At 54.1% G+C, this 144,179-nt stretch overlaps 1 protein-coding gene across 6 annotated transcripts; it reads left to right on the forward strand.

Annotated features, from left to right (window-relative positions):
* The first annotated feature begins 19,336 nt into the window (after positions 1-19,336).
* LOC120916172 (ephrin type-B receptor 2) lies at positions 19,337-118,497 on the forward strand. 6 transcript variants are annotated; one of them, XM_040326992.1, is made up of 15 exons: positions 19,337-19,431; positions 24,524-25,208; positions 65,665-65,820; positions 75,082-75,417; positions 104,456-104,580; positions 105,128-105,290; positions 106,371-106,479; positions 106,733-106,848; positions 107,420-107,542; positions 107,637-107,884; positions 108,699-108,914; positions 111,802-111,951; positions 112,427-112,620; positions 113,684-113,839; positions 115,747-118,497. In XM_040326992.1, the coding sequence occupies exons 1-15, from the start codon at positions 19,375-19,377 to the stop codon at positions 115,853-115,855; spliced, it is 2,943 nt and encodes a 980-aa protein (XP_040182926.1). In that variant the 5' UTR covers positions 19,337-19,374; the 3' UTR covers positions 115,856-118,497. The 6 variants fall into 6 exon arrangements, with proteins under 6 accessions (XP_040182926.1, XP_040182928.1, XP_040182927.1 ...); XM_040326994.1 differs by having other exon boundaries at positions 106,733-106,800; XM_040326993.1 differs by having other exon boundaries at positions 106,736-106,848.
* The last annotated feature ends 25,682 nt before the right edge of the window (positions 118,498-144,179 follow it).

Below are 144,179 nucleotides of genomic sequence, written 5' to 3' on the forward strand. Positions count from 1 at the left end.
GTGGTGGGTGCAGAGTCGGTGGTGGGTGCAGAGTCGGTGGTGGGTGCAGAGTCGGTGGTGGGTGCAGAGTCGGTGGTGGGTGCAGAGTCGGTGGTGGGTGCAGAGTCGGTGGTGGGTGCAGAGTCGGTGGTGGGTGCAGAGTCGGTGGTGGGTGCAGAGTCGGTGGTGGGTGCAGAGTCGGTGGTGGGTGCAGAGTCGGTGGTGGGTGCAGAGTCGGTGGTGGGTGCAGAGTCGGCGGTGGGTGCAGAATTGGCGGTGGGTCCAGAGTCGGTGGTAGATGTAGAATTGGCGGGGGGTCCAGAGTCGGTGGTAGATGTAGAATTGGCTGTGGGTGCAGAGTCGGCGGTGGGTGCAGAGTCGGCGGTGGGTGCAGAGTCGGCGGTGGGTGCAGAGTCGGCGGTGGGTGCAGAGTCGGCGGTGGGTGCAGAGTCGGCGGTGGGTGCAGAGTCGGCGGTGGGTGCAGAGTCGGCGGTGGGTGCAGAGTCGGCGGTGGGTGCAGAGTCGGCGGTGGGTGCAGAGTCGGCGGGGGGTCCAGAGTCGGTAGAATGGTGGACCCCAGGCATGCTGGGGAGTCTGTTTTTTCCCTTTGGCTGTGCGGTTTTAGAACGTGGCGCCGGGTCGGGGTTTCTGGCTTCTCCACCGATGATTATAAGGACAGTCGGGTCTTGTGATTGGCGGAGGGATATGCCCGTGTGTGGTGAACGTCCGGAGATACAGCGGTGCTCCTCCACCCATATGTGTAGAATAGTCTGCGGGGATGAAGTGATCCTCCGATCTGCAGACTATTCCGTCCAGTGATGAGTGCGACCTCTGGGCGGGGGAGGGGATATAATTGGCAGGAAGGTGGGTTCCTGGCACGCCATGCTGCCGATATAATTGGGTGTGAAGTGTAGCTGTAAATTCATTCCAAATTAGCACCCGCGTCGGCAGACGGAGGGGCACGGAGTGGCGCTGCCAGGCCGAGGAGAACATTAAATACATAAGCTCAGTGCATAAAAATATACATACGGGAAATGAAGGCAGCAGCTGCGGATTAGCCGGGCGCTCTGTGATTGGCTGTTCCGGGCCTGACAATTATTATCACGTAGAGAGGCCATTGACTCCTTTATGGGCCACTTGTGAGGGGAGAACATTCCGGTTTTGTACTAAATCTCTGCCGTGCCCCCCCCCCCCCCCCCCCAACCACTGAACGTTCTGTGTCCACGTCTCAGAACAGAGTGACTCCTCCTGGGAGAAGGGCCACATTTCCTCCTACCCAAAATCCTCTGGCCCCCCCGGGGACACCGATGAGCCCACAGACGTGGACACTTCTGATCCAGCCCCCCATAAGTCTTACCCCGGATGATATTCTGTAGGACGTGGCGGCACCACAGGGGGTTGGAACACAATGGGAAGTGTCCTCTACTCCACCATGATGGTGAAGGCCTCGTCACCCATGAGTGGCCCCAATATATGGCAGATGGACCCCCATGGCACTGTTGGCTTAGGTGGTTTTCTCCGTATTATGTCAGGTTTGATCATCATTGTATTTTGGCCAGCAGATGGGGGGAGGGGGGGCGTATGGTGGGTGTCATTACCGACCTCCCCTGAAAAGCTCCATCCTGGCATCGAGTCCCCAGAGCAATAATGGGGCCCCCAATCTGTAGAATCGTTCCAGGTCCTTCACTGGCCATATAGAAGCCAGAGGATCGGCATGGAGAGTTCAGTAATGGCGGCCTTCATATTCCAATCACTGGGGGGGGGTGTAAGGTGCTTTTATGGGGGTCACATCATTCCTCCTAAATCCCAGAGCAGCCACTCAGAGCTGTCCATTCTGGGTCTGATGTGTGGAAATTGAGCTCTGATTGGTTGAGGTTTGGAGGACACGTGGCCCATCTCACTACAGCAGTCTGTGACCAATGTGATTGGCTGCTGTGACAACGACTTCCTCCTCCATATAAAGGGGGGGGGTGCAGTCCGGTCCTCGGTCTGTGATGGGACTCGATACAGAGCTCTATACCCGCCAGAACTTGGTAGACCGGACATGTCTGTGTTCCCTACAGCCGCCAATCAGATCTAAGACTGGGGCTCTGTTCTGCAGATAAGACCTGAAATCTCATTGGCTATCATAGCTGGGAAGACATGGCGGCTGTTGCTGGTCTCCAGGCAACGGGCGTTATGCCGCGAGGAGAGCAGCAGATGTTCCCGGAGAGAATTCACAGATAAATATTTATTCTGCACAAGTGGTGATAAATTCTTCCGTATAAACATTTATCAGCCGCGCCGCCTGTGACAATCTAATTGCAGAATTCGGTAATCTGCCGGCGCGTCTGCCGATATTAACCCCCCGCGTACCGCCTGATGGTGCCGTATCTCGTTTTCCATACGTGACCCTCCCATTCTACAATCGTCCATACGTGACCTCCAATCCTCCGTACATGATCCTCCATGATATCACATCCTACAATCGTCTATACGTGACCCTCCCATCCTCCAATCATCTATACGTCTCCATACGTGATGGCGGCAGTAGGCAGGTTGGGGTCGGTATAGCGGTGACCTCGGTGTACTGTCAGTCATTAGAGGTCGTGTCTCGGCGTGTTGTCATTAGGAGGTCGTGTGGGGGCAGTCTGAGGGTCAGTGTTGGAGGTCGGTATAGCGGTGGTCTCGGCATGTTGTCATTGAGGTCGTGTGGGGGCAGTCTGAGGGTCAGTGTTGGAGGTCGGTATAGCGGTGGTCTCGGCGTGTTATCAGGAGGTCGTGTGGGGGCAGTCTGAGGGTCAGTGTTGGAGGTCGGTATAGCGGTGGTCTCGGCGTGTTGTCCTTAGGAGGTCGTGTGGTGGCAGTCTGAGGGTCAGTGTTGGAGGTCGGTATAGCGGTGGTCTCGGCGTGTTGTCATTAGGATGTCGTGTGGTGGCAGTCTGAGGGTCAGTGTTGGAGGTCGGTATAGCGGTGGTCTCGGCGTGTTGTCATTAGGAGGTCGTGTGGTGGCAGTCTGAGGGTCAGTGTTGGAGGTCGGTATAGCGGTGGTCTCGGCGTGTTGTCATTAGGAGGTCGTGTGGTGGCAGTCTGAGGGTCAGTGTTGGAGGTCGGTATAGCGGTGGTCTCGGCGTGTTGTCATTAGGAGGTCGTGTGGGGGCAGTCTGAGGGTCAGTGTTGGAGGTCGGTATATCGGTGGTCTCGGCGTGTTGTCATTAGGAGGTCATGTGGGGGCAGTCTGAGGGTCAGTGTTGGAGGTCGGTATAGCGGTGGTCTCGGCGTGTTATTAGGAGGTCGTGTGGGGGCAGTCTGAGGGTCAGTGTTGGAGGTCGGTATATCGGTGGTCTCGGCGTGTTGTCATTAGGTCGTGTGGTGACAGTCTGAGGGTCAGTGTTGGAGGTCGGTATAGCGGTGGTCTCGGCGTGTTGTTATTAGGAGGTCGTGTGGTGACAGTCTGAGGGTCAGTTTTGGAGGTCGGTATAGCGGTGGTCTCGGCGTGTTGTTATTAGGAGGTCGTGTGGGGGCAGTCTGAGGGTCAGTTTTGGAGGTCGGTATATCGGTGGTCTCGGCGTGTTGTTATTAGGAGGTCGTGTGGTGGCAGTCTGAGGGTCAGTTTTGGAGGTCGGTATAGCGGTGGTCTCGGCGTGTTGTTATTAGGAGGTCGTGTGGGGGCAGTCTGAGGGTCAGTTTTGGAGGTCGGTATAGCGGTGGTCTCGGCGTGTTGTCATTAGGAGGTCGTGTGGTGGCAGTCTGAGGGTCAGTGTTGGAGGTCGGTATAGCGGTGGTCTCGGCGTGTTGTTATTAGGAGGTCGTGTGGGGACAGTCTGAGGGTCAGTGTTGGAGGTCGGTATAGCGGTGGTCTCGGCGTGTTGTTATTAGGTCGTGTGGTGACAGTCTGAGGGTCAGTTTTGGAGGTCGGTATAGCGGTGGTCTCGGCGTGTTGTTGTTAGGAGGTCGTGTGGGGGCAGTCTGGGGACAATGGCTCTTTGTGTGTCTCAATAGTTCATTGTCCATGGCCTGGGGCGGCCATTTTTCCTGCGAGTGTTATGGTGAAAGGGAAGTTTGGGCCTGGTGGGCGCTGTGATTGGCTGCTGAGGGGGAATGTTGACCCCGGACAGTGTGGGTGTGTAGTTGGTATAACAGTGGTGGGTGGCCAGTAATGACCCCCAGATACAGCTGACGTGCGCTCCTCAATGTGACTGGCTCAGTGTTTGTACAGCACTCTGGTGTATGTTGCAGCTTTATCGATATGGATCAGATCTGGAGAGCCATTGCCTCGTATTTCGCCCCGCCCTCAGATTAATGTACAGAGCCGCGTTTGGTGATTCAATCGCACGCCTCGGTGAGTCAGTGGAGGAGAACTCTGCAATGCCGGGCTTCATCCTTCCAGCTGCTGATAGAAGATGGCGGCTGTGCGTCCGTCACCACCTCTAGTGAAGTGTCACCTTATTGGTTATGGGGTGTGAAGTTTTTTGCCTTTGTTGCACTGTGAGGTGAGTTCAGGTCATGTGGACAGAGTGGTGCCGGGTTAGGTTCCATAGATTAAAAACTGTATACATTGGAATCCCCGGTGGGATTTGTCTGGCATGAGGCACGGAGGGGGGGTCTGTACGGCATGCGGCACGGAGGGGCAGTCTCGGGATCTGTCTGGCATGCGGCGCGGAGGGGCAGTCTCGGGGTCTGTCTGGCATGCGGCGCGGAGGGGCAGTCTCGGGATCTGTCTGGCATGCGGCGCGGAGGGGGAGTCTCGGGGTCTGTCTGGCATGCGGCGCGGAGGGGGAGTCTTGGGATCTGTCTGGCATGCAGTGCGGAGGGGCAGTCTCGGGGTCTGTCTGGCATGCGGCGCGGAGGGGGAGTCTCAGGGTCTGTCTGGCATGCGGCGCGGAGGGGGAGTCTTGGCATCTGTCTGGCATGCGGCGTGGAGGGGGGAGTCTCGGGGTCTGTACGGCATGCGGCGCGGAGGGGCAGTCTTGGGGTCTGTCTGGCATGCGGCGCGGAGGGGGGGTCTGTCTGGCATGCGGCGAGGAGGGGGAGTCTCGGGATCTGTCTGGCATGCGGCGCGGAGGGGGAGTCTCAGGGTCTGTCTGGCATGTGGCGCGGAGGGGGGAGTCTCGGGATCTGTCTGGCATGCGGCGTGGAGGGGCAGTCTCGGGGTCTGTCTGGCATGCGGCGCGGAGGGGCAGTCTCGGGGTCTGTCTGGCATGCGGCGCGGAGGGGGAGTCTCAGGGTCTGTCTGGCATGCGGCGCGGTGGGGGAGTCTCGGGATCTGTCTGGCATGCGGAGGGGGAGTCTCGGGGTCTGTACGGCATGCGGCGAGGAGGGGCAGTCTCGGGGTCTGTCTGGCATGCGGCGCGGAGGGGGAGTCTCGGGGTCTGTCTGGCATGCGGCGAGGAGGGGGGGTCTGTCTAGCATGCGGCGCGGAGGGGGAGTCTCGGGGTCTGTCTGACATGTGGCGCGGAGGGGCAGTCTCGGGGTCTGTCTAGCATGCGGCGCGGAGGGGGAGTCTTGGGATCTGTCTGGCATGTGGCGCGGAGGGGGAGTCTTGGGATCTGTCTGGCATGTGGCGCGGAGGGGGAGTCTCGGGATCTGTCTGGCATGCGGCGCGGAGGGGGGAGTCTCGGGATCTGTCTGGCATGCGGCGCGGAGGGGGAGTCTCGGGATCTGTCTGGCATGCGGCGCGGAGGGGGAGTCTTGGGATCTGTCTGGCATGCAGTGCTGGAGGTGTCGGAGGAGGTAATGTTGTCTTGTAGCTCCCCCTCCCCCTCACTCATTTAGTTGATCAATGTATTGATTGATTTTCTGTAGATGATTATGGCACACACTCCCCTCCCCCGTGCAGTCTGAATCATTACAAAGTTGTGATTGGGGGAGAGCGGTCGTCACCTGCGGTGATAATATTTGCAGTGCCCCCCCCACCGCCATATTGATGTCCCACAGCTGGCTCATTGTGCAGCAGCAATCCCCCCTCCCCCATATAATAGCTTTGTGGGACAAAGAGCTGACAATTCTTCTTCAATTTCCGCTCTCTGTGCCAATCCGAGACGTCAAACACGCCGTGTGATGCAATTGCCTATGTGCTTCAGTCTAATGCTCTCCCTGCTAATTTAATGCTGTGGGTTACAGGTAACAGGTGTTCATGTGTGACTCCTCTCTCTCTGTAAAGACTGTTCATATGTTAAATAAGGCTAGCTTTTGAAAGGCCTTTAATTGTGTGATAACCCTGTCTACAACCTAGTGATGCTCAGAGGTGTGAATAGGTGTCAAACTGGATGCAGACGAAACGTCTGCCTAAGAAACTCAGTGTGTGAAGGTGGTTTGTTGTTATGCTGTTTAAGAAATGTGCAGTGATTAGACATGATAATTATCAGTCGGTGCCGACCTGTCTAGAATGTTTTAGTAATTAGCCTTAGTGTGTGATTAGGGGGGGGTGGAGATTTCATTGTTGCTTGAATGTCTTGGACTGTATAAAAAGCTGAGAAGAAAACCATTAAAGTGTGTCTTGTTCCAGCAGTAGGCTTGTCTCATGTGTGGCTTTCTGGGCGACTCCAGGAATATTCCTCCTCGTGCAATATTGGGGTGATTTTCGTTATGGGAAGAAGGGAACGTTGACGGGGATATCATACCGATACCGTCACAAATGGTTGGTAGCAGCGGGATTTTCCCTTCTATTCCCCTTTACACCCGGATTCCAAGCAGACACTGGAAGAACTACTGGAAGTTCGTGGAAGGATTGCTAGCAACAAAACCAAGCGGGTCATCATAGCAGAATCAATGGAGATAGACCAGGAGGACGGGATTGCAGCATCGCCAGCAGTACAAGAGATGGAGACACCAGTGATTCAGGAGGAGGAATCGCCAGCCAACAAGCTAATGAGAGAGAAGCTAGCGTGGTTCGGCCCGAACCCAACGCCGGATGTGGTGCTGAAAGTGATGGACCTGTTAGTAAACGCAGAGCTACAGAAGGATAAACAAATAAGAGACGCAGAGCTACAGAAGGATAAACAAATAAGAGACGCAGAGCTACAGGAGGATAAACAAATAAGAGACGCAGAGCTACAGTTAAAACTGGCAGCAGTCCGACAAGCAGCCGCACATTCTCCAAACAGTGAGTACAGCACAGCAGACACAAGGAAGATTCCGTTTAGCGCTTTTAAAGAAAAGGACTGTGAGATTGATAACTACCTGGCAGATTTTGAGAGACAATGTAACCTGCACCGAATAGCTAGAAGAGAGTGGGTCGCAATATTGTCAGGCAAACTGTCAGGCAAAGCTTCTGATGCTTTCCGGACCGTGCCAGATCAGGATATCCATAGCTACGCCCGGGTTAAAGAAGTGCTCCTGGCTCGTTATGCAGTAACCCCAGAGTCCCACCGACAGAAGTTCAGGGACTCACGCAAAACCACGGAAGACTCTTACGCGGAATGGGCATGCCAGTTATCCCTGTCGGCCTCTAACTGGGTTAACAGCAGCCAGGCCACCACCGCAGAGGACATTTTGCAACTAATGCTCCTGGAGCAATTTTACAATCACATCCAGACGGATGTCAAAGATTGGGTGAGAGATCGCAAGCCCATGACTCTACCAGAGGCCGCTAAGTTGGCAGATGAATATGCGGAAACTCGCAAGACGAACCAGGTCACACCACAGGTACAACCTCCACGACCAACGGCGCCCTCACACCCACCAGCCGCTAGATACCAACCACCTAACAGACCGGTGACATCTAGCCCTCGCTATCCCCGCCAGGAGGACAACGAACAACGCTGCTTCCGGTGCAAACAGCTGGGTCACTTCAAGCAGAATTGCCCCATGAATGACAACACCAGGTCAAATTGGTCTCAACCTGGGTACCGCCCACCAGCAGCAGCCCATTGTGTAGACTCGGCTTGGGATCTCCAGGAGCTGGGTCAGGAAGAACCATTGGACACCCTTTACGAAATCCTCACGGTACAATCTGTTATTACGGACAACAGGGAACACCATTGTCAGCTGGTCATGGGCTCCAGCCCTGAGCCGGAGGGGCCCTGGAGGGAGCTGGGCAGAAAGAGGCACCGCCGGCCACCCTTCAAGAAGAAGAGGTCCTGGAAGCCGTATAACAAGCTGACCTGGGAGGAGAAGAAGCGACTGGAGGAGAGGGAGTCGCAGCGGGCGTCCCAGATGTGGGCCGAGATTTTCGCCAGGGGCCCACCGGTGGCCCCTTACACCACCACCCAGTTCATGATGAGGAAGGACCACGTGGAGAGCCTGCAGGACATGAGCAAGCAGGAGCTGATCCGTGAGTACATAGAGCTGGAGGAGTGCATAAGCCGCATGGAGGAGGAGAACAACCACCTGAGGTCACAGCGGGCTGACCCCCCCAGGCTCCATGAACTGGAGATGGAGCTGGAGAAGCTCAAAGAGGAGAACCGGCGGCTGCGGAGGGAGCAGAGGGTGGCTGACCCTATGGGGCACTGATCCCCCCCCCCGAACTCTGAGCACCAGAGCTACAGCATTTCAACAAATATAACTTTTTCTTTTTATGAATCTCCTGTGATTGTCACTTCAGAGCCATAACCTGCCCCCTCCCATAGCGGGACACCTAGATGGCGGCGCACAGACCCACTCGCCGTCTTCACACTGACTTCTGGTGACTCTGCAGATCGCACAAAGACTTGGGGACTGACCGGCGTGTGATCTGACGACCCGGTGGCATACCTGAGTCTGAAGCAGTTGCCAAGGGAGGTCAGTCACGCCAAATGGAGTTAACCTCGGACTAAAAGCTCTGAACCCGTCAACCCTACTGGACCAGGGAAGGTCCAACCGGGTTTGCCGGAGCAGGGAGAAAAAGGGGGGCCATTGTGATGCAATTGCCTATATGCTTCAGTCTAATTCTCTCCCTGCTAATTTAATGCTGTGGGTTAGAGGTAACAGGTGTTTTCATGTGTGACTCATCTCTCTCTGTAAAGACTGTTCATATGTTAAATAAGGCTAGCTTTTGAAAGGCCTTTAATTGTGTGATAACACTGTCTACAACCTAGTGATGCTCAGAGGTGTGAATAGGTGTCAAACCTGGATACAGACGAAACGTCTGCTTAGGAAACTTAGTGTGTGAAGGTGGTTTGTTGTTATGCTGTTTAAGGAATGTGCAGTGATTAGACATGATAATTGTCGGTCGGTGCCGACCTGTCTAGAATGTTTTAGTAATTAGCCTTAGTGTGTGATTAGGGGGGGTGGAGATTTCATTGTTGCTTCAATGTCTTGGACTGTATAAAAAGCTGAGAAGAAAACCATTAAAGTCTGTGTTGTTCTAGCAGTAAGCTTGTCTCATGTGTGGCTTTCTGGGCGATTCCAGGAATATTCCTCCTCGTGGAATATTGGGGTGATTTTCGTTATGGGAAGAAGGGAACGTTGGCGGGGATATCATCGTAATACCGTCACACGCCGCACACCAGACACAGGTCTGTCCCGTGCCGGTGTCTGTGCCGGTAAGATGTCTGCTGGGAAGCAAGTTCATGGTGGTCGGCTGTGTGAAGGGTTAGATCTGGTTGGGTGGGGGCCATGGCGGTTGGCTGTGTGAAGGGATAGATCTGGTTGGGTGGGGGCCATGGCGGTTGGTTGAGTGGGGGGCCATGGCGGTCGGCTGTGAGCTGGGTCTGATCTGGGGGGTGGAGGTCATGGTGGCTGGATCTAGTTGACGGGGGCCATGTTGGTCGGTTGCTTGATGGGTCCGATCTGTGGGTATGGGGGTCATGGTGGTCAGATCTGGTTGGTGGGGGCCATTGGGGGGTTAGTTGTGTGAAGGGTTGGATGTAGGGTGTGGGGTTCATGGTGGTCAGATCTGGTTTGCGTGGGCCATGGCAATCAAATCTACTGGGTGTGGGTCATGGTGGTCAGCTGTGTGATGGGTCAGATCTGGTTGGTGGAGCAATGAGGGGGGTTGGCTGTATGGCGGTCAGGATTGGGTTGCCAGGCCCACACACTCCAGGCGGTCAGGATTGGGTTGCCAGGCCCACACACACTCCAGGCGGTCAGGATTGGGTTGCCAGGCCCACACACTCCAGGCGGTCAGGATCGGGTTGCCAGGCCCACACACTCCAGGCGGTCAGGATCGGGTTGCCAGGCCCACACACTCCAGGTGGTCAGGATTGGGTTGCCAGGCCCACACACTCCAGGCGGTCAGGATCGGGTTGCCAGGCCCACACACTCCAGGCGGTCAGGATCGGGTTGCCAGGCACACACACTCCAGGCGGTCAGGATCGCGTTGCCAGGCCCACACACTCCAGGCGGTCAGGATCGGGTTGCCAGGCCCACACACTCCAGGCGGTCAGGATCGGGTTGCCAGGCCCACACACTCCAGGTGGTCAGGATCGGGTTGCCAGGCCCACACACACTCCAGGCGGTCAGGATTTCCTGTCCTCACGGGTTGCTGTCTTCGTAATGGGCGCAGATCACATCCGGCAGTCAGAACGCGGCCGAGCTCTATAGATACGGATTGGTTTTCTTCATCTCGGAACCATTACTATAAGGAAGAAGGGCCCCTGACCCCCCTAGATGCCCCCCGGGGTGGCTGTACTGCTGGAATGACCGCCAGTGAGCTCCCCTCCCCCAGACTCATGAATATTAATGAGGAGGAGCCGTTGCTGATGTAGTAGCATCTTCCAATGAATAATTCATCTCTGTCCCCGGATTGTTCTCTGCGCCGTGACAACCACCAAGAAAACCTCCCATTTTCCTGATCTTTATAGATTGTCAGCTCCTTGGATAAGCCGCCCCTCCCCCTCTGGGAATTCCATGTGATGTCATGGCGCTGCAAGGGGATTATATCGCCATTCATTATTGATCTGTATTGATTTAATGTAAATCCTCCTTGGAAGGTTTCTGAGATAACGAGGTCCGAAATCCGAGAGAAACGGGAAAACCTCTTCATGTTCCACAGCCCCGCCCACAGACCCAATTCTAGGTGTTGTACTTCCCCAGCCCCGCCCACAGACCCAATTCTAGGTGTTGTGTCGTACTTCCCCAGCCCCGCCCACAGCCCCAATTCTAGGTGTTGGGTCGTACTTCCACAGCCCCAATTCTAGGTGTTGGGTCGTACTTCCCCAGCCCCGCCCACAGCCCCAATTCTAGGGGTTGGGTCGTACTTCCCCAGCCCCGCCCACAGACCCAATTCTAGGTGTTGGGTCGTACTTCCCCAGCCCCGCCCAAAGACACAATTCTAGGTGTTGTGTCGTACTTCCCCAGCCCCGCCCACAGCCCCAATTCTAGGTGTTGTGTCGTACTTCCCCAGCCCCGCCCACAGACCCAATTCTAGGTGTTGTCGTACTTCCCCAGCCCCGCCCACAGCCCCAATTCTAGGTGTTGTACTTCCCCAGCCCCGCCCACAGCCCCAATTCTAGGTGTTGGGTCGTACTTCCCCAGCCCCGCCCACAGACCCAATTCTAGGTGTTGTCGTACTTCCCCAGCCCCGCCCACAGCCCCAATTCTAGGTGTTGGGTCGTACTTCCCCAGCCCCGCCCACAGACCCAATTCTAGGTGTTGTGTCGTACTTCCCCAGCCCCGCCCACAGCCCCAATTCTAGGGGTTGGGTCGTACTTCCCCAGCCCCGCCCACAGACCCAATTCTAGGTGTTGGGTCGTACTTCCCCAGCCCCGCCCAAAGACACAATTCTAGGTGTTGTGTCGTACTTCCCCAGCCCCGCCCACAGCCCCAATTCTAGGTGTTGTGTCGTACTTCCCCAGCCCCGCCCACAGACCCAATTCTAGGTGTTGTCGTACTTCCCCAGCCCCGCCCACAGCCCCAATTCTAGGTGTTGTACTTCCCCAGCCCCGCCCACAGCCCCAATTCTAGGTGTTGGGTCGTACTTCCCGAGCCCCGCCCACAGACCCAATTCTAGGTGTTGTGTCGTACTTCCCCAGCCCCGCCCACAGCCCCAATTCTAGGTGTTGTGTCGTACTTCCCCCGCCCACAGCCCCAATTCTAGGGGTTGGGTCGTACTTCCCCAGCCCCGCCCACAGACCCAATTCTAGGTGTTGGGTCGTACTTCCCCAGCCCCGCCCAAAGACACAATTCTAGGTGTTGTGTCGTACTTCCCCAGCCCCGCCCACAGCCCCAATTCTAGGTGTTGTGTCGTACTTCCCCAGCCCCGCCCACAGACCCAATTCTAGGTGTTGTCGTACTTCCCCAGCCCCGCCCACAGCCCCAATTCTAGGTGTTGTACTTCCCCAGCCCCGCCCACAGCCCCAATTCTAGGTGTTGGGTCGTACTTCCCGAGCCCCGCCCACAGACCCAATTCTAGGTGTTGTCGTACTTCCCCAGCCCCGCCCACAGCCCCAATTCTAGGTGTTGGGTCGTACTTCCCCAGCCCCGCCCACAGACCCAATTCTAGGTGTTGTGTCGTACTTCCCCAGCCCCGCCCACAGCCCCAATTCTAGGTGTTGGGTCGTACTTGCCCAGCCCCGCCCACAGCCCCAATTCTAGGTGTTGGGTCGTACTGCCCCAGCCCCGCCCACAGACCCAATTCTAGGTGTTGTGTCGTACTTCCCCAGCCCCGCCCACAGCCCCAATTCTAGGTGTTGGGTCGTACTTGCCCAGCCCCGCCCACAGCCCCAATTCTAGGTGTTGTACTTCCCCAGCCCCGCCCACAGCCCCAATTCTAGGTGTTGTACTTCCCCAGCCCCGCCCACAGACCCAATTCTAGGTGTTGTACTTCCCCAGCCCCGCCCACAGACCCAATTCTAGGTGTTGGGTCGTACTGCCCCAGCCCCGCCCACAGACCCAATTTTAGGTGTTGTGTCGTACTTCCCAGCCCCGCCCACAGCCCCAATTCTAGGTGTTGTACTTCCCCAGCCCCGCCCACAGCCCCAATTCTAGGTGTTGTACTTCCCCAGCCCCGCCCACAGCCCCAATTCTAGGTGTTGTACTTCCCCAGCCCCAATTCTAGGTGTTGTGTCGTACTTCCCCAGCCCCACAACACTGCTGATCATTGTTTGGCGTGGAACTAAACCCACCATCTCTGTAAACTGCCACCCTCGGCTGTCATGAGGCATGCTGGAACTGATAACTGTCACATGTCCCTGTACTCTCCACAGAACTGTCAGCCCTCCAATGGCTGGTGTCATAGCTAATCACATGGCAACTGCAGATTACACAAAGACCAAGGCGGCTGGAGAGGGGGGTTTAGTTCCTGTATATGGTGATGCTCCATGCATAGAATGGGAGGCTTGGGGTTCACATACTTACCTCAGATGTGCCTCAGGAACCCCTTTCTAGCAGTCACATGAGGGAAATTAGATGGGACTGGGTGGGGTGTGGATGGCGACACGCCTATTTGGTAAGGAGCTGGTTGTATGCGATGATTGGTCCCTCACCATACATGGAATTCAGGAGGGACCCGCTGAACTTTGATTCATGTATGGGCACGCTGGTTGTACAGCCTGTCATTATTTTCCCGATCGATCGATCAGCTATAGCCGGCAACAATGATCAGTGTATTGCCATGGTGGGGAGTCTCCCGTTGGTCAGAACACAACAGCTCAGCGGTAGGATTCCCCATTGAATGTGTGGAAGGGGGATGGGGTCTTTTTAATGTACAATGTGGGGTGGTGCTGATTGTATGGCGCGGGGGAGCTGGCATTGATTGCCGGTGCTCATATCACTGATTGGCGTAGTCGGTGTGCCGGGGGGTTCAATCTGTGAAGACCTTGTTGGCTTTATGTAAGATAAATCAGGAATTAAGCGACACAAATCCCTGGCCTGTGCTGGGGGCTCTTCTATCTGTCTTGCCCCATGTGGGGTACGAAGGATCAGACGTGACTTGTGTAGGTCAGGCCGCTCTCCGCTGAGCTCTAATGATGTAATTATGGCATTAAAGGCGCCGTTTGTGGTACCATCTCTGCTAGTAGCACCATCGTTCTTTCATCTTCCCGAGACAACCAGCCTCCCTGTGTGTTGGTGCAGCCTCTAATACCCTCATTACCCCCCCCCCCCCAGTAGCTGTGGGTTTGCTGCATTGCTCTTGTTGGTACATTCTGCACATTCCGCATTCTCTGTATGGAAGTCCTTAGACACCCCGATCTTGAAACCTCACTCCTCACATCTGCAGCCATACTGTGTGCTAATCACCTTTCATGTGCTGTCGGTGGGTCAGCAGTTGGGTAGGACATTCTCCAGTGTGGTGTGTTGGGATAGCGGTTGGGTAGGACAGCCTCCGGTGTGTTGGTGGGTGAGCAGTTGGGTAGGACAGACTCCGGTGTGGTATGTTGGGGGGTCAGTGGTTGGGTAGGACAGACTCTGGTGTGTTGGTGGGTCAGCAGTTGGGTAGGACAGACTCTGGTGTGGTGGTGGGTCAGTGGTTGGGTAGGACAGACTCTGGTGTGTTGGTGGGTCAGCAGTTGGGTAGGACAGACTCTGGTGTGGTGGTGGGTCAGTGGTTGGGTAGGACAGACTCTGGTGTGGTGTGTTGGTGGGTCAGCGGTTGGGTAGGACAGACTCTGGTGTGGTGGTGGGTCAGTGGTTGGGTAGGACAGACTCCGGTGTGGTGTGTTGGTGGGTCAGCGTTTGGGTAGGACAGACTCTGGTGTGGTGTGTTGGTGGGTCAGCGGTTGGGTAGGAAAGCCTCCGGTGTGTTGGTGGGTCAGCAGTTGGGTAGGACAGACTCTGGTGTGGTGGTGGGTCAGTGGTTGGGTAGGACAGACTCTGGTGTGTTGGTGGGTCAGCAGTTGTTTAGGACAGACTCTGGTGTGGTGGTGGGTCAGTGGTTGGGTAGGACAGACTCTGGTGTGGTGTGTTGGTGGGTCAGCGGTTGGGTAGGACAGACTCCGGTGTGGTGTGTCGGTGGATCAGCGGTTGGGTAGGACATTCTCCAGTGTGGTGTGTTGGAATAGCGGTTGGGTAGGACAGACTCTGGTGTGTTGGGGGGGGTCAGCGGTTGGGTAGGACAGACTCTGGTGTGGTGTGTTGGTGGGTCAGCGGTTGGGTAGGACAGACTCTGGTGTGGTGTGTTGGGGGGGTCAGCGGTTGGGTAGGACAGACTCCGGTGTGGTGTGTTGGGGGGTCAGCGGTTGGGTAGGACAGACTCTGGTGTGGTGGTGGGTCAGCGGTTGGGTAGGACAGACTCTGGTGTGGTATGTTGGTGGGTCAGTGGTTGGGTAGGAGAGACTCCGGTGCAGTGTGTTGGGGGGTCAGCGGTTGGGTAGGACAGACTCCGGTGTGGTGTTGTTGGGGGGCGGGGTCAGCGGTTGGGTAGGACAGACTCTGGTGCGGTGTGGTGGGGGGGGGTCAGCGGTTGGGTAGGACAGACTCCGGTGTGGTGTGTTGGTGGGTCAGTGGTTGGGTAGGAGAGACTCCAGTGCAGTGTGGTGGGGGGTCAGCGGTTGGGTAGGACAGACTCCGGTGTGGTGGGGGGTCAGCGGTTGGGTAGGACAGACTCCAGTGCAGTGTGTTGGGGGGTCAGCGGTTGGGTAGGACAGACTCCGGTGTGGTGTGGTGGGGGGTCAGCGGTTGGGTAGGACAGACTCCGGTGTGGTGGGGGGGGTCAGCGGTTCGGTAGGACAGACTCTGGTGTGGTGTGTTTGGGGGTCAGTGGTTGGGTAGGACAGACTCCGGTGTAGTGGGGGGTCAGCGGTTGGGTAGGACAGACTCCGGTGTGGTGGGGGGTCAGCGGTTGGGTAGGACAGACTCCGGTGTGGTGGGGGGTCAGCGGTTGGGTAGGACAGACTCTGGTGTGGTGTGTTGGTGGGGGGTCAGCGGTTGGATAGGACAAACTCTGGTGTGGTGGGGGGTCAGCGGTTGGGTAGGACATTCTCCAGTGTGGTGTGTTGGAATAGCGGTTGGGTAGGACAGACTCTGGTGTGGTGGTGGGTCAGCGGTTGGGTAGGACAGACTCTGGTGTGGTGTGTTGGGGGGGTCAGCGGTTGGGTAGGACAGACTCCGGTGCGGTGTGTTGGGGGGTCAGCGGTTGGGTAGGACAGACTCTGGTGTGGTGTGTTGGGGGGGTCAGCGGTTGGGTAGGACAGACTCCGGTGCGGTGTGTTGGGGGGTCAGCGGTTGGGTAGGACAGACTCTGGTGTGGTGTGTTGGAATAGCGGTTGGGTAGGACAGACTCTGGTGTGGTGTGTTGGAATAGCGGTTGGGTAGGACAGACTCTGGTGTGTTGGGGGGTCAGCGGTTGGGTAGGACAGACTCTGGTGTGGTGTGTTGGAATAGCGGTTGGGTAGGACAGACTCCGGTGTGGTGGGGGGTCAGCGGTTGGTTAGGACAGACTCTGGTGTGTTGGGGGGGGTCAGCGGTTGGGTAGGACAGACTCCGGTGTGGTGGGGGGTCAGCGGTTGGGTAGGACAGACTCTGGTGTGTTGGGGGGTCAGCGGTTGGGTAGGACAGACTCTGGTGTGGTGTGTTGGGGGGGTCAGCTGTTGGGTAGGACAGACTCCGGTGTGGTGTGTTGGGGGGGTCAGCGGTTGGGTAGGACAGACTCCGGTGTGGTGTGTTGGGGGGGTCAGCGGTTGGGTAGGACAGACTCTGGTGTGGTGTGTTGGGGGGGGTCAGCTGTTGGGTAGGACAGACTCCGGTGTGGTGTGTTGGGGGGGTCAGCGGTTGGGTAGGACAGACTCCGGTGTGGTGTGTTGGGGGGGTCAGCGGTTGGGTAGGACAGACTCCGGTGCGGTGTGTTGGGGGGTCAGCGGTTGGGTAGGGCAGACTCCGGTGTGGTGGGGGGTCAGCGGTTGGGTAGGACAGACTCCGGTGTGGTGGGGGGGTCAGCGGTTGGGTAGGACAGACTCCGGTGTGGTGTGGTGGGGGGTCAGCGGTTGGGTAGGACAGACTCCGGTGTGGTGGGGGGGTCAGCGGTTGGATAGGACAAACTTTGGTGTGCTGTGGTGGGGGGTCAGCGGTTGGGTAGGACAGACTCCGGTGTGGTGTGGTGGGATAGCGGTTGGGTAGGGCAGACTCCGGTGTGGTGGGGGGTCAGCGGTTGGGTAGGACAGACTCCGGTGTGGTGGGGGGGTCAGCGGTTGGGTAGGACAGACTCCGGTGCGGTGTGGTGGGGGGGGTCAGCGGTTGGGTAGGACAGACTCTGGTGTGGTGGGGGGTCAGCGGTTGGGTAGGACAGACTCCGGTGTGGTGTGGTGGGGGGTCAGCGGTTGGGTAGGACAGACTCCGGTGTGGTGTGTTGGGGGGGGGTCAGCGGTTGGGTAGGACAGACTCTGGTGTGGTGTGGGGTCAGCGGTTGGGTAGGACAGACTCTGGTGTGGTGTGGTGGGGGGTCAGCGGTTGGGTAGGACAGACTCCGGTGTGGTGGGGGGGTCAGCGGTTGGGTAGGACAGACTCTGGTGTGGTGTGTTGGGGGGGGGCAGCTGTTGGGTAGGACAGACTCCGGTGTGGTGTGTTGGGGGGGGTCAGCGGTTGGGTAGGACAGACTCCGGTGTGGTGTGTTGGGGGGGTCAGCGGTTGGGTAGGACAGACTCCGGTGCGGTGTGTTGGGGGGTCAGCGGTTGGGTAGGGCAGACTCCGGTGTGGTGGGGGGTCAGCGGTTGGGTAGGACAGACTCCGGTGTGGTGGGGGGGGCAGCGGTTGGGTAGGACAGACTCCGGTGTGGTGTGGTGGGGGGTCAGCGGTTGGGTAGGACAGACTCCGGTGTGGTGGGGGGGTCAGCGGTTGGATAGGACAAACTTTGGTGTGCTGTGGTGGGGGGGTCAGCGGTTGGGTAGGACAGACTCCGGTGTGGTGTGGTGGGATAGCGGTTGGGTAGGGCAGACTCCGGTGTGGTGGGGGGTCAGCGGTTGGGTAGGACAGACTCCGGTGTGGTGGGGGGGGCAGCGGTTGGGTAGGACAGACTCCGGTGCGGTGTGGTGGGGGGGTCAGCGGTTGGGTAGGACAGACTCTGGTGTGGTGGGGGGTCAGCGGTTGGGTAGGACAGACTCCGGTGTGGTGTGGTGGGGGGGTCAGCGGTTGGGTAGGACAGACTCCGGTGTGGTGTGTTGGGGGGGGGTCAGCGGTTGGGTAGGACAGACTCTGGTGTGGTGTGGGGTCAGCGGTTGGGTAGGACAGACTCTGGTGTGGTGTGGTGGGGGGTCAGCGGTTGGGTAGGACAGACTCCGGTGTGGTGGGGGGGTCAGCGGTTGGGTAGGACAGACTCCGGTGTGGTGGGGGGTCAGCGGTTGGGTAGGACAGACTCCAGTGTGGTGGGGGGGTCAGCGGTTGGGTAGGACAGACTCCGGTGTGGTGGGGGGTCAGCGGTTGGGTAGGACAGACTCCGGTGTGGTGGGGGGTCAGCGGTTGGGTAGGACAGACTCCGGTGTAGTGGGGGGTCAGCGGTTGGGTAGGACAGACTCCGGTGTGGTGGGGGGTCAGCGGTTGGGTAGGACAGACTCCGGTGTGGTGGGGGGTCAGCGGTTGGGTAGGACAGACTCTGGTGTGGTGGGGGGGTCAGCGGTTGGGTAGGACAGACTCCGGTGTGGTGGGGGGTCAGCGGTTGGGTAGGACAGACTCTGGTGTGGTGGGGGGTCAGCGGTTGGGTAGGACAGACTCTGGTGTGGTGGGGGGTCAGCGGTTGGGTAGGACAGACTCCGGTGTGGTGGGGGGTCAGCGGTTGGGTAGGACAGACTCTGGTGTGGTGGGGGGTCAGCGGTTGGGTAGGACAGACTCTGGTGTGGTGGGGGGTCAGCGGTTGGGTAGGACAGACTCCGGTGTGGTGGGGGGTCAGCGGTTGGGTAGGACAGACTCCGGTGTGGTGGGGGGTCAGCGGTTGGGTAGGACAGACTCCGGTGTGGTGGGGGGGTCAGCGGTTGGGTAGGACAGACTCCGGTGTGGTGTGTTGGGGGGGTCAGCGGTTGGGTAGGACAGACTCCGGTGTGGTGGGGGGTCAGCGGTTGGGTAGGACAGACTCTGGTGTGGTGGGGGGTCAGCGGTTGGGTAGGACAGACTCCGGTGTGGTGGGGGGTCAGCGGTTGGGTAGGACAGACTCTGGTGTGGTGGGGGGTCAGCGGTTGGGTAGGACAGACTCTGGTGTGGTGGGGGGGTCAGCGGTTGGGTAGGACAGACTCCGGTGTGGTGGGGGGGTCAGCGGTTGGGTAGGACAGACTCTGGTGTGGTGGGGGGTCAGCGGTTGGGTAGGACAGACTCTGGTGTGGTGGGGGGTCAGCGGTTGGGTAGGACAGACTCTGGTGTGGTGGGGGGTCAGCGGTTGGGTAGGACAGACTCCGGTGTGGTGGGGGGTCAGCGGTTGGGTAGGACAGACTCTGGTGTGGTGGGGGGTCAGCGGTTGGGTAGGACAGACTTTATTGCTTCTTTCAAAGTCTTTGTGGGCCTCCATTGTATAGGATTCTGATGTAGAGAGGAGGTAGTGTGTGGTGGTCAGACTGGGATTGGTAGTTCACCAGAGGGGGGCGTCTGTGATTTGATGACATCACTGATGATTCTTGTTTGTTTTTTTCAGAAACCTTAATGGATTCAACGACGGCAACAGCAGAGTTGGGCTGGACTGTCCATCCGTCCTCCGGGGTGAGTGCGTAGTACTGGTGGGTGGGGCAGGATTGGCCATGATGCTGGGGTAATGATCCGCGAGTGAAGGGGCTCACAGACCACTGATCACCATCTCCCAGAGTTTGGTGAACCATTGGATGTCTGTGAGGAAATTGTGGTGGTGTCGGTCCCCATGGGTGGGGGGGGGGGGTCAGGTGTAGGTCCCCTGTGGTGGTTCAGGTGTCGGCCCCATATGGGGTGGGTGGGTAAGGTGTCGGCCCCATATGGGGGGGTGGGTCAGGTGTCGGGCCCCATATTGGGGGGGTGGGTCAGCCCCATATGGGGGGGGTGGGTCAGGTGTCGGTCCCATGGGGGGGTGTCGGCCCCATGGGGATTGGGCCACGCTGGGGGTGGGGTGGTGGTCAGGTGTCGGTCCCCTGTGGTGGTTGAGGTGTTGGCCCCATATGGGGGGTGGGTCAGGTGTCGGGGGGTGGGTCAGCCCCATATTGGGGGGTTGGTTCAGGTGTCGGCCCCATTGGGGGGGTGGTTCAGGTGTCGGCCCCATTGGGGGGGTGGGTCAGGTGTCGGGGGGTGGGTCAGCCCCATATTGGGGGGTTGGTTCAGGTGTCGGCCCCATTGGGGGGGTGGTTCAGGTGTCGGCCCCATTGGGGGGGTGGTTCAGGTGTCGGCCCCATTGGGGGGGTGGTTCAGGTGTCGGTCCCATGGGGATTGGGCCACGCTGGGGGGTGGTCAGGTGAACATGCCTAGCCAGTTCTTCCTCATATTGTCGATCGATTGGTGGCCCCCTCCCCCGGCACAGATTGAAGGGGAGGGGGGGGGTCGATTTTCTCAGTGAAAAGAATCCAGAAAAATGAAGACGTTTCTTTGTATTTCACGCGGCGAGGCTGACGAGCACGTTTCCCCCTCCCCCCTGCGGTGCGGCTGGACGCCGGCCAAGGCCTCTTTTTTGGACACAATCGCTGAAACTTAGTTGGCATAAGAAAAGATTCCGTCAAGAAAAGAGAGATTAAAATCTGTCAGACAAAACACCCCTCCCCCCCCCCCATCTCCCTGTACATGGGGCGGCCGGCTCTCTCTCCTTTGATCAATGGAGGGCGGTTGTAAGGAGTGATTGGTGGTGAATGGCGGAGGTTATGGGGGGCAATCCTCCTCCCCCCCTGGTGTCAGCCATGTTGTTCTGTCCCCCGTCTACTAATGAGGCCGATGCGAGGACGTGGCATGATAATGAGGGGGAAGGAGAAAGGCAGAGTCCTAATTAAGCTGCGGAGGGGGGATGGGGGGGTGAGCGACACATTTCGGGGATTAGCGGCTGCAATGCGTTGTGGTGTCACCGACTGACAATGAGGGAACGGGCCGTCGTCATCGCAGGAGGATGGTTTCCATGGAGACGGGGATGGCAGTGTGAAGCCCCCCGATTACTGCCATTGTTGGTGGGGGGAGGGGAGCGTCTTCCTCTAAGAGATAGCGATGCACAATACGGCCATGGACCGCGCGTTACGCCTGTCACCAGGCCCTGTGATTGGCCAGTCAGGGTGAAGACGTATCGATCGGTATATGGGGGGCGGTTCCATATTGTGAGGATGGGTGAGGGATCACCACTCAGTACAGATCTCACCCCTCCCCCTTGTGATGTCCTCTCCTGCAGGCCGGGGATCCGGGATGTCCTCTCCTGCAGGCCGGGGATCCGGGATGTCCTCTCCTGCAGGCCGGGGATCCGGGATGTCCTCTCCTGCAGGCCGGGGATCCGGGATGTCCTCTCCTGCAGGCCGGGGATCCGGGATGTCCTCTCCTGCAGGCCGGGGATCCGGGATGTCCTCTCCTGCAGGCCGGGGATCCGGGATGTCCTCTCCTGCAGGCCGGGGATCCGGGATGTCCTCTCCTGCAGGCCGGGGATCCGGGATGTCCTCTCCTGCAGGCCGGTGGATCCGGGATGTCCTCTCCTGCAGGCCGGGGATCCGGGATGTCCTCTCCTGCAGGCCGGGGATCCGGGATGTCCTCTCCTGCAGGCCGGGGATCCGGGGTGTCCTCTCCTGCAGGCCGGGGATCCGGGATGTCCTCTCCTGCAGGCCGGTGGATCCGGGATGTCCTCTCCTGCAGGCCGGGGATCCGGGATGTCCTCTCCTGCAGGCCGGGGATCCGGGGTGTCCTCTCCTGCAGGCCGGGGATCCGGGATGTCCTCTCCTGCAGGCCGGTGGATCCGGGATGTCCTCTCCTGCAGGCCGGGGATCCGGGATGTCCTCTCCTGCAGGCCGGGGATCCGGGATGTCCTCTCCTGCAGGCCGGGGATCCGGGGTGTCCTCTCCTGCAGGCCGGGGATCCGGGATGTCCTCTCCTGCAGGCCGGGGATCCGGGATGTCCTCTCCTGCAGGCCGGGGATCCGGGATGTCCTCTCCTGCAGGCCGGGGATCCGGGATGTCCTCTCCTGCAGGCCGGGGATCCGGGATGTCCCGATATGTGCCGGTTTCTGTATGTTGTGGCGTATAGTGGAGGCCCCTCTCCCAGGAGGACATACAGGAACTCTGATCTGCAGAATGAATACAATTTCTGGGCTTCCAACCAGCATCCCCCTCATCTGCGCTCCCGCTCCCATCTTTGCTCTGCGTCCGTCTGCGCTCACGCTCCCGGTTCTGTCTGTGCGCCGGTCTGCACTCCTTCTCCTATCAATGCTGTGCGCCCATCTGCACTCTAGGTCTGTCTGCACTTCCGCTCCTGTCTGAGCGCCAATCTACGCTCTCCTCGTCTGCGCTCACGCTCTCCTCGTCTGCGCTCACGCTCTCCCTGTCTGCGCTCACGCTCTCCCTGTCTGCGCTCACGCTCTCCCCGTCTGCGCTCACGCTCTCCCCGTCTGCGCTCACGCTCTCCCCGTCTGCGCTCACGCTCTCCCCGTCTGCGCTCACGCTCTCCCCGTCTGCGCTCACGCTCTCCCCGTCTGCGCTCACGCTCTCCCCGTCTGCGCTCACGCTCTCCCCGTCTGCGCTCACGCTCTCCCCGTCTGCGCTCACGCTCTCCCCGTCTGCGCTCACGCTCTGAAATCTGACATTTCCCGTTTTCAGGAGAGCGAATCATAGTGATCTGATAGGGAATAGTGGGGGGAGGGGCTGATGTGGAAGAGTGGAGCGTTTGGCCAGGGTGGGGTGATGATTGGGGGTGTCCCTGTACTCACGCTGTTCTTTCCGCTTGGCGCAGTGGGGTGAGGGACTGATGGGTGGGGGAGGGGGACTGTTGTGGGAGAGCGGGGTGGTTGGCCCGGGGTGGGGGTGGTATGATAATTCGGGGTGTCCCCCGTACTCACGCTGTCTTCTCTCCTCTTGGCGCAGTAGGGTGGTAGAGCGGGGTGGGGGCTGTGGTAGAGGGGGTGGGGGTGGGGACTGTGGTAGTGCGGGGTGGGGAGGGGGACTGTGGTAGAGCGGGGTGGGGGTGGGGATGGGGGACTGTGGTAGAGCGGGGTGGGGACTGTGGTAGAGCGGGGTGGGGGGATAATTCGGGGTGTCCCCGGTACTCACGCTGTCTTCTCTCCTCTTGGCGCAGTGGGAAGAGGTCAGCGGGTAGGGATGAGGGACTGGTGGGGGAGGGGGACTGTTGTAGAGCGGGGTGGGGGTGGGGACTGTGGTAGAGCGGGGTGGGGGGATAATTCGGGGTGTCCCCGGTACTCACGCTGTCTTTCTTCTCTTGGCGCAGTGGGAAGAGGTCAGCGGTTAGGGATGAGGGACCGGTAGGGGGAGGGGGACTGTTGTGGTAGAGTGGGGTGGGGACTGTGGTAGAGCCGGGTGCGGGATAATTCGGGGTGTCCCCGTACTCACGCTGTCTTCTCTTCTCTTGGCGCAGTGGGAAGAGGTCAGCGGTTAGGGATGAGGGACCGGTAGGGGGAGGGGGACTGTTGTGGTAGAGTGGGGTGGGGACTGTGGTAGGGTGGGGGATGATTGGGGGTCCCCCCCCCCCCCCCGGTACTCACGCTGTCTTCTCTCCTCTTGGCAGTGGGAAGAGGTCAGCGGGTAGGGATGAGGGACTGGTGGGGGTGGGGACTGTGGTAGAGGGGGTAGAGCGGGTGGGGGTGTTCCCGGTACTCACGCTGTCTTTCTCCTCTTGACGCAGTGGGAAGAGGTCAGCGGGTAGGGATGAGGGACCGGTGGGGGAGGGGGACTGTGGTAGATCGGGGTGGGGGATGATTGGGGGTGTCCCCGTACTCACGCTGTCTTCTCTCCTCTTGGCGCAGTGGGAAGAGGTCAGCGGGTAGGGATGAGGGACCGGTGGGGAGGGGGACTGTTGTGGTAGAGCGGGGTGGGGGTGGGGACTGTGGTAGAGCGGGGTGGGGGTGGGGACTGTGGTAGGGTGGGGGTGGGGGATAATTCGGGGTGTCCCCGGTACTCACCCACTCTTCGCTCCTCTTGGCAGTGGGAAGAGGTCAGCGGGTAGGGATGAGGGACCGGTGGGGGAGGGGGACTGTTGTGGTAGAGCGGGGTGGGGGTGGGGACTGTGGTAGAGGGGGTGGGGGATGATTGGGGGTGTCCCCCCGGTACTCACCCTCTCTTCTCTCCTCTTGGCAGTGGGAAGAGGTCAGCGGGTAGGGATGAGGGACCGGTGGGGGTGGGGACTGTGGTAGAGCGGGGTGGGGACTGTGGTAGGGTGGGGGATGATTGGGGGTGTCCCCGGTACTCACCCTCTCTTCTCTTCTCTTGGCAGTGGGAAGAGGTCAGCGGGTAGGGATGAGGGACCGGTGGGGGTGGGGACTGTGGTAGAGCGGGGTGGGGACTGTGGTAGGGTGGGGGATGATTGGGGGTGTCCCCGGTACTCACCCTCTCTTCTCTCCTCTTGGCAGTGGGAAGAGGTCAGCGGGTAGGGATGAGGGACCGGTGGGGGTGGGGACTGTTGTGGTAGAGCGGGGTGGGGGTGGGGACTGTGGTAGAGGGGGTGGGGGATGATTGGGGGTGTCCCCGGTACTCACCCTCTCTTCTCTCCTCTTGGCAGTGGGAAGAGGTCAGCGGGTAGGGATGAGGGACCGGTGGGGGTGGGGACTGTTGTGGTAGAGCGGGGTGGGGGTGGGGACTGTGGTAGGGTGGGGGATGATTGGGGGTGTCCCCGGTACTCACCCTCTCTTCTCTCCTCTTGGCAGTGGGAAGAGGTCAGCGGGTACGATGAGAACATGAACACCATCCGGACGTACCAGGTCTGCAACGTCTTTGAGTCGAGTCAGAACAACTGGCTGAGGACCAAGTACATCCGGCGGCGGGGAGCGCACCGCATCCATGTGGAGATGAAGTTCTCGGTGAGGGACTGTAGCAGCATTCCCAACGTTCCCGGCTCCTGTAAGGAAACCTTCAATCTCTATTATTACGAGTCGGACTTTGACTCGGCCACCAAGACGTTTCCCAGCTGGATGGAGAATCCCTGGTCCAAGGTGGACACCATCGCCGCCGACGAGAGCTTCTCCCAGGTGGATCTGGGCGGCCGCGTCATGAAGATCAACACCGAGGTGCGCAGCTTTGGACCGGTCTCTAAAAATGGCTTCTACCTGGCGTTTCAGGATTATGGTGGCTGCATGTCGCTCATCGCCGTCAGGGTCTTTTACAGGAAGTGCCCGCGGGTGATCCAGAACGGGGCAGTATTCCAGGAGACCTTGTCTGGGGCGGAGAGCACCTCTTTGGTGGCGGCTCGAGGGATTTGTATACCGAATGCCGAGGAGGTGGATGTGCCGATAAAACTGTACTGCAACGGAGACGGGGAGTGGCTGGTGCCCATCGGGCGGTGTATGTGTAAAGCGGGCTACGAGTCGGTGGAGAACGGGACGGTGTGCCGAGGTAAGAGCTTCTCCCAAAATGTCCTTCAGTGTTTATCTGCTTTGTATTTTGCCCCCAGACACCAATGCTGGGGGTTATTATTGCCACTGGCACCAATGCTGGGGGTTATTATTGCCACGGGCACCAATGCTGGGGGTTATTATTGCCACGGGCACCAATGCTGGGGGTCATTATTGCCACGGGCACCAATGCTGGGGGTCATTATTGCCACGGGCACCAATGCTGGGGGTCATTATTGCCACGGGCACCAATGCTGGGGGTCATTATTGCCACTGGCACAAATGCTGGGGGTTATTATTGCCACTGACACCAATGCTGGGGGTTATTATTGCCACTGACACCAATGCTGGGGGTCATTATTGCCACTGGCACAAATGCTGGGGGTTATTATTGCCACTGACACCAATGCTGGGGGTTATTATTGCCACTGACACCAATGCTGGGGGTTATTATTGCCACTGACACCAATGCTGGGGGTCATTATTGCCACTGACACCAATGCTGGGGGTTATTATTGCCACTGGCACCAATGCTGGGGGTCATTATTGCCACTGGCACAAATGCTGGGGGTTATTATTGCCACTGACACCAATGCTGGGGGTTATTATTGCCACTGACACCAATGCTGGGGGTCATTATTGCCACTGGCACAAATGCTGGGGGTTATTATTGCCACTGACACCAATGCTGGGGGTTATTATTGCCACTGACACCAATGCTGGGGGTTATTATTGCCACTGACACCAATGCTGGGGGTCATTATTGCCACTGACACCAATGCTGGGGGTCATTATTTTGCCACTGGCACAAATGCTGGGGGTTATTATTGCCACTGACACCAATGCTGGGGGTTATTATTGCCACTGACACCAATGCTGGGGGTTATTATTGCCACTGACACCAATGCTGGGGGTCATTATTGCCACTGACACCAATGCTGGGGGTTATTATTGCCACTGACACCAATGCTGGGGGTTATTATTGCCACTGGCACCAATGCTGGGGGTCATTATTGCCACTGGCACAAATGCTGGGGGTTATTATTGCCACTGACACCAATGCTGGGGGTCATTATTGCCACTGACACCAATGCTGGGGGTCATTATTGCCACTGACACCAATGCTGGGGGTTATTATTGCCACTGACACCAATGCTGGGGGTCATTATTGCCACTGGCACAAATGCTGGGGGTTATTATTGCCACTGACACCAATGCTGGGGGTTATTATTGCCACTGACACCAATGCTGGGGGTCATTATTGCCACGGACACCAATGCTGGGGGTCATTATTGCCACTGACACCAATGCTGGGGGTCATTATTGCCACTGACACCAATGCTGGGGGTCATTATTGCCACTGGCACCAATGCTGGGGGTTATTATTGCCACTGACACCAATGCTGGGGGTCATTATTGCCACGGGCACCAATGCTGGGGGTCATTATTGCCACGGACACCAATGCTGGGGGTCATTATTGCCACTGACACCAATGCTGGGGGTCATTATTGCCACTGACACCAATGCTGGGGGTCATTATTGCCACTGACACCAATGCTGGGGGTGATTATTGCCACTGACACCAATGCTGGGGGTCATTATTGCCACTGGCACCAATGCTGGGGGTTATTATTGCCACTGACACCAATGCTGGGGGTCATTATTGCCACGGGCACCAATGCTGGGGGTCATTATTGCCACTGGCACCAATGCTGGGGGTTATTATTGCCACTGACACCAATGCTGGGGGTCATTATTGCCACGGGCACCAATGCTGGGGGTCATTATTGCCACTGACACCAATGCTGGGGGTCATTATTGCCACTGGCACCAATGCTGGGGGTCGTTATTGCCACTGACACCAATGCTGGGGGTCATTATTGCCACTGGCACCAATGCTGGGGGTCGTTATTGCCACTGGCACCAATGCTGGGGGTCGTTATTGCCACTGACACCAATGCTGGGGGTCATTATTGCCACTGACACCAATGCTGGGGGTCATTATTGCCACTGGCACCAATGCTGGGGGTCGTTATTGCCACTGACACCAATGCTGGGGGTCGTTATTGCCACTGGCACCAATGCTGGGGGTCGTTATTGCCACTGGCACCAATGCTGGGGGTCGTTATTGCCACCAGGGCTGTGGAGTCGGTAGATAAATGTTCCGACTCCGACTCCTCTGTATTAATATGCAAATGTATTTTATAGATTCCTTGAGGGAAAGAAACGCAACCTACCACAGGACTACTGGCTGGGAAGCCGACAGTCTACTGTATTGCACAGTTTAAGCAAAAGACAAACACAATGAAAACAATCAAGTGACTGGATAGTAGCAGCAGGCATAAACATCAGGAACAGGATCTTTACCAGTTCAAAAATACAAAGCACATTATTTGGTTGTTTTAGAACAAAAACAAAGCTTATCTGTAGGGTTATCTGTAAAACCTATATATGAATCTTGAAATGTAGTTCTAGGCTTAGCAAATGCAAATCCATTCAATGTAGAGTTCTAAGGAAGAGAATTGCCTCTGCCAGATCCTCTTTCATAAAAGCGGATGTGCCACGGGGAAAAAATATTAAAAGCCGGCAGATACAAATCCTGCAGCTGCTGACTTAATATTAGGACACTTACCTGTCCTGGAGTCCAGCGCCGATCGCAGCAGAGGAGGAGCGATCGCTCGTGTCTCTGCTGCTCCCCCCTCCATCCACGCTCAGGGAACCAGGAAGTGAAGCGCTGTGTGCTGGGAGCCGAGTGTTCCCAGCACACAGCGGGCGACAGACGGGAAGTCAGAAAAACCCGTCTTTTGCCCGTAGCGTGTGGCCGGAAGTGGGTGCAAATACCTGTCTTTAGACACCCCCCTCCCCCCTGAAAGGTGTCAAATGTGACACCGGAGGGGGGGAGGGTTCCGATCAGCGGGACTCCACTTTAGGGTGGAGAACCGCTTTAAGTCAGACTTTATTATTTTTAGGGCTGAAAATAATCTTTCCACACTGACTTGGGTGGGTGGCATTGCAGTAACTATTCTGGCCACATCACTAACGATCTCTGGATAAAGTGAAAATAAACAAAATATATCCAGTTTAAGAAATAAACACTAAACTGTGACTGTAATAATGAACACCCGTGATTGACTTAAACGTGAAGTGAACGCACTGAAAGTGCAAGAGACGGTCTTTAAAAATAATTTAGAACGTGGCCAAACAAAGCAAAGTTCATGTGTATAAGGATCCTGCGATCTTCAAATATTTCCAAAAACTTCCACCACACCCGACAGTGCTCAGTGACTCCTCCCCCATGAAATGGACACTCACCGGATAGGTATGCCTCACACTCTCGTGTTTTGGCACAAAAAACCTTATCAGATGTAGTTGTTCCCGTCAGTATAGATGTAATCCAAATATGACATCCAATCAGTTCCACATATATGTCAGAGAGAGACAAAAGAAGTGCAAATAGTGTGATACCATCAAAAACTTCAAACACACTCTGCATCCAAAAACGCAGCATTCACTGGTAAAATAATACCCCTAGGGGTATTGCCATACAGTCTAATTTTACTAGTGAGTGCTGCGTTTTTGGATGCAGAGTGCGTTTGAAGTTTTTTATTTAAGTGGATGTGCAGCTGCATCTGACAGAAGTCCATGGCACCGTGAGTAGGAGAATTGGTTTCACTTTTTCTTGCTGATCGGGGGTCCGCCGTGACCGCTTCTCACCATTTTGACGTTTGAAGGAGTTTCTTGATGTGATATTCTGCTGGTTTACAAGATTTTGTTTGTGAGTGCACTGTTTGAAGTTTTATTTTGGTGTGCTATTAAACCTTTGATGGTATCACACTATTTGCACTTCTTTTGTCTCTCTCTGACATATATGTGGAACTGATTGGATGTCATATTTGGATTACATCTATACTGACGGGAACAACTACATCTGATGAGGTTTTTTGTGCCAAAACACGAGAGTGTGAGGCATACCTATCCGGTGAGTGTCCATTTGATGGGGGAGGAGTCACTGAGCACTGTCGGGTGTGGTGGAAGTTTTTGGAAAAATTTGAAGATCGCAGGATCCTTATACACATGAACTTTGCTTTGTTTGGCCACGTTCTAAATTATTTTTAAAGACCGTCTCTTGCACTTTCAGTGCGTTCACTTCACGTTTAAAGCGGTGGTTCCCCCTAAAACTAATTTCTAACAATAGATTCCTAAGACCCGTTACACTGCGGGTAGGCTGGCTTTTTTTTTTTTTTTTTCGTACATACCGAGATCTCCCCGTCTCGTCCCTAGGCGGTGGGCGGAACTAGTTGATTGACGTTCCTCGGAGGGGCGCGTACGTGACGTCACGACTTTCCGAAAGAAGCCGAACGTCGCTGCGCATGCGCCGTATAGAGTCGGCTCTATACGGCGCATGCGCAGCGACGTTCGGCTTCTTTCGGAAAGTCGTGACGTCACGTACGCGCCCCTCCGAGGAACGTCAATCAACTAGGAACGCCCACCGACAAGGAACGAGACGGGGAGATATCGGTATGTACTAAAAAAAAAAAAAAAAAAAGCCAGCCTACCCGCAGTGTAACGGGTCTTAGGAATCTATTGTTAGCAATGTGTTTTAGGGGGAACCACCGCTTTAAGTCAATCACAAGTGTTTATTATTACAGTCACAGTTTAGTGTTTATTTCTTAAACTGGATATATTTTGTTTATTATCACTGTATATCATTACATATGGGTTGTAGTAATGTATTTTATATAGTCAAATATGCACAGTTATTTGATAGCGCTGTTTTAATTTGTTGACACTCCTTAGAGAGTTTCATCATCTTACACTTTTTTCGTTCACTTATTATCTTCTAAACAGCAGCTAGGCATTATCCACTCCTCCACAGGCGCAACGGTGGGCGGCTCTGTTAGGGCGCATTCTATAGATCACCCATTGTTATTATGATCTCTGGATAAACAAGGATGGCTTCTTCAGCAGTAAGTTTTGATGAGCGATCATACTTTTCAACTTCTTTTAGTGCTTTATAAAACTCCTGTTGGAATTTTTTTATTTGGACACTTCCTGGTTCTCTAACATGCGTTCCCTGTAACAGCAGAACACAACACTATGGAAAGTAGAAGTATTGCCGCTCCTAATTGTGCGTTGCGTGCCATATAGTGAAGCACATGAAAAGCGCGCTTCTTCACGGTCACTTAACGTGTTCGTTTTGCGGTTACGTGAGGCACTGCATGCATTGGTCTTTATTCTTACAGTAGAGAAGTCATTAATTATAACTTTTTGTGAATTGGGACATTTAAACTTGCTTTTTTTTTTTTTTTTTAATTCCAATCTAAATTTAGTAGGAGTCGGAGTCGGTGCATTGTTTGCCGACTCCGACTCCAGGTACCCAAAATTTTCTCCGACTCCTCGACTCCGACTCCACAGCCCTGATTGCCACTGACATCAATGCTGGGGGTCATTATTGCCACTGACATCAATGCTGGGGGTCATTATTGCCCTCACTGACTGATACCAATGCCCCCCCCCCCATGTGTATACTCCGCCCATGGTCCTCGTCTTCTAGGACTGGCCATCACTGCACCCCTCTGATCCAACCACTGCTGTGATCGGTAAAATAACTTCCCGGATCTGTGGGAATAAAAGATTTACCGGCAGTCTCCCCATGGTGCCGGAGCATCTCAGGCCAGCCACTCGCTGTGCCTAGAAATGGAGGATCCTGATTGGACAAGAGCAGTGGTGGGAATCGGAGTGCCGATCTGTGACTGAACTCCCTGAATGAGAAGACTGGAAGCAGGAAGAGGTCCTCAGCCAATCCCGCCACACACTGGGAGAGGGACGATGAACGGAGATCGTTCCCCATGTGATGGGTCCTGGTCTTCCGACATGTAGAGTCCAGACCCACAAGCAGCGTCCAGAACCAGGCTGACCAATCGGGTCCCACACACGGTTCAGTCTGACCTTCTTCGGGAATGAGCTCTTGGTGTTCCATGTGCAGAGCGTCCAGAACCAGGCTGACCAATCAGGTCCCACACACGGTTCAGTCTGACCTTCTTCGGGAATGAGCTCTTGGTGTTCCATGTGCAGAGCGTCCAGAACCAGGCTGACCAATCAGGTCCCACACACGGTTCGGTCTGACCTTCTTCGGGAATGAGCTCTTGGTGTTCCATGTGCAGAGCGTCCAGAACCAGGCTGACCAATCAGGTCCCACACACGGTTCGGTCTGACCTTCTTCAGGAATGAGCTCTTGGTGTTCCATGTGCAGAGCGTCCAGAACCAGGCTGACCAATCAGGTCCCACACACGGTTCAGTCTGACCTTCTTCGGGAATGAGCTCTTGGTGTTCCATGTGCAGAGCGTCCAGAACCAGGCTGACCAATCAGGTCCCACACACGGTTCGGTCTGACCTTCTTCAGGAATGAGCTCTTGGTGTTCCATGTGCAGAGCGTCCAGAACCGGGCTGACCAATCAGGTCCCACACACGGTTCAGTCTGACCTTCTTCGGGAATGAGCTCTTGGTGTTCCATGTGCAGAGCAGTTGGCTCAGTAATAGCTGTAGATTGGTGATGTGCCCGAAGGATGAGCACGTTGGTCAGAGCTGAAATGGGCATATGTAGAGACATCCAGTCTTATTTTCCTAGCGAGTGAGAAGTAAAATCTTTTCCAGCCTCCATCTAGCCGACCTCCTTGGTCCTTTCTTTGGTTCCTGCAGCCTCCGGTGTACCCGACACCTCATCCTTCACTCCCCGCTGGCCTCCACCCGCAGGAGAAGCAGCTCCTGCTCTTCACCCAATTACTGCCCCAAGCTGGGTCCCATTAACCTCCCTGGCCAGGGCACACGAATCTTCATCTTCCTCGCCGCCTCACAGATGCCTCATTTCCTCGCACATTGCCGCCTGTCTATCTGGAGGCCGGAGTAGTGGAGCCATTCTGGTAGCCATGTTTGTACCTTGGGATTTGCCACATCCTGCCGAGCACATTCATAGGGAAAATCTGAGGAGAACGGAGCCGTGGTTAAGCTGTGTGGAGTGCATGCCTCTGGTACTCGCAGGGACCCGGATTGGGTTGGTGCAGGTGATGGAAATGTGATCTTCGGTTCTGGTACTGGTTCTGTGTGCAGAGTGCATGCCTCTGGTACTCGCAGGGACCCGGATTGGGTCGGCAGTAGTGCAGGCGGTTGGAATGCGGTCCTTAGTTCTGGTACCGGTTCTGTGTGCAGAGTGCATGCCTCTGGTACTCGCAGGGACCCTGATTGGGTCGGCAGTAGTGCAGGCGGTTGGAATGCGGTCCTTAGTTCTGGTACCGGTTCTGTGTGCAGAGTGCATGCCTCTGGTACTCGCAGGGACCCGGATTGGGTCGGCAGTAGTGCAGGCGGTTGGAATGCGGTCCTTAGTTCTGGTACCGGTTCTGTGTGCAGAGTGCATGCCTCTGGTACTCGCAGGGACCCTGATTGGGTCGGCAGTAGTGCAGGCGGTTGGAATGCGGTCCTTAGTTCTGGTACCGGTTCTGTGTGCAGAGTGCATGCCTCTGGTACTCGCAGGGACCCGGATTGGGTCGGCAGGCGGTTGGAATGCGGTCCTTAGTTCTGGTACCGGTTCTGTGTGCGGAGTGCATGCCTCTGGTACTCGCAGGGACCGGGATTGGGTTGGCAGTAGTGCAGGCGGTTGGAATGCGGTCCTTAGTTCTGGTACCGGTTCTGTGTGCAGAGTGCATGCCTCTGGTACTCGCAGGGACCCTGATTGGGTCGGCAGTAGTGCAGGCGGTTGGAATGCGGTCCTTAGTTCTGGTACCGGTTCTGTGTGCAGAGTGCATGCCTCTGGTACTCGCAGGGACCCTGATTGGGTCGGCAGTAGTGCAGGCGGTTGGAATGCGGTCCTGAGTTCTGGTACCGGGCCTGCGTGTGGAGTGCATGCCTCTGGTACTCGCAGGGACCCGGATTGGGTCGGCAGTAGTGCAGGCGGTTGGAATGCGGTCCTTAGTTCTGGTACCGGTTCTGTGTGCAGAGTGCATGCCTCTGATACTCGCAGGGACCCTGATTGGGTCGGCAGTAGTGCAGGCGGTTGGAATGCGGTCTTTAGTTCTGGTACCGGGCCTGCGTGTGGAGTGCATGCCTCTGATACTCGCAGGGACCCGGATTGGGTCGGCAGGCGGTTGGAATGCGGTCCTTAGTTCTGGTACCGGTTCTGTGTGCAGAGTGCATGCCTCTGGTACTCGCAGGGACCCGGATTGGGTCGGCAGTAGTGCAGGCGGTTGGAATGCGGTCCTTAGTTCTGGTACCGGGCCTGCGTGTGGAGTGCATGCCTCTGATACTCGCAGGGACCCGGATTGGGTCGGCAGGCGGTTGGAATGCGGTCCTTAGTTCTGGTACCGGTTCTGTGTGCAGAGTGCATGCCTCTGGTACTCGCAGGGACCCTGATTGGGTCGGCAGTAGTGCAGGCGGTTGGAATGCGGTCCTTAGTTCTGGTACCGGGCCTGCGTGTGGAGTGCATGCCTCTGATACTCGCAGGGACCCGGATTGGGTCGGCAGGCGGTTGGAATGCGGTCCTTAGTTCTGGTACCGGTTCTGTGTGCAGAGTGCATGCCTCTGGTACTCGCAGGGACCCGGATTGGGTCGGCAGTAGTGCAGGCGGTTGGAATGCGGTGGGTTTGATGTGCCAAGTCTTCCATTATTTCCCTCTCTCATGCACTCTCCAGGACCATCATTCTGGGTGACCTCGCTCCTGGAGGACAGTATTGGGAAGAAGACTCATAGGACAACCGTATGAATCACGTCAGGAGCTTAAAAGCTTCCATGGCATTGAATAAAAGAGACGTCGTCATATGATGGAGGGTCCTCTGAGAGGGAAGAGGGCTTCAGACAGGAGGACAAGAAACAGACTCCCCTCCTCTTTACAGATCATCCCAGCTAAATGTCTCCCGGAAAATATCCATTCTGAGCCGCTGCACACGCCTCTGACCTGCACCACAGGGTGTGACGGCATCGGGCAGAGCCAGGAAGAGCCATCTCGGGTGGGATATGAATTCGGACAGATTACATCACAGTGAAATGGAAGTCCAGCAGAGTCTCCTGGGTTCCCTACATCTGTGTACAAAGCACAAGATGTTCCACCGTGGTACTGTGTTTAGCAGCAGCATCTGAAAACTACTGTCTCCTCCCCTCAATGGGGCCCAGCCACAGTCTCCCACCTCCCCGTCAATGGGGCCCAGCCGCCGTCTCCCACCTCCCCGTCAATGGGGCCCAGCCGCCGTCTCCCACCTCCCCGTCAATGGGGCCCAGCCGCTGTCTCCCACCTTCCCGTCAATGGGGCCCAGCCACCGTCTCCCACCTCCCCTCAATGGGGCCCAGCGACCGTCTCCCACCTCCCCTCAACGGGGCCCAGCCACCGTCTCCCACCTCCCCCTCAATGGGGCCGAGCTGCCGTCTCCTCCCCTCAATGGGGCCCAGCCACCGTCTCCCACCTCCCCGTCAATGGGGCCCAGCCGCCGTCTCCCACCTCCCCGTCAATGGGGCCCAGCCGCCGTCTCCCACCTCCCCGTCAATGGGGCCCAGCCGCCGTCTCCCACCTCCCCGTCAATGGGGCCCAGCCGCCGTCTCCCACCTCCCCGTCAATGGGGCCCAGCCGCTGTCTCCCACCTTCCCGTCAATGGGGCCCAGCCACCGTCTCCCACCTCCCCTCAATGGGGCCCAGCGACCGTCTCCCACCTCCCCTCAACGGGGCCCAGCCACCGTCTCCCACCTCCCCCTCAATGGGGCCGAGCTGCCGTCTCCTCCCCTCAATGGGGCCCAGCCGCCGTCTCCCACCTCCCCTCAACGGGGCCCAGCCACCGTCTCCCACCTCCCCCTCAATGGGGCCGAGCTGCCGTCTCCTCCCCTCAACGGGGCCCAGCCACCGTCTCCCACCTCCCCCTCAATGGGGCCGAGCCGCCGTCTCCTCCCCTCAATGGGGCCCAGCCGCCGTCTCCCACCTCCCCATCAATGGGGCCCAGCCGCCGTCTCCCACCTCCCCGTCAATGGGGCCCAGCCGCCGTCTCCCACCTCCCCGTCAATGGGGCCGAGCCGCCGTCTCCCAACTCCCCGTCAATGGGGCCCAGCCACCATCTCCCACCTCCGCTCAATGGGGCCCAGCGACCGTCTCCCACCTCCCCGTCAATGGGGCCCAGCCGCCGTCTCCCACCTCCCCGTCAATGGGGCCCAGCCGCCGTCTCCCACCTCCCCGTCAATAGGGCCCAGCCGGATAAGCGTGTTCCAGGCAGGTTGGCGCTCAATTTCTGAAACCTACAGAGAGATCCTTCCTTCACCCCGTTATCAGTCCTTCTCACCAAATAGCCGAAGGATGACCTGAAATGAGCATCACAAGGCAAACTCTTCTCAGTCAGGCCAAACCTCCTTTGAAAAGAGGAAACTCTGAAGGTCACAGCCATAGAAAGTGTTATAAGTATCAAACCAACTGATATTATAAAGATGACAGGTTCTCTTAGAGGGCACTTTTCCCCCTTCGCTTCCTGCTCGTTATTACTAGGGGAATCGGCAATTTATTTTAAAATAGGTGCAGTACTTACCCGTTTACGAGACGCATCCTCTCCGTCGCTTCCGGGTATGGGCTTCGGGAATGGGCGGTCCTTCTTGATTGACAGGTTTCCGAGAGGCTTCCGACGGTCGCATCCATCGCGTCACGATTTTCCGAAAGAAGCCGAACGTCGGTGCGCAGGCGCAGTATAGAGCCGCACCGACGTTCGGCTTCTTTCGGCTACGAGTGACGCGATGGATGCGACCGTCGGAAGCCTCTCCGAAGGCTGTCAATCAAGAAGGAACGCCCGCTCCCGAAGACCCATACCCGGAAGGAACGCCCGCTCCCGAAGACCCATACCCGGAAGCGACGGAAGAAGATACAGCTCGAAAACGGGTAAGTACTGCACCTATTTTAATATAAATAGCCGATTCCCCTAGACCGAACGAGCAGGAAGCTAAGGGGAGATTTTTTTTTTTTTTTTAAATGGGTGAACTCCCGCTTTAATGGAGACCCTTTGTCCTATTCTCTCTACAATACTTTGAGGAAACTTGCCTTTTCCTCTGGATATTCGTGAACAAACCAGGATTGACAAGATGAGTAGAATTGAAGTGGAGCTCATTGTGACATCACTGGTAGTTTGTGGTTATTTGGGTGTATAGTTGAAGCTGGAACCCCCGGTGTCCTTGACCGAAAGCTGGAGATAAGATTTGGAAAAGACTTGCAGGTGTCTGTGCGTTGTGTTCGGCACATTTCCTTCCTGTATTGTGCGCAGCCCTGTCATGTTCCATTACCGCTTCCCTTAGCTGGCTGCCGGACATGGCGTCTTTGGCGTCTAACCTAGAGACTGTTGTTTTGGTATTGTTCCAGGTAAGGGTGGAGAAACTTATTGTCAGAGGGAATGATTGGGGTCCAAGTGGAGATCCTTGCGTTCCATCTCCTCTGCGCATGCTATATGGGGGTCATCCCCAGTCCGGTCCTCTTATTGGGAAAGGATGGGAGTGGTGGCTGGTGTTCCTGGGCTCCTTCTGTTCTTCCAGTGAGGGTCATTCTCTTACTTCCCCCCAGACATTGAGGATCAGACCTTGCTCCTCATGTTCTTCAGGGTCTCTTTATGGGTTGCTAGAAGTGATCTCTGAGCCCCGGAGTGGCGTCAGTTGAGTAATCCTCAGATTGGGTCTGGAAGACATTAGAGTTCGGGATGATGAAGATGCGGTTAGAAGACCTCAGTTGTCCTTCCCGGCCAGGTATTAATGCTGTATAATAATGGAAGCCGCCTGGGAACCCCACTGCTTCCCATCACTCCCCGCTATCATCTCACACACAACACGGCACAAAACACGATCCTGGCTTTGGGCTCTGCTCTTGGGATGCCGTCCAAGGTGCAGCATCTAAAGTATTATCAGATGTTGAAGAAGTTCTACCAGACAATGGCTCCCCTGCTTAACTCTTGCACTTCCGCTGCACTCGCTGAGAAGACTTGTATTGGCCAGTGACACTGGTTGCTTTACCTGGGTGGTAATCTGGTTGTCTGGGCTTGCTTGGACGTCTGGTTCTTCTGGATATCGATTACCTTTTATTTAACTCCTCATTGGTCAAATGTTTTCTTGCATTTTGTGCCTTATTGGATGAGAAAGGGAGATTATTGTTGTCGGGCTAACCAATTTCTTAAGACATGAAATTGCTCGGGGCCCTCGCATGTGACCTTCAAATTGTCTGTAATTGGTCTTGTATTGCTGTGTGCAGGAAGTGGAGACAAGTCCTGTTCTCTTTTCTTGGATTGAGGTTGTGGACATAAGTCAGCATTCTTTTTCTCTTGTGGTGGAGAGAAGTCGTCCGTCTTGATCTCGTGTTCTTGGGTTGAGGTGGTGGAGATAAATAGGCCATCTTGTTCTCAGGTTGAGGTGCTGCAAATAAGTGGGCCATCTTGCTCTCAGATTGAAGTGGTGGAGATAAGTGGGCCATCTTGCTTTCAGGTTGAGGTGGTGGAGATAAGTGGGCCATCTTGCTTTCAGGTTGAGGTGGTGGAGATAAGTGGGCCATCTTGCTCTCAGGTTGAGGTGGTGGAGATAAGTGGGCCATCTTGTTCTCAGGTTGAGGTGGTGGAGATAAGTGGGCCATCTTGCTTTCAGGTTGAGGTGGTGGAGATAAGTGGGCAATCTTGTTCTCAGGTTGAGGTGGTGGAGATAAGTGGGCCATCTTGTTCTCAGATTGAAGTGGTGGAGATAAGTGGGCCATCTTGTTCTCATGTTCTTGGGTTGAGGTGGTGGAGATAAGTAGGCCATCTTGTTCACAGGTTGAAGTGGTGGAGATAAGTAGGCCATCTTGTTCTCGTGTTCTTTGGTTTAGGTGATGGAGAGAAGTCGTCCGTCTTGATCTCGTGTTCTTGGGTTGAGGTGGTGGAGATAAATAGGCCATCTTGTTCTCAGGTTGAGGTGCTGCAAATAAGTGGGCCATCTTGTTCTCAGGTTGAGGTGGTGGAGATGAGTAGGCCATCTTGCTTTCAGGTTGAGGTGGTGGAGATAAGTGGGCCATCTTGTTCTCAGGTTGAGGTGGTGGAGATAAGTGGGCCATCTTGTTCTCAGGTTGAGGTGGTGGACATAAGTGGGCCATCTTGTTCTTGTGTTCTTTGGTTTAGGTGATGGAGGGAAGTCGGCCATCTTGTTCTTATGTTCTTGAGTTGAGGTGATGAGATGTCTGGCACCTTATCCTCAGTCTCTTGTGTAGAGGCCCCAGCCGAGTTGTGACCCCTGACTTCCCAGCATCTGTCACGTGAGTCCACCATGTAGTGACCTTCGTGTGCGGGTAACTCCCCTTAATCTGCACTTTCCAGGCATGGCTAAGAATCTTTGAGGTGTGGCACTTTATGGGTTTCCTTGACATCACATGGTATCTTGGCCAAATGTTTCAGAGCTGAAGAGTGCAGCGCATATGTGAACGACTCATAAATCGCTCCGCACTGTCACCACTCAGGCCTGTAAATTCTGCACAAAATAGGCCTTTTATGGAAAAAGGTTATCGCACTCATCCTAAAGGGGGGGGGGGGACTTGCCTCTGCCCAGAACCGTCCACTGGAGCCTGCAATAGTAACTGTCTCTATACCTCCAATCCTGCAGACTTTCTGTCCCTAGCCTCCAATCCTGCAGACTATCTCTCCTCTCCTGGTCCTCTGAGTTGATATCGGTGAGGGGTCCCGGGGGGGGGGGGTTCCATGCTTGGTGTATGCAGAGTTGATGATTTGCGGTCCTCGACTGGGAAGGTGCGTTCTCTTACGCTCTGCAGTGATAATGGCTCCTGGTATGTCTCTCATTTCTCCTTGTCTACAGGCTGTTAGATTGGCTGTAATGACCGAACACAGCCGGCCATTTTCCTTAATGGCGTCCGACACAGCGAGGGGCAGAATTTCATCCTTGCAGCAGAATGGAGTCATTGATACTTTGTTATCATTATGAATAATAGCCCTGGAATGGGGCACCAGAGAGAACTTCACTCCCATTATAGAAGGGACAAGATATTGGATTGATGTCCCAATGAGGGCCGCATGTTCTATCCACCGCCCCTTCTCCGCTACAGGTACCAAAAATTGGAAAGTACAGAAATGGGACTCAGAGCTTACACTCTAATCCACCGCCCCCCCCCCAAACTATAATACTTGGTGTACAGGGTGGGGATTCAGCCGATGGTGGTCATTTGGTTTCGGGGGGGTCCAGCCGATGGTGGTCAAAGGGGATTAAGAGGGGTGATCAGGCCGATGGCGGTCGTAGTGTACGGGGGGGATCCAGATAATGGCAGTCATGGTGTATGGGGGGGATCAGAGCGATTGGTTTAGGGGGGATCAGAGCGATGGCGGTCATGCTGTATTTAGGGGGATCAGAGCGATTGGTTTAGGGGGGAGCAGAGCGATGGCGGTCATGCTGTATTTAGGGGGATCAGAGCGATTGGTTTAGGGGGGAGCAGAGCGATGGCGGTCATGCTGTATTGGGGGGGGAATCAGAGCGATGGTGTAGGGGGGAGCAGAGCGATAGCGGTCATGCTGTATTGGGGGGGGATCAGAGCGATGGTGTAGGGGGAGCAGAGCGATGGCGGTCATGCTGTATTGGGGGGGGAATCAGAGCGATGGTGTAGGGGGGAGCAGAGCGATAGCGGTCATGCTGTATTGGGGGGGGATCAGAGCGATTGGTGTAGGGGGGAGCAGAGCAATAGCGGTCATGCTGTATTGGGGGGGATTAGAGTGATGGTGTAGGGGGGAGCAGAGCGATGGCGGTCATGCTGTATTGGGGGGGATTAGAGCGATGGCGGTCATGCTGTATTGGGGGGGGTTAGAGCGATGGTGTAGGGGGGATCAGAGCAATAGCGGTCATGCTGTATTGGGGGGGATCAGAGCGATGGCGGTCATGCTGTATTGGGGGGATCAGAGCGATGGTGTAGGGGGGATCAGAGCAATAGCGGTCATGCTGTATTGGGGGGGATCAGAGCGATGGCGGTCATGCTGTATTGGGGGGGGGGGTCAGAGCGATGGCGGTCATGCTGTATTGGGGGGGATCAGAGCGATGGCGGTCATGCTGTATTGGGGGGGATTAGAGTGATGGTGTAGGGGGGATCAGAGCAATAGCGGTCATGCTGTATTTGGGGGGATCAGAGCGATGGTGTAGGGGGGAGCAGAGCGATGGCGGTCATGCTGTATTTGGGGGGATCAGAGCGATGGTGTAGGGGGGATCAGAGCGATGGTGTAGGGGGGAGCAGAGCGATGGCGGTCATGCTGTATTTGGGGGGATCAGAGCGATGGCGGTCATGCTGTATTGGGGGGATCAGAGCAATGGTGTAGGGGGGATCAGAGCGATGGCGGTCATGCTGTATTGGGGGGATCAGAGCGATGGTGTAGGGGGGATCAGAGCGATGGCGGTCATGCTGTATTGGGGGGATCAGAGCGATGGTGTAGGGGGGATCAGAGCGATGGCGGTCATGCTGTATTGGGGGGATCAGAGCGATGGTGTAGGGGGGAGCAGAGCGATGGCGGTCATGCTGTATTTGGGGGGAGCAGAGCGATGGCGGTCATGCTGTATTTGGGGGGATCAGAGCGATGGTGTAGGGGGGATCAGAGCGATGGCGGTCATGCTGTATTGGGGGGATCAGAGCGATGGTGTAGGGGGGATCAGAGCGATGGCGGTCATGCTGTATTGGGGGGGGGGATCAGAGCGATTGGTGTAGGGGGGATCAGAGCGATGGCGGTCATGCTGTATTTGGGGGGATCAGAGCGATGGTGTAGGGGGGATCAGAGCGATGGCGGTCATGCTGTATTGGGGGGGGAATCAGAGCGATGGTGTAGGGGGGAGCAGAGCGATAGCGGTCATGCTGTATTGGGGGGGGATCAGAGCGATGGTGTAGGGGGGAGCAGAGCGATGGCGGTCATGCTGTATTTGGGGGGATCAGAGCGATGGTGTAGGGGGGATCAGAGCGATGGCGGTCATGCTGTATTGGGGGGGGGATCAGAGCGATGGTGTAGGGGGGAGCAGAGCGATAGCGGTCATGCTGTATTGGGGGGGATCAGAGCGATGGTGTAGGGGGGAGCAGAGCGATAGCGGTCATGCTGTATTGGGGGGGGATCAGAGCGATTGGTGTAGGGGGGAGCAGAGCAATAGCGGTCATGCTGTATTGGGGGGGATTAGAGTGATGGTGTAGGGGGGAGCAGAGCGATGGCGGTCATGCTGTATTGGGGGGGATTAGAGCGATGGCGGTCATGCTGTATTGGGGGGGATTAGAGCGATGGTGTAGGGGGGATCAGAGCAATAGCGGTCATGCTGTATTGGGGGGGATCAGAGCGATGGCGGTCATGCTGTATTTGGGGGGATCAGAGCGATGGTGTAGGGGGGATCAGAGCAATAGCGGTCATGCTGTATTGGGGGGGATCAGAGCGATGGCGGTCATGCTGTATTGGGGGGGGGGATCAGAGCGATGGCGGTCATGCTGTATTGGGGGGGGGGGTCAGAGCGATGGCGGTCATGCTGTATTGGGGGGGATTAGAGTGATGGTGTAGGGGGGATCAGAGCAATAGCGGTCATGCTGTATTTGGGGGGATCAGAGCGATGGTGTAGGGGGGAGCAGAGCGATGGCGGTCATGCTGTATTTGGGGGGATCAGAGCGATGGTGTAGGGGGGATCAGAGCGATGGTGTAGGGGGGGAGCAGAGCGATGGCGGTCATGCTGTATTTGGGGGGATCAGAGCGATGGCGGTCATGCTGTATTGGGGGGATCAGAGCAATGGTGTAGGGGGGATCAGAGCGATGGCGGTCATGCTGTATTGGGGGGGATCAGAGCGATGGTGTAGGGGGGATCAGAGCGATGGCGGTCATGCTGTATTGGGGGGATCAGAGCGATGGTGTAGGGGGGATCAGAGCGATGGCGGTCATGCTGTATTGGGGGGATCAGAGCGATGGTGTAGGGGGGAGCAGAGCGATGGCGGTCATGCTGTATTTGGGGGGAGCAGAGCGATGGCGGTCATGCTGTATTTGGGGGGATCAGAGCGATGGTGTAGGGGGGATCAGAGCGATGGCGGTCATGCTGTATTGGGGGGATCAGAGCGATGGTGTAGGGGGGATCAGAGCGATGGCGGTCATGCTGTATTGGGGGGGGGGATCAGAGCGATTGGTGTAGGGGGGATCAGAGCGATGGCGGTCATGCTGTATTTGGGGGGATCAGAGCGATGGTGTAGGGGGGAGCAGAGCGATTGGTGTAGGGGGGATCCAGCTGTCTCTGCCATGGTTTAGCGCAGGTTACGGCTGGCGACGAGGTGTTGGGGAGTCGGTGGGAGATTCTCCGTTCGGTTTCTGCAGGAAATCTTGGAATGTGTGAGTTGTAATTGTGAGTTGAAGTGCGGCGGCGGCGGCGGCGGCTGTTGGCACGCAGGATATGTCTTTTGTCAAAGCTTTAGATTCCTCCAACCTCCGCTAATTAAAGACAATTACTGCTTTCAGCCCTCTTCACAGCTCCGCTACGCTGTTTGCAAACACACAGCTGCGATGGCTTTTGTCACCGGCTTTCCCGGCGCGTCTCCCCCCCCCATCCTCCTCCTCCCCCCTCTCACGGGGAAAACGCTGCTCTGTGCCGCCGCTCACACGGCTGTCTCATACGGGTGTAATATATCGGTGGGGGTCTCCTGTGATATAATTTATCTACATAGGTCTCATGGATGTGGGATATATCTGTGGGGGTCTCGTACAGACCCCCCTAGATATATCCCATTGTACGAGACCCCCATAGATATATCCCATTGTACGAGACCCCCATAGATATATCCCATTGTAGGAGATCCCCATAGATATATCCCATTGTATGAGACCCCCATAGATATATCCCATTGTATGAGACCCCCATAGATATATCCCATTGTACAGAACCCCCATAGATATATCCCATTGTATGAGACCCCCATAGATATATCCCATTGTATGAGACCCCCATAGATATATCCCATTGTACAAAACCCCCATAGATATATCCCATTGTATGAGACCCCCATAGATATATCCCATTGTATGAGACCCCCATAGATATATCTCATTGTACGAGACCCCCATAGATATATCCCATTGTATGAGACCCCCATAGATATATCCCATTGTATGAGACCCCCATAGATATATCCCATTGTATGAGACCCCCATAGATATATCCCATTGTAGGAGACCCCCATAGATATATCCCATTGTATGAGACCCCCATAGATATATCCCATTGTACAGAACCCCCATAGATATATCCCATTGTACGAGACCCCCATAGATATATCCCATTGTATGAGACCCCCATAGATATATCCCATTGTACAGAACCCCCATAGATATATCCCATTGTATGAGACCCCCATAGATATATCCCATTGTATGAGACCCCCATAGATATATCCCATTGTACAAAACCCCCATAGATATATCCCATTGTATGAGACCCCCATAGATATATCCCATTGTATGAGACCCCCATAGATATATCTCATTGTACGAGACCCCCATAGATATATCCCATTGTATGAGACCCCCATAGATATATCCCATTGTATGAGACCCCCATAGATATATCCCATTGTAGGAGACCCCCATAGATATATCTCATTGTACGAGACCCCCATAGATATATCCCATTGTATGAGACCCCCATAGATATATCCCATTGTATGAGACCCCCATAGATATATCCCATTGTAGGAGACCCCCATAGATATATCCCATTGTAGGAGACCCCCATAGATATATCCCATTGTATGAGACCCCCATAGATATATCCCATTGTAGGAGACCCCCATAGATATATCCCATTGTAGGAGACCCCCATAGATATATCCCATTGTAGGAGACCCCCATAGATATATCCCATTGTATGAGACCCCCATAGATATATCCCATTGTATGAGACCCCCATAGATATATCCCATTGTATGAGACCCCCATAGATATATCCCATTGTATGAGACCCCCATAGATATATCCCATTGTATGAGACCCCCATAGATATATCCCATTGTATGAGACCCCCATAGATATATCCCATTGTATGAGACCCCCATAGATATATCCCATTGTATGAGACCCCCATAGATATATCCCATTGTAGGAGACCCCCATAGATATATCTCATTGTACGAGACCCCCATAGATATATCCCATTGTAGGAGACCCCCATAGATATATCCCATTGTAGAAGACCCCCATAGATATATCCCATTGTATGAGACCCCCATAGATATATCCCATTGTATGAGACCCCCATAGATATATCCCATTGTAGGAGACCCCCATAGATATATCCCATTGTATGAGACCCCCATAGATATATCCCATTGTATGAGACCCCCATAGATATATCCCATTGTATGAGACCCCCATAGATATATCCCATTGTATGAGACCCCCATAGATATATCCCATTGTATGAGACCCCCATAGATATATCCCATTGTATGAGACCCCCATAGATATATCCCATTGTACGAGACCCCCATAGATATATCTCATTGTATGAGACCCCCATTAGATATATCTATGGGGGTCTCGTACAATGAGATATATCTAATGGGGGTCTCGTACAATGAGATATATCTAATGGGGGTCTCGTACAATGAGATATATCGATGGGGGTCTCGTACAATGAGATATATCTATGGGGGTCTCGTACAATGAGATATATCTATGGGGGTCTCGTACAATGAGATATATCTATGGGGGTCTCGTACAATGAGATATATCTAATGGGGGTCTCGTACAATGAGATATATCTATGGGGGTCTCGTACAATGAGATATATCTATGGGGGTCTCGTACAATGAGATATATCTAATGGGGGTCTCGTACAATGAGATACATCTATGGGGGTCTCGTACAATGAGATATATCTATGGGGGTCTCGTACAATGAGATATATCTATGGGGGTCTCGTACAATGAGATATATCTATGGGGGTCTCGTACAATGAGATATATCTAATGGGGGTCTCGTACAATGAGATATATCTAATGGGGGTCTCGTACAATGAGATATATCTATGGGGGTCTCGTACAATGAGATATATCTAATGGGGGTCTCGTACAATGAGATACATCTATGGGGGTCTCGTACAATGAGATATATCTAATGGGGGTCTCGTACAATGAGATATATCTATGGGGGTCTCGTACAATGTGATACATCTATGGGGGTCTCGTACAATGAGATATATCTATGGGGGTCTCGTACAATGAGATATATCTATGGGGGTCTCGTACAATGAGATATATCTAATGGGGGTCTCGTACAATGAGATATATCTAATGGGGGTCTCGTACAATGAGATATATCTAATGGGGGTCTCGTACAATGGGATATATCTATGGGGGTCTCGTAGAATGTAATGTATATCTAATGGGGGTCTCATACAATGGGATATATTGATGGGGATCTGGTACAATGTGATACATCCATGGGGGTCTCGTACAATGAGATACATCTATGGGGGTCTCGTACAATGAGATATATCTATGGGGGTCTCGTACAATGAGATATATCTATGGGGGTCTCGTACAATGAGATATATCTATGGGGGTCTCGTACAATGAGATATATCTAATGGGGGTCTCGTACAATGAGATATATCTATGGGGGTCTCGTACAATGAGATATATTGATGGGGGTCTCGCACAATGAGATATATCTATGGGGGTCTCGTACAATGGGATATATCGATGGGGGTCTCGTACAATGAGATATATCTATGGGGGTCTCGTACAATGAGATATATTGATGGGGGTCTCGTACAATGAGATATATCTATGGGGGTCTCGTACAATGAGATATATCTAATGGGGGTCTCGTACAATGAGATATATCTATGGGGGTCTCGTACAATGGGATATATCTAATGGGGGTCTCGTACAATGGGATATATCTATGGGGGTCTCGTACAATGGGATATATCTATGGGGGTCTCGTACAATGGTATATATGTAATGGGGGTCTCGTACAAAGGTATATATGTAATGGGGGTCTCGTAGAATGTAATGTATATCTATGGGGGTCTCATACAATGGGATATATCTATGGGGGTCTCGTACAATGAGATATATCTATGGGGGTCTCGTACAATGAGATATATCTAATGGGGGTCTCGTACAATGAGATATATCTATGGGGGTCTCGTACAATGAGATATATCTATGGGGGTCTCATACAATGGGATATATCTATGGGGGTCTCATACAATGGGATATATCTATGGGGGTCTCGTACAATGAGATATATCTATGGGGGTCTCGTACAATGGGATATATCTATGGGGGTCTCGTACAATGAGATATATCTATGGGGGTTTTGTACAATGAGATATATCGATGGGGGTCTCGTACAATGGGATATATCTATGGGGGTCTCGTACAATGAGATATATCTATGGGGGTCTCATACAATGGGATATATCTATGGGGGTCTCGTACAATGGGATATATCTATGGGGGTCTCGTACAATGAGATATATCTAATGGGGGTCTCGTACAATGAGATATATCTATGGGGGTCTCGTACAATGAGATATATCGATGGGGGTCTCGTACAATGGGATATATCTAATGGGGGTCTCGTACAATGGGATATATCTAATGGGGGTCTCGCACAATGAGATATATCTATGGGGGTCTCGTACAATGGGATATATCGATGGGGGTCTCGTACAATGAGATATATCTATGGGGGTCTCGTACAATGAGATATATCTATGGGGGTCTCGTACAATGAGATATATCTATGGGGGTCTCGTACAATGAGATATATTGATGGGGGTCTCGTACAATGGGATATATCTAATGGGGGTCTCGCACAATGAGATATATCTATGGGGGTCTCGTACAATGGGATATATCGATGGGGGTCTCGTACAATGAGATATATCGATGGGGGTCTCGTACAATGAGATATATCTATGGGGGTCTCGTACAATGAGATATATCTATGGGGGTCTCGTACAATGAGATATATCTATGGGGGTCTCGTACAATGAGATATATTGATGGGGGTCTCGTACAATGAGATATATCTATGGGGGTCTCATACAATGAGATATATCTATGGGGATCTGGTACAATGGGATATATCTATGGGGGTCTCGTACAATGGGATATATCTATGGGGGTCTCATACAATGGGATATATCTATGGGGGTCTCGTACAATGAGATATATCTATGGGGGTCTCGTACAATGGGATATATCTAATGGGGGTCTCGTACAATGGGATATATCTATGGGGGTCTCGTACAATGGGATATATCTATGGGGGTCTCGTACAATGGTATATATGTAATGGGGGTCTCGTACAAAGGTATATATGTAATGGGGGTCTCGTAGAATGTAATGTATATCTAATGGGGGTCTCATACAATGGGATATATCTATGGGGGTCTCGTACAATGAGATATATCTATGGGGGTCTCGTACAATGAGATATATCTATGGGGGTTTTGTACAATGAGATATATCGATGGGGGTCTCGTACAATGGGATATATCTATGGGGGTCTCGTACAATGAGATATATCTAATGGGGGTCTCGTACAATGAGATATATCTATGGGGGTCTCGTACAATGAGATATATCTAATGGGGGTCTCGTACAATGAGATATATCTATGGGGGTCTCGTACAATGAGATATATCTATGGGGGTCTCGTACAATGAGATATATCTATGGGGGTCTCGTACAATGAGATATATCTATGGGGGTTTTGTACAATGAGATATATCTATGGGGGTCTCGTACAATGAGATATATCTATGGGGGTTTTGTACAATGAGATATATCGATGGGGGTCTCGTACAATGGGATATATCTATGGGGGTCTCGTACAATGAGATATATCTATGGGGGTCTCATACAATGGGATATATCTATGGGGGTCTCGTACAATGGGATATATCTATGGGGGTCTCGTACAATGAGATATATCTAATGGGGGTCTCGTACAATGAGATATATCTATGGGGGTCTCGTACAATGAGATATATCGATGGGGGTCTCGTACAATGGGATATATCTAATGGGGGTCTCGTACAATGGGATATATCTATGGGGGTCTCGTACAATGGGATATATCTATGGGGGTCTCGTACAATGAGATATATCTATGGGGGTCTCGTACAATGGGATATATCTATGGGGGTCTCGTACAATGAGATATATCTATGGGGGTCTCGTACAATGAGATATATCTATGGGGGTCTCGTACAATGAGATATATCTATGGGGGTCTCGTACAATGGGATATATCTATGGGGGTCTCGTACAATGAGATATATCTAATGGGGGTCTCGTACAATGAGATATATCTATGGGGGTCTCGTACAATGAGATATATCTATGGGGGTCTCGTACAATGTGATCTAGGGGGGGTCTCTCGCTCAGTCCCGGCACACTGGACTCTGTAGAATATAATCTGGAGTAGGGAGGGGTGTCTTGCCCGGTGGAGGGTTACTTTGGGGTCACCTCCATGGCTGCTCTGTGGGGGGTAAGGCTGAGTGGCGGCACGTGTTTGAAGTGGCGCGGGGGTTCCTGGCTGTCTCCATCTTGTTGATGGCAGACAGTGGCTCCTCTGTTCTCCTGGCACCTCCTCGCGTGTCCCCAGCACCGTCCTGGAATGAATTTTCCGGCACATCGGAGGTGTTGGGAGTTCTGGCCCCGGACCCGTCCCTCATCTCCAGGGAAACGTCTTTATGTATGTGGAATGTCGGGGTCTGTGCCAGCCGCTGTGCCAGGTGTGTTGGCTGCCAGCCCCGGCTGTACCCGGCCTCCCCCTCATGACACAACGAGCCTCCAGCTGGGGAAATTCCAGGTCACAGAATGATGGCGGAAGGAGGATTCCTGAGACCTGGAGTGTCAGAAACCAAGGGGGGGGCGCAAGACTGAGAAATGACTGCTGGGCACCAGCGTGACTGATACCCGGGAGGGGGGTATGTCAGCTTTGGGGGTCAAGCAGTGGGGAAAGGATGATGTTCGGGGGGGGAAGGGGCGATACAGAAGGGATATAGTTGACATTAGAAAGTTAGGGGGAATGTTGGGGGGGAGGGGTAGAAGTGGAGGATGACATATAATGGTGGTGGAGGGGCAGTGGGGGTAATAGTGGCTGTAATAATTAAAGTAGAACTTTTTATTTTGTACGGAGTAACAGAGGGTTATAACCCCCATTGTGGAGATTTCCTTTCACTTCCTGTTCCATAGACAAACAGGAAGTGAGGGAATTACTCCGGGACCCCTCAGGTCACCAGAACCATTGGAAGATTTCCCCTCTTACTTCACTGATGATAAACGGGAGAAATAGAGAGAATCTCCCTACCGGGGACCCTGACAGGGGGTCTGACCCCTCCCCCCCCCCTCCATCCAACACTAAAACAAAAAAAAATTGCCTTTAGTTATACTTTAATGGTGGGAATGGGATGTTGTCACTCCTGATCACCACCCCACACGGGGCGCTATAGAAGCCACACTATGGGGTATTCTCCATCATATCACTAGGATGCCCCCTCATGGAGGGCCAAGGCAGATGCATGTGGGGGTGACATTGGCATCGCCCGTTACACCCCACCTTTGGCCCATAAAAAGTCTCCTATCCGAGTCCTCCCCAATCCTGCTGGGAATGGATGGTGACAGGGCGTTCTGCTTTGTGTCAGGATGGATTGTGCGGCCCCCACGTTGCGTCATCGCTGAGGTGATGAATCCCAGCTCCCGGATCATCCCGAGCCACGGGGGTGATTTATTATTCAGCACAGCCGGAGCGCAAATCCATCTTCTGAGACGCACCGCTCGTCAGAACAGCTGCCAAAATCTCTTCCCGACTCCGCCAATCCCATCTCTTCCCGACTCCGCCGCCAATCCCATGTCTTCCCGACTCCGCCGCCAATCCCATGTCTTCCCGACCCCGCCGCCAATCCCATCTCTTCCCGACTCCGCCGCCAATCCCATGTCTTCCCGACTCAGCCGCCAATCCCATGTCTTCCCGACCCCGCCGCCAATCCCATGTCTTCCCGACTCCGCCGCCAATCCCATGTCTTCCCGACTCCGCCGCCAATCCCATGTCTTCCCGACCCCGCCGCCAATCCCATGTCTTCCCGACCCCGCCGCCAATCCCATGTCTTCCCGACTCCGCCGCCAATCCCATGTCTTCCCGACTCCGCCGCCAATCCCATGTCTTCCCGACTACGCCGCCAAACCCATGTCTTCCCGACTCCGCCGCCAATCCCATGTCTTCCCGACTCCGCCGCCAATCCCATGTCTTCCCGACTCCGCCGCCAATCCCATGTCTTCCCGACTCCGCCGCCAATCCCATGTCTTCCCGACTCCGCCGCCAATCCCATGTCTTCCCGACTCCGCCGCCAATCCCATGTCTTCCCGACTCCGCCGCCAATCCCATCTCTTCCCGACTCCGCCGCCAATCCCATGTCTTCCCGACTCCGCCGCCAATCCCATGTCTTCCCGACTCCGCCGCCAATCCCATGTCTTCCCGACTCCGCCGCCAATCCCATGTCTTCCCGACTCCGCCGCCAATCCCATGTCTTCCCGACTCCGCCGCCAATCCCATGTCTTCCCGACTCCGCCGCCAATCCCATGTCTTTCCGACTCCGCCGCCAATCCCATGTCTTCCCGACACTGCCGCCAATCCCATGTCTTCCCGACACTGCCGCCAATCCCATGTCTTCCCGACACTGCCGCCAATCCCATGTCTTCCCGACACTGCCGCCAATCCCATGTCTTCCCGACACTGCCGCCAATCCCATGTCTTCCCGACACCGCCGCCAATCCCATGTCTTCCCGACACCGCCGCCAATCCCATGTCTTCCCGACTCCGCCGCCAATCCCATGTCTTCCCGACTCCGCCGCCAATCCCATGTCTTCCCGACTCCGCCGCCAATCCCATGTCTTCCCGACTCCGCCGCCAATCCCATGTCTTCCCGACTCCGCCGCCAATCCCATGTCTTCCCGACTCCGCCGCCAATCCCATGTCTTCCAGACTCCGCCGCCAATCCCATCTCTTCCCGACACCGCCGCCAATCCCATGTCTTCCCGACACCGCCGCCAATCCCATGTCTTCCCGACACCGCCGCCAATCCCATGTCTTCCCGACACCGCCGCCAATCCCATGTCTTCCCGACACCGCCGCCAATCCCATGTCTTCCCGACACCGCCGCCAATCCCATGTCTTCCCGACTCCGCCGCCAATCCCATGTCTTCCCGACACCGCCGCCAATCCCATGTCTTCCCGACACCGCCGCCAATCCCATGTCTTCCCGACACCGCCGCCAATCCCATGTCTTCCCGACACCGCCGCCAATCCCATGTCTTCCCGACTCCGCCGCCAATCCCATGTCTTCCCGACTCCGCCGCCAATCCCATGTCTTCCCGACTCCGCCGCCAATCCCATGTCTTCCCGACTCTGCCGCCAATCCCATGTCTTCCCGACTCCTCCGCCAATCCCATGTCTTCCCGACTCCTCCGCCAATCCCATGTCTTCCCGACTCCGCCGCCAATCCCATGTCTTCCCGACTCCGCCGCCAATCCCATGTCTTCCCGACTCCGCCGCCAATCCCATGTCTTCCCGACTCCGCCGCCAATCCCATGTCTTCCCGACTCCGCCGCCAATCCCATGTCTTCCCGACTCCGCCGCCAATCCCATGTCTTCCCGACTCCGCCGCCAATCCCATGTCTTCCCGACTCCGCCGCCAATCCCATGTCTTCCCGACTCCGCCGCCAATCCCATGTCTTCCCGACTCCGCCGCCAATCCCATGTCTTCCCGACTCCGCCGCCAATCCCATGTCTTCCCGACTCCGCCGCCAATCCCATGTCTTCCCGACTCCGCCGCCAATCCCATGTCTTCCCGACTCCGCCGCCAATCCCATGTCTTCCCGACTCCGCCGCCAATCCCATGTCTTCCCGACTCCGCCGCCAATCCCATGTCTTCCCGACTCCGCCGCCAATCCCATGTCTTCCCGACTCCGCCGCCAATCCCATGTCTTCCCGACTCCGCCGCCAATCCCATGTCTTCCCGACTCCGCCGCCAATCCCATGTCTTCCCGACTGCCTAGACATTGGGTGGCTGAATTAGGTGTCCATTCCGGTGCAGCATCTCCTTTACCAGATAACTGTCCTGGCAGAAGAGTCCCCTCTTTTCCCTGTAATGCAGAGGCGGCGCCCGCTCTGCGTCCGCCATCACTCGGATGCGGCAATTATGAAGGAATTTCACTCGTCTGTCATCTGCTTTTCCCACCAGAGCGCTAAAGTGTTTGGAAAAGCAAAACGCCAAAGAAAACGATATGAAATTGGAGGGTAATTGGCGCGGCTGATCGCTCCGGGGGTTAATGACGCGCAGTGATTGCACTTTAAGGGCCCACTTCCTGCCTGGCCAGATTGCTGGGGCAGCGAAGGGTTAACTCGCAGAGTTCAGGGATTTGGAATGTTGATGAAATCCAACACCCACCTCATCATAATCCCCCCCTCCTCCCCTCCCCCTCCGTCAGGAGCCTTCACCTGAGTGCGGAGGTGATCCTCATACTTCAGTCACAGATATTAAAGGTCGAGCTCCTGAAATACAGCCCTGCTGAGTCCACAGACTGACACCCTCCCAAACGCTGTGTGCCCAGCCCCAGTGTCTGCTGTGGAGCCAGCAAACCCCCCCCCCCAGTGCATTGTGGGACAGATGTGAAAATAAAATGTCATTGGAGGCTGGAAGTGCCACATATGTGTTGCGTCTGTTCCACACTCCTGGCGTCTCTCCGGCAGTGTTGCACGTCTCCTGGCCAAGCCAACCAGGAAAGAATTGGCGCAGTCAGCGGCCGTCTGTTTGCCTCACCCCACTGTAACCAGCAGGGGCGCCGAGTCAACGTGCAATCTGTGCGTCACCATAGTAACTGGAGCTCATTTCCAGTGCAGAGCGGCCAGCTAGTCTGGACCATATTCAGCGATTAGTTGCATTATTTTGATGCGGCTGTGCCCCCTCCTTTGGAGGCCAATATAAGGGGGGGCCCTTATATTGGCCTCCAAAGTCTCCAGTCTGGGGGTGTCTGGTAATTTGTGGTCTCTGGAATATTGGTCTCCAGTCTCGCATTGTCTGATAATCTTAAACATTGGCCTCCCAGGGTCTCCAGTCTCCGGTTATCTGATAATCGCCTGAATATTGGCCTCCCAGGGTCTCCAGTCTCGCGTTGTCTGATCATCTTGAACATTGGCCTCCCAGGGTCTCCAGTCTCCGGTTATCTGATAATCGCCTGAATATTGGCCTCCCAGGGTCTCCAGTCTCGTGTTGTCTGATCATCTTGAACATTGGCCTCCCAGGGTCTCCAGTCTCCGGTTGCCTGATAATCTCTGGAATATTGGCCTCCCAGGGTCTCCAGTCTCCGGTTGCCTGATAATCTCTGGAATATTGGCCTCCCAGGGTCTCCAGTCTTAGATTGTTTTATAATCTCTGGATTATTGGCCTCTAGGGTCCTCAGTCTCGGGTTGTCTGATAATCTCCGGGAATATTGGCCTCCCAGGGTCTCAGTCTCGGGTTGTCTGATAATCTCCGGAATATTGGCCTCCCAGGGCCCCAGTTTTGTGGTGTCTGATAATCTCTGGAATATTGGCATCCCAGGGTCCCAGTCTCGGGTTGTCTGATAATCTCCGGAATATTGGCCTCCCAGGTCCCCAGTCTCGGGTTGTCTGATAATCTCCAGAATATTTCCATCCCAGGGTCCCCAGTCTCGGGTTGTCTGATAATCTCCGGAATATTGGGCCTCCAGTCTCGGGTTGTCTGATAATCTCCGGAATATTGGCCTCCCAGGGTCCCAGTCTCGGGTTGTCTGATAATCTCCGGAATATTTCCATCCCAGGGTCCCCAGTCTCGGGTTGTCTGATAATCTCCGGAATATTGGCATCCTAGGGTCCCAGTCTCGGGTTGTCTCATAATCTCCAGAATATTGGCATCCTAGGGTCCCAGTCTCGGGTTGTCTCATAATCTCCGGAATATTGGCCTCCCAGGGTCCCCAGTCTCGGGTTGTCTGATAATCTCCGGAATATTGGGCCTCCAGTCTCGGGTTGTCTGATGATCTCCGGAATATTGGCCTCCCAGGGTCCTCAGTCTCGGGTTGTCTGATCATCTCCGGAATATTGGCATCCCAGGGTCCCAGTCTCGGGTTGTCTGATAATCTCCGGAATATTGGGCCTCCAGTCTCGGGTTGTCTGATAATCTCTGGAATATTGGGCCTCCAGTCTCGGGTTGTCTGATAATCTCCGGAATATTGGCCTCCAGTCTCGGGTTGTCTGATAATCTCTGGAATATTGGGCCTCCAGTCTTGGGTTGTCTGATAATCTCCGGAATATTGGGCCTCCAGTCTTGGGGTATATTATTCTCCTAAGGAAGGATTCCGAATTGTAACCTTTCATTAATATGTGTGAGCGGATCGGCAGTCGGGAAGCTCCTCGGCACGTGCCTGTGTTGGTCCTCGCCGTGTGATTGGTAGGACAGATTTGTTGTAGATGAATGTTGGAGCGTCTTTCCATGGTCGGCATGGTACCATCTGCTCTCGGAATCTGGGGTCTCCGCTGACAGCTTGGCTTTGGTTGTGTCAGACTTTGTCTTGTGCCTGCAGGTGGGGGGTGGGGGGGACGGAGAGCCGAGCTGCCGCAGCTCGTTAACCATTGACGGTGACGTAACGCCAGTTTGGCCCCCATACAGGCCCCGTGATTCATCCGGAGAAATGGAGGGGATAAAATCAGCATTTTTTCCATACCAGACAGATTATTGTATGAAATGGATTCCGCACCATCTTGGCAGTATGAGAGAAGGCAGACTCTGCCGGAGAAGTGCCGAGACTCTCCGGATCTCACCCATGGCTTGATTAATGCTCCTGAGATGTCCTCCGCTCCTCCACATGTCAGGATGGAAATTCTCTTCCTGATCTTCTGCAGACGCCTGGACGTGGAGTTTTGGCTTCTCACGCGTTGCGGATGATGAACCAGTGAGGGGTCATCCTTGTCCTCCCGTGAACTCTCCCCGCCCTCCCCCGATCCGCAGAGCGGGAAAGGTTCCGACTGACGGGGTGATCTTCCCTCGGATTGGACGAAGTGTAGACTTGAATAAGCTGCTAATTATGGAGAATCGGTGGGACTGACCCCCATCTCCGATGGTAATTGAATTTCCTGCTCCCTGGCGGAGATGGCGGCATGCACAGGGCCAGGAACACGCCGGCTGTGACCGGACCAGTACCCAGGTCCTCAATTACAAGGACAATTTCCGGCAGAGCTGAACGCCGACTGGTGACATCCAGAGATTAGAGCGCTGCATGCTGGGAAACCATAAAAATCGCAGCGTCCTCATCACACCCAATTATAAGGACCTATTTATAGCGAGGAGCGCGCAGGTTATTGTGACCGCCGTACTTCCTGCCGCAATGTTCTCCGTTTATGTAAATTAGATGGTGGTTGTTATTGGGATGAGGTCATGTGATCACTTGGAACCTATGGGGGTTGTGGGTTAGTGTGGTGAGTGACGGCAGTACAGCATGATCCCGCCAGTACATGGGACCCGGCAGTACCCCATGGGACCCGGCAGTACCCCATGGGACCCGGCAGTACCCCATGGGACCCGGCAGTACCCCATGGGACCCGGCAGTACCCCATGGGACCCGGCAGTACCCCATGGGACCCGCCAGTACCCCATGGGACCCGCCAGTACCCCATGGGACCCGCCAGTACATGGGACCCGCCAGTACCCCATGCGACCCGCCAGTACCCCATGCGACCCGCCAGTACCCCATGCGACCCGCCAGTACCCCATGCGACCCGCCAGTACCCCATGGGACCCGCCAGTACCCCATGGGACCCGGCAGTACCCCATGCGACCCGCCAGTACATGGGATCCGCTCTGGCAACTTCGGGCGGACGTGGAAGAGCTGCAGAGGGCTGGTGACTCGGGTGATCGCACTTCAGCTCCGTGTCCTCACCTGAAGCACCCATAGATGGTCTCTGCACCCCCTCAGTGGGAATCTGGGTTTCCCTGCTAGAGTGTGAGCTTTGCTGCCCAGCCTCCAGGCCCTCTGTGTGACGCCATTGCTATTTATCCTTGGAGGTTGGTGGGAAGAAGTCGTAACACAAATCTGTCAGTCCTCCGCTGTGAGAGATGTCGGCTCTCCTGGTGTGCTGGGACTTGTGGTTCTGCTGTGAGAGATTTCGGCTCTCCTGGTGTGCTGGGACTTGTGGTTCCGCTGTGAGAGATGCCGGCTCTCCTGGTGTGCTGGGACTTGTGGTTCTGCTGTGAGAGGTGTCAGCTCTCCTGGTGTGCTGGGACTTGTGGTTCCACTGTGAGAGATGCTGGCTCTCCTGGGGTGCTGGGACTTGTGGTTCCGCTGTGAGAGATGCCGGCTCTCCTGGTATGCTGGGACTTGTGGTTCCGCTGTGAGAGATGCCGGCTCTCCTGGTATGCTGGGACTTGTGGTTCCGCTGTGTGAGATGCCGGCTCTCCTGGTGTGCTGGGACTTGTGGTTCTGCTGTGAGAGATGCCGGCTCTCCTGGTGTGCTGGGACTTGTGGTTCCGCTGTGAGATGTCGGCTCTCCTGGTGTGCTGGGACTTGTGGTTCCACTGTGAGAGATGCCGGCTCTCCTGGGACTTGTGGTTCCGCTGTGAGAGATTCCGGCTCTCCTGGTGTGCTGGGACTTGTGGTCCCGCTGTGAGAGATGCCGGCTCTCCTGGTGTGCTGGGACTTGTGGTTCTGCCCTGGGAGATGTCAGCTCTCCTGGTGTGCTGGGACTTGTGGTTCCGCTGTGAGAGATGCCGGCTCTCCTGGGACTTGTGGTTCCGCTGTGAGAGATGTCGGCTCTCCTGGGACTTGTGGTTCCGCTGTGAGAGATGCCGGCTCTCCTGGGACTTGTGGTTCCGCTGTGAGAGATGTCGGCTCTCCTGGTGTGCTGGGACTTGTGGTTCCGCTGTGAGAGATGTCGGCACTCCTGGTGTGCTGGGACTTGTGGTTCTGCCCTGGGAGATGTCAGCTCTCCTGGTGTGCTGGGACTTGTGGTCCCGCTGTGAGAGATGTCTGCTCTCCTGGTGTGCTGGGACTTGTGGTTCCGCTGTGAGAGATGTCGGCTCTCCTGGGACTTGTGGTTCCGCTGTGAGAGATGCCGGCTCTCCTGGGACTTGTGGTTCCGCTGTGAGAGATGTCGGCTCTCCTGGGACTTGTGGTTCCGCTGTGAGAGATGCCGGCTCTCCTGGGACTTGTGGTTCCGCTGTGAGAGATGTCGGCTCTCCTGGTGTGCTGGGACTTGTGGTTCCGCTGTGAGAGATGTCGGCACTCCTGGTGTGCTGGGACTTGTGGTTCTGCCCTGGGAGATGTCAGCTCTCCTGGTGTGCTGGGACTTGTGGTCCCGCTGTGAGAGATGTCGGCTCTCCTGGTGTGCTGGGACTTGTGGTCCCGCTGTGAGAGATGTCGGCTCTCCTGGTGTGCTGGGACTTGTGGTTCCGCTGTGAGAGATGTCAGCTCTCCTGGTGTGCTGGGACTTGTGGTCCCGCTGTGAGAGATGCCGGCTCTCCTGGTGTGCTGGGACTTGTGGTTCCGCTGTGAGAGATGTCGGCTCTCCTGGTGTGCTGGGACTTGTGGTTCCGCTGTGAGAGATGTCAGCTCTCCTGGTGTGCTGGGACTTGTGGTCCCGCTGTGAGAGATGCCGGCTCTCCTGGTGTGCTGGGACTTGTGGTCCCGCTGTGAGAGATGCCGGCTCTCCTGGTGTGCTGGGACTTGTGGTCCCGCTGTGAGAGATGCCGGCTCTCCTGGTGTGCTGGGACTTGTGGTCCCGCTGTGAGAGATGCCGGCTCTCCTGGTGTGCTGGGACTTGTGGTTCCGCTGTGAGAGATGCCGGCTCTCCTGGTGTGCTGGGACTTGTGGTTCCGCTGTGAGAGATGCCGGCTCTCCTGGTGTGCTGGGACTTGTGGTTCCGCTGTGAGAGATGTCAGCTCTCCTGGTGTGCTGGGACTTGTGGTTCCGCTGTGAGAGATGTCGGCTCTCCTGGGACTTGTGGTTCCGCTGTGAGAGATGTCGGCTCTCCTGGTGTGCTGGGACTTGTGGTTCCGCTGTGAGAGATGTCGGCACTCCTGGTGTGCTGGGACTTGTGGTTCCGCTGTGAGAGATGCCGGCTCTCCTGGGACTTGTGGTTCCGCTGTGAGAGATGCCGGCTCTCCTGGGACTTGTGGTTCTGCTGTGAGAGATGCCGGCTCTCCTGGGACTTGTGGTTCCGCTGTGAGAGATGTCGGCACTCCTGGTGTGCTGGGACTTGTGGTTCCGCTGTGAGATGTCGGCTCTCCTGGTGTGCTGGGACTTGTGGTTCCGCTGTGAGAGATGTCGGCACTCCTGGTGTGCTGGGACTTGTGGTTCTGCCCTGGGAGATGTCAGCTCTCCTGGTGTGCTGGGACTTGTGGTTCCGCTGTGAGAGATGTCGGCACTCCTGGTGTGCTGGGACTTGTGGTTCTGCCCTGGGAGATGTCAGCTCTCCTGGTGTGCTGGGACTTGTGGTTCCGCTGTGAGAGATGTCGGCACTCCTGGTGTGCTGGGACTTGTGGTTCTGCCCTGGGAGATGTCAGCTCTCCTGGTGTGCTGGGACTTGTGGTTCCGCTGTGAGAGATGTCGGCACTCCTGGTGTGCTGGGACTTGTGGTTCTGCCCTGGGAGATGTCAGCTCTCCTGGTGTGCTGGGACTTGTGGTTCCGCTGTGAGAGATGTCGGCTCTCCTGGGACTTGTGGTTCCGCTGTGAGAGATGCCGGCATTGCTGGTGCAGCCGTCGTTTTGGAACGTGGCTCGGTGACAGCGCTGTAATGACTCCATGCTGGGACAAGATGGCGGAGGTTGGGACAGAAGCCGCGTGGTTTGGTGTCTGCGGAGTAGACAGAAGCCGATGGTTGGGGGATGGGTAACACATTGCTGTGGTGGCGGAGTGATGACAGGGCCTCGTATTGGAATAATCATGGTGCAGATCCCACTGTGATGGAGGAGAAGATCTCCATGATGGGACGTCCTCCGGGTCTCCAGCTCATTCCCTACCATGGGGGACCTGTAGGGGGTCGTTGTCAATCTCCTCCAGGGGCGGCTCCGGCTGTCATGGAGATCCTCCGGCTTCAATCGTTCTCCATGACCTGTGACCTCCGCATACTTCCAGATCACTGGGGGAAACCTGAGGATCGGCATGACCGCCAGGCGGAGGCCGGACATCGCTCACCCGGCCTTCTGCCCCCCCCCCCCCCCCCCTCCCCCATCAGAGAGATTCCGGTTTTGTCCACGGCAAGCTTGTGTGAGCGGACCGTCGCTTTGTATGGTGGATGGAACACCGGAGGTCACACTGCGATTCCTGAATACTCATGGCTGATCACTGACCGGTCTCTCCATGTGGTTCCACTGTTTGGACCTTGTGGTTGTCGGCGATGGAAGACGATTTCCTGGCCTGGAATCTGCAGACGTTCGGCCTGAGAATCGATCTGAATAGACAGAGTGTTTCAGGCGGTACGACCGCCGCACCGCGCGCACCTGCCCGCCATCTGTGAGCACCGACTGCGTCCAGAGGGGACCTTTATTATGATGGGGGGAGGTGTGCAGACATACCGCTCTGTGCCGTGACCCTCGAAATCCGCTCTGTCCCGTGACCCCCGAAATCCGCTCTGTCCCGTGACCCCCGAAATCCGCTCTGTCCCGTGACCCCCGAAATCCGCTCTGTGCCGTGACCCCTGAAATCCGCTCTGTGCCGTGACCCCTGAAATCCGCTCTGTGCCGTGACCCCTGAAATCCGCTCTGTGCCGTGACCCCTGAAATCCGCTCTGTGCCGTGACCCCTGAAATCTGCTCTGTGCCGTGACCCCTGAAATCTGTGCCGTGACCCCTGAAATCTGCTCTGTGCCATGACCCCTGAAATCTGCTCTGTGCCGTGACCCCTGAAATCTGTGCCGTGACCCCTGAAATCTACTCTGTGCCGTGACCCCTGAAATCTGCTCTGTGCCATGACCCCTGAAATCTACTCTGCTCCGCTCTGTGCCGTGACCCGCAAAATCTGCTCCGCTCTGTGCCATGACCCCCGAAATCTGCTCCGCTCTGTGCCATGACCCCCGAAATCTGCTCCGCTCTGTGCCGTGACCCGCAAAATCTGCTCCACGCCATGACCCCCGAATCTGCTCCTCTCTGTGCCATGACCCCCGAAATATGCTCCGCTCTGAAAATACACACCTACCGGCCACTTTACTGGGTCACCCCAGCAGTCCCTACTATACCCCCCCCCGGACTGGATATATTCTGTCCAGCAAAGTCCCTACTACCCCCCCCCCCCCAGACTGAGTCCCTACTATGTGAACCCCCCCCCCCCCCCCCCCCATGGGATATCCTCTGCAGAGCAGTGTCCCTGGAAGCGATGGGCAGATGTTTGATATTGGGGGGGGGGGGTAATATTCCCGGGTACATTGTATGGAGTTATGTTCAGTATTTGGGGGCATGTCCCTTCTCCATGCTCCAGAATGCCGGATTATCCGAGCCATTAAGTTTCTGGAATGTCGTGCTGGATTGGGTCTTAGTGGTGGGTTGGCGCTGGGGAAGGTTCTCCTTGGGCGTTGGGTGAGGAGATGTCGCTGTGATTCCAGGAATGTTATTGAGAGATTGATGAATGGACGCCATGCGTTGTGCTGCCAGTGTTTGGATTAGGCTCGGCTCCGCCGTTCTCTGTGTACTTCTCTCTCTCTCTCCTAATAATTCCCTTTCTTCTCCTCTTTGTGTAAACTGAGGTCCGGTCTCCTTCTCATGACTCGGGGGTCCGCCTGTGACAGTCGGCCCCCGCTTCCCCCCCAGAGAGGAGATTGGAGCTCAGCATCTTTCACGCCGTCCTCACTCATAGTTTACATTAACGAGCCATTAGTACGTCAGCGGTGAGGGGTGGCCGGCGCTCTTCTGTATGGTTCTAGATTGGTGACAGACGGTAAGACCACCTGTGCAGTGTGGAGAGGCCATGGGGGGGTTATCGGGGTGTAGATAAGCCCGACTGACCCCATCTATCACCTCGTACTGGCAGATTGTGCCCTGACCTCCTATTATAGAGATTAATGAGATCCAGTCTTATGATGGACTCTTCCAGAAGTCTTGTCTATTGGCCGCCATGCATAGATCAAAATGTAACCGGACTTATTTCAATCCATGTATGGGCAGGCTGGTAGTTGGTATTCCCATCAACTCAAGAAGACGTAGCAGTCGTGGTGGGAACAATCTTGAATTCCAGACTGGACTATGCAAATGCCCTGTACCTCGGACTCCCAAAGTACCAAATCTCTCGCCTGCAAGTCGTTCAGAATACGGCCGCCAGACTGGTGACTGGGGAAAAAACATGGGAATCAATCTCACCTTCACTGAGATCCCTTCATTGGTTGCCAGTAAAGGACAGAATTGCTTTTAAAGCACTCTGTCTGACGCATAAGTGCATCCATGGGAAGGCTCCGCAATATCTATGCAAAAAGATAAAAGCCCGCAACCCCAATCGTGTTCTGCGATCCACCGACCAAAACCTGCTCCAGATACCCAAAGCCAGATACAAGTCCAAAGGAGAAAGAAGGTTTGCATTCCAAGGTCCTAGACTATGGAACGCTTTACCAACCAGCATTCGGTTGGAGAAAAACCACCTGACCTTCAGAAGACAGATCAAAACTCTGCTCTTTTGATGTCTAGAAAGACAGGAACAACGAGCGCCCAGAGGCGATTTAGTTTGCATGCGCCGCGCTATATAAGTTTTTCATTCATTCAACTTCTCTACAGCCTCTGTTGGGTTTTTCCCCAAATGATCAGTGCCGCCGGCTGTAGCCAGCAAGTGCAGGAACACTCAGATTCTGATGGTGGGAAGTCTCTCCGCTGTCAGAACACAATATCACGGCGAGAGAGATTCCCCCACCCCCCTCCAATGTATAGATGAGGGATATCGGGTCATTTTCTTTTACGTTCAATCTGCTGGTTGAACAAAGAATGATTAATGTATGGGGTGCCCAAGTCTCGGCTCTGTGCTGCCATCTCACCCCTCTTCTATCCACCGTCCAGGGCTCCGCCCCATTTTAGCTAAACGGACACTATCTCACCATGTCGGGTCTCCTCTATGAAATGTCACCATGTCGGGTCTCCTCTATGGACTGTCACCATCTTCACCATGTCGGGTCTCCTCTATGGACTGTCACCATCTTCACCATGTCGGGTCTCCTCTATGGACTGTCACCATCTTCACCATGTCGGGTCTCCTCTATGGACTGTCACCATCTCGGGTCTCCTCTATGGACTGTCACCATCTTCATCATGTCGGGTCTCTTCTATGGACTGTCACCATCTTCATCATGTCGGGTCTCTTCTATGGAATGTCACCATCTTCACCATGTCGGGTCTCCTCTATGAAATGTCACCATCTTCACCATGTCGGGTCTCCTCTATGGACTGTCACCATCTTCACCATGTCGGGTCTCTTCTATGGAATGTCACCATCTTCATAATCTTGGGTCTCTTCTATGGAATGTCGCCATCTTCACCATGTCGGGTCTCCTCTATGGACTGTCACCATCTTCACCATGTCGGGTCTCCTCTATGGACTGTCCATCTTCATCATCTCGGGTCTCCTCTATGGACTGTCACCATCTTCATCATGTCGGGTCTCCTCTATGGACTGTCACCATCTTCATCGTGTCGGTCTCCTCTATGGACTGTCACCATCTTCACCATCTCGGGTCTCCTCTATGGACTGTCACCATCTTCATCATGTCGGGTCTCCTCTATGGACTGTCACCATCTTCACCATGTCAGGTCTCCTCTATGGACTGTCACCATCTTCACCATGTCGGGTCTCTTCTATGGAATGTCACAATCTTCATAATCTCGGGTCTCCTCTATGGACTGTCACCATCTTCACCATGTCGGGTCTCCTCTATGGACTGTCGCCATCTTCACCATCTCGGGTCTCCTCTATGGACTGTCGCCATCTTCACCATGTCGGGTCTCCTCTATGGACTGTCACCATCTTCACCATGTCGGGTCTCCTCTATGGACTGTCACCATCTTCACCATGTCGGGTCTCCTCTATGGACTGTCACCATCTTCATCATGTCGGGTCTCCTCTATGGACTGTCACCATCTTCATCATGTCGGGTCTCCTCTATGGACTGTCCATCTTCATCATCTCGGGTCTCCTCTATGGACTGTCGCCATCTTCACCATGTCGGGTCTCCTCTATGGACTGTCACCATCTTCACCATGTCGGGTCTCCTCTATGGACTGTCACCATCTTCACCATGTCGGGTCTCTTCTATGGAATGTCACAATCTTCATAATCTCGGGTCTCCTCTATGGACTGTCACCATCTTCACCATGTCGGGTCTCCTCTATGGACTGTCACCATCTTCATCATGTCGGGTCTCCTCTATGGACTGTCGCCATCTTCACCATCTCGGGTCTCCTCTATGGACTGTCGCCATCTTCACCATGTCGGGTCTTCTCTATGGACTGTCACCATCTTCACCATGTCGGGTCTCCTCTATGGACTGTCACCATCTTCACCATGTCGGGTCTCCTCTATGGACTGTCACCATCTTCATCATGTCGGGTCTCCTCTATGGACTGTCACCATCTTCATCATGTCGGGTCTCCTCTATGGACTGTCCATCTTCATCATCTCAGGTCTCCTCTATGGACTGTCGCCATCTTCACCATGTCGGGTCTCCTCTATGGACTGTCACCATCTTCACCATCTCGGGTCTCCTCTATGGACTGTCACCATCTTCATCATGTCGGGTCTCCTCTATGGACTGTCACCATCTTCACCATGTCGGGTCTCCTCTATGGACTGTCACCATCTTCATCATGTCGGGTCTCCTCTATGGACTGTCACCATCTTCACCATGTCGGGTCTCCTCTATGGACTGTCACCATCTTCACCATGTCGGGTCTTCTCTATGGACTGTCACCATCTTCATCATGTCAGGTCTCCTCTATGGACTGTCACCATCTTCATCATCTCAGGTCTCTTCTATGGACTGTCACCATCTTCACCATGTCGCGTCTCCTCTATGGATTGTCACCATCTTCACCATCTCGGGTCTCCTCTATGGACTGTCACCATCTTCATCATGTCGGGTCTCCTCTATGGACTGTCACCATCTTCATCATGTCGGGTCTCCTCTATGGACTGTCACCATCTTCATCATGTCGGGTCTCCTCTATGGACTGTCACCATCTTCATCATGTCGGGTCTCCTCTATGGACTGTCACCATCTTCATCATCTCGGGTCTCCTCTATGGACTGTCACCATCTTCATCATGTCGGGTCTCCTCTATGGACTGTCCATCTTCATCATGTCGGGTGTCCTCTATGGACTGTCACCATCTTCATCATCTCAGGTCTCTTCTATGGACTGTCACCATCTTCACCATGTCGCGTCTCCTCTATGGATTGTCACCATCTTCACCATCTTGGGTCTCCTCTATGGACTGTCACCATCTTCACCATGTCGGGTCTCCTCTATGGACTGTCGCCATCTGCATCCTGTCGGGTCTCCTCTATGGACTGTCGCCATCTTCACCATGTCGGGTCTCCTCTATGGACTGTCGCCATCTTCATCCTGTCGGGTCTCCTCTATGGACTGTCACCATCTTCACCATGTCGGGTCTCCTCTATGGACTGTCGCCATCTTCACCATGTCGGGTCTCCTCTATGGACTGTCACCATCTTCACCCTGTCGGGTCTCCTCTATGGACTGTCGCCATCTTCACCATGTCGGGTCTCCTCTATGGACTGTCGCCATCTTCACCATGTCGGGTCTCCTCTATGGACTGTCGCCATCTTCATCCTGTCGGGTCTCCTCTATGGACTGTCGCCATCTTCACCATGTCGGGTCTCCTCTATGGACTGTCGCCATCTTCACCATGTTGGGTCTCCTCTGTGGACTGTCGCCATCTTCACCATGTCGGGTCTCCTCTATGGACTGTCGCCATCTTCATCCTGTCGGGTCTCCTCTATGGACTGTCGCCATCTTCACCATGTCGGGTCTCCTCTGTGATAGTAATTTTGGTATGAATACATAAATGGTGATCTGGGAAAATCCTCAGATTTTGTACTTTGGTATCAAACTCCCGGATACTCGAGTCCCACAGACACCAGATCTCCACCCAAACCAGTAGAAGCCGAGTCTGAGCTTCCTGGCCGGTGCCGTCTGTATTCCATCGTCCTCCTTCCGCTACATTGAAGATCGGGGAACCAGGAGGACATTTCTTCCGTAGAAAACGTTTTATTCTTGCAGGTTGTGACCATTGTCTGTCTGTGTGTGATCTGGTAATGTGGGGGGCGGTGTTTGTGGAGGGAGGGACAGTGTTTTTCGGGGGGAGCATTTTCCTGGAGATTTGGGGTGAATTGCACAGCGCATCTATAACAGTTCTTTTTTTTCTTTTATTTCAGGGTGTCCCTCTGGGATGTTCAAGCCGAATCAGGGTGACGAGAGCTGCCTGCACTGCCCCATAAACAGCCGCACCACCTCGGAGGGGGCCACCAACTGTGTGTGCCGATCGGGGTACTACCGATCGGACTCAGACCCCCTGGAGATGCCGTGTACCAGTAAGTGTCTTCCTGTCCTGTGGGGTGTAGAGAGATGAAGGGCGCTCTGTAATTACACGTGTACAGAGGATATTTACCATAGAGTTGTGTTTCTGAGGGGAAGACTTTTCCCTGCGCACATCACAGTTCCTGTCTGTAATCCAGGTGAAGGGAGCATTGCCTTGCTGCACAGACTGTGGGGGGATGGTGGGGATGAAGAGGACACACGGACTGTGGGGGGGTGGTGGGGATGAGGAGGACACACGGACTGTGGGGGGATGGTTGGGATGAGGAGGACACACGGACTGTGGGGGGGTGGTGGGGATGAGGAGGACACACGGACTGTGGGGGGATGGTGGGGATGAGGAGGACACACGGACTGTGGGGGGGTGGTGGGGATGAGGAGGACACACGGACTGTGGGGGGATGGTTGGGATGAGGAGGACACACGGACTGTGGGGGGATGGTTGGGATGAGGAGGACACACGGACTGTGGGGGGGTGGTGGGGATGAGGAGGACACACGGACTGTGGGGGGATGGTGGGGATGAGGAGGACACACGGACTGTGGGGGGATGGTTGAGATGAAGAGGACACACGGACTGTGGGGGGATGGTGGGGATGAGGGGGACACACGGACTGTGGGGGGATGAGGAGGACACACGGACTGTGGGGGGATGGTGGGGATGAGGAGGACACACGGACTGTGGGGGGGGGGTGAGGACGACACACGGACTGTGGGGGGATGGTGGGGATGAGGAGGACACACGGACTGTGGGGGGATGGTTGAGATGAAGAGGACACACGGACTGTGGGGGGATGGTGGGGATGAGGAGGACACACGGACTGTGGGGGGATGGTGGGGATGAGGAGGACACACGGACTGTGGGGGGATGAGGAGGACACACGGACTGTGGGGGGGTGGTGGGGATGAGGAGGACACACGGACTGTGGGGGGATGGTGGGGATGAGGAGGACACACGGACTGTGGGGGGATGAGGAGGACACACGGACTGTGGGGGGGGGGGGGGGATGAGGAGGACACACGGACTGTGGGGGGATGGTTGGGATGAGGAGGACACACGGACTGTGGGGGGATGGTTGGGATGAGGAGGACACACGGACTGTGGGGGGGTGGTGGGGATGAGGAGGACACACGGACTGTCGGGGGGTGGAGGGGATGAGGAGGACACACGGACTGTGGAGGGGATGAGGAGGACACACGGACTGTGGGGGGGGGGTGGAGGGGATGAGGAGGACACACGGACTGTGGGGGGGTGGTGGGGATGAGGAGGACACACGGACTGTCGGGGGGTGGAGGGGATGAGGAGGACACACGGACTGTGGGGGGGTGGAGGGGATGAGGAGGACACACGGACTGTGGAGGGGATGAGGAGGACACACGGACTGTGGGGGGGGGGTGGAGGGGATGAGGAGGACACACGGACTGTGGGGGGGGGGGGGGAGGGGATGAGGAGGACACACGGACTGTGGGGGGTGGTGGGGATGAGGACGACACACGGACTGTGGGGGGGGGGGTGGTGGGTCATGAGGACGACACACGGACTGTGGGGGGGGGGGGGGGTTGTTGGGATGAGGAGGACACACGGACTGTGGGGGGGGGGGGGTGAGGACGACACACGGACTGTGGGGGGATGGTGGGGATGAGGAGGACACACGGACTGTGGGGGGATGGTTGGGATGAGGAGGACACACGGACTGTGGGGGGATGGTTGGGATGAGGAGGACACACGGACTGTGGGGGGATGGTTGGGATGAGGAGGACACACGGACTGTGGGGGGATGGTGGGGATGAGGAGGACACACGGACTGTGGGGGGGTGGAGGGGATGAGGAGGACACACGGACTGTGGGGGGGTGGAGGGGATGAGGAGGACACACGGACTGTGGGGGGGTGGAGGGGATGAGGAGGACACACGGACTGTGGGGGGGGGTGGAGGGGATGAGGAGGACACACGGACTGTGGGGGGGGGGTGGAGGGGATGAGGAGGACACACGGACTGTGGGGGGTGGTGGGGATGAGGACGACACACGGACTGTGGGGGGGGGGGGGTTGTTGGGATGAGGAGGACACACGGACTGTGGGGGGGGGGGGGGAGGACGACACACGGACTGTGGGGGGGGGGGGGGATGAGTACGACACACGGACAGCCTGTATGAGGTAAGTGGAGGGAAGGCAATGTACGGCACCTCTCAGCGAGACCCCCTCCCCCCACACACCGCTAATGGCTTACAAATGTCTCGGCGCTGGATGTGAATGAGGCCTGAAATCCGACTCCCGCCAGCCATGGAGGGGGGGACACAAGGGGGAGGGGGAACAAGGGGGGCGACGAGGGGGAGGGGGGAACAAGGGGGGGGGACACAAGGGGGGTGACGAGGCTGAATCTATCAGCTTTCTGCCAAAATAGAGAAGAAACAATTCCCAGAAAGACCCTCACCAGAGATGAAATAATACCTCCAGCTGCAACCAATCACATGTGGGACATCTTCTTCATACCCCCAACATATATCACCATACTGTGTACATACCCACCGAGCCCTCTACATACCCCACCAAACCATCTACATATATCACCATACTGTGTACATACCCACCGAGCCCTCCACATACCCCACCAACCCATCTACATATATCACCATACTGTGTACATACCCACCGAGCCCTCTACATACCCCACCAACCCATCTACATATATCACCATACTGTGTACATACCCACCGAGCCCTCCACACACCCCACCAACCCATCTACATATATCACCATACTGTGTACATACCCACCGAGCCCTCTACATACCCCACCAACCCATCTACATATATCACCATACTGTGTACATACCCACCGAGCCCTCCACATACCCCACCAAACCATCTACATATATCACCATACTGTGTACATACCCACCGAGCCCTCCACACACCCCACCAAACCATCTACATATATCACCATACTGTGTACATACCCACCGAGCCCTCCACATACCCCACCAACCCATCTACATATATCACCATACTGTGTACATACCCACCGAGCCCTCCACATACCCCACCAAACCATCTACATATATCACCATACTGTGTACATACCCACCGAGCCCTCTACATACCCCACCAAACCATCTACATATATCACCATACTGTGTACATACCCACCGAGCCCTCCACATACCCCACCAACCCATCTACATATATCACCATACTGTGTACATACCCACCGAGCCCTCCACATACCCCACCAAACCATCTACATATATCACCATACTGTGTACATACCCACCGAGCCCTCTACATACCCCACCAACCCATCTACATATATCACCATACTGTGTACATACCCACCGAGCCCTCCACATACCCCACCAACCCATCTACATATATCACCATACTGTGTACATACCCACCGAGCCCTCTACATACCCCACCAACCCATCTACATATATCACCATACTGTGTACATACCCACCGAGCCCTCCACATACCCCACCAACCCATCTACATATATCACCATACTGTGTACATACCCACCGAGCCCTCCACATACCCCACCAAACCATCTACATATATCACCATACTGTGTACATACCCACCGAGCCCTCTACATACCCCACCAAACCATCTACATATATCACCATACTGTGTACATACCCACCGAGCCCTCCACATACCCCACCAACCCATCTACATATATCACCATACTGTGTACATACCCACCGAGCCCTCTACATACCCCACCAAACCATCTACATATATCACCATACTGTGTACATACCCACCGAGCCCTCCACATACCCCACCAACCCATCTACATATATCACCATACTGTGTACATACCCACCGAGCCCTCCACATACCCCACCAAACCATCTACATATATCACCAAACTGTGTACATACTCACCGAGCCCTCCACATACCCCACCAACCCATCTACATATATCACCATACTGTGTACATACCCACCGAGCCCTCCACATACCCCACCAACCCATCTACATATATCACCATACTGTGTACATACCCACCGAGCCCTCTACATACCCCACCAACCCATCTACATATATCACCATACTGTGTACATACCCACCGAGCCCTCCACATACCCCACCAAACCATCTACATATATCACCATACTGTGTACATACCCACCGAGCCCTCTACATACCCCACCAACCCATCTACATATATCACCATACTGTGTACATACCCACCGAGCCCTCCACATACCCCACCAAACCATCTACATATATCACCATACTGTGTACATACCCACCGAGCCCTCCACATACCCCACCAACCCATCTACATATATCACCATACTGTGTACATACCCACCGAGCCCTCCACATACCCCACCAAACCATCTACATATATCACCATACTGTGTACATACCCACCGAGCCCTCCACATACCCCACCAACCCATCTACATATATCACCATACTGTGTACATACCCACCGAGCCCTCCACATACCCCACCAACCCATCTACATATATCACCATACTGTGTACATACCCACCGAGCCCTCCACATACCCCACCAAACCATCTACATATATCACCATACTGTGTACATACCCACCGAGCCCTCCACATACCCCACCAACCCATTTACATATATCACCATACTGTGTACATACCCACCGAGCCCTCTACATACCCCACCAAACCATCTACATATATCACCATACTGTGTACATACCCACCGAGCCCTCCACATACCCCACCAACCCATCTACATATATCACCATACTGTGTACATACCCACCGAGCCCTCCACATACCCCACCAAACCATCTACATATATCACCATACTGTGTACATACCCACCGAGCCCTCCACATACCCCACCAAACCATCTACATATATCACCATACTGTGTACATACCCACCGAGCCCTCCACATACCCCACCAACCCATCTACATATATCACCATACTGTGTACATACCCACCGAGCCCTCCACATACCCCACCAAACCATCTACATATATCACCATACTGTGTACATACCCACCGAGCCCTCCACATACCCCACCAACCCATCTACATATATCACCATACTGTGTACATACCCACCGAGCCCTCCACATACCCCACCAACCCATCTACATATATCACCATACTGTGTACATACCCACCGAGCCCTCCACATACCCCACCAACCCATCTACATATATCACCATACTGTGTACATACCCACCGAGCCCTCCACATACCCCACCAACCCATCTACATATATCACCATACTGTGTACATACCCACCGAGCCCTCCACATACCCCACCAAACCATCTACATATATCACCATACTGTGTACATACCCACCGAGCCCTCCACATACCCCACCAACCCATCTACATATATCACCATACTGTGTACATACCCACCGAGCCCTCCACATACCCCACCAACCCATCTACATATATCACCATACTGTGTACATACCCACCGAGCCCTCTACACACTAGGGGTGGGCATCTTCACTGGTCTCACTATTCGATTCCACGATGCATCATGATTACTGCACAAAATTATCCAAAAATTCAAGCAGTCAGAAAAACAATTTTTTTTCCAGAGGCCTCTGTCTTCCTCCTCACTCCGACTCCTCTCTCTCTCTCCTCCCTCTCCTCACCCTGACCCCTCTCTCTCTTCCTCCTCACCCCCGACCCCTCTCTCTCTCTTCCTCCTCACTCCGACCCCTCTCTCTTCCTCCTCACCCTGACCCCTCTCTCTCTTCCTCCTCACTCCGACCCCTCTCTTCCCTCTCCTCACCCCGACCCCTCTCTCTGTCTCCTCCTCACCCTGACCCCTCTCTCTCTTCCTCCTCACTCCGACCCCTCTCTTCCCTCTCCTCACCCTGACCCCTCTCTCTCTTTCTCCTCACTCCGACCCCTCTCTCTCTCTTCCTCCTCACCCCCGACCCCTCTCTCTCTCTTCCTCCTCACTCCGGCCCCTCTCTCTTCCTCCTCACCCTGACCCCTCTCTCTCTTCCTCCTCACTCCGATTCCTCTCTCTCTCTCCTCCCTCTCCTCACCCCTCTCTTCCCTCTCCTCACCCCGACCCCTCTCTTCCCTCTCCTCACCCTGACCCCTCTCTCTGTCTCCTCCTCACCCTGACCCCTCTCTCTCTTCCTCCTCACTCCGACCCCTCTCTTCCCTCTCCTCACCCTGACCCCTCTCTCTCTTTCTCCTCACTCCGACCCCTCTCTCTCTCTTCCCCCTAACTCCGATTCCTCTCTCTCTCTCCTCCCTCTCCTCACCCTGACCCCTCTCTTCCTCCTCACTCCGACCCCTCTCTTCCCTCTCCTCACCCTGACCCCTCTCTCTCTCTTCCTCCTCACTCCGACCCCTCTCTTCCCTCTCCTCACCCTGACCCCTCTCTCTCTTCCTCCTCACTCCGATTCCTCTCTCTCTCTCCTCCCTCTCCTCACCCTGACCCCTCTCTCTCTTCCTCCTCACCCCAACTCTCTGCCTCCTCCTCACCCCCGACCCCTCTCTCTCTCTTCCTCCTCACTCCGACCCCTCTCTCTTCCTCCTCACTCCGACCCCTCTCTTCCCTCTCCTCACCCTGACCCCTCTCTCTCTTCCTCCTCACCCTGACCCCTCTCTTCCCTCTCCTCACCTGACCTCTCTCTTCCCTCTCCTCACCATGACCCCTCTCTCTCTCTTCCTCCTCACTCCGACCCCTCTCTCTTCCCTCTCCTCACCATGACCCCTCTCCTCACCCTGACCCCTCTCTTCCCTCTCCTCACCCGACCTCTCTCTCTTCCTCCTCACCCTGACCCCTCTCTCTCTTCCTCCTCACTCCGACCCCTCTCTCTTCCTCCTCACCCTGACCCGTCTCTTCCCTCTCCTCACCCGACCTCTCTCTTCCCTCTCCTCACCCTGACCCCTCTCTCTCTTCCTCCTCACTCCGACCCCTCTCTCTTCCTCCTCACCCTGACCCCTCTCTTCCCTCTCCTCACCCGACCTCTCTCTTCCCTCTCCTCACCCGACCTCTCTCTTCCCTCTCCTCACCCTGACCCCTCTCTCTCTCTTCCTCCTCACTCCGACCCCTCTCTCTTCCTCCTCACCCTGACCCCTCTCTTCCCTCTCCTCACCCGACCTCTCTCTTCCCTCTCCTCACCCGACCTCTCTCTCTTCCTCCTCACCCTGACCCCTCTCTCTCTTCCTCCTCACTCCGACCCCTCTCTCTTCCTCCTCACCCTGACCCTCTCTCTCTTCCTCCTCACTCCGATTCCTCTCTCTCTCTCCTCCCTCTCCTCACCCTGACCCCTCTCTCGCTTCCTCCTCACTCCGACCCCTCTCTTCCCTCTCCTCACCCTGACCCCTCTCTCTCTTCCTCCTCACTCCGACCCCTCTCTTCCCTCTCCTCACCCTGACCCCTCTCTCTCTTCCTCCTCACTCCGACCCCTCTCTTCCCTCTCCTCACCCTGACCCCTCTCTCTCTTCCTCCTCACTCCGACCCCTCTCTTCCCTCTCCTCACCCTGACCCCTCTCTCTCTTCCTCCTCACTCCGACCCCTCTCTTCCCTCTCCTCACCCTGACCCCTCTCTCTCTTCCTCCTCACTCCGACCCCTCTCTTCCCTCTCCTCACCCTGACCCCTATCTCTCTTCCTCCTCACTCCGACCCCTCTCTTCCCTCTCCTCACCCTGACCCCTCTCTCTCTTCCTCCTCACCCTGACCCCTCTCTTCCCTCTCCTCACCCGACCTCTCTCTTCCCTCTCTCTCTTCCTCCTCACTCCGACCCCTCTCTCTCTTCCTCCTCACTCCGACCCCTCTCTCTTCCTCCTCACCCTGACCCCTCTCTTCCCTCTCCTCACCCGACCTCTCTCTTCCCTCTCCTCACCCTGACCCCTCTCTCTCTCCCTCCTCACTCCGACCCCTCTCTCTTCCTCCTCACCCTGACCCCTCTCTTCCCTCTCCTCACCCTGACCCCTCTCTTCCCTCTCCTCACCCTGACCCCTCTCCTCACCCTGACCCCTCTCCTCACCCTGACCCCTCTCTTCCCTCTCCTCACCCGACCTCTCTCTTCCCTCTCCTCACCCTGACCCCTCTCTCTCCCTCCTCACTCCGACCCTCTCTCTTCCTCACCCTGACCCCTCTCTTCCCTCTCCTCACCCGACCTCTCTCTTCCCTCTCCTCACCCGACCTCTCTCTCTTCCTCCTCACCCTGACCCCTCTCTCTCTTCCTCCTCACTCCGACCCCTCTCTTCCCTCTCCTCACCCTGACCCCTCTCTCTCTTCCTCCTCACTCCGACCCCTCTCTTCCCTCTCCTCACCCTGACCCCTCTCTCTCTTCCTCCTCACTCCGACCCCTCTCTTCCCTCTCCTCACCCTGACCCCTCTCTCTCTTCCTCCTCACTCCGACCCCTCTCCTCACCCTGACCCCTCTCTCTCTTCCTCCTCACCCGACCCCTCTCTCTCTTCCTCCTCACCCCCAACTCTCTGCCTCCTCCTCACCCCTGACTCCTCTCTCTCTTCCTCCTCACCCCTGACTCCTCTCTCTCTTCCTCCTCACTCCGACCCCTCTCTCTTTCTCCTCACCCCAACTCTCTCTGCCTCCTCCTCACCCCCGACCCCTCTCTCACTTCCTCCTCACCCCGACCCCTCTCTCACCGCCTCCTCACCCCGACCCCTCTCTTCCCTCTCCTCACCCGACCCCTCTCTCTCTTCCTCCTCACCCCCAACTCTCTGCCTCCTCCTCACCCCGACCCCTCTCTTCCCTCTCCTCACCCTGACCCCTCTCTCTCTTCCTCCTCACCCTGACCCCTCTCTCTCTTTCTCCTCACCCCAACTCTCTGCCTCCTCCTCACCCCCGACCCCTCTCTCTCTTCCTCCTCACTCCGACCCCTCTCTCTTTCTCCTCACCCCAACTCTCTGCCTCCTCCTCACCCCCGACCCCTCTCTCTCTCTCTTCCTCCTGACTCCGACCCCTCTCTCGCTTCCCTCTCCTCACCCTGACCCCTCTCTCTCTTTCTCCTCACCCCAACTCTCTGCCTCCTCCTCACCCCCGACCCCTCTCTCACTTCCTCCTCACCCTGACCCCTCTCTCACTTCCTCCTCACCCCGACCCCTCTCTCTGCCTCCTCCTCACCCCCGACTCCCTCTCTCTTCCCCCTCCTCACCCCGACCCCTCTCTTTCTCTCTACCTCCGCCTCACCCCCGACCCCTCTCTCTCCCTCTCACCCCCCTTTCTCCCACCCCCCTCTCTCACCCCCTTTCTCTCTCACCCTCACTGACCTCTCCCTTTCTCTCTTCTCAGCCACTCCATCGGCTCCACAGGCGGTCATCTCCAGTGTGAATGAGACCTCTCTGATGCTGGAATGGTCTCCTCCTCGAGATTCTGGTGGCCGTGAAGATTTGGTCTATAACATCATCTGTAAGAGCTGTGGATCTGGTCGTGGCGCCTGCACACGCTGTGGAGATAATGTACAGTTTGCTCCCCGGCAGCTGGGCCTCACCGAGCCCCGAGTTTACATCAGCGACCTCCTGGCCCACACACAGTACACCTTTGAGATCCAGGCTGTGAATGGAGTGACCGACCAGAGTCCATACTCGCCGCAGTTTTCTTCCGTCAACATCACCACCAACCAAGCCGGTAAGTAGCTGTGTGACGTGTGTGCCCGGGTAGATAATCACTCCCACTAACAGTCAGTTCTTCATAGTGTGTTGATCATTAGGTGGTAGTGTGACGCATCTTTGGAGGGTTCAGCGTACAATGGTGTACATTGGAGGGGTCGGTGTAGGATGGCGTACATTGGAGGGGATGGCGTACATTGGAGGGGTCGGTGTACATTGGAGGGGTCGGTGTAGGATGGTGTACATTGGAGGGGTCGGTGTAGGATGGCGTACATTGGAGGGGTCGGTGTAGGATGGTGTACATTGGAGGGGTCGGTGTAGGATGGTGTACATTGGAGGGGTCGGTGTAGGATGGTGTACATTGGAGGGGTCGGTGTAGGATGGCGTACATTGGAGGGGATGGCGTACATTGGAGGGGTCGGTGTACATTGGAGGGGTCGGTGTAGGATGGCGTACATTGGAGGGGTCGGTGTAGGATGGCGTACATTGGAGGGGTCGGTGTACATTGGAGGGTCAGTGTAGGATGGTGTACATTGGAGGGGTCGGTGTAGGATGGCGTACATTGGAGGGGATGGTGTACATTGGAGGGGTCGGTGTACATTGGAGGGGTCGGTGTAGGATGGTGTACATTGGAGGGGTCGGTGTAGGATGGTGTACATTGGAGGGGTCGGTGTACATTGGAGGGGTCGGTGTAGGATGGCGTATATTGGAGGGGTCGGTGTAGGATGGTGTACATTGGAGGGGTCAGTGTACATTGGAGGGGTCGGTGTAGGATGGTGTACATTGGAGGGGTCGGTGTAGGATGGTGTACATTGGAGGGGTCGGTGTAGGATGGTGTACATTGGAGGGGTCGGTGTAGGATGGTGTACATTGGAGGGGTCGGTGTAGGATGGTGTACATTGGAGGGGTCGGTGTAGGATGGCGTACATTGGAGGGGTCGGTGTAGGATGGCGTACATTGGAGGGGTCGGTGTGTAGGAATATTGTACATTGGAGGGGTCGGTGTAGGATGGCGTACATTGGAGGGGTCGGTGTAGGATAGCGTACATTGGAGGGGTCGGTGTAGGATGGTGTACATTGGAGGGGTCGGTGTAGGATGGTGTACATTGGAGGGGTCGGTGTACATTGGAGGGGTTAGTGTACATTGGAGGGGTCGGTGTAGGATGGCGTACATTGGAGGGGTCGGTGTAGGATGGTGTACATTGGAGGGGTCGGTGTAGGATGGTGTACATTGGAGGGGTCGGTGTAGGATGGTGTACATTGGAGGGGTCAGTGTGTAGGATGGTGTACATTGGAGGGGTCGGTGTAGGATGGCGTACATTGGAGGGGTCGGTGTACATTGGAGGGGTCGGTGTAGGATGGCGTACATTGGAGGGGTCGGTGTACATTGGGTGGTCGGTGTAGGATGGTGTACATTGGAGGGGTCGGTGTAGGATGGTGTACATTGGAGGGGTCGGTGTAGGATGGTGTACATTGGAGGGGTCGGTGTAGGATGGCGTACATTGGAGGGGTCGGTGTAGGATGGCGTACATTGGAGGGGTCGGTGTAGGATGGTGTACATTGGAGGGGTCGGTGTAGGATGGCGTACATTGGAGGGGTCGGTGTAGGATGGCGTACATTGGAGGGGTCGGTGTAGGATGGCGTACATTGGAGGGGTCGGTGTAGGATGGCGTACATTGGAGGGGTCGGTGTAGGATGGTGTACATTGGAGGGGTCGGTGTAGGATGGTGTACATTGGAGGGGTCGGTGTAGGATGGCGTACATTGGAGGGGTCGGTGTACATTGGAGGGGTCGGTGTAGGATGGTGTACATTGGAGGGGTCGGTGTAGGATGGTGTACATTGGAGGGGTCGGTGTAGGATGGTGTACATTGGAGGGGTCGGTGTAGGATGGTGTACATTGGAGGGGTCGGTGTAGGATGGTGTACATTGGAGGGGTCAGTGTACATTGGAGGGGTCGGTGTAGGATGGTGTACATTGGAGGGGTCGGTGTAGAATGGTGTACATTGGAGGGGTCGGTGTAGAATGGTGTACATTGGAGGGGTCGGTGTAGAATGGTGTACATTGGAGGGGTCGGTGTACATTGGAGGGGTCGGTGTAGGATGGTGTACATTGGAGGGGTCAGTGTGTAGAATGGTGTACATTGGAGGGGTCAGTGTACATTGGAGGGGTCGGTGTAGGATGGTGTACATTGGAGGGGTCAGTGTAGGATGGTGTACATTGGAGGGGTCGGTGTAGGATGGTGTACATTGGAGGGGTCAGTGTACATTGGAGGGGTCGGTGTAGGATGGTGTACATTGGAGGGGTCGGTGTACATTGGAGGGGTCGGTGTAGGATGGTGTACATTGGAGGGGTCGGTGTAGGATGGCGTACATTGGAGGGGTCGGTGTAGGATGGCGTACATTGGAGGGGTCGGTGTAGGATGGCGTACATTGGAGGGGTCGGTGTAGGATGGCGTACATTGGAGGGGTCGGTGTAGAATGGTGTACATTGGAGGGGTCAGTGTACATTGGAGGGGTCGGTGTAGGATGGTGTACATTGGAGGGGTCAGTGTAGGATGGTGTACATTGGAGGGGTCGGTGTAGGATGGTGTACATTGGAGGGGTCGGTGTAGGATGGTGTACATTGGAGGGGTCGGTGTAGGATGGTGTACATTGGAGGGGTCGGTGTACATTGGAGGGGTCGGTGTAGGATGGTGTACATTGGAGGGGTCGGTGTAGGATGGCGTACATTGGAGGGGTCGGTGTAGGATGGCGTACATTGGAGGGGTCGGTGTAGGATGGCGTACATTGGAGGGGTCGGTGTAGGATGGCGTACATTGGAGGGGTCGGTGTAGAATGGTGTACATTGGAGGGGTCAGTGTACATTGGAGGGGTCGGTGTAGGATGGTGTACATTGGAGGGGTCGGTGTAGGATGGTGTACATTGGAGGGGTCGGTGTAGGATGGTGTACATTGGAGGGGTCAGTGTACATTGGAGGGGTCGGTGTAGGATGGCGTACATTGGAGGGGTCGGTGTAGGATGGCGTACATTGGAGGGGTCGGTGTAGGATGGTGTACATTGGAGGGGTCGGTGTAGGATGGTGTACATTGGAGGGGTCGGTGTAGGATGGTGTACATTGGAGGGGTCAGTGTACATTGGAGGGGTCGGTGTAGGATGGTGTACATTGGAGGGGTCGGTGTAGGATGGTGTACATTGGAGGGGTCGGTGTAGGATGGTGTACATTGGAGGGGTCGGTGTAGGATGGTGTACATTGGAGGGGTCGGTGTAGGATGGTGTACATTGGAGGGGTCGGTGTAGGATGGTGTACATTGGAGGGGTCGGTGTAGGATGGTGTACATTGGAGGGGTCAGTGTACATTGGAGGGGTCGGTGTAGGATGGTGTACATTGGAGGGGTCGGTGTAGAATGGTGTACATTGGAGGGGTCGGTGTAGAATGGTGTACATTGGAGGGGTCGGTGTACATTGGAGGGGTCGGTGTAGGATGGTGTACATTGGAGGGGTCAGTGTGTAGAATGGTGTACATTGGAGGGGTCAGTGTACATTGGAGGGGTCGGTGTAGGATGGTGTACATTGGAGGGGTCAGTGTAGGATGGTGTACATTGGAGGGGTCGGTGTAGGATGGTGTACATTGGAGGGGTCAGTGTACATTGGAGGGGTCGGTGTAGGATGGTGTACATTGGAGGGGTCGGTGTACATTGGAGGGGTCGGTGTAGGATGGTGTACATTGGAGGGGTCGGTGTAGAATGGTGTACATTGGAGGGGTCAGTGTACATTGGAGGGGTCGGTGTAGGATGGTGTACATTGGAGGGGTCGGTGTAGGATGGCGTACATTGGAGGGGTCGGTGTAGGATGGCGTACATTGGAGGGGTCGGTGTAGGATGGCGTACATTGGAGGGGTCGGTGTAGGATGGCGTACATTGGAGGGGTCGGTGTAGAATGGTGTACATTGGAGGGGTCAGTGTACATTGGAGGGGTCGGTGTAGGATGGTGTACATTGGAGGGGTCGGTGTAGGATGGTGTACATTGGAGGGGTCGGTGTAGGATGGTGTACATTGGAGGGGTCGGTGTAGGATGGTGTACATTGGAGGGGTCGGTGTAGGATGGTGTACATTGGAGGGGTCGGTGTACATTGGAGGGGTCGGTGTAGGATGGTGTACATTGGAGGGGTCGGTGTAGGATGGCGTACATTGGAGGGGTCGGTGTAGGATGGCGTACATTGGAGGGGTCGGTGTAGGATGGCGTACATTGGAGGGGTCGGTGTAGGATGGCGTACATTGGAGGGGTCGGTGTAGGATGGTGTACATTGGAGGGGTCAGTGTACATTGGAGGGGTCGGTGTAGGATGGCGTACATTGGAGGGGTCGGTGTAGGATGGCGTACATTGGAGGGGTCGGTGTAGGATGGTGTACATTGGAGGGGTCAGTGTACATTGGAGGGGTCGGTGTAGGATGGTGTACTTTGGAGGGGTCAGTGTACATTGGAGGGGTCGGTGTAGGATGGCGTACATTGGAGGGGTCTGTGTAGGATGGTGTACATTGGAGGGGTCAGTGTACATTGGAGGGGTCGGTGTAGGATGGCGTACATTGGAGGGGTCGGTGTAGGATGGTGTACATTGGAGGGGTCGGTGTAGGATGGTGTACATTGGAGGGGTCAGTGTACATTGGAGGGGTCGGTGTAGGATGGCGTACATTGGAGGGGTCGGTGTAGGATGGCGTACATTGGAGGGGTCGGTGTAGGATGGCGTACATTGGAGGGGTCGGTGTAGGATGGCGTACATTGGAGGGGTCGGTGTAGGATGGTGTACATTGGAGGGGTCAGTGTACATTGGAGGGGTCGGTGTAGGATGGTGTACATTGGAGGGGTCAGTGTACATTGGAGGGGTCGGTGTAGGATGGCGTACATTGGAGGGGTCGGTGTAGGATGGTGTACATTGGAGGGGTCGGTGTAGGATGGCGTACATTGGAGGGGTCGGTGTAGGATGGTGTACATTGGAGGGGTCGGTGTAGGATGGCGTACATTGGAGGGGTCGGTGTAGGATGGTGTACATTGGAGGGGTCGGTGTAGGATGGCGTACATTGGAGGGGTCGGTGTAGGATGGTGTACATTGGAGGGGTCGGTGTAGGATGGTGTACATTGGAGGGGTCGGTGTAGGATGGTGTACATTGGAGGGGTCGGTGTAGGATGGTGTACATTGGAGGGGTCGGTGTAGGATGGCGTACATTGGAGGGGTCGGTGTGTAGGATGGTGTACATTGGAGGGGTCGGTGTAGGATGGTGTACATTGGAGGGGTCGGTGTAGGATGGCGTACATTGGAGGGGTCGGTGTAGGATGGTGTACATTGGAGGGGTCGGTGTACATTGGAGGGGTCGGTGTAGGATGGCGTACATTGGAGGGGTCGGTGTAGGATGGTGTACATTGGAGGGGTCGGTGTAGGATGGTGTACATTGGAGGGGTCGGTGTAGGATGGCGTACATTGGAGGGGTCGGTGTAGGATGGCGTACATTGGAGGGGTCGGTGTAGGATGGCGTACATTGGAGGGGTCGGTGTAGGATGGCGTACATTGGAGGGGTCGGTGTAGAATGGTGTACATTGGAGGGGTCGGTGTACATTGGAGGGGTCGGTGTAGGATGGCGTACATTGGAGGGGTCGGTGTAGGATGGTGTACATTGGAGGGGTCGGTGTAGGATGGTGTACATTGGAGGGGTCGGTGTAGGATGGTGTACATTGGAGGGGTCGGTGTAGGATGGTGTACATTGGAGGGGTCGGTGTAGGATGGTGTACATTGGAGGGGTCAGTGTACATTGGAGGGGTCGGTGTAGGATGGTGTACATTGGAGGGGTCGGTGTACATTGGAGGGGTCGGTGTAGGATGGCGTACATTGGAGGGGTCGGTGTAGGATGGCGTACATTGGAGGGGTCGGTGTAGGATGGCGTACATGGGAGGGGTCGGTGTAGGATGGTGTACATTGGAGGGGTCGGTGTAGAATGGTGTACATTGGAGGGGTCGGTGTACATTGGAGGGGTCGGTGTAGGATGGCGTACATTGGAGGGGAGGGGTCGGTGTAGGATGGCGTACATTGGAGGGGTCGGTGTAGGATGGCGTACATTGGAGGGGTCGGTGTAGGATGGTGTACATTGGAGGGGTCAGTGTACATTGGAGGGGTCGGTGTAGGATGGCGTACATTGGAGGGGTCGGTGTAGGATGGCGTACATTGGAGGGGTCGGTGTAGGATGGCGTACATTGGAGGGGTCGGTGTAGGATGGCGTACATTGGAGGGGTCGGTGTAGGATGGCGTACATTGGAGGGGTCGGTGTAGGATGGTGTACATTGGAGGGGTCAGTGTACATTGGAGGGGTCGGTGTAGGATGGTGTACATTGGAGGGGTCGGTGTACATTGGAGGGGTCGGTGTAGGATGGCGTACATTGGAGGGGTCGGTGTAGGATGGTGTACATTGGAGGGGTCAGTGTACATTGGAGGGGTCGGTGTAGGATGGTGTACATTGGAGGGGTCAGTGTACATTGGAGGGGTCGGTGTAGGATGGTGTACATTGGAGGGGTCGGTGTAGGATGGTGTACATTGGAGGGGTCGGTGTAGGATGGCGTACATTGGAGGGGTCGGTGTAGGATGGTGTACATTGGAGGGGTCGGTGTAGGATGGTGTACATTGGAGGGGTCGGTGTAGGATGGTGTACATTGGAGGGGTCGGTGTAGGATGGTGTACATTGGAGGGGTCGGTGTAGGATGGTGTACATTGGAGGGGTCGGTGTAGGATGGCGTACATTGGAGGGGTCGGTGTAGGATGGTGTACATTGGAGGGGTCAGTGTACATTGGAGGGGTCAGTGTACATTGGAGGGGTCGGTGTACATTGGAGGGGTCGGTGTAGGATGGCGTACATTGGAGGGGTCGGTGTAGGATGGTGTACATTGGAGGGGTCGGTGTACATTGGAGGGGTCGGTGTAGGATGGTGTACATTGGAGGGGTCGGTGTAGGATGGTGTACATTGGAGGGGTCGGTGTAGGATGGCGTACATTGGAGGGGTCGGTGTAGGATGGCGTACATTGGAGGGGTCGGTGTAGGATGGTGTACATTGGAGGGGTCAGTGTACATTGGAGGGGTCGGTGTAGGATGGTGTACATTGGAGGGGTCGGTGTACATTGGAGGGGTCGGTGTAGGATGGTGTACATTGGAGGGGTCGGTGTAGGATGGTGTACATTGGAGGGGTCAGTGTACATTGGAGGGGTCGGTGTAGGATGGTGTACATTGGAGGGGTCAGTGTACATTGGAGGGGTCGGTGTAGGATGGTGTACATTGGAGGGGTCGGTGTACATTGGAGGGGTCGGTGTAGGATGGCGTACATTGGAGGGGTCGGTGTAGGATGGTGTACATTGGAGGGGTCGGTGTAGGATGGTGTACATTGGAGGGGTCGGTGTAGGATGGTGTACATTGGAGGGGTCAGTGTACATTGGAGGGGTCGGTGTAGGATGGTGTACATTGGAGGGGTCGGTGTACATTGGAGGGGTCGGTGTAGGATGGTGTACATTGGAGGGGTCGGTGTAGGATGGCGTACATTGGAGGGGTCGGTGTAGGATGGTGTACATTGGAGGGGTCGGTGTAGGATGGTGTACATTGGAGGGGTCGGTGTAGGATGGCGTACATTGGAGGGGTCGGTGTAGGATGGTGTACATTGGAGGGGTCAGTGTACATTGGAGGGGTCAGTGTACATTGGAGGGGTCGGTGTACATTGGAGGGGTCGGTGTAGGATGGCGTACATTGGAGGGGTCGGTGTAGGATGGTGTACATTGGAGGGGTCGGTGTAGGATGGTGTACATTGGAGGGGTCGGTGTAGGATGGTGTACATTGGAGGGGTCGGTGTACATTGGAGGGGTCGGTGTAGGATGGTGTACATTGGAGGGGTCAGTGTACATTGGAGGGGTCAGTGTACATTGGAGGGGTCGGTGTACATTGGAGGGGTCGGTGTAGGATGGCGTACATTGGAGGGGTCGGTGTAGGATGGTGTACATTGGAGGGGTCGGTGTAGGATGGTGTACATTGGAGGGGTCGGTGTACATTGGAGGGGTCGGTGTAGGATGGTGTACATTGGAGGGGTCGGTGTAGGATGGTGTACATTGGAGGGGTCGGTGTAGGATGGTGTACATTGGAGGGGTCGGTGTACATTGGAGGGGTCGGTGTAGGATGGTGTACATTGGAGGGGTCGGTGTAGGATGGTGTACATTGGAGGGGTCAGTGTACATTGGAGGGGTCGGTGTAGGATGGTGTACATTGGAGGGGTCGGTGTAGGATGGTGTACATTGGAGGGGTCGGTGTAGGATGGTGTACATTGGAGGGGTCAGTGTACATTGGAGGGGTTGGTGTAGGATGGTGTACATTGGAGGGGTCGGTGTAGGATGGTGTACATTGGAGGGGTCGGTGTAGGATGGTGTACATTGGAGGGGTCGGTGTACATTGGAGGGGTCGGTGTAGGATGGTGTACATTGGAGGGGTCGGTGTAGGATGGCGTACATTGGAGGGGTCGGTGTAGGATGGCGTACATTGGAGGGGTCGGTGTAGGATGGTGTACATTGGAGGGGTCAGTGTACATTGGAGGGGTCGGTGTAGGATGGTGTACATTGGAGGGGTCGGTGTACATTGGAGGGGTCGGTGTAGGATGGCGTACATTGGAGGGGTCGGTGTAGGATGGTGTACATTGGAGGGGTCAGTGTACATTGGAGGGGTCGGTGTAGGATGGTGTACATTGGAGGGGTCAGTGTACATTGGAGGGGTCGGTGTAGGATGGTGTACATTGGAGGGGTCGGTGTACATTGGAGGGGTCGGTGTAGGATGGCGTACATTGGAGGGGTCGGTGTAGGATGGTGTACATTGGAGGGGTCGGTGTAGGATGGTGTACATTGGAGGGGTCGGTGTAGGATGGTGTACATTGGAGGGGTCGGTGTAGGATGGTGTACATTGGAGGGGTCGGTGTAGGATGGCGTACATTGGAGGGGTCGGTGTAGGATGGTGTACATTGGAGGGGTCAGTGTACATTGGAGGGGTCAGTGTACATTGGAGGGGTCGGTGTACATTGGAGGGGTCGGTGTAGGATGGCGTACATTGGAGGGGTCGGTGTAGGATGGTGTACATTGGAGGGGTCGGTGTAGGATGGTGTACATTGGAGGGGTCGGTGTAGGATGGTGTACATTGGAGGGGTCGGTGTACATTGGAGGGGTCGGTGTAGGATGGTGTACATTGGAGGGGTCGGTGTAGGATGGCGTACATTGGAGGGGTCGGTGTAGGATGGTGTACATTGGAGGGGTCGGTGTACATTGGAGGGGTCGGTGTAGGATGGCGTACATTGGAGGGGTCGGTGTAGGATGGTGTACATTGGAGGGGTCGGTGTAGGATGGTGTACATTGGAGGGGTCGGTGTAGGATGGTGTACATTGGAGGGGTCAGTGTACATTGGAGGGGTCGGTGTAGGATGGTGTACATTGGAGGGGTCGGTGTACATTGGAGGGGTCGGTGTAGGATGGTGTACATTGGAGGGGTCGGTGTAGGATGGCGTACATTGGAGGGGTCGGTGTAGGATGGTGTACATTGGAGGGGTCGGTGTAGGATGGTGTACATTGGAGGGGTCGGTGTAGGATGGCGTACATTGGAGGGGTCGGTGTAGGATGGTGTACATTGGAGGGGTCAGTGTACATTGGAGGGGTCAGTGTACATTGGAGGGGTCGGTGTACATTGGAGGGGTCGGTGTAGGATGGCGTACATTGGAGGGGTCGGTGTAGGATGGTGTACATTGGAGGGGTCGGTGTAGGATGGTGTACATTGGAGGGGTCGGTGTAGGATGGTGTACATTGGAGGGGTCGGTGTACATTGGAGGGGTCGGTGTAGGATGGTGTACATTGGAGGGGTCAGTGTACATTGGAGGGGTCAGTGTACATTGGAGGGGTCGGTGTAGGATGGTGTACATTGGAGGGGTCGGTGTAGGATGGTGTACATTGGAGGGGTCAGTGTACATTGGAGGGGTCAGTGTACATTGGAGGGGTCGGTGTACATTGGAGGGGTCGGTGTAGGATGGCGTACATTGGAGGGGTCGGTGTAGGATGGTGTACATTGGAGGGGTCGGTGTAGGATGGTGTACATTGGAGGGGTCGGTGTACATTGGAGGGGTCGGTGTACATTGGAGGGGTCGGTGTAGGATGGTGTACATTGGAGGGGTCGGTGTAGGATGGTGTACATTGGAGGGGTCGGTGTAGGATGGTGTACATTGGAGGGGTCGGTGTACATTGGAGGGGTCGGTGTAGGATGGTGTACATTGGAGGGGTCGGTGTAGGATGGTGTACATTGGAGGGGTCGGTGTACATTGGAGGGGTTGGTGTAGGATGGTGTACATTGGAGGGGTCGGTGTAGGATGGTGTACATTGGAGGGGTCGGTGTAGGATGGTGTACATTGGAGGGGTCGGTGTAGGATGGTGTACATTGGAGGGGTCGGTGTAGGATGGTGTACATTGGAGGGGTCGGTGTACATTGGAGGGGTCGGTGTAGGATGGTGTACATTGGAGGGGTCGGTGTAGGATGGTGTACATTGGAGGGGTCGGTGTAGGATGGTGTACATTGGAGGGGTCGGTGTAGGATGGTGTACATTGGAGGGGTCGGTGTAGGATGGTGTACATTGGAGGGGTCGGTGTAGGATGGTGTACATTGGAGGGGTCGGTGTAGAATGGTGTACATTGGAGGGGTCGGTGTACATTGGAGGGGTCGGTGTAGGATGGTGTACATTGGAGGGGTCGGTGTAGGATGGTGTACATTGGAGGGGTCGGTGTAGGATGGTGTACATTGGAGGGGTCGGTGTAGGATGGTGTACATTGGAGGGGTCGGTGTAGGATGGTGTACATTGGAGGGGTCGGTGTAGGATGGTGTACATTGGAGGGGTCGGTGTAGGATGGTGTACATTGGAGGGGTCGGTGTAGGATGGTGTACATTGGAGGGGTCGGTGTAGGATGGTGTACATTGGAGGGGTCGGTGTAGGATGGTGTACATTGGAGGGGTCGGTGTAGAATGGTGTACATTGGAGGGGTCGGTGTACATTGGAGGGGTCGGTGTAGGATGGTGTACATTGGAGGGGTCGGTGTAGGATGGTGTACATTGGAGGGGTCGGTGTACATTGGAGGGGTCGGTGTAGGATGGTGTACATTGGAGGGGTCGGTGTAGGATGGTGTACATTGGAGGGGTCGGTGTAGGATGGCGTACATTGGAGGGGTTGGTGTAGGATGGTGGTGACACCCCCCCCCCCCCATATCCAACCCTTGTCCGGTGGTTGTGGGGGTCTGCGGGCCGGGACTCATCGGAATCTGGAAGCCCCCTTTAACAAAGGAGACCCCTAGATCCCCCCCCCCCCCATGTGAATTGGTAACCCTAACATTTCACAAAAAAAGTGTGAAAACGTATGACCGACCTTCTCTGTGCCGGAATCCACCACCTGCGATACAAAGCTGAGCCGGCATTGGGTGGATGATCAGATCGTAGAAATCTGACTGCCTGCGTACGGCTGTCGGGAGGACGGTGGAGGTGGATTGTCAGCATTTTGCGATGTTGGCTTCCATACATAATTCATGGCGGAGCCGAGTACACAGGACAACCAATCAGAAAGGAGGTCAGCTGTCACCCGTATGTCCATCACCAGGAGGAAGCCCGGTATCCCGCTACGCCCATCACATCCAGCCGATATCTCCATCTCTGGGGGGTGTCGGGTCAGACGGTTCCCCGGCTCTCGCTATGTATGGGGGGGGGAGGGGCATTCCCAGATTGTACGGCTCCCTGATTGCTTCAATTACCAGTATGAGTGACTGTTGGTGTGTATACGGTATATACTCGGGTGTGTATACGGTATATACTCGGGTGTGTGTACGGTATATACTCGGGTGTGTGTGTATACGGTATATACTCGGTGTGTGTATACGGTATATACTCGGGTGTGTGTATACGGTATATACTCGGTGTGTGTGTATACGGTATATACTCGGTGTGTGTATACGGTATATACTCGGTGTGTGTGTATACGGTATATACTCGGTGTGTGTATACGGTATATACTCGGGTGTGTGTGTATACGGTATATACTCGGGTGTGTGTGTATACGGTATATACTCGGGTGTGTGTATACGGTATATACTCGGGTGTGTGTGTATACGGTATATACTCGGGTGTGTGTGTACGGTATATACTCGGGTGTGTGTGTACGGTATATACTCGGGTGTGTGTATACGGTATATACTCGGGTGTGTGTATACGGTATATACTCGGGTGTGTGTGTACGGTATATACTCGGGTGTGTGTATACGGTATATACTCGGTGTGTGTACGGTATATACTCGGGTGTGTGTATACGGTATATACTCGGGTGTGTGTATACGGTATATACTCGGGTGTGTGTGTGTACGGTATATACTCGGGTGTGTGTATACGGTATATACTCGGGTGTGTGTATACGGTATATACTCGGGTGTGTGTGTACGGTATATACTCGGGTGTGTGTGTACGGTATATACTCGGGTGTGTGTATACGGTATATACTCGGGGTGTGTGTGTGTATACGGTATATACTCGGGGGGTGTGTACGGTATATACTCGGGTGTGTGTATACGGTATATACTCGGGTGTGTGTATACGGTATATACTCGGGTGTGTGTATACGGTATATACTCGGGGTGTGTGTGTGTGTATACGGTATATACTCGGGTGTGTGTATACGGTATATACTCGGGTGTGTGTATACGGTATATACTCGGGGTGTGTGTGTGTGTATACGGTATATACTCGGGGTGTGTGTGTGTATACGGTATATACTCGGTGTGTGTATACGGTATATACTCGGGGTGTGTATACGGTATATACTCGGTGTGTGTGTGTATACGGTATATACTCGGGGGGGGGTGTATACGGTATATACTCGGTATGGGCCTCTCTGCCCGCCATGGTTGTAGTTGGATTCCCCTCAGTCGGGGGAAGGGTGGAGAAGAAAGGGATGTGAGGGGGTCGCTCAGGCTAGGAAATGTCCTGCCGGCCTCGTCCCCTGGGGGCTGCACTTATCTCCGGAGTCTCTCCTCATTGGATGAAATCATGAGACACTTCTCTTCATTTCACCAGATTTTTGCTTTCACTACCGCAGACCGCCCTTCACTACCGCACACCGCCCTTCACTACCGCACACCGCCCTTCACTACCGCAGACCGCCCTTCACTACCGCACACCGCCCTTCACTACCGCACACCGCCCTTCACTACCGCACACCGCCCTTCACTACCGCACACCGCCCTTCACTACCGCACACCGCCCTTCACTACCGCATACCGCCCTTCACTACCGCACACCGCCGTTCACTACCGCAGACCGCCCTTCACTACCGCACACCGCCCTTCACTGCCCTTCACTACCGCACACCGCCCTTCACTACCGCATACCGCCCTTCACTACCGCACACCGCCGTTCACTACCGCAGACCGCCCTTCACTACCGCACACCGCCCTTCACTGCCCTTCACTATCGCAGACCGCCCTTCACTGCCCTTCACTACCGCAGACCGCCCTTCACTGCCCTTCACTACCGCAGACCGCCCTTCACTACCGCAGACCGCTCTTCTCATGGGCAGACCGCCCTTCACTACCGCAGACCGCCCTTCTCTACCGCAGACCGCCCTTCTCTACCGCAGACCGCCCTTCACTACCGCAGACCGCCCTTCACTACCGCAGACCGCCCTTCACTACCGCAGACCGCCCTTCTCTACCGCAGACCGCCCTTCACTACCGCAGACCGCCCTTCTCATGGGCAGACCGCCCTTCTCATGGGCAGACCGCCCTTCTCATGGGCAGACCGCCCTTCACTACCGCAGACCGCCCTTCTCTACCGCAGCCCGCCCTTCACTACCGCAGACCGCCCTTCACTACCGCAGACCGCCCTTCTCATGGGCAGACCGCCCTTCTCATGGGCAGACCGCCCTTCTCATGGGCAGACCGCCCTTCACTACCGCAGACCGCCCTTCCGCCCACCGCCCTTCTCTACCGCAGACCGCCCTTCTCTACCGCAGACCGCCCTTCTCTACCGCAGACCGCTCTTCTCATGGGCAGACCGCCCTTCACTACCGCAGACCGCCCTTCACTACCGCAGACCGCCCTTCTCTACCGCAGACCGCCCTTCACTACCGCAGACCGCCCTTCTCTACCGCAGACCGCCCTTCACTACCGCAGACCACCCTTCACTACCGCAGACCGCCCTTCTCTACCGCAGACCGCCCTTCTCTACCGCAGACCGCCCTTCTCTACCGCAGACCGCCCTTCACTACCGCAGACCGCCCTTCACTACCGCAGACCGCCCTTCTCTACCGCAGACCGCCCTTCACTACCGCAGACCGCCCTTCACTACAGCAGACCGCCCTTCTCATGGGCAGACCGCCCTTCCGCCCACCGCCCTTCTCTACCGCAGACCGCCCTTCTCTACCGCAGACCGCCCTTCACTACCGCAGACCGCCCTTCACTACCGCAGACCGCCCTTCACTACCGCAGACCGCCCTTCACTACCGCAGACCGCCCTTCACTACCGCAGACCGCCCTTCACTACCGCAGACCGCCCTTCACTACCGCAGACCGCCCTTCTCTACCGCAGACCGCCCTTCTCTACCGCAGACCGCTCTTCTCATGGGCAGACCGCCCTTCACTACCGCAGACCGCCCTTCACTACCGCAGACCGCCCTTCTCTACCGCAGACCGCCCTTCTCTACCGCAGACCGCCCTTCTCTACCGCAGACCGCCCTTCACTACCGCAGACCGCCCTTCACTACCGCAGACCGCCCTTCTCATGGGCAGACCGCCCTTCTCATGGGCAGACCGCCCTTCTCATGGGCAGACCGCCCTTCCGCCCTTCTCTACCGCAGACCGCCCTTCACTACCGCAAACCGCCCTTCTCTACCGCAGACCGCCCTTCAGACCGCCCTTCTCTACCGCAGACCGCCCTTCAGACCGCCCTTCTCTACCGCAGACCGCCCTTCAGACCGCCCTTCTCTACCGCAGCCCGCCCTTCAGACCGCCCTTCTCTACCGCAGACCGCCCTTCAGACCGCCCTTCTCTACCGCAGACCGCCCTTCTCTACCGCAGACCGCCCTTCTCTACCGCAGACCGCCCTTCTCTACCGCAGACCGCCCTTCAGACCGCCCTTCTCTACCGCAGACCGCCCTTCTCTACCGCAGACCGCCCTTCTCTACCGCAGACCGCCCTTCTCTACCGCAGACCGCCCTTCACTACCGCAGACCGCCCTTCTCTACCGCAGACCGCCCTTCACTACCGCAGACCGCCCTTCTCCTGCAGACCACCCTTCACTACCGCAGACCGCCCTTCTCCTGCAGACCACCCTTCTCTACCGCAGACCGCCCTTCAGACCGCCCTTCTCTACCGCAGACCGCCCTTCTCCTGCAGACCACCACTCTTCTACTCTATAGTATTATTTGCTGACAGCGCCATCCCTCCTCTTCCTTGCTTCGTCCCCTGTTGGTGCCATCATTTCTCTGCACCATCCCCTCCCATCACTTGCCCCTCCTCTCCTTAAAGCCATTCGCTGGTAGCATTTATTGACTGAAAGCTTTATGGCCAAGTGAAAGTTACGTGACTTCGGTCGTCATTCCACGCAGCCGAGCCGTCACTCCGGTCATTTAGAGGGGATTAGGAAGGGAAGAGATGGTTGCTGGGAGAGGCTCATCCATTGTCCTCCCTACTAATCCTCCTCCTCCATTCTGTGATGTATCAACCCGACTTCTCATTGTAATTATAGATCCTGAACGTCGAGCGCTAAGCCACCGGCTTCCATTATTAATTGCTGCTTGGCTTTAGATTATAAGCTCTTGGGATCAGAGAGAGTTTATTATCATTCTCATTAGGCCTGAGTCCCATTCCTGCATCTGTGAGCATAGAATCCAGCTCCACATTTTCTTCTAGTCCTGTACCGCCATTCTTCATCCTCTTCCCTCATCTCTTCCTCTGGTCCCATCTACTCTCCAATCTCCTCCCACTTCTGGTCCCCTCTCCTCCCACTTCTGGTCCCCTCTCCTCCCACTTCTGTTCCCCTCTCCTCTCCTCCCACTTCTGTTCCCCTCTCCTCTCCTCCCACTTCTGTTCCCCTCTCCTCCCACTTCTGGTCCCATCTCCTCTCCCCTGTCCTCCCACTTCTGGTCCCATCTCCTCTCCCCTCTCCTCCCACTTCTGGTCCCCTCTCCTCCCACTTCTGGTCCCCTCTCCTCCCACTTCTGGTCCCCTCCCCTCTCCTCCCACTTCTGTTCCCCTCTCCTCCCACTTCTGTTCCCCTCTCCTCTCCCCTCTCCTCCCACTTCTGGTCCCCTCCCCTCTCCTCCCACTTCTGTTCCCCTCTCCTCCCACTTCTGTTCCCCTCTCCTCCCACTTCTGGCCCCATCTCCTCCAACTTCTGGCCCCATCTCCTCTCCCCTCTCCTCCCACTTCTGGTCCCATCTCCTCTCCCCTCTCCTCCCACTTCTATTCCCAACTCCTCCCACTTCTGGTCCCATCTCCTCTCCCCTCTCCTCCCACTTCTGTTCCCATCTCCTCCCACTTCTGTTACCATCTCCTCTCCCCTCTCCTCCCACTTCTGGTCCCATCTCCTCTCCCCTCTCCTCCCACTTCTGTTCCCATCCATCTCCTCTCCCCTCTCCTCCAACTTCTGGCCCCATCTCCTCTCCCCTCTCCTCCCACTTCTGGTCCCATCTCCTCTCCCCTCTCCTCCCACTTCTGGCCCCATCTCCTCCAACTTCTGGCCCCATCTCCTCTCCCCTCTCCTCCCACTTCTGGTCCCATCTCCTCTCCCCTCTCCTCCCACTTCTGGTCCCATCTCCTCTTCCCTCTCCTCCCACTTCTGGTCCCATCTCCTCTCCCCTCTCCTCCCACTTCTGTTCCCATCCATCTCCTCTCCCCTCTCCTCCCACTTCTGGCCCCATCTCCTCCAACTTCTGGCCCCATCTCCTCTCCCCTCTCCTCCCACTTCTGGTCCCATCTCCTCTCCCCTCTCCTCCCACTTCTGGCCCCATCTCCTCCCACTTCTGGCCCCATCTCCTCCCACTTCTGGCCCCATCTCCTCCCACTTCTGGCCCCATCTCCTCCCACTTCTGGTCCCATCTCCTCTCCCCTCTCCTCCCACTTCTGGCCCCATCTCCTCCTACTTCTGGCCCCATCTCCTCCAACTTCTGGCCCCATCTCCTCTCCCCTCTCCTCCCACTTCTGGTCCCATCTCCTCTCCCCTCTCCTCCCACTTCTGGTCCCATCTCCTCTCCCCTCTCCTCCCACTTCTGGTCCCATCTCCTCTCCTCTCCCCTCTCCTCCCACTTCTGTTCCCCTCTCCTCCCACTTCTGTTCCCATCTCCTCCCACTTCTGTTCCCATCTCCTCTCCCCTCTCCTCCCACTTCTGGTCCCATCTCCTCTCCCCTCTCCTCCCACTTCTGTTCCCCTCTCCTCCCACTTCTGTTCCCCTCTCCTCCCACTTCTGTTCCCATCTCCTCTCCCCTCTCCTCCCACTTCTGTTCCCCTCTCCTCCCACTTCTGTTCCCCTCTCCTCCCACTTCTGTTCCCATCTCCTCCCACTTCTGTTCCCCTCTCCTCCCACTTCTGTTCCCATCTCCTCTCCCCTCTCCTCCCACTTCTGGTCCCATCTCCTCTCCCCTCTCCTCCCACTTCTGGTCCCCTCCCCTCTCCTCCCACTTCTGTTACCATCTCCTCTCCCAGTTCCAGCCCCCGTCCTCTCCCCCCTCCTCCTGGTTCAGTGACCTCTCCCCTTTTCTCTTATTTTTGGTCATGGGTTCTCTCCCTTTTTGGTCTGGTTGTACATTTCCTCTCTACTACGTTCTACTGGTCCTTAGTCTTGTCTTCTCTCCTCCTGGCTCCGGTCCCATGTCTTCTCCCTCTCCTCCCAGTTCTGGTCCCCTGTGCACTGTCGTCTTCCCCCTCCTCCCGGTCCCATGTCCTCTCTCCCGGTTCTGATCTTATGTCCTCTCTCCTCTTGGTTCCGGTCCCATGTCCTCTCTCCTCTCGGTTCCGGCCCCATGTCCTCTCTCCTCTTCTCTTGGTTCTGGCCCCATGTCCTCTCTCCTCTCCTCTTGGTTCCGGCCCCATGTCCTCTCTCCTCTCCTCTTGGTTCTGGCCCCATGTCCTCTCTCCTCTCCTCTCCTCTTGGTTCCGGTCCCATGTCCTCTCTCCTCTCCTCTTGGTTCCGGTCCCATGTCCTCTCTCCTCTCCTCTTGGTTCTGGCCCCATGTCCTCTCTCCTCTCCTCTTGGTTCCGGTCCCATGTCCTCTCTCCTCTCCTCTTGGTTCCGGTCCCATGTCCTCTCTCCTCTCCTCTTGGTTCCGGTCCCATGTCCTCTCTCCTCTCCTCTTGGGTTCCGGTCCCATGTCCTCTCCCCTTTCCTCCTACTCTTCCCCTCTCATGATGGCTTTGGTCCTTTTCCTTCATGTTCTGGATGTTTCCTCCTTGTATTGGGCCGGTCCATCCTGCAGGCTTCCCTGTCCTCTCGATCTCTGCGTTCTCTTTTATAGAAGTAATTGAAAAAAATACCAGAATTCCCGGCTGGTGGCTGGTTTTACGCCGTCTTCTCCCAGGTTGGTAACCGGACACCTGGGGGACGCGGATGGTGTCAGAGGGGGATCCGGCGAGGAGGCCGAAGGCCCGGCAGCTGTTCTCTCTCTCTTTCATTTCAAGTTGCTGATGATGAGAGAGGAGTGCGGAGGGGAACGAGGGGTCCAGCTGCCACTTCTGTGGCCCGACGTTCCTGTCCATTTAGAAGATGTTTACTCACCAACCAACCTATTTACTATCATTTCATCAGAGATGGAATTTTTTTAACGTTTTTCTCGGACTGAGCAAACTTTTCTTATCCTCATTTTACGGTGTTGGGATTGTCCAATGTCACCCGATCGGCATCATCGGTACCAGATACATTGTTGTGGTATTTACTATCTTCACATATTGTTTAACCGAAAAATAGACCAGAAACCCGACGACACACATTACAATGTGATTGTACGATCCAAACATCCTCCTATTCTCTATAAATTGCAATCGAAGGGCTGCCTACGAGCGCGCCCCCCGGTGTTCTCCCTGCGAGCGCACCGCCCCCCCCCCCCCCGGTGTTCTCCCTGCGAGCGCGCCCCCGCGGGTCGTCTCCCTGCTTGCGCGCCTTCTGTGGTCTCCCTGCGAGCGGGCCCCCGCCGGTCGTCTCCCTGCGAGCGGGCCCCCGCCGGTCATCTCCCTGCGAGCGGGCCCCCATCGGTCGTCTCCCAGCGAGCAGGCCCTCATCGGTCGTCTCCCTGCGAGCGGGCCCCCGTCGGTCGTCTCCCTGCTTGCGCGCCTTCTGTGGTCACCCTGCTTGCGCGCCTTCTGTGGTCTCCCTGCTTGCGGGCCCCCGTCGGGCGTCTCCCTGCGAGCGGGCCCCCGTCGGGCGTCTCCCTGCGAGCGGGCCCCCGTCGGGCGTCTCCCTGCGAGCGGGCCCCCGTCGGTCGTCTCCCTGCTTGCGCGCCTTCTGTGGTCACCCTGCTTGCGCGCCTTCTGTGGTCTCCCTGCTTGCGGGCCCCCGTCGGGCGTCTCCCTGCGAGCGGGCCCCCGTCGGGCGTCTCCCTGCGAGCGGGCCCCCGTCGGGCGTCTCCCTGCGAGCGGGCCCCCGTCGGGCGTCTCCCTGCGAGCGGGCCCCCGTCGGGCGTCTCCCTGCGAGCGGGCCCCCGTCGGGCGTCTCCCTGCGAGCGGGCCCCCGTCGGGCGTCTCCCTGCGAGCGGGCCCCCATCGGGCGTCTCCCTGCGAGCGGGCCCCCGTCGGTCGTCTCCCTGCTTGTGCGCCTTCTGTGGTCTCCCTGCGAGCGGGCCCCCATTGGTCGTCTCCCTGCGAGCGGGCCCCCGTCGGTTGTCTCCCTGCTTGTGCGCCTTCTGTGGTCTCCCTGCGAGCGGGCCCCCATCGGTCGTCCCTGCGAGAGTACGCCGACTATGCATTCTCTATAAATTGCAATCGAAGGGCTGCCTATGAGCGTGCCCCCCCGGTGTTCTCCCTGTGAGCGCACCCCCCCCCCCCAGGTGTTCTCCCTGCGAGCGCACCCCTGGTGTTCTCCCTGTGAGCGCGCCCCCCCGTCGGTCGTCTCCCTGCGAGCGGGCCCCCGTCGGTCGTCTCCCTGCGAGCGGGCCCCCGTCGGTCGTCTCCCTGCGAGCGGGCCCCCGACGGTCGTCTCCCTGCGAGCGGGCCCCCGTCGGTCGTCTCCCTGCGAGCGGGCCCCCGTCGGTCGTCTCCCTGCGAGCGGGCCCCCGTCGGTCGTCTCCCTGCGAGCGGGCCCCCGTCGGTCGTCTCCCTGCGAGCGGGCCCCCGTCGGTCGTCTCCCTGCGAGCGGGCCCCCGTCGGTCGTCTCCCTGCGAGCGGGCCCCCGACGGTCGTCTCCCTGCGAGCGGGCCCCCGTCGGTCGTCTCCCTGCGAGCGGGCCCCCGTCGGTCGTCTCCCTGCGAGCGGGCCCCCGTCGGTCGTCTCCCTGCGAGCGGGCCCCCGTCGGTCGTCTCCCTGCGAGCGGGCCCCCGTCGGTCGTCTCCCTGCGAGCGGGCCCCCGTCGGTCGTCTCCCTGCGAGCGTGCCGAAAGGTGGTCTGCCTGTGAGTGCGACAACCTCTGCTGCCATATTGTCAGATTTGTATCTGCTCTCTCTAGGGTGTAATGTAATAGAATCCATTCCAATATCTGGTGCCGGGCAGGTCAGTGGTGGAAGGCCGCACAGGCGCTGGTGGAGGGAGTCTGCAGCAGCTGCGGGGAAGAGGGGGGGGGGGGGGACGCAGTTTAATGTGCGCTCTGGAGCAGTGCTATATCACCCTGCAGACAGAGAGGATCATGGGGGAAACCTGAGAAAGTGCCCCGGCTGCTTTGCGTGTTTCTTAGATGGAGGAGATAAGGTGAAAATCCCGTCTGTAACAATTGTGCAGTCTGCGGCCCCCGGGGGTCATTCGCTGCACACCATGGATGGAGCTCAGCTGTCTCGGCTTCCAGACATAATTACAGGCAGGTGAGGAAGTGAACACCTGGACAAGGCAGAGAGGAGCCCCGGGGGCCCGACTGACAGGCCATGTCCGCAACCCGCGCTGATTACATGCAAAGCCTTTGGGCACGGGCTGCCATTCCACATCAATCACAGCGAGACACTGAGCACACGTCTCATCCTGGGGGCCCAGACAGGACGGGGCCCCAACCTTCACATACAGAAAGATCTGCGACTTCCATTCTTAGTACATTACAATGTCTTTCCCATCTCTGACACCCATCGGGGGACTCCCATCATTGTCGTCCTATGTTCCTGAGAGGTGGGATTGTCTTCCTGGATGGAGATTGCTCTGAGCTGGGGGGCATTTCCTTCCCCATGGATGGGATGATTGGACCGTCACGCTGGAGATTTAGGGACATTTTCCGGCTTTGATTGAGTTTCGTTGCTTTCACACAGGCAGAACAAAGTCATTCTCCACACTGCGGCCTGGAATGAGATCACAGGGCGGGAAGATGACCCCATTCCCTGCATATCGGGTGATGGCAGATTGGTGTGATCCGGCTGAGGGAGGGTCCTCCTGGGTTGGATTATCCCCCCTAAGTGGCTCCTACCTTCCAAGTCATCTCCTCTTCCCCAACCTCTGTTCTACATGAAAGTAGTTCACCAAATTCGTGTCTTATCTTTTCAACAGCTGTGCGAAATAATCCTTCTGGACGCACTTCCTGTGTCCGTTCCGATCATCATTCTTTATAATAATCGTTATTAATAATGACCTTCCATCTCTGTCCATCATTCCTGATCTCTTCCTCTACGTCTCCTCCAGCTCTGTCCATCATTCCTGATCTCTTCCTCTACATCTCCTCCAGCTCTGTCCATCATTCCTGATCTCTTCCTCTACGTCTCCTCCAGCTCTGTCCATCATTCCTGATCTCTTCCTCTACGTCTCCTCCAGCTCTGTCCATCATTCCTGATCTCTTCCTCTACGTCTCCTCCAGCTCTGTCCATCATTCCTGATCTCTTCCTCTACGTCTCCTCCATCTCTGTCCATCATTCCTGATCTCTTCCTCTACATCTCCTCCAGCTCTATCCATCATTCCTGATCTCTTCCTCTACGTCTCCTCCAGCTCTGTCCATCATTCCTGATCTCTTCCTCTTCTTCTCCTCCATCTCTGTCTATCATTCCTGATCTCTTCCTCTTCGTCTCCTCCATCTCTGTCCATCATTCCTGATCTCTTCCTCTACGTCTCCTCCAGCTCTGTCCATCATTCCTGATCTCTTCCTCTACGTCTCCTCCAGCTCTGTCCATCATTCCTGATCTCTTCCTCTACGTCTCCTCCATCTCTGTCCATCATTCCTGATCTCTTCCTCTACATCTCCTCCAGCTCTATCCATCATTCCTGATCTCTTCCTCTACGTCTCCTCCAGCTCTGTCCATCATTCCTGATCTCTTCCTCTTCTTCTCCTCCATCTCTGTCTATCATTCCTGATCTCTTCCTCTTCGTCTCCTCCATCTCTGTCCATCATTCCTGATCTCTTCCTCTACGTCTCCTCCATCTCTGTCCATCATTCCTGATCTCTTCCTCTTCGTCTCCTCCATCTCTGTCCGTCATTCCTGATCTCTTCCTCTTCTTCTTCTCCTCCATCTCTGTCCATCATTCCTGATCTCTTCGTCTCCTCCATCTCTGTCCATCATTCCTGATCGCTTCCTCTTCTTCTCCTCCAGCTCTGTCCATCATTCCTGATCTCTTCCTCTACGTCTCCTCCATCTCTGTCTATCATTCCTGATCTCTTCCTCTTCTTCTCCTCCAGCTCTGTCCATCATTCCTGATCTCTTCCTCTTCTTCTCCTCCATCTCTGTCCATCATTTCTGATCTCTTCCTCTACGTCTCCTCCATCTCTGTCCATCATTCCTGATCTCTTCCTCTTCTTCTCCTCCATCTCTGTCTATCATTCCTGATCTCTTCCTCTTCTTCTCCTCCAGCTCTGTCCATCATTCCTGATCTCTTCCTCTTCTTCTCCTCCATCTCTGTCTATCATTCCTGATCTCTTCCTCTTCGTCTCCTCCATCTCTGTCCATCATTCCTGATCTCTTCCTCTTCTTCTCCTCCAGCTCTGTCCATCATTCCTGATCTCTTCCTCTTCTTCTTCTCCTCCATCTCTGTCCATCATTCCTGATCTCTTCCTCTTCTTCTTCTCCTCCATCTCTGTCCATCATTCCTGATCTCTTCCTCTACATCTCCTCCATCTCTGTCCATCATTCCTGATCTCTTCCTCTTCTTCTCCTCCATCTCTGTCTATCATTCCTGATCTCTTCCTCTTCGTCTCCTCCATCTCTGTCCATCATTCCTGATCTCTTCCTCTTCTTCTCCTCCAGCTCTGTCCATCATTCCTGATCTCTTCCTCTTCTTCTTCTCCTCCAGCTCTGTCCATCATTCCTGATCTCTTCCTCTTCTTCTTCTCCTCCAGCTCTGTCCATCATTCCTGATCTCTTCCTTTTCGTCTCCTCCATCTCTGTCCATCATTCCTGATCTCTTCCTCTACATCTCCTCCATCTCTGTCCATCATTCCTGATCTCTTCCTCTACATCTCCTCCAGCTCTGTCCATCATTCCTGATCTCTTCCTCTACATCTCCTCCAGCTCTGTCCATCATTCCTGATCTCTTCCTCTTCTTCTCCTCCAGCTCTGTCCATCATTCCTGATCTCTTCCTCTATGTCTCCTCCATCTCTGTCCATCATTCCTGATCTCTTCCTCTTCGTCTCCTCCATCTCTGTCCATCATTCCTGATCTCTTCCTCTACGTCTCCTCCAGCTCTGTCCATCATTCCTGATCTCTTCCTCTTCTTCTCCTCCAGCTCTGTCCATCATTCCTGATCTCTTCCTCACCTTCTCCTCCATCTCTGTCCATCATTCCTGATCTCTTCCTCTCCTCCATCTCTGTCCATCATTCCTGATCTCTTCCTCTCCTCCATCTCTGTCCATCATTCCTGATCTCTTCCCTCTACATCTCCTCCATCTCTGTCCATCATTCCTAATCTCTTCCTCTTCTTCTCCTCCATCTCTGTCCATCATTCCTGATCTCTTCCTCTCCTCCATCTCTGTCCATCATTCCTGATCTCTTCCTCTTCTTCTCCTCCATCTCTGTCCATCATTCCTGATCTCTTCCTCTCCTCCATCTCTGTCCATCATTCCTGATATCTTCCTCTTCTTCTCCTCCATCTCTGTCCATCATTCCTGATCTCTTCCTCTCCTCCATCTCTGTCCATCATTCCTGATCTCTTCCTCTTCGTCTCCTCCATCTCTGTCCATCATTCCTGATCTCTTCCTCACCTTCTCCTCCATCTCTGTCCATCATTCCTGATCTCTTCCTCTCCTCCATCTCTGTCCATCATTCCTGATCTCTTCCTCTCCTCCATCTCTGTCCATCATTCCTGATCTCTTCCCTCTACATCTCCTCCATCTCTGTCCATCATTCCTAATCTCTTCCTCTTCTTCTCCTCCATCTCTGTCCATCATTCCTGATCTCTTCCTCTCCTCCATCTCTGTCCATCATTCCTGATCTCTTCCTCTTCTTCTCCTCCATCTCTGTCCATCATTCCTGATCTCTTCCTCTCCTCCATCTCTGTCCATCATTCCTGATCTCTTCCTCTCCTCCATCTCTGTCCATCATTCCTGATCTCTTCCCTCTACATCTCCTCCATCTCTGTCCATCATTCCTGATCTCTTCCTCTCCTCCATCTCTGTCCATCATTCCTGATCTCTTCCTCTTCTTCTCCTCCATCTCTGTCCATCATTCCTGATCTCTTCCTCTCCTCCATCTCTGTCCATCATTCCTGATCTCTTCCTCTCCTCCATCTCTGTCCATCATTCCTGATCTCTTCCCTCTACATCTCCTCCATCTCTGTCCATCATTCCTAATCTCTTCCTCTTCTTCTCCTCCATCTCTGTCCATCATTCCTGATCTACTCATTCCTCTCCTCCAACTCGCCATTATCCCTGATCTCTTCATTGCTTCCAGCTCCAGCACTACCACCCCATGCCATCACCCGTCTCTTCCACCGGCCACGCCATCACCTGTCATCTCCACTACCACCGCATGATGTCTACCCCCATACTACTGCACGGCAGCACTTATTTCCTCCCACTTTATCGCACACCATCACCCATCTTCTTTAGTTCCGCTGCACGTGTCAGAAGGTGTTTGGTGATCTTTTTAAGGAGGAATAATCTGCCATGACTGAGTGCTGTGCTGGAATCCTGTAACCTCCTTCCAGAATGATCTGATGACCTTCATCTCTGCACCGCTAGAATTTTCTGTGCCTCCATTATCTTCTGACATTCCTCCAGCTCTTCCCGCGGGATGTGGCCTTGAACTATCATGGCTTTCTTCCACATAGACACCTTCTTCTTCAATAAAAATCTCTTCTTCAAAGTCGGATGTGTCCGTGTTTATTGATTGAGAAATCGGTGAACGGGAATAATGGTGAAGGTGTTCCCTGCTCTTTCCCAACGCTATAAACGCCTCCAGGTCACGTGAGCGGCTCTGCAGTGGAAGGTTACATGTTCGGGCAAAGCTCGCTTCCAGGACGTCAGATGGAGATTTTGCCCTTTTCCTGGGAAATATTGATTGTAACAACGTGATGATCTGTAGACTCTGAGAACCGACAATGTGCGTAACGAAGCGTCGATGTATAAAACCATTCTAATAATCTGCCTGCCTCCAGGTGCGCCCCCCCCATCCTCCGCCATATTTGGTGCGCGCACCCCCCCCCCCCAAATCCTTTGCCGCCGTCTGCCATATTGGTGCGCAGGTTATTTGTCATGAGCCCCAAACTGCTCCAAGGAATGCCTCACATCCCGACTGTTTAGGGAACTTTCTCCTAATTGTGTGTCGGCACGTAGGGGGAATTTTTGGCAGCGTTTGACGGTAATTGCTAACATACATCCCAGCAATGTGCCGCCGTGTGAGGATCCCTACAGAGAGCGCTTCCTCTAAATAAACATCTCACTCCCCGTGTAAACTATTCCGAGATGTGCCCAGAGCAATATGGGAAGATGCCGAGGGGGCAATAGAGGTGTTGAGATCGCTCTTCTTCCCAGGCCTGGCTGCCCCCCTTCATGTCTATATTATAATAAGAGGTGTCCTTTGCGCTACTAAGGACTACCAATGATGCAAAAACCTAATCGTGTTTACAATACACAAGTGAAATAATGTTGAAAGAGGGGTTCTGCGCAAAACCTCCACGCTATCAGAAAACGGTGATCAGCGATGAATAAAAATACATAAAGTGGAAATACTAAAATGTAAAATATATATATATAAAATATAGAGGTGAAAAGCAATAATAAGTGTGAATAAAAGAATGGCCGCCAAATGGGAATGAGGATGCAGCGAAATATTCACTAGGTCTGCTGTAGATGAATTACTGACCGATGGAAGGTCATATCCATAACGGGGCTCCCAGAACTCTCACCTCAATAGAACAAATATAAGGCATGCAGGATATCCTTATGTCAGCGTCTTCCCACCTGCCACACTCCTGGGGCTTCTCCTCGATCTATCCCTAATGTGGACTCCCAGAGGAGGGGGGGGGGGAGAACAAAAGAGCCTCCAATGGTGTAGTACGCAAGTATTAGAGAATAACCTGCGCTTACATCAAACATGTAAAAATGTGCAATAACATAAACGACCAGCGGCGTCCTCAGCGCCTGCTTACGTCACTCCAGGTGTACGTCCGTCCAATCGTACACCTGGAGTGACGTAGCAGGCGCGGAGGACGCATCCTCATTCCCATTTGGCGGCGATTCTTTCATTCACATTTGGGACACTTATTATTGCTTTTCACCTCTATATATTATATTTATATATATTTTTACATTTTAGTATTTCCACTTTATGTATTTTTATTTATCACTGATCACCGTTTTCTGATAGCGTGGAGGTTTTGCGCAGAACCCCTCTTTCAACTTCATGTCTATATTGCTGCAAAATGACGACTGGCCCATTTCTGCTGCAAACATTCAAAACCCTGAGCCAAAGAACTCTCATCAGACGCCATGTTTTCATGTGAATGACATTCCTCCATCGGGGAGCTCTCCGTTGTCACTGAGCCCCCGATTAGAAGTGACACCATTGGGGAAACTTACAGCAGCTCATGGAAGAGCAAGAAGCGGCAAAAAACAAACCGAAACCTAAAATGTTGTTGTGGTGGAAGGTGGAGCTACAATCTGCGCTGCCTGGTGTATTATGGAGCCTGTTAGTAGCAGCACTGCATCCTTCGTTTAGCAACAGTCATCACTGTCTCACCTGGACCCCCCCGTGTACAGCCATCCCTGGTCAGCAGACACCCCCCCCCCCCGTTTACACCATCCCTGGTCAGCTAAACCTGCCCCCCCCCCCCGGGTGTACAGCCATCCCTGGTCAGCAGACACCCCCCCCCCTGTTTACACCATACCTGGTCAGCAAAACCCCCCCCTCCCCGTGTACAGCTATCCCTGGTCAGCAGACACCCCCCCCCCGTTTACACCATCCCTGGTCAGCTAAACCTGCCCCCCCCCCCCGGGTGTACAGCCATCCCTGGTCAGCAGACACCCCCCCCCCTGTTTACACCATACCTGGTCAGCAAAACCCCCCCCTCCCCGTGTACAGCTATCCCTGGTCAGCAGACACCCCCCCCCCCGTTTACACCATCTCTGGTCAGCTAAACCTGCCCCCCCCCCCCCCCCCGTGTACAGCCATCCCTGGTCAGCAGACACCCCCCCCCCCCGTTTACACCATCTCTGGTCAGCTAAACCTGCCCCCCCCGTGTACAGCCATCCCTGGTCAGCAGACACCCCCCCCCCCCGTTTACACCATCTCTGGTCAGCTAAACCTGCCCCCCCCCCGTGTACAGCCATCCCTGGTCAGCAGACACCCCCCCCCCCCCCGTTTACACCATCTCTGGTCAGCTAAACCTGCCCCCCCCGTGTACAGCCATCCCTGGTCAGCAGACACCCCCCCCCCCCCCGTTTACACCATCCCTGGTCAGCTAAACCTGCCCCCCCCCCCCCGGGTGTACAGCCATCCCTGGTCAGCAGACACCCACCCCCCCCTGTTTACACCATACCTGGTCAGCAAAACCCCCCCCTCCCCGTGTACAGCTATCCCTGGTCAGCAGACACCCCCCCCCCCTGTGTACAGCCATCCCTGGTCAGCACACCCCCCCTGTGTACAGCCATCCCTGGTCAGCACACCCCCCCTGTACAGCAATCCCTGGTCAGCACCCCCCCCCCCTGTGTACAGCCATTCCTGGTCAGCAAACACCCCCCCCCCTGTTTACAGCCATCCCTGGTCAGCAAACACCCCCCCCATGTACAGCCACCCCTGGTCAGCAAACCCCCCCTGTGTACAGCCATCCCTGGTCAGCAGACACCCCCCCCCCCCGTGTACAGCTATCCCTGGTCACCAAACCCCCCCCCGTGTACAGCCATCCCTGGTCAGCAATACCCACCCCCCACCCCCAATGCATTCCCAGTGACCCTGTGAGGTTCTGTCTGGATTGTGGCTGCAGTAGCTGGTTCAGAGAATTATCAGGTCCCGGATCAGTCCCAGAGTTATGAGTATATATGCCGTATGTAGGAGTATGTATCCCTGGGCCGTATGTAGGAGTATGTACCCCCGGGCCCTGATGCCCATGGAAGTCCATACAAAGAAAACACAATACAACTACCCCTTCCCCCTCCGTCTACTCGATGGTCTTTACCGAGGGTCAGACCCCCCCCCCCCTTCGGTGCATTGATTTGTCAGCGAGGAGACGGTGGGTCACCCATGCAGGCGGGGTGCTACTCGACCTGAAAAAATAGGCCAGGCGCTGAGATTAGATCTGACAGCTCCTGTGTGCAGGTCCAGGAGTCTGCCGCCAACCGGACTGTCAGCGGCCCGTCAACGGGAGAGGTGAACTTTCCGCTCCAGTAATCTTCCTTCCCAGAAAATGTGATTTCCATATTATGGGGCCTCACTCCGCTCTCTTCTGTCTTCCAGCTCCATCCACCGTCTCCATCATGCACCAAGTCAGCCGTGCCGTGGACGGCATTACCTTGTCCTGGTCTCAGCCGGACCAACCCAATGGGGTCATACTGGACTACGAGCTTATGTATTATGAGAAGGTGGGTGTCACATACAAGGGTAAGGAATGGGTGTCACCACCCTGCCATATCACATGTACCCATCTCATATAATGCCATGTGAGTGTTGGGTGATTGTTCTGGCAGCCAGTGTCCCATAAATCGGCTCTTCACCGGTCCTGACCACTGAGGTGTAAAGGTGTCAGTGATGAGAGACGGGTCACCTTCCCTCCCAGCATGCTTCATTTATAAGGAAGAGGATCTGTATAGAATGTATTAGAGGGGGATGGGGTGTATTCATTGCACTGGTAGTACTCCCATCAATATGAATAGAGACTTCCCTCGGGGTGCAGATCCAGAGGGCCCTGTTTCCGATCTACAGAACTGAGCCCGGCCAGAGAAGGATTGCATGTGGATCCATAACCTGTCTGAGTGAGAACCTCAGAGTCCCCCAGTGGTCCTCAGACTGCAATCTAATTGGTTGGTCTGAGCTTGTACGCCATTGTTACCTCTGATCAGTGGTCGGGGGGGGGGGGGGGTTCACGGCAGTATCCTTGGATTATATTAACACCATGCCTTGCATTTCCAGGACCTAACGGAACACAATTCCTCTGTGGTAAAAAGTTCCACCAACACTGTGACGGTGCCCGGCCTGAAAGCTGGGACCATCTACGTCTTCCAGGTCCGAGCGCGGACCGTGGCTGGCTATGGGCGCTACAGTGGAAAGATGTACTTCCAGACCATGACAGAAGGTGAGTGGAATTCCGTATACCCATCGTCTATATACTGCTGGGTGCAGGTCTGTGTGCACGGTGGTCTCATCATATCTCCCATGATCCATTTCCCATCGTGTGGCTCATCCAGTCACATGATTTATGTCCCCGTCTGAGGGGCCTGAACCACAATATGTACCCTCACACCACGTCTTCTGGTATTTATTGTTCAGATTTACCAATCCACGGCCCGTCCTTCTTCCTCACACCACATCTCCTGGTATTTATTATTCAGATTTACCAATCCACGGCCCGTCCTCTTCTTCCTCACACCACATCTCCTGGTATTTATTATTCAAATTTACCAATACATGGCCCGTCCTCTTCTTCCTCACACCACGTCTTCTGGTATTTATTGTTCAGATTTACCAATCCACGGCCCGTCCTCTTCTTCCTCACACCACATCTCCTGGTATTTATTATTCAGATTTACCAATCCACGGCCCGTCCTCTTCTTCCTCACACCACATCTCCTGGTATTAATTATTCAGATTTACCAATCCACGGCCCGTCCTCTTCTTCCTCACACCACATCTCCTGGTATTTATTATTCAGATTTACCAATCCACGGCCCGTCCTCTTCTTCCTCACACCACATCTCCTGGTATTAATTATTCAGATTTACCAATCCACGGCCCGTCCTCTTCTTCCTCACACCACATCTCCTGGTATTTATTATTCAGATTTACCAATCCACGGCCCGTCCTCTTCTTCCTCACACCACATCTCCTGGTATTAATTATTCAGATTTACCAATCCACGGCCCGTCCTCTTCTTCCTCACACCACGTCTTCTGATATTTATTGTTCAGATTTACCAATCCATGGCCCGTTCTCCTCTTCTTCCTCCTCCTCCTCACACCACGTCTTCTGATATTTATTGTTCAGATTTACCAATCCATGACCCGTCGTCTTCTTCCTCCTCCTCACACAGCATCTTCTGATATTTATTGTTCAGATTTACCAATACACGGCCCGTCCTCTTCCTCCTCACACCACGTCTTCTGGTATTTATTGTTCAGATTTACTAATCCATGACCCGTCCTCTTCCTCCTCACAGCCGAATACCAGAGTAGCTTCCAAGAAAAACTGCCGCTTATCATTGGCTCGTCTGCCGCAGGTCTGGTGTTCCTCATCGCCCTGGTGGTCATCATCATCGTCTGCAACAGGTAGAGTAGCTTGGACGTTTGTTGCCATGTGGACTCCAGTCATTCATGGGACTGGCAAAGTCCTCGATATCCACCATTTTTATCTTGGGGGGAGGGGGTCCTTGTTCCGACACCATCTCTAGACTTGAGTTATGACATCCCATTGTCCAGCACTTCGGACACTGTTGGTGTTTCGGTGTATGGACTTTCCAAGGTGTGAGGTTTGGTGTGTGGGTCCAATACGCAGGTTAAGTGCCTTTTGTGTTTCTTCCAGAAGACGAGGCTTCGAGCGCGCCGACTCGGAGTACACCGACAAACTGCAGCACTACACGAGTGGACACAGTACGTACCGACTGCCCTCTCCACCTCTAGCGCCGCGTTCTCTCGTTGGTTCGTTGCCTAATTTGTTCCCTTAGATCGTAATGTATCCACAAACCCATAAAAATCATCCATCACTCGCTAAGCCCTGCCACCCTCCACCACCCCCTACCGGGGTAAAGCCTCATCATCCTTCATTCATTCATTCAAATTCCCACCATCCATGGGCCTCCTTGGCCAGGTCTTCATGGTCCTCCTGGACCTCCTTGGCCAGGTCTTTTCTAATGGACTGCAGAACTCCCCACCCTTTCCATCTCAATAACCCAATTAGAAGGGAGTGTTCTGCAGTCTTACAGCAGAGAGCTGGCAGAGGCCAAGCAGTGATTGGAATTTCAGTGTTGTCAGCTCAGGTGACTGGAGTTCAGAGGGATCATAAAACCTGGGAATGGTGTCCCTGAAGATGGATTGCTTCCTTTGTTCTGCAGACTTTACATTTCTCAGTAGAAATAGATGAAATGACCTGAGTAGCCCATCCCTAGATCCTCCACCAACCACCTCCATGATCTCCTCCACTCTGTGTCATCTCTGTCCTTGTCTTCTCTGTCCTCCTGAGTCTCTCATGCCAGTCTCCCCCTCCCCGCAGTGACTCCAGGGATGAAAATTTACATCGACCCTTTCACATATGAGGATCCCAATGAAGCAGTGCGGGAGTTTGCCAAAGAAATCGAAATTTCCTGTGTGAAGATCGAGCAAGTGATTGGAGCAGGTAAGAGCCATTCTGGTCTGCCATATGGGGTGGGGGGCAGGGATAGTGTGTAGATGGCTGCTGACAGGCTCTGTCCCCTCCGTGTCTCCTGCAGGGGAGTTTGGGGAAGTTTGCAGCGGACATCTGAAGCTCCCAGGTAAGCGGGAGATGTTTGTGGCTATCAAGACTCTGAAGTCGGGGTATACAGAGAAGCAGCGGCGAGATTTCCTGAGTGAAGCCAGCATCATGGGGCAGTTCGATCACCCCAACGTCATCCATCTGGAAGGAGTGGTCACCAAGAGCGCGCCCGTCATGATCATCACAGAGTTCATGGAGAATGGATCGCTGGACTCCTTCCTCCGGGTACGACCTGTGCCGCCAACCAACGTGTGCCGTGACCAGTTCTAGGGAGACAATGTGATACAACGTAATGAGATTCACTGAGAATACAGTCTGGGGGCTCATAGGTAGTTGTGAGCAGTAAAGTTCTGGAACTTGGCCCATTGGGGGATATCATCAGACTTTATAAACAGTGGTCGGGGGCGTCAAACACCAGATCCCATCCCAGTTCTCTGGATCCCCAGTCAGCCGGTGTATTAAGGTGAACCCCTTCTTCACCCAATCAGGGCAACGTAACACTTGGACTTAACATCCCCCCCAGCTGCACAAACTGGGACCCCGTGAGGGAAGAGCGGCTGAGATACATGATTACTACAGATACTAATCTGCCATCAAATCTCTGCCGGGGGGGGGGGGGGGGGGGTGATTCTCAAGCTTTTAACCAGTAATAGAGAAAAGAGAAGACACCACAGAGTTCTTCCTCTGTCGTCAGCTGGTTGCCCAGATTACACTTTACCCATCTAGTTCTTTGGGTCAGATATTGTACCCCACCATTTGAGAGCTATGTCCTATGTGACAGCACTGGGGTTCCTAAGCAGCCAATCATCCAGCACCATTGCTGTCACATGGCCCCACACCAAGACGTGCAGACTGAAGTTTTTATTTAAGTACGTTCACGGGGATGGCAATTGAGCAAACCTGTCGCTCTGTCCTGGGGGGGGGGGGGGGGGTGGCAGTTGAGTGAACCTATTTTGTCCCGATGGTCACCTTGACGTTCAGAGAGATAAACGTGCACCGAGGGTTTCCTCTTACTCGGTTCTCCTTTCTGTCTTTGCAGCAAAACGATGGTCAGTTCACGGTGATCCAGCTGGTGGGAATGCTGAGGGGGATTGCCGCGGGAATGAAGTACTTGGCGGATATGAATTACGTGCACCGGGATCTGGCCGCTCGGAACATCTTGGTGAACAGCAATCTGGTGTGTAAAGTCTCTGACTTTGGACTGTCGCGATTTCTGGAGGACGACACCTCGGATCCCACGTATACCAGCGCCCTGGTGAGTACAGTGCTGGTCACTTCTAGTTCTGGGAGAAATGACATGGTGTGTCCCAGATTGTATGGTGCAGGTACGCCGCCTCATCATAGGTGGAGTAATCCATAGGAGCCACTTCCATGTTTAGCGCGGAGGGCGATGGCGGCATAAAATGAGCCTGAAATTGAAGTGCTGTGAATTTACAAACAAACACTCGCCCTCTGTTCACACCCCATTAACCAGCAGCCAGATCCAGGCGATAATACACAGGGTCCCGTCTGGCTCATATTCCAGCAGGAAACCTGATTCCCGCAGTGTGAAGAGAACCGGCGTGTCTCCCGCTGCTTGTACAGCTGTCCGGGCCCGTCATTCAGAGCCGGATTATTCCTTCCTCTCCGTGTGGCGGGATGAATCCTGGCTGCTGGATTGCCAGGCAGTGTCCAAGAATTGGCTGTCCCTGGTCTTCTTGTGGAGACCTCATCACCAAGTTGTTACCAGTATTTCCCATAATCCTCCTCACCTCAGATATGAGAACTGGGAGAAGGCTTTCACCCTTGTCAGTACTGAATACTCTGTCACAGCCTGGATTATAAGCTCCACGGGCAGAAATTATATTGGCCATGGTTTCCAGCATTTCGTCCAGACCTCCAACTTTTTGGTCAGATTGGTGAGGAATGGCCTCTAGTGAGGAGAGTTCAGAGCTTCTCCAGGATGAGGGCAGAGCGCTCCATTCTCACACATTCCCTTAAGTAGGAAATTGTCCGCCATGGTAGGAGGTTTTTCTACCTGAACACTTCCCGTTCATTGCGAGATGATGGCCATTGTATGAGGCTCACAGAACCTGACCTGAAGGTCCTGGATTTCCTAGAGGAGGTCCTGGACTCTCCACGGCCACAAAGGGGGCCGTAACAAGGGTGGGGGTATAAAAGTAAATGGGGTCCCAGAGTTGGTGGGGAGAATATAGGAACAGTGGAGGGTCTCCAGAGAATGTAGAGGGATGGGGTGTTGCAGGATCCAGTATAACACCCCTCTGTAGTGGTAGATGGTATCCCCCAGTCTAGTAATTTCCCGGTGTTTGGTGGAGTTCCTCGTACATGAGGTTTCTGTTGGATATTTCGGAGATGTCTCCTCTCTGGCTGCATGACAGGAATCTCACATACTTCTCATACTCTGTCCCGGCTCTCCACTGGTTTCATGCTGTTACTGACAGACTGTGGGGCCCATGCTGACCCCGGGGCCAGTCCTCCCAGTGTGTTCTCCATAGAGGCACTCCAAATTGTTTTCTGTTTGATCCCCTCTGTCATCGCCGTGCAATTGTCTGACTTATTAATTGTCACTTGAGGACGGAGCATTGCGGTGAACCCAGTACACCGAGCCGCCTTATAGGATGCAGTGCGGTCACATCGCCCCGAAGGGAGGGGAATCCCAAATTTCAGCACTGGCCTCTCTGTCCTTTCTCACCCGAACACAGAGCGCCATTTGCCTGTTCTAGAATAAACATGGAGGTGCTCTGCCGGTGCTGGGAAGGTGTTTAGCGGCACTCCTCTCCCATAAAAACAATAAAATACCACCACAGCCATCTCTGCTCCACTTCCTGTCCAGTGTTCCCATTACAGGCCTCCTGCTGATCCTTCTGGTAAGAATCATGTGCAGCCATCCTTTGTTGTTGGTGAGATGTCTCTCTGACTCTGCTCACCATGAAGGTCTGCCTATGGAGGAGCCGAGGCCAATATTGACCAGGACCAACATACCCGTGGCTCCATATAGCTAATGTATCAGTTTTGTATGGAGACGAGGACTGATGCGCCAGGACTGACTTTGTATGGAGACGAGGACTGATGCGCCGGGACTGACTTTGTATGGAGACGAGGACTGATGCGCCGGGACTGACTTTGTATGGAGACGAGGACGGAAACACAGAGACTGACTTTGTATGGAGACAAGGACGGATGAGTTGGGACCGACTTTGTGTGGAGACGAGGATGGACACGCCAGGACTGACTTTATATGGAGACGAGGACGGGCGTGTCGGGACTGACTTTGTATGGAGACGAGGCCGGACACGTCGGGACTGACTTTGTATGGAGACGAGGCCGGACACGGCGGGACCGACTTTGTATGGAGACGAGGCCGGACACGTCGGGACCGACTTTGTATGGAGACAAGGCTGGACCGACTTTGTATGGAGACGAGGCCGGACACGTCGGGACCGACTTTGTATGGAGACGAGGCCGGACACGTCGGGACCGACTTTGTATGGAGACGAGGACGGAAACACAGAGACTGACTTTGTATGGAGACAAGGACGGATGAGTTGGGACCGACTTTGTGTGGAGACGAGGACGGACACGCCAGGACTGACTTTATATGGAGACGAGGACGGGCGTGTCGGGACTGACTTTGTATGCAGACGAGGACGGACGCGTCGGGACTGACTTTGTATGCAGACGAGGACGGACATTTCGGGACTGACTTTGTATGCAGACGAGGACGGACACGTCGGGACTGAGTTTGTATGGAGACGAGGATGGACACGTCCGGACTGACTTTTTTTATCAAGTATGGAGACGAGGACTGACTTTGTATGGAGAAGAGGACAGACACGTCGGGACCGACTTTGTATCATGTATAGCGACAAGGACCGACACGCAAGGACTGACTTTCTATCATGTATGGAGACGAGGCCGGACACGGCGGGACTGACTTTGTATGGAGACGAGGCCGGACACGGCGGGACCGACTTTGTATGGAGACGAGGCCGGACACGTCGGGACCGACTTTGTATGGAGACGAGGCCGGACACGTCGGGACCGACTTTGTATGGAGACGAGGCCGGACACGTCGGGACCGACTTTGTATGGAGACGAGGCCGGACACGTCGGGACTGATTTTCTATTTGTCTCTCTTTCAGGGAGGGAAGATCCCCATACGGTGGACGGCACCAGAAGCCATTCAGTACAGAAAGTTTACATCAGCCAGCGATGTCTGGAGTTACGGCATAGTCATGTGGGAAGTGATGTCCTATGGAGAGCGGCCATACTGGGATATGACCAATCAGGATGTAAGTATCTTTGGCAGCAGCTGAAGGGGCGCAGAGGGTGGGGAGAGCGGAGTCGCGGCTGATCTCATTATCATGCAGCAACTAAACCGTAAATGAGATTAAGATCTATTTAATTCGGGTTGTATTTATTGGCAGTTGGTGATTTCATTAGTCGGTTGGCGCCCCCTAAATTCCATCCCATGATTGCGCTGCGCTCATCTCTTGTTAACACGCTGACCTTGAGGTGTGAGGTAGACTTGCAGACAAAATGATGAGGAGGATCCCCCCCCCCCCTGGTGAACCCGCTAACGATCTTATTGTTAAGAAATTAAGACTAATCCCACCACACAGCGAGATCCAATTAAAGGTTCCTGGATGGAGTCGTCTTCTGACACCCGGCCTGTATAGGTTGCGGTGTTCCTGGAATCTGTCTGCCGCAGAAACACGCGCCTGTCGCCATCTTGTTTCTGAATCATCCATGTGTTATGTCTTGCAGGTTATAAATGCCATTGAGCAGGATTACCGCCTGCCACCTCCAATGGATTGCCCCAACGCTCTTCACCAGCTCATGCTGGACTGCTGGCAGAAGGACCGCAATCACCGGCCCAAGTTTGCTCAGATAGTCAACACATTGGACAAAATGATCCGAAATCCCAACAGTTTGAAGGCTATGGCACCTCTGTCCTCAGGGTAAGGCACCGAGTCGTGATCCGGCCATCGTTCTGCCAATGTCACAAAGTGCTCTACGCCGGGGGTGGAGTGCAGAATGGTGGGGAGTTATCGGACACAGAAAAATCTGTCTATTGGCCCTCAGATACTCTCCCTCTTGTCTCCATTATGGTGGTTCTCTCAGGCTTTGTGGTAGGTCTCAGAATCCCTCTGACACATGCCGTGTGGGCTCTTGTAATGAAGCCCTGCTACGAGCAGCCGTCCATAGTAACCACTTTATGACCATTCAGGGCTCCTGACAGCTCTTAGTACTTATTCTAATAGTAATTTTAGATATAATATCCTGCTAGCGGGTTACTAATGATTATTTGGATTGATTCTTGGAAAAAAGGGACTGACGGCACAGTAAACAATGGGAATATCATAAAAAATATAATCTTTATTAAAACATGGTATACAAAAGACATAAAGAAAAAGTTAAAAACCATATACATAAAGATATGAGCCCAGGTGTATCAACGCGTTTCTGAATTAAGCTTCGCCGGGATTCATTAGTTGCAAGGAAAACAGTTCTTGCTATCTTGCAGAAGAATTGAATCTTGATCAATGTGCAGTTACAGACATTTATTGGTCCAATAAAGGAGAAAGGTTGGCTCATAATGACAGAGCGATTCTCATAACACAGAGTCAATGGGTGGAGAGCATCTCCCCTCATTGTTATGTCTGTATATTCCTATTTATAGGACAACCATTCTCAGTCGGGGTTCCTCAGAGGTTCCTTTGACTGTGTAGCTAATTGACCTACCTGATGACATCCCCATAGTTCCAGATTCATCCCTACTAGGCGGCGCCAGTATCAGGACACCAGTCATCTTTTTAGAGAGGGAATTCTGACCAATGACCACCAATGTAAGAAGCATTTTCCTAATGATAGTGGACTGATCTTACCGGGCGTTTCTTGACACCTGAAGATAAAGAATTTCGAGGGTTCCTCTGGGTAAGAAGGCAGTCCTAGGAAGTCAGTTCCCTGACATACATGTAGAATCCACTCCTGAGGATTCATATAGTTTTCTGTCTCCTCCAGGGTGAACCTACCTCTCCTGGACCGCACCGTCCCTGATTACACCAGCTTCAACACGGTGGACGAGTGGCTGGACGCCATCAAGATGGGGCAATACAAGGAGAGCTTCGCCAATGCCGGATTCACATCCTTCGATGTTGTCTCCCAGATGACCATGGAGTAAGTATGGCCGGAGGGGAAGTTTTGATCATTTTAAAAGACTCTTGGATGTTCATCTTGGTGAAGACTGTAATCATTTCCCATATCCCTGTATTATTGACACTGACACACAGGGTGGACTATTGTCTTCAACCTTCCCTACTATTATTAGTGCGACAAACCCTCTGTCCTCAAACCGAACTATGTCCGCTGCCGTAAATGCTTTGTCTGTCCAGAACCAGCACCATCCAAGACTCTACAGCACCCCCCCCCCCCCCCCCCCCCCAGTCACCAAACGACACCTCAGTGTAGGGTAAAAACCAGCAGACTCCTTTATTTAAGCATATGTTATACAGGTCTCTCACTTCAAAACACCTCCCCCCACCCTTGGAAAGCAGGGTGGGTTAAACTGTCCAATGACAACGGACACACAGGTCAGGTGTGTTCAAACTTCTCATCAGTAAACAGTCTTATCAGCAGGGGGGCTGCTGGAGGAATCCCCCTCCCTCTTTCCTCACAGCAAACACACTTACACATCCCATAATAGTTGAGGCAGACACCACAATAGAAAACAGTCACACCCCAAACCATCACAGCAAAGAGTCCACAACAGCATGAGACAATACACAATATATATACAACATTGAGTGTGACGAGCACAGATCATAGTGGGGTTCTCAGTCACCCTGTACCCCTATTGGAGACACAGGGTGATCTACACATAAGAGGGTCCGGGGAAGCTGGACAAGGAGCCTCCAGAGCAAGCTGAGTTCCACAAGCCCCCCCACCCAACGTGACCCCCGTCACAAGGTATTATTAGGTGCACTCCACAATAAATAACTGACCCCTCATTAGGAACAAGTGACACAACTGGGGGATGAAGTTTCTGGTGTTCAGGTGATGACTGATAAAGCAGTGACAGGTCCTCTTTCAAGAGAAGAAGCTGTACAGCAGAGGAACTTTCTTTAGAAGCTTCTGATGGAAACTTCCATTCTCAGAGCCTGAAAGTCATCAAGTGAAACCTTTCCAGATTCTGTCCCTAAGGAGCCACTGGTCTATCTGGATCTCCTGTCTTGTCCTTCACCGAATTATGCTACTGATCTCCGCCCTCTAAACCCCCCCCCCCGCATTCTGCCAGGTATCGCACATCACCGCTGTCAGCTTTGGCAATGACATCCATTCCGGAGGCTTTTCTGTATTGTGTGATGCGGCTCAGAGTCTATTGTCTGTTCTAAACCAAATATTTACCCTGCGAGCCCGGCGGGCGTACAATCACACAGCTGGCCCCTCAATGCATCACAAAGAAAACACAACTCCATACCTGTCTAGGCCACAACATGTACCACTGAGCCACCACAGGGGCTTACACTATCAATATACATTTATATAGCTCTGACCTATTCCATAGTGCTGTACAGAGATCACTGAGCCAGTCACACTTGTAACCACTCTGGTTGGGGGAACAATAGATGCTTTATGGAAAGAGCTCAGGATTGTGCTGGTCCTATTGGAGGGGGGGGGGGTCCTCTATGGAGTATTGGGCTGGTCATTGTGGTGGTCAGTCTGGATGATCGGGCTGGTCCTATCGGAGGGGGTTTTCTATGGAGTGTTGGGCAGGTCATTGTGATGGTGGTCAGTCTGGAGGATTGCGCCGGTCCTATTGGGGGGGGGGGGGTCCTCTATGGAGTATTAGGCTGGTCATTGTGGTGGTCAGTCTGGATGATCGGGCTGGTCCTATCGGAGGGGGTTTTCTATGGAGTGTTGGGCAGGTCATTGTGATGGTGGTCAGTCTGGAGGATTGCGCCGGTCCTAATTGGGGGGGTCAGTCTGAAGGAAAGGATGGTGCCGGTCCTATCGGGGGGGGTGTGGTGACCTCTATGGAGGATTGTGTGGGGGAGGGTCAGTAACCCTTTGTATCTCTCTTTCAGGGACATTCTCCGGGTTGGAGTCACTTTGGCCGGCCACCAGAAGAAAATCCTCAACAGTATTCAGGTGATGCGGGCGCAGATGAACCAGATCCAGTCGGTGGAAGTTTGATGGCTGGAAGGCTTCCTCATCCTGACTCTTCCTGATGTTCCTGGGTTCCGAGCCATCCCTTCCTCCCCCCTGAACCCCTCTTGGTACAATGAAGTTTCCATATTGTTCTCCCCCCCCCTCCAAATACCACCATGATGGTTCCACGCAAAGGGAGGAGCTTCCCTGGGATGGAGCCTGGGGGGGCAGACGGTGGTGTGAAGAATATTTTATACACAATGAACCTACAAATAAGGGCTTGTATCAGCTGAGACATCTGATTGGATGGGCTCTAAGAGTGCTGCCCCAGGTGACAACCCATGTCTGTACCACCTGACCCCTAGCGGAACTTACAAATGGGGGGGGGGTGTGCTTTGATTGGCTGAGAGGGAAAGAGTGAGTTCATTGTATAGAGAGAGACGTTTGAAGACGTATTTCCATGAAATGGACGGGTTGCTTGTGGGAATAAAGCTCTTCATTTTGAAGAAGACGATATGAGAGCCGCCGTGGCCTTCCGTGGAAGGAAGACGCCTCCGAGACTCGTAGTGTTTGAACAAAAGACAAAAATCCTTTTTAGCTGAAACCGTTTTGTGAGTTCTACGTTTTACAGGCACGTGCCCAACGCCAACGACATTTCATCCATATCATGTGATGGTGATGATGTCATCATCGCTTTGCCAATCACCTTCCTCCAGAAACTCTCCGTAGATTCGAATGACAGAACTGGGAAGTGTACGAAGCAGAAAGAAGTCGTTTTGTCGTTAATGTTGTCGTCGTTTTGGAAATCTGTTACTTTGTTTACACCCATTTGACGTTTTTTTTACATTATTTTTTGACTTTCGGTACTCAGAAAAAAAACTATTTTAAAGACAAAAATGGACCGCGCCATTCTGCCGGCACATCAGTTCCCTTCCAATTGGCTGATCGGCTGGTAACGGACTGTAAGACGCCGCCCACTTTCTGTCTGGCCTCCCGGAGCGCAGCTTATTATATAAGCTTTTCCTGGCTAGTGATTGGACGGCAGGGGTCTGAGCGCAGCACAGCAGCCTCACTTTGGGTTTGTATTTTGAGGTTGGCATTCCGCTGATCCCAGTCTGGCACTTTACTGATTGGTGCGGTCACTGGATGAGGCTTCCCGGCCAATCGACATCCACCTATCACATGACCGCGCTCCTGCCCTGTGGGGGGATGGGATTGTGATTAAAGACAATGCTTCCTACATCTAGTCACGGGGGGTGGGGTGTGTACCGTCCATGTCGTCATGTATGTCCGCTGTAAGCAGAACCCATGCCCACCCACCTCCCAGGAGTCTGTGACAATCACATGGGACAGTCGTGGCTTCTCTAGGCCATTACGCCGCACACACTCTTCCACGTCTGTCACAAAGGACGTCCCAGCAGAGGCTCCTTCCACTGGTCCGGGGGAGTCTCACCGTCCTGACAGCCATGTGTCCGTCTTCCGGAATGGGCGCCTACAGGCCAATCCTTGTAGGACATCATCTAACCTGTATTATTATTAAGCACATTCCATTACCAGCCAATCCCTACCCACCATTCTCACCAGCCAATCGCTTTTATATTTTACTCCAGTCTATGTGAAGTTGCCAACGCTACAGACAGCGCAGGGTGTAGATTGAGCGGGCGTTCAGTGTCACCCGGGGGAGGGACTTGTATGCTGGGGGAGGGGTTGTCTTCTGATAACTAATCACTGCCCTGTACAGCCAGATGAGCCAGGCGTTTGGGGGCAGCACCGAGGGCTACACAGTTCTCCTTGTATTCTATTGCAGGACCCAATCCGGTGACCCCGGGGCTCAGGAATAACTGTCATTGGTCACCCCAATTACAACCATCTAGACAGAGACCTTCCCTCCCTGCTCCATGTCCTCTAGTAAGGGTAGATTAGGGGAACACCTCCACGACGGTGGTGCAGGAGGGCTGTGTGTTGGGGTTCAGGCATGTGCCCTCCACCCATAACGTTCTCCTGTAATGGCGCCTGGTAAACAGCAATGAATCGAGAACAATGGTTCGGGGATGAGTCCGCTCTCTCTGCCGGTTCTGGGAAATGGCATGTGGGCAGATCCCTGGGATCGTTATGGTGGGGGGGACACAGCTATTTTCAGAAAGTATAGACAGGTCAGTGGAGTCCTATCCACGTGTTGGTTATCCTGAGCAGTTATTTGTGTGATGGAAAGATGGCTGCCGTTGTCTGATGAGGACTGCGGCCAACGTTACCCCACATCACAGGTACACCATCACTGCACCTCCACTGGGGGCCACAGGTTGGTATTGTGTGACAGTGTCTGAAGAACTAACAATAACCCTCGAAGGAGAGGACACCCCCACCCCCCCAGCCACCATGTTTACAAAGGATTATGGGAGTGGATGGTGAGTGTGTTGTCTGCAGTCTCCTACCCCTCACCAGCACTTCATGTTACATTATAGAGGACTAAGGGCCCTTGGTGGACAGTGAGCCGGGCCCCAAACTCCCTCCTGCTATCTGTTGTCTGAGCCCCCCTTTGTTTACATTGTACCCCAAGATGAAGCAATGAAAACACTGTGAGCCACTGTCCAGCCCGGGAAATCAGTGTACATCGATCGTATGCACCGCCAATACGACTGAACGATTCTTGTCAATAACTCAATAAAGACTTTGTTTATAAAAGAAAATGGCTGCTGTGTGACTGGGGGGAGGGGAGGCGGGGGGAAATAAATGAGATGAGAATTGTATAAGGTTCGACATGTAAAAAAATGTCGACCAATCATCTGGCTCCTGCGATATGACTGGTTTACAACGGTAACTGCCATTGCTTTTCCACCAAAGAACTAAAATGGTCTAAAGATGGTGCTCCATACAACAAAATAATAATAATGGGCAGAAAAGGAACCAAAACAAAGAAAGGTTTGCTGTCCCCAATATTGGAAATCAGTGGGGAGAAGGGCCCCCCCCCTTACATTATTGGTCAGTGGGAGAAGGGCCCTCCTTACATTATTGGTCAGTGGGAGAAGGGCCCCCCTTACATTGGTGGTCAGTGGGAGAAGGGCCCCTTTACATTGGTGGTCAGTTGTGAGAAGGGTCCCCTCTTACATTGGTAGTCGGCGAGAGAAGGGCCCCCTCTTACATTGGCAGTCAGTGAGAGAAGGCCCCCCCCTTTCATTGGTGGTCATTGGGAAAAGACCCCCCTTACATTGCTGGTCAGTGGGAGAAGGGCCCCGTCTGTTACATTGGTGGTCAGCGAGAGAAGGGCCGCCTAGTAAACTCTGGAGGAACCATGGTTGTGAAAATGGCGCTTACCCAGCAGGCCGTTATTCTAAAAGGGTGTTATTGGCATCCTGTTCCCAGAACATGGCGGCTCTCCCAGCTGTGTACTGGAAATTCAAGATTTCCATTTCGCAATGTGCTGGAAATAGCGGGGCCAGTGATGAATTATGGGAATTGTAGCTCAGACCTTGGCAGTAATGAGTACCGGACTGGAAATCATCTCCAGTGTTTGGAATCGGAGGAGACATCTGATGAGTTCTATTAAGTCCAGCCAAAAACTTGGCCGTGAAATATTCCCAGAATATATTGAGGAAACCTTTATTACCAGGACAGTGCGCCCGTCTACACACAGGAGCCTGCAGGGGGCGCTGAGCCTGAGGAACACACACTGTGCTCTACACTCCTGGAGGACTGCCTGGTTCCTCCTCTATCACACAGCGATTATGGTATTGTATAAAAGGGGGGGAACTAATGCGCAAAACCAATCTACCCAGGGCAACTAAGTAAAATACAATAGAATAATAGTAAGTCTATAAAGGCAGCAGCCACTACTAAAACAGTGATCACGCACCAACAAGTATAAATAAAACAGAGAGTGTAATGGCGCTTGCCAAAGGGAAACTATAATAAGATAAAATATATATACGCACAACAACGTATAAAAGCGTATAAGTAATGATCAGTAGTGTTCAATCAAACTGTGTTCCACTCCTAATTTCCTTGAAAACCCTTCATAACATCCATAATTCAGGTGTAAAGGGTAGGAGTAGTGGATATAATCGATAGAATGGATTTACAATGATACTATGGAGATCATTGATTAAAGTGAATATACCAATATAATGTAAACAAAGGTTTTCAGTGTTTAACACACAATAAAGTGCTCAAGTGTAAACGTGAATACAAAAACCCCAATTGGGAAGTATTTTGTATATCAATAGTTGTAGCAGATAAACCAATGTGCACAAAGATAAAAAGTGCAAAGTGAATAAATATTGATATAAATAGATTCCATAAAAATATATAAATAAAATTATATATATGGAAAAATATATATGAAAAAATATATATATATAACAAGTCCAGTTGCTAAAGTGATCAAGTTGACTTCCAAAATTTCATAAAAAAATGTTCAAACGTTGTGTTTCCAAACGTGCAGATAGATGAAAAAGATTAAATACAGTGAAAAAGAATGAAAAATTTTTTAAAGTGCATAAATTTAAAAAGTTTTCCCAAAAGTGAAAAAGTTGTTCAAACCAATGCTCCAATTCATCACACAATCCTCCAGGGTGACTGTGCAGATAGAACAGATAATACTAGCCTCTCACCTCAATTGAGATCATACAAGCCTGTTGGATAGGGGGATGGCACCCAGCAGCACACACTCTGCATACAGGACGGCTCAGATGACTCAGGTCCTCCACCTCCAAAATCCTCCAGACACTCTCAAGGGAAGCAAAAAGCGGGCTCCATAGTGCAGTAAATCATTGATGATTTTAATAAAAATAATATCACACTCACAATTATAGCGGCTGTGAACAGCATGCAGGTAACTCCACAATATTATTTACAGATGGTCAGCAGATCTCCGCTCTCGGCCGCGAGCGGAGATGACGTCACCAACGACACTCCTCCTTCACCTGACGCGTTGCGTAGCAGAACAACGCTACTTAATCATAGGTACCTATGATTAAGTAGCGTTGTTCTGCTACGCAACGCGTCAGGTGAAGGAGGAGTGTCGTTGGTGACGTCATCTCCGCTCGCGGCCGAGAGCGGAGATCTGCTGACCATCTGTAAATAATATTGTGGAGTTACCTGCATGCTGTTCACAGCCGCTATAATTGTGAGTGTGATATTATTTTTATTAAAATCATCAATGATTTACTGCACTATGGAGCCCGCTTTTTGCTTCCCTTGAGAGTGTCTGGAGGATTTTGGAGGTGGAGGACCTGAGTCATCTGAGCCGTCCTGTATGCAGAGTGTGTGCTGCTGGGTGCCATCCCCCTATCCAACAGGCTTGTATGATCTCAATTGAGGTGAGAGGCTAGTATTATCTGTTCTATCTGCACAGTCACCCTGGAGGATTGTGTGATGAATTGGAGCATTGGTTTGAACAACTTTTTCACTTTTGGGAAAACTTTTTAAATTTATGCACTTTAAAAAAATTTCATTCTTTTTCACTGTATTTAATCTTTTTCATCTATCTGCACGTTTGGAAACACAACGTTTGAACATTTTTTTATGAAATTTTGGAAGTCAACTTGATCACTTTAGCAACTGGACTTGTTATATATATATATTTTTTCATATATATTTTTCCATATATATAATTTTATTTATATATTTTTATGGAATCTATTTATATCAATATTTATTCACTTTGCACTTTTTATCTTTGTGCACATTGGTTTATCTGCTACAACTATTGATATACAAAATACTTCCCAATTGGGGTTTTTGTATTCACGTTTACACTTGAGCACTTTATTGTGTGTTAAACACTGAAAACCTTTGTTTACATTATATTGGTATATTCACTTTAATCAATGATCTCCATAGTATCATTGTAAATCCATTCTATCGATTATATCCACTACTCCTACCCTTTACACCTGAATTATGGATGTTATGAAGGGTTTTCAAGGAAATTAGGAGTGGAACACAGTTTGATTGAACACTACTGATCATTACTTATACGCTTTTATACGTTGTTGTGCGTATATATATTTTATCTTATTATAGTTTCCCTTTGGCAAGCGCCATTACACTCTCTGTTTTATGGTATTGTAGGCGACCCGGGAACAGGGGGGAAATCCTCAGACCCCCAAGGTGGGTGAACTTCTCCACTGTGGAGAAATTGGCATGTCTCCTAAACCACGCCCTCCGTCATTATTCTTGTGCCTCCTACAAAGTGGGCTGGGCCACACGGTGTCTGCTCAGTCCCAACTAGAGATGAGCTTTATGTTCGGGTTGAACATTGGGTGTTTGCTGAATAGCCAACAATTTGGGGTGTTCGCGGCAAATTCGAAAAGCCGTGAAACACACTTTAAAAGTCTATGGGAGAAATCTAAAGTGCTAATTTTCAAGGTTAATATGCAAGTTATTATCATAAAAAGTGTTTGGGGACCAGGTCCTGCCCCCAGGGGACATGTATCAATGCAAAAAAAAGTTTTAAAAATGGCTGAAAGTGAAACATTCCTTGAAATTTCGTACCTGGGGGGTGTCTACAGTATGCCTGTAAAGTGGCGCATGTTTCCCGTGCTTAGAACAGTCCCTGAACAAAATGACATTTCTGAAGAAAAAGTCATTTAAAACTAATTGCGGCTATAATGAATTGTCGGGTCCCGGCAATACAGATAAAAGTAATTGAAAAAAAACGGCATGGGTTTCCCCCAGTCCATTACCAGGCATATTGGGTCTGGTATGAATATTAAGGAGAACCCCAAAAAATGCTTGGGGGTCCCCCCAAATTCCATTACCAGGCCCTTCAGGTCTGGTATGGATTTTAAGGGGAACCCCCGTACCAAAATAAAAAAAAATGGCGTGGGATTCCCCCCAAACATCCATGCCAGACCCTTATCAAGCACGCAACCTGGCAGGCCGCAGGAAAAGAGGGGGGGACGAGAGAGCGCCCCTCCCCCGCTTCCTGAACCGTACCAGGCCACAAGCTCTAAACATGGGGAGGATGTCCCCATGTTGATGGGGACAAGGGCCCAATCTCCACAACCCTTGCCTGGTAGTTTTGGGGGTCTGCGGGGGGGGCTTATCGGAATCTGGAAGACCCCTTTGACAAAGGGGACGCCCCCCCCCCCCCATGTAAATTGGTAATAGGGTACATTGTACCCTACCATTTCACCCAAAAAAGTGACAGGTAAAAACCACACACAGTTTGGGACAAATCCTTTAATAAAAAAAAGGAATTCCAGTGATGTAATGCTTCTACGACCTGGACACACCGCCACTAATGATAGCACCTCCATAGGCGGTGCCCGGCCAAATGACGTGCGACCCATCTGACAGCTCTTTAATAACACTCCCCTGGGGCAGGACCCGGGTCCCCAAACACTCCCCTGGGACAGTACACGGATCCCCAAACACTCCCCTGGGGCAGGACCCGGGTCCCCAAACACTTTTTATGACAATAACTTGCACATTAACCTTTAAAATGAACACTTTTGATTTTTCACATTCATGCCCCATAGACTTGAACGGTGTTCGAACAATTTCTTTTCCTGTTTGCATGTTCTTCTGCAAACCAAACAGGGGGGTGTTTGGCTCATCCAGAGTCCCCACCAATCACAGATCTAACATACAAAGTAACGTGGGTGGGGTTGCGCCAAAATATTTGAATTCTCCTTCCTGTGCTGGGTGGGGAGTTTGTAGCGGGGGGGGGGTTACGTTGTGTAAATGATTTGGGGTTGAAGAGGTCTGCTTAGGTGTTGATACTCCTAGTGAGGTCCCTCCCCCGGGGAACTTACATATTACCGGTAATGAAGAACAGAAATTAAACATGTTCTATAAATGTAATTTTACGACAGCACAAAGGTGTGGGGGGGAAGGGATATTCCCAGGGGGGAAGTGGGGCCCCAACGCTGTGCCCTTCCCCCATCTCCCAGTACTGGCTTCGGACACAATGAAGCAGAAAGTCTCTCACACACCGGCACGGTACACTGGCCTTCCCGGGGACATCAGCCTTGTGTATTGTACAGGAGGAATCGGAAAGCTTTTGGTTTTTCTCTGCCCCGGGCCCACTTATGTCTGAAATCTGCCCCGGGGAGGCCCCGTCATTGTTCCGGATCGAGGCACACAGATACGGCGGTGCAGCCGGCACAGGCACAGATCGCTCCAGATGTGTTTTATCTCATTAGTGAATCTCTCACACGCCGGAGAATTAACAGCAAATCTTATTTCATTGAAACGGATCTCTTGACAGTCCAAGTTTGTGCCGCTTCGGCAGATAGGCGGATTCTCACTCCAAAACACCGCAAACTCCCGTTCACCCCACCCCTGCCCCCCAATCAGCCAGCAGGGTGTGAAGACTCATGTCAGCGCTGATGACGGTAATTGGCAGAAACATTAAGACAGGGAAAAGACAAATCCTGCTCTGCCGAGGGTGTGGAAGGGAAAACTGGCTGTGAATAAGGGTGAGCCCAGCTGTGGTGGATGGAAGGGAGTAACCCAAACTGTGCCGGGTACAAGGAAAGGAGTAACCCCAACTGTGCCGGGTACAAGGAAGGGGATAACCCCCAACTGTGCCGGGTACAAGGAAGGGGATAACCCCCAACTGTGCCGGGTACAAGGAAGGGGATAACCCCCAACTGTGCCTGGTAAAAGGAAAGGAGTAACCCCAGCTATGCTGGGTACATGGAAGGGGATAACCCCCAACTGTGCCTGGTAAAAGGAAAGGAGTAACCCCAGCTATGCTGGGTACATGGAAGGGGATAACCCCCAACTGTGCCGGGGATAACCCCTCAAACTGTGCCGGGTACAAGGAAGGGGATAACCCCCAAACTGTGCCGGGTACAAGGAAGGGGATAACCCCCAACTGTGCCTGGTAAAAGGAAAGGAGTAACCCCAGCTATGCTGGGTACATGGAAGGGGATAACCCCCAACTGTGCCTGGTAAAAGGAAAGGAGTAACCCCAGCTATGCTGGGTACATGGAAGGGGATAACCCCCAACTGTGCCGGGGATAACCCCTCAAACTGTGCCGGGTACAAGGAAGGGGATAACCCCCAAACTGTGCCGGGTACAAGGAAGGGGATAACCCCCAAACTGTGACGGGGATAACCCCTCAAACTTCCGGGTACAAAAAAAAAACTGCCGGGTACAAGGAAGGGAAAAATCCTCAACTGTGCCGGGTACAAGAAAGGGAAAAATCCCCAACTGTGCCAGGTACAAGTAAGGGCATAACTCCCAAACTGTGTCGGAGATAACCCCAAACTGTGCCAGGTTCAAGGAAGGGGGATAACCCCCCAACTGTGCCAGGTACAAGTAAGGGCATAACTCCCAAACTGTGTCGGAGATAACCCCAAACTGTGCCGGGTTCAAGGAAGGGGGATAATCCCCCAAACTGCCGGGTACAAGGAAGGGGATAACCCCCAAACTGTGTCGGGTATAGAGAGTGGCTGTGACAAGTATGAAGGAGGGATGAGTTCGGATGTAGAAATGTGGTGCTTTGCAAACCGCATTCCACCATTTTCTTTTTCAATGCCACGTTGATGGATAACGGGCAACACCGCAAACAAATCGCAGAGCACAGTGTGCACCCCAAATATCCGCAGTCACCCCTTGAGTACACAGTATACACCCCAAATATCTGCAGCGTCTCCCCTTGTGTACACAGTGTGTACCCCAAATATCTGCAGTCACCCCTCGTGTACAGTGTGCACCCCAATATCTGCAGCGTCTCCCCTTGTGTACCCAAATATCTGCACTGCTCGAAGATCTGAACCTCCTCTGAACCAATCAGTAACCCCCCTCCCCCCACACTTCTAAACCAGGAAAATCTCTCATATCTCGTAGTAATATTTTAAACAAAGAAGTTAAAAAAAAATTATAAATATCTCTGAAATCCAATCGCGTGCAACCGAACAAATCATCAAATCTACAAATATTTATATAATATAATGTTTATTCTCCATTTCTGCTCATCGGACCTCAGAAAATTCCCCGTTATATGGAGTAATAATAATGATTTATAGAATAAAATACATAAATAATAATGATTTATAGAATAAAATACATAAATAATAATGATTTATAGAATAAAATACATAAATAATAATAATGATTTATAGAATAAAATACATAAATAATAATAATGATTTATAGAATAAAATACAGAAATAATAATAATGATTTATAGAATAAAATACATAAATAATAATAATGATTTATAGAATAAAATACAGAAATAATATTTATTCTAAAAAAATGTGAAGCGCTTTTCCCGGCTGCCTCAATGATGAGAAACAATTTATATCCTTCAGACGGTGACATGAAGAGGTGCGGACTGTCCAATGATAATTCATTCTAGTGTTTTAGATATTTAATTATATACAGCCCCCCCCCCCCCCTGAAGGAATGTCCGCAGCGCCCCAATAACCCCCCGTCCTTTCCGAGAACAATATCTCCATAAACGTTCCTTCAAGAATCCTGCGCCGTAACCCTGAACACAAAGATGTGAATATACACAGGACAATGCGGTGATGACATCACACGATGACATCACCGGACGCAGACTGCGGCATTTAATGAACGGCAGAAAATGAAAATGGAGCCAAATCAGAATTAAGAATTTAAAATTCGATAAAAATTGATTTGAAATATTTAATTTAGAAAACAGAAAATAAACACAACAGTAGACAAAGTCGCGGTTGGTCTATAAATATAGAAAGAATTTGGATTCTCTAAACATTTTTATTGCTGCCGATCCTCTAAATCCTCATCTTTCCTTCCAACAATTTTGGTAGAATTTTTCCTGTAATGGAACATTCCCGAGGTTTGTACTCACATGAGGGATATTGTCTACTAGTCGGTAGAGTTGGGGTTACAATGATCTCGTTCCCCGTCTTTTCCATAGACAGACGTGGAATTCTAGGACAATGGGCCCCGTCCTGCAGGCCGGGGCTTGGCCAGCGTTTGGCGGTCAGTGCAGGTGGTTGTGTCTCGGAGATTCCAGGGTCTCGCTCGGCGTGCACTAAGTAGTTCAGGGTCAGTGTGTTCTTCAGACCATAATGTGCCTCATTGTTTAATGTGCCGCTAAGATTGAACCTCTAATTAACCTCTAGCAGCTGCGCCGGGCCCCTTCACACCAACTGTGCGAATACCAGGGGCCGCTCACAGCTTATCTGTCTTGGCAGACACAACTATGGAACCAACTCCCAGAACTTTCTACAAAGAAATAATTTCAGTAAATAGAAGGCACTGGTTTCAGGACCGGCTTGACATGATTACGGGTCAACCTGGAGCCATATCTGATGGCGGTATTCCATATAACCGCGAAACGCAGCCACCGAACAAGCTCCACAAAGACAAAATTTCTGAATTATCTATGCATGGCCGGCGCGCTCCATACGCCTGATGGTTATTGTTTTTGAAGGTTTTCCGTATGTCCCCTTTGTAGCCGCAATGTGAGAAAGGCCGATGAACTCTTGGTGACTCTATTGTATAACAATGATCGGGGGTGGGGGCGGGGGGCGCAGATAGAAAATGGAGTTTGGACCGATTTAGTTTTCTTATAATTTTTCGTCTGAGTTCAAAAGTTCAGGGTGCGTCAAACAGCAGAGCGCCGCGGGAGATGGGGGCGGGGAGCTGCCATTTCCAGCGAGGAGGTTTTCAATCCCGCTCCCTGGGATTGTGGCTTTTTTTTTTTTCGGAACGAATGCGCGAGACATTACTGCGACAGAAGAGGGGGAGGCGGCTCTGCGTTTTATACATCCTCTATGAAAATGTCCCCGAGCTCCATATTGTGACCTCACCATAACCTCTGTCCTTACCACGCTCCGAAAGACGCGCCACCATTATTTGGCTCTGTGTCAGTCTATTGGGGGGGTTTCTGGATAGCGGCATTGGTCTAGACGTATATATTGGTGTACATTATACATTGATGGTGGAGCTCAAAGGGAATCCAGTGATGGAGCCAAACAATGGAGGAATTAACTCATCAAATGAGCTGAAGCCATAGCCAAACCATGCCCGTCCCATGCTGGCTAGATACTGAATGGGTAAACCATAAAGATCAGTGGCTAAGGCCAACGATGGGAACTAGATCCAAATGTCCGGCATATAAACCTATAAAGTTCCATAATTCACTGATGAATAAACACCAAAAATGACCGATCAGACCGGCTCCCACCCCACCCCCACCATTCCTCTGAGATTTCTTCCTCACCTGTGTCTCCAAATGACACATTCAGAGGATCCTAGAGAAATGACATCAGAGGGAAGCCATGGTCACATAACCACCATAACATGGCAACACATGGTGCACTTTACCATGGCAACAGCATTTCAGCTGGTTGGGAGCCTTTTAGGCCCAGAATCACTGATGGTTTAAAGCGGAGTTCCACCCTAAAAACAAACGTTTGCCTTTAATGTAAAAAAATATTTTTGTACTCACTTCTATCTGGCTGTTACCGGGCATATTTCATAATCTGCCTAGTTCCTAGTCCAAGGTGGTAGAACTTCCTGTCCTAAGACCCCATTGCCTCCTGGGAAATGATGACACTCAGGAGTCTCTGGGCATGTGCCTAAAAATCCCAGCATGCACCTCTCTCCGAAAATCCAGGAAGACACAGGAACTGGGCTTCATAATGTCCACAGCTATGGTAGAAACGGCCACAAGATCCATGAGATGATATCGGGTAAGTTTTTGCAACTGTTTATGTACCGATCGTGCTTTATTAATATGTTTTAATGAATATTCATAATAATGTAATTGAGATTGCAAAAAATAAAAAATTTAAATGTATGCCCGGAACCCCGCTTTTTATGAAGGCAGCGTCAAGCTGAGACGTGTTTGCCATATGCTTTTCAGTTGGGCAAAATCCTGGAGAACTTCCCATGTGGGGTAATCTGTGATCACCATTTAGGTCTTTGGGTAATATATTAACTTGGATGCAACAATGACATCCGGGGGGGGGGGGCTTTTGTGGGGTATTTGTAGGTAACCACCACTATAGGATGCCTTGGGGAGAGCATTGGGGGAAGACTATGGGACACTGAATGGGATACCACCATGAGAGTGTTGAGGATACCATCATGGAGGACTCACATGGGCCTGAAGTCACCCCCCCCCCCCATATACTGGACATTGGGTGACCACCAAGCGTTCAGAAGTTGATGTCCTCTGCAGACTGACCTCACAAAGTGACAACCCAACACAGAGACCCAATATTACCCACAGTCACACCCCAAACCATCACAGCAAAGATTCCGCAACAGCCAACACACAATATATATATATATATATACACACACACACACACACAACATGAGTCTGACTGGCAGAGATCATAGTGGGGTTCTCAGTCACCCCTATTCGAGACACAGGGTGATCTACACATAAGAGGGTCGGGGAAGTTGGACAAGGAGCCTCCAGAACTCTCCAGCTGAGCCGTATAAACCCCCCACCCAAAGTGACCCCCGTCACACCCACAAAGAGAAAATTCCCGTACTCAATGAAAGCCTGTGGTGTAAATATATTAAGGACACGTCCAGCCAAGGCCAGAGCCAGACAGCTGATCAGCGGAAGTGCTGGAAATATTTTACATATCAGTAAAGGGGCTTCTATTTATATTGTTGGAAGCAACAATGACACCGGGGGGGGGGGGGATGCATTGGGGGAAGACTATGGGGCACTGAATGGGATGATACCACCAAGAGAGTGTTGACCCCTTCAGTGGAGGACTCTAATGGGAAGTTCTTCATTATGTTGTAAATCAGAATTATTTTTTGGACACAACCTGATAATTTCCACCTTCCCAGAGGTCTTCTTCACCTTGGCTGGACGTGTCCTTAATATATTTACACCACAGGCTTTCATTGAGTACGGGAATTTTCCCTGTGTGGGTAATGTTAGGTTGTCACTTCATGAGGTCAGTCTGCAGAGGACATCGACTTCTGAACACTTGGTGGTCACCCAATGTCCAGTATATGGGGGGGGGGTGACTTCAGGCCCATTAGAGTCCTCCACTGAAGGGGGTCAACACTCTCTTGGTGGTATCATCCCATTCAGTGCCCCATAGTCTTCCCCCAATGCATCCCCCCGGTGTCATTGTTGCTTCCAACAATATAAATAGAAGCCCCATTACTGATATGTGAAATATTTCCAGCACTTCCCCTGATCAGCTGTCTGGCTCTGGGTGTGTCCACAGTTGGGGTTATGAGAGGCCAGAATCTGACCTGACCCGATAATACATATCTGCATATTATGGCTTCCTCACTTTACCTTCTTCTGGTGGGAAACAGTAGATGGAAGGGATCTGCTGTATTCAACCATCAGTGATTCTGCTGGGCCTAGAAGGTTCTCAACCAGCTGACATTCTGTGGGCATGGCAAAGTGCACCATGTGTTGCCATCCTATGGTGGTCATGTGACCATGGCTTCAACCCCGGTGAGGTCATTTTTCTCGGATCCTCTAAACGTGTCAGAGACACATTCATCAGTGATATACAGAACTTTATAAGTTTATATTCCATATTCCACATGGGAAGTCCTTCAATATAAATAGAAGCCCCTTTACTGATATAATAAATATTTCCAGCACTTCCCCCGATCAGCTGTCTGTCCACGGTTGGGGTCTAAAAAGGCCAGAATGTGAAGTGACCTGATAATATGGATCTGACCTCAACCCTCTTCTGGTGGGAAGCCGAGAAAATCACACCACAGAAAGACAAAGAATCGGCCTTCATCTAAAAGGTGATGAGAGAAACGTCGTCCAACCACAATTAGTTGGGTCCCTTCATTATTAATGGCCGGGGGAAGCCTAAGAGTCTGATTGGTTGGTTGGGTGTTGGAGGTCTTCATAGGACAGTATTGTGCCTTGTATGACCTCGGCGCAGAGAACGGTACGAGGAGGGCGCTCACCGTCCCGGCAACAATCAGATATTTATAGACCGTCATTCTGTGATTTTGGAGAAGTGTTCATTGGCCTCTATCTGACCTCCCCGGAGAATGATGTGGATTAACAGCAGTTGACGCCATCGGAGGAAGAAGATGCCAGGCTCTTCAGATGATTGGCAGGTCCCAGAGGAGACCACGCCCACTGCCCACAGTTTCTGCAAGTCTTGTAACAACTTGTTAAAGTCGACACCCAAAATGCCGAACAATTCGAGACACTCGAGAGGCTGGAAGGGTACGGACTGAGTCTTACCCTCCCAAAAAAAAGAGCCCCGAATGTACAAAGGCCCAACGACATTTTCCGTCTCGAGGGGGGGGGGGGGGGCAGAATACTCATCCCACCAGAAAAACTTCTATGGTCAGGTGTGGCCCCTGGGCAGAGAAGGGGGGGGGTGTCTACTGGTACCATAATAAATATAAAACAAATCCATTAATTTCGATGTTTCACCATTCAGCTCTGTGCCGTCTGCTCCGCAGCCATAACAACGCACTGAAATTTGCGGCAGCCAATCAGAATTTCTCTTTAGATGGAAAGTCCATGGTGATTGGCTTCCTCATGAAAACATGTATAGAAGGCCATAGAAACAACGAGTTCCCAGATCCGTCTGCTGGGGCCCCCAAATCCCATGTTCAGAGGAGCCCCCGGCATGGTGGGAATGGAGGTTGTGCAGAGACTGGAAGGGGTTAATGAGGAGGCTGTATAATTACCTCCCCCCATCCGGGGACTGGCGTGACCTGTGAATCTGGATGTATATTAGAGTTTAATGAGAGCGCGCTCAGTGAGGCGTGCCGGACACCGCCAGTGATCATGTACCGTACCGCGCACTTATTACCAACCGCTGATTACACCACGCCAATCTCCTGTCATTACTACACCGCCAATCTCACCCACCACAACCGTCATCAAAAACCTTCGATTAGAACACCCACCACCGTCCTCGCCAATGTCCCTACCCCACCGACCAATAAAACACAAGGCGGCCGATGTCCCACGCCACCCACCAATCAAAGACTAGGCGGCCGATGTCCCACCCCACCCACCAATCAAACACAAGGCGGCCGATGTCCCACCCCACCCACCAATCAAACACAAGGCGGCCGATGTCCCTACCCAACCCACCAATCAAACACAAGGCGGCCGATGTCCCTACCCCACCCACCAATCAAACACAAGGCGGCCGATGTCCCTACCCAACCCACCAATCAAACACAAGGCGGCCGATGTCCCTACCCCACCGACCAATCAAACACAAGGCGGCCGATGTCCCACCCCACCCACCAATCAAACACAAGGCGGCCGATGTCCCTACCCAACCCACCAATCAAACACAAGGCGGCCGATGTCCCACCCCACCCACCAATCAAACACAAGGCGGCCGATGTCCCACCCCACCCACCAATCAAACACAAGGCGGCCGATGTCCCACCCCACCCACCAATCAAACACAAGGGGGCAATGTCCCACCCCACCCACAAATCAAACACAAGGGGGCGATGTCCCCACCCACCAACCAAACATAAGGCGGCCAATGTCCCACCCCACCCACCAATCAAACACAAGGCGGCCGATGTCCCACCCCACCCACCAATCAAACACAAGGCGGCCGATGTCCCACCCCACCCACCAATCAAACACAAGGCGGCCGATGTCCCACCCCACCCACCAATCAAACACAAGGCGGCCGATGTCCCACCCCACCCACCAATCAAACACAAGGCGGCCGATGTCCCACCCCACCGACCAATCAAACACAAGGCGGCCGATGTCCCTACCTTACCCCACCGACCAATCAAACACAAGGCGGCCGATGTCCCTACCCTACCCCACCCACCAATCAAACACAAGGCGGCCGATGTCCCACCCCACCCACCAATCAAACACAAGGCGGCCGATGTCCCACCCCACCCACCAATCAAACACAAGGGGGCAATGTCCCACCCCACCCACAAATCAAACACAAGGGGGCGATGTCCCCACCCACCAACCAAACATAAGGCGGCCAATGTCCCACCCCACCCACCAATCAAACACAAGGCGGCCGATGTCCCACCCCACCCACCAATCAAACACAAGGCGGCCGATGTCCCACCCCACCCACCAATCAAACACAAGGGGGCGATGTCCCACCCCACCCACAAATCAAACACAAGGGGGCGATGTCCCCACCCACCAACCAAACATAAGGCGGCCGATGTCCCACCCCACCCACCAATCAAACACAAGGCGGCCGATGTCCCACCCCACCCACCAATCAAACACAAGGCGGCCGATGTCCCACCCCCCCCCCAATCAAACACAAGGCGGCCGATGTCCCACCCCACCCACCAATCAAACACAAGGCGGCCGATGTCCCACCCCACCCACCAATCAAACACAAGGCGGCCGATGTCCCTACCCAACCCACCAATCAAACACAAGGCGGCCGATGTCCCTACCCCACCGACCAATCAAACACAAGGCGGCCGATGTCCCACCCCACCCACCAATCAAACACAAGGCGGCCGATGTCCCTACCCAACCCACCAATCAAACACAAGGCGGCCGATGTCCCACCCCACCCACCAATCAAACACAAGGCGGCCGATGTCCCACCCCACCCACCAATCAAACACAAGGGGGCGATGTCCCACCCCACCCACAAATCAAACACAAGGGGGCGATGTCCCCACCCACCAACCAAACATAAGGCGGCCGATGTCCCACCCCACCCACCAATCAAACACAAGGCGGCCGATGTCCCACCCCACCCACCAATCAAACACAAGGCGGCCGATGTCCCACCCACCAATCAAACACAAGGCGGCCGATGTCCCACCCCACCCACCAATCAAACACAAGGCGGCCGATGTCCCACCCCACCCACCAATCAAACACAAGGCGGCCGATGTCCCACCCCACCGACCAATCAAACACAAGGCGGCCGATGTCCCTACCCTACCCCACCGACCAATCAAACACAAGGCGGCCGATGTCCCTACCCTACCCCACCCACCAATCAAACACAAGGCGGCCGATGTCCCACCCCACCCACCAATCAAACACAAGGCGGCCGATGTCCCACCCCACCCACCAATCAAACACAAGGCGGCCGATGTCCCACCCCACCCACCAATCAAACACAAGGCGGCCGATGTCCCACCCCACCCACCAATCAAACACAAGGCGGCCGATGTCCCACCCCACCGACCAATCAAACACAAGGCGGCCGATGTCCCTACCTTACCCCACCGACCAATCAAACACAAGGCGGCCGATGTCCCTACCCTACCCCACCCACCAATCAAACACAAGGCGGCCGATGTCCCACCCCACCCACCAATCAAACACAAGGCGGCCGATGTCCCACCCCACCCACCAATCAAACACAAGGGGGCAATGTCCCACCCCACCCACAAATCAAACACAAGGGGGCGATGTCCCCACCCACCAACCAAACATAAGGCGGCCAATGTCCCACCCCACCCACCAATCAAACACAAGGCGGCCGATGTCCCACCCCACCCACCAATCAAACACAAGGCGGCCGATGTCCCACCCCACCCACCAATCAAACACAAGGGGGCGATGTCCCACCCCACCCACAAATCAAACACAAGGGGGCGATGTCCCCACCCACCAACCAAACATAAGGCGGCCGATGTCCCACCCCACCCACCAATCAAACACAAGGCGGCCGATGTCCCACCCCACCCACCAATCAAACACAAGGCGGCCGATGTCCCACCCCCCCCCCAATCAAACACAAGGCGGCCGATGTCCCACCCCACCCACCAATCAAACACAAGGCGGCCGATGTCCCACCCCACCCACCAATCAAACACAAGGCGGCCGATGTCCCACCCCACCCACCAATCAAACACAAGGGGGCAATGTCCCACCCCACCCACAAATCAAACACAAGGGGGCGATGTCCCCACCCACCAACCAAACATAAGGCGGCCAATGTCCCACCCCACCCACCAATCAAACACAAGGCGGCCGATGTCCCACCCCACCCACCAATCAAACACAAGGCGGCCGATGTCCCACCCCACCCACCAATCAAACACAAGGCGGCCGATGTCCCACCCCACCCACCAATCAAACACAAGGCGGCCGATGTCCCACCCCACCCACCAATCAAACACAAGGCGGCCGATGTCCCACCCCACCGACCAATCAAACACAAGGCGGCCGATGTCCCTACCTTACCCCACCGACCAATCAAACACAAGGCGGCCGATGTCCCTACCCTACCCCACCCACCAATCAAACACAAGGCGGCCGATGTCCCACCCCACCCACCAATCAAACACAAGGCGGCCGATGTCCCACCCCACCCACCAATCAAACACAAGGGGGCGATGTCCCACCCCACCCACAAATCAAACACAAGGGGGCGATGTCCCCACCCACCAACCAAACATAAGGCGGCCGATGTCCCACCCCACCCACCAATCAAACACAAGGCGGCCGATGTCCCACCCCACCCACCAATCAAACACAAGGCGGCCGATGTCCCACCCCCCCACCAATCAAACACAAGGTGGCCGATGTCCCACCCCACCCACCAATCAAACACAAGGCGGCCGATGTCCCACCCCACCCACCAATCAAACACAAGGCGGCCGATGTCCCTACCCAACCCACCAATCAAACACAAGGCGGCCGATGTCCCTACCCCACCGACCAATCAAACACAAGGCGGCCGATGTCCCACCCCACCCACCAATCAAACACAAGGCGGCCGATGTCCCTACCCAACCCACCAATCAAACACAAGGCGGCCGATGTCCCACCCCACCCACCAATCAAACACAAGGCGGCCGATGTCCCACCCCACCCACCAATCAAACACAAGGGGGCGATGTCCCACCCCACCCACAAATCAAACACAAGGGGGCGATGTCCCCACCCACCAACCAAACATAAGGCGGCCGATGTCCCACCCCACCCACCAATCAAACACAAGGCGGCCGATGTCCCACCCCACCCACCAATCAAACACAAGGCGGCCGATGTCCCACCCACCAATCAAACACAAGGCGGCCGATGTCCCACCCCACCCACCAATCAAACACAAGGCGGCCGATGTCCCACCCCACCCACCAATCAAACACAAGGCGGCCGATGTCCCACCCCACCGACCAATCAAACACAAGGCGGCCGATGTCCCTACCCTACCCCACCGACCAATCAAACACAAGGCGGCCGATGTCCCTACCCTACCCCACCCACCAATCAAACACAAGGCGGCCGATGTCCCACCCCACCCACCAATCAAACACAAGGCGGCCGATGTCCCACCCCACCCACCAATCAAACACAAGGCGGCCGATGTCCCACCCCACCCACCAATCAAACACAAGGCGGCCGATGTCCCACCCCACCCACCAATCAAACACAAGGTGGCCGATGTCCCACCCCACCCACCAATCAAACACAAGGCGACCGATGTCCCACTCCACCCACCAATCAAACACAAGGCGGCCGATGTCCCACCCCACCCACCAATCAAACACAAGGCGGCCGATGTGCCTACCCCACCGACCAATCAAACACAAGGCGGCCGATGTCCCACCCCACCCACCAATCAAACACAAGGCGGCCGATGTCCCTACCCAACCCACCAATCAAACACAAGGCGGCCGATGTCCCACCCCACCCACCAATCAAACACAAGGCGGCCGATGTCCCACCCCACCCACCAATCAAACACAAGGGGGCGATGTCCCCACCCACCCACCAATCAAACACAAGGCGGCCGATGTCCCACCCCACCCACCAATCAAACACAAGGCGGCCGATGTCCCTACCCAACCCACCAATCAAACACAAGGCGGCCGATGTCCCACCCCACCCACCAATCAAACACAAGGGGGCGATGTCCCACCCCACCCACAAATCAAACACAAGGGGGCGATGTCCCCACCCACCAACCAAACATAAGGCGGCCGATGTCCCACCCCACCCACCAATCAAACACAAGGCGGCCGATGTCCCACCCCACCCACCAATCAAACACAAGGCGGCCGATGTCCCACCCCACCCACCAATCAAACACAAGGCGGCCGATGTCCCTACCCTACCCCACCGACCAATCAAACACAAGGCGGCCGATGTCCCTACCCTACCCCACCGACCAATCAAACACAAGGCGGCCGATGTCCCTACCCTACCCCACCCACCAATCAAACACAAGGCGGCCGATGTCCCACCCCACCCACCAATCAAACACAAGGCGGCCGATGTCCCACCCCACCCACCAATCAAACACAAGGCGGCCGATGTCCCACCCCACCCACCAATCAAACACAAGGCGGCCGATGTCCCACCCCACCCACCAATCAAACACAAGGTGGCCGATGTCCCACCCCACCCACCAAACACAAGGCGGCCGATGTCCCACCCCACCGACCAATCAAACACAAGGCGGCCGATGTCCCACCCCACCCACCAATCAAACACAAGGCGGCCGATGTCCCTACCCAACCCACCAATCAAACACAAGGCGGCCGATGTCCCACCCCACCCACCAATCAAACACAAGGCGGCAGATGTCCCTACCCAACCCACCAATCACAAGGCGGCCGATGTCCCACCCCACCCACCAAACACAAGGTGGCCGATGTCCCTACCCCACCGACCAAACACAAGGCTGCCGATGTCCCACCCACCAAACACAAGGTGGCCGATGTCCCACCCCACCCACCAGTAAAACACAAGACGTCCGATGTCCCACCCCACCGATCAAACGCAAGGCGGCCGATGTCCCACCCCACCCACCAATCAAACACAAGGCGGCCAATTTCCCACCCACCAATCAAACACAAGGCGGCCAATGTCCCACCCCACCCACCAGTAAAACACAAGGCGGTCAATGTCCCTACCCCACCCACCAAACACAAGGCGGCCGATGTCCCACCCCACCCACCAGTAAAACACAAGGCGGCCGATGTTCCACCCACCAATCAAACAAGGCGGCCGATGTCCCACCCCACCCACCAACAATAAAACGCAAGGCAGCCATGTCCCACCCCACCAACCAATAAAACACAAGGAGGGCCATGTCCAACACTGCGGAGGATTCTCTGAAAATGTCCTGAATACCAGAATCTACCGAGGCTTCCAGAGTCCAATCAGCTGTCCACATGGGTCAGGAAGGGGAGGGAGGTCTCTCTGATGGGTAGTCAGAACAGGCAGAAAAGGTTGTCAGGAAACGAGAGTTGTCAGGACTATTGTAAGGATGGGCAGAAAATGTTGTCAGGATGTTCTTTCGAAGACACGGCATAGGACACATTAGGGGGCACATTCCCCCCCCCCCCCCCGAGGAAACAATGATGGGGGAACTCCGGACAAAATTGCAATTTCATCTCATAACTGAGATACAAACACAGAGAGAGAGAGAGAGAGAGACAGCTTCCGGGCGAAGAGACAAGACAATCCCTACAATGACCTCACACACCGGACAATCCCTACAATGACATCACACACCGGACAATCCCTACAATGACCTCACACACCGGACAATCCCTACAATGACCTCACACACCGGACAATCCCTACAATGACCTCACACACCGGACAATCCCTACAATGACATCACACACCGGACAATCCCTACAATGACCTCACACACCGGACAATCCCTACAATGACCTCACACACCGCACAATCCCTACAATGACCTCACACACCGGACAATCCCTACAAGAACCTTACACACCGGACAATCCCTACAATGACCTCACACACCGGACAATCCCTACAATGACCTCACACACCGCACAATCCCTACAATGACCTAACACACCGGACATTCCCTACAATGACCTCACACACCGGACAATCCCTACAATGACCTCACACACCGCACAATCCCTACAATGACCTCACACACCGGACAATCCCTAGAAAGGACCTCACACACCGGACAATCCCTACAATGACCTCACACACCGGACAATCCCTACAATGACCTCACACACCGGACAATCCCTACAATGACCTCACACACCGGACAATCCCTACAATGACCTCACACACCGGACAATCCCTACAATGACCTCACACACCGGACAATCCCTACAAGAACCTTACACACCGGACAATCCCTACAATGACCTCACACACCGGACAATCCCTACAAGAACCTTACACACCGGACAATCCCTACAATGACCTCACACACCGGACAATCCCTACAATGACCTTACACACCGGACAATCCCTACAATGACCTCACACACCGGACAATCCCTACAATGACCTCACACACCGCACAATCCCTACAATGACCTCACACACCGGACAATCCCTACAATGACCTCACACACCGGACAATCCCTACAATGACCTCACACACCGCACAATCCCTACAATGACCTCACACACCGGACAATCCCTACAAGAACCTTACACACCGGACAATCCCTACAATGACCTCACACACCGGACAATCTCTACAATGACCTCACACACCGCACAATCCCTACAATGACCTCACACACCGGACAATCCCTACAAGACCTACACACCGGACAATCCCTACAATGACCTCACACACCGGACAATCCCTACAATGACCTCACACACCGCACAATCCCTACAATGACCTCACACACCGGACAATCCCTACAAGAACCTTACACACCGGACAATCCCTACAATGACCTCACACACCGGACAATCCCTACAATGACCTCACACACCGCACAATCCCTACAATGACCTCACACACCGGACAATCCCTACAATGACCTCACACACCGGACAATCCCTACAATGACCTCACACACCGGACAATCCCTACAAGGACCTCACACACCGCACAATCCCTACAATGACCTCACACACCGGACAATCCCTACAATGACCTCACACACCGGACAATCCCTACAATGACCTCACACACCGGACAATCCCTACAATGACCTCACACACCGGACAATCCCTACAATGACATCACACACCGGACATTCTCTACAATGACATCACACACCGCACAATCCCTACAATGACCTCACACACCGGACAATCCCTACAAGAACCTTACACACCGGACAATCCCTACAATGACCTCACACACCGGACAATCTCTACAATGACCTCACACACCGCACAATCCCTACAATGACCTCACACACCGGACAATCCCTACAAGAACCTTACACACCGGACAATCCCTACAATGACCTCACACACCGGACAATCCCTACAATGACCTCACACACCGCACAATCCCTACAATGACCTCACACACCGGACAATCCCTACAAGAACCTTACACACCGGACAATCCCTACAATGACCTCACACACCGGACAATCCCTACAATGACCTCACACACCGCACAATCCCTACAATGACCTCACACACCGGACAATCCCTACAAGAACCTTACACACCGGACAATCCCTACAATGACCTCACACACCGGACAATCCCTACAAGGACCTCACACACCGCACAATCCCTACAATGACCTCACACACCGGACAATCCCTACAATGACCTCACACACCGGACAATCCCTACAATGACCTCACACACCGGACAATCCCTACAATGACCTCACACACCGGACAATCCCTACAATGACATCACACACCGGACATTCTCTACAATGACCTCACACACCGCACAATCCCTACAATGACATCACACACCGGACAATCCCTACAATGACCTCACACACCGGACAATCCCTACAATGACCTCACACACCGGACAATCCCTACAATGACCTCACACACCGCACAATCCCTACAATGACCTCACACACCGGACAATCCCTACAATGACCTCACACACCGGACAATCCCTACAATGACCTCACACACCGGACAATCCCTACAATGACCTCACACACCGGACAATCCCTACAATGACCTCACACACCGCACAATCCCTACAATGACCTCACACACCGGACAATCCCTACAATGACCTCACACACCGCACAATCCCTACAATGACCTCACACACCGCACAATCCCTACAAGGACCTCACACACCGGACAATCCCTACAATGACCTCACACACCGGACATTCTCTACAATGACCTCACACACCGCACAATCCCTACAATGACCTCACACACCGGACAATCCCTACAATGACCTCACACACCAGACAATCCCTACAATGACCTCACACACCGCACAATCCCTACAATGACCTAACAAACCAGACAATCCCTACAATGACCTCACACACCGCACAATCCCTACAAGGACCTCACACACCAGACAATCCCTACAATGACCTCACACACCGGACATTCTCTACAATGACCTCACACACCGGACATTCTCTACAATGACCTCACACACCGGACATTCTCTACAATGACCTCACACACCGGACATTCTCTACAATGACCTCACACACCGGACATTCTCTACAATGACCTCACACACCGGACATTCTCTACAATGACCTCACACACCGGACAATCCCTACAATGACATCACACACCGGACATTCTCTACAATGACCTCACACACCGGACAATCCCTACAATGACCTCACACACCGGACAATCCCTACAATGACCTCACACACCGGACAATCCCTACAATGACCTCACACACCGGACATTCTGTACAATGACCTCACACACCGGACATTCTCTACAATGACCTCACACACCGCACAATCCCTACAATGACCTCACACACCGGACATTCTGTACAATGACCTCACACACCGGACAATCCCTACAATGACCTCACACACCGGACATTCTCTACAATGACCTCACACACCGGACATTCTCTACAATGACCTCACACACCGGACAATCCCTACAATGACCTCACACACCGGACAATCCCTACAATGACCTCACACACCGGACATTCTCTACAATGACCTCACACACCGGACAATCCCTACAATGACCTCACACACCGGACAATCCCTACAATGACCTCACACACCGGACAATCCCTACAATGACCTCACACACCGGACATTCTCTACAATGACCTCACACACCGCACAATCCCTACAATGACCTCACACACCGGACAATCCCTACAATGACCTCACACACCGGACAATCCCTACAATGACCTCACACACCGGACATTCTCTACAATGACCTCACACACCGGACAATCCCTACAATGACCTCACACACCGGACAATCCCTACAATGACCTCACACACCGCACAATCCCTACAATGACCTCACACACCGGACATTCTCTACAATGACCTCACACACCGGACAATCCCTACAATGACCTCACACACCGGACAATCCCTACAATGACCTCACACACCAGACAATCCCTACAATGACCTCACACACCGGACATTCTCTACAATGACCTCACACACCGGACATTCTCTACAATGACCTCACACACCGCACAATCCCTACAATGACCTCACACACCGGACAATCCCTACAATGACCTCACACACCGCACAATCCCTACAATGACCTCACACACCGGACAATCCCTACAATGACCTCACACACCGGACATTCTCTACAATGACCTCACACACCGGACAATCCCTACAATGACATCACACACCGGACAATCCCTACAATGACCTCACACACCGCACAATCCCTACAATGACCTCACACACCGGACAATCCCTACAATGACCTCACACACCGGACATTCTCTACAATGACCTCACACACCGGACAATCCCTACAATGACATCACACACCGGACAATCCCTACAATGACCTCACACACCGGACAATCCCTACAATGACCTCACACACCGGACAATCCCTACAATGACCTCACACACCGGACAATCCCTACAATGACCTCACACACCGCACAATCCCTACAATGACCTCACACACCGGACAATCCCTACAATGACATCACACACCGGACAATCCCTACAATGACCTCACACACCGGACAATCCCTACAATGACCTCACACACCGGACAATCCCTACAATGACCTCACACACCGGACAATCCCTACAATGACCTCACACACCGGACAATCCCTACAATGACATCACACACCGGACAATCCCTACAATGACCTCACACACCGCACAATCCCTACAATGACCTCACACACCGCACAATCCCTACAATGACCTCACACACCGGACATTCTCTACAATGACCTCACACACCGGACATTCTCTACAATGACCTCACACACCGGACAATCCCTACAATGACCTCACACACCGGACAATCCCTACAATGACCTCACACACCGCACAATCCCTACAATGACCTCACACACCGGACAATCCCTACAATGACATCACACACCGGACAATCCCTACAATGACCTCACACACCGCACAATCCCTACAATGACCTCACACACCGGACAATCCCTACAATGACCTCACACACCGGACAATCCCTACAATGACATCACACACCGCACAATCCCTACAATGACATCACACACCGGACAATCCCTACAATGACCTCACACACCGCACAATCCCTACAATGACCTCACACACCGGACAATCCCTACAATGACCTCACACACCGGACATTCTCTACAATGACCTCACACACCGGACAATCCCTACAATGACCTCACACACCGGACAATCCCTACAATGACCATTTCCAAGCTGGGGAATGATTTTCGGGGAATCTGATCCCTATTATTGGGAGATTCTCCATGTCAGGAAGATGGAGTCACACGGACGGAGGATTGGGAGGGGGGAGGGGAGTCTGGGGGGCCTTTGTCAGAGATTCCGGCGACATACAAAGGAATCGCAGGAGTCACATGGGCGCCATTGACCCAGATATCAGGCTGAGCTCAGGGTGGGGACGCAGCGCCATCTGCAGGTCCATCATCAGATAGGCGGAGGGGGGGGCACGGCTAATAAAGCTTTTCTGGGGGGGGGGGTCTCATCTCCGTCCTGATATCACCCCGACCACCCGAGAACTGCGCCATGGCAGATGGTGGTGCCATATAAAGCAACAGCAATAAAAAATAAACTATATGGATGAGATGGAGGAATGTCATTGTATATATACGGGGGGGTGGGGGGGTACCGATCGTCTCCCTTGCAGATTGTTACATAGAAATGAAGGGTCTATAATTTCTCTCATAGGTGTGTTTTATATGATAGAGACAGAATATCAACCAAAACTCCAGAGAGGTCACATGATACAAATGTTATACATGGAGGGAAATAAGTATTTCATCCCCCGACCAACAATAATTCTCCCCCCACAGACTGGCGCTCATGTGGTGTATATAGTATATATGGGGGGTGTATACGGGGTATACACAGACTGGCTACAGGGGGCGCTCATGTGGGGTATATATAGTATATATGGGGTATATGGGGTGTATATATATATATATATATATGTAATATACACAGACTGGCTACAGGGGGCGCTCATGTGGTGTATATAGTATATATGGGGGGGTGTATACGGGGTATACACAGACTGGCTACAGGGGGCGCTCATGTGGTGTATATAGTATATATGGGGGGGTGTATA

This window comes from Rana temporaria, chromosome 10 (assembly GCF_905171775.1).
Source record: "Rana temporaria chromosome 10, aRanTem1.1, whole genome shotgun sequence".
Taxonomy (NCBI): domain Eukaryota; kingdom Metazoa; phylum Chordata; class Amphibia; order Anura; family Ranidae; genus Rana; species Rana temporaria.

Excerpts from the sequence above, each read along its gene's own strand:
- LOC120916172 (XM_040326992.1), top strand. The coding sequence starts at position 19,375 with ATGGATTCAACGACGGCAACAGCAGAGTTGGGCTGGACTGTCCATCCG. Across the intron at positions 104,581-105,127 it reads AGCTTATGTATTATGAGAAG|GACCTAACGGAACACAATTC; the intron begins GTGGGTGTCACA and ends TTGCATTTCCAG. Across the intron at positions 106,849-107,419 it reads AGCGCCGCGTTCTCTCGTTG|TGACTCCAGGGATGAAAATT; the intron begins GTTCGTTGCCTA and ends CCCTCCCCGCAG.